The sequence below is a fragment of the Pieris rapae genome, chromosome 9, assembly GCF_905147795.1.
Source record: "Pieris rapae chromosome 9, ilPieRapa1.1, whole genome shotgun sequence".
In the NCBI taxonomy this organism is placed as follows: Eukaryota; Metazoa; Arthropoda; class Insecta; order Lepidoptera; family Pieridae; genus Pieris; species Pieris rapae.
The window spans coordinates 1,865,748-1,996,220 of NC_059517.1; the positions used below are offsets into that span (position 1 = coordinate 1,865,748).

The window sequence follows — 130,473 nt, forward strand, 5'->3', positions numbered from 1 at the left end:
TGCATAAAGAATTTGGTACAGAAATAGAATTTAAATTCTGTTACATTTGATTCTCAAATATCAGAATGAATATTTAAATGTATTGTTTTTTGTTTGAATATATTAAACTGACGCGTTTTGGCAATTAAGGAATGTTTTATAGGTATTAAAAAAAATTATGCATTACAATCGTTAGACCCTTTTAAATCTCTGTTAGGGTTTTCAGCGCTTCCATAACAAAATATACTGGACGTTACAAATTGTATCGAAATACATGTTTTAAATTCATTACAAAAAATGTATTTATTTCTTTAAATACGGCATTAGGCAGCGTAATACTCGTGACTGATCTTCACGGAGAGTCTTCACCAGCCCGTCTTTTAGTAATATTTTTAAATAATAGATGGCTGAATAAAATCTACTTCTGTACATCGAAATCCGACATACAACTGAGCCTTTCTAATGGCAGCTGCCCATTTCCGAACAAATCCGCTTAGGCTAAGAAAAGAGCGTACCAATTACTAAAAGCAACTTACTCCAGAACCTATCCTGTAATGGGCGTGGTTAGCCCATTTTATAAAAAATGGCATTGGGGTGACTTTCAGTTGGCTGATTAGATGTATTATTATAGTACATATATTTCTATATTATAAGATATATGTTTTCTTTAAGTTCGATGACCCATCAAAGGGCATGGGGCTGATTTATACATGCATCTGTTTCATTTATAATTAGTTCTTTAATTCGACTTAGGGTACTTCAAGAAAAGAGCGTACTAATTCTTAAAAGGCTGGCAACGCACTCGCGAGCCCTCTGGCATCGACAGTCTCCATTGGCGGCGGTATCACATAACATCAGATATGCCTCCTGCCCGTGGCAGGAGTTATGTTCTATGAAAAAAAAAACAACACCGAAACTTGATCTAGATACGTTAACTGCTAACCAATTAAGATATTGAAAGTATGCAAAACCGTGTCTCGGCCTTCTCACCAAATAATTATAATCGTTTAGCAAAACTTCGACTTAGACACTTTCTCTATGTAAAACTACAATAACAATTGAATATTTATGAAGCGTAACAAAAGTAATTATAAATTCAAAAAAACAGCAAATAGTCTCTGCGGTTTTCAACTCCGTACACCATGAATTTCCAACTGAATGATACATTCTTTAAACATGTATGTAGATGCGTGTGTAGGGTTGTCACAAGACAGACCTATTCTCATAAAGAATGTATTTATTTCTCACACACAAAACAGTATTTAGAATTTTCTTAACATAGTAAATTTATAAATTAAAAACTTGATAAATAAAAAATTAAAACAAATTTAAAAGGCTTAGTCCCTGTGGCAGTGTAACTATATACCTGGCTGCATTTTCTCGCTGTATTCTCATACTCATTTGTAAATATAATATAATGTTAACCTAAGATGTACATAATTCAAAATAAATGACAAAATATGTTGCTTAACTACGCAAAACTCGTAGGTCGAGTTTTTTTGTTAATTCCTCGAACTGCGAAGGTTTTTATGACGAGAATAAATTAATTGGGCAGCATATCAATACGTTCCATATGTGGGTTTGTAGGTCTTAAGTAGGTAGGCTAATTAAAACAATATAACTTAGGCGCGCGCGGCTAGTTAAAAATAAATAATAGGAATTTAAAACGTTTGTTCCCAGTAGTGTTGTTTTATTTCTTCTGTTAAGTATTTTTAGTTATTCATTTTAATTTACTAATGAGAAAGCAAAGTTACTGTTGATTCTGAACGACTATACAGTTAGAGCTGGCAACCCTAAGTGCGTGGTAAAGCGCGCAAGGCCCGCGGGAACGCGGTTACGGGACCCAGTAATTAAACCACAAGATAATTAGGTCAGGCATCTCGTGTCACACTGTACGCGGAATGCTTCACAGGAACGGATTTCGATGTTTACATATTTTTTAGATATAATTACGATCTCTAAGAGTATTAAAATCTGTGGTACCCTGTAACTTTCAATAGCGATAGCGAACCCGATATTTTTGTATGCAAGTTCAAGAAAAACAACGCTTAATCAGCCAGCCCAGGGCCAAACTTCATACAAATTGTCTATTAAGTAGCAACTACGTTATATATATTAAAGATAGTATCGTATGTTTAGAATTGGTTTTAGTAAAGTAAAATGGGAATGTAGTAAAAAGGCGTTTTAAAAGGAGGATTACAGAAGGTAAGAATGACAGTCAAAGATACTATGAGGTTGTAGGTTCGATCCCCGATTGCACCAATGGACTTTCTATGTGCGCATTTAAATTTCGCTCGAACGATGAAAGAAAACATCGTGAGGAAACCGGCTGGCCTTAATCAAAAAAGTCGACGGCATGTGTCAGGCACAGGGAGCTCATCACCCACTTGCCGATTAGATGATCGTAAAATAGATAAAGAAATCTCAGGCCCAGACTGAAAAGATTGTAGCGCTAATTATTATTATTTTCATTGCGTTATTTTGTTTGTTTAAACTTATTTGTATGACAATGTCGATAAACAGGCTCCTAAAAATAATACTTGATTTGATACTCGATATGTAATAAAGTTGTCATAAAATTTTATTTAAATATTTATTTTATATGTTAATGAAAGTTTACTTAAAACCTTCTTTAGAATTCACGTATTATATAACATTATCCCAATGCTACATGTACGTTCCTGTGTCCATAATCGTTGTACAAAATCTCCTCGCATATGCCTAGTAATAAAGGAACATATGTAGTTCTGTTTCTGTATATGTCTATTTGTTTTTATAAAACGGGGGGCAAACAGGCAGGAGTCAAGTGACGTCACGGTGGTGATGTCATGGATACTTTGCTCCATACTCGCGAGTGCTCGCGCTCGCGCTCGCGAGTGGGTTGCCAGCATTTTTGCAATTGCAGCAGCAAGAATCTGTAAACTCTTTTCTTGTGGGAACCTAAGTCGAAATTAGTTTAGAAATACTTCTGCAGCTGGTTTAATATAGTGGGTGGAATTTCGTATCAACGTCCAATTATTATGAAATTCAGCTGCAGGTATTAATTGGAATAACTCTTCTGAACACTATTCGTTCTAAATACAGAAGAAGATGCAGAGAATTCCCACATTTCTACGCAACGCCAAGGGATCAAGCGGAATAATGCATTATACACAGTGGATAACGATTAAATTACGTAGATGCTAGGCAATTGTATTATTACAGGGAACAAACAGTAGGGCCTAAATTTTTGTAAAATAAACGTTCAGTATTGGTTCAAAAAACAACTTCATCGCCGAGGAACTAATTAGTGCATTGGGAAACGACGAAGGCACTAAATATACATTAAAAAGCATTTATTCTCATTAATTTTCTTAAATTTAAAGACCCTTCATACAAGTGTCCCTCTAACTATAGAAGAGTTTCCTCACGCTTTTTCACTTAAAACTCCAATCGATTATCTTTTACTACAACCAGAACCATGACCAATCTGAGTAAAAAATTTTGAAGAAGGTAAGACTAGTCGTGGATCTCTTTTGGTGGCTGAAAGAGTACATCTTCCATCTTCTCAAAAGCTTCCTACTTATTTATTTTTCTAATCGGAGTCGTGCAATGCAAAGTTTTTAAACTACTCAAATGCTACAATACAGAAATTTTTAAAAATAAAAAGTATTAATATTAACTGATTTATATTTCCTATAATTCAGTTTAATTTAGTTAAATTGTTAGTTGTCAATCAGTATTTTAAAATAAGATGTTTTTCAAGAAAAGATTTACTTTTATTCATATGCTATATTTGACTAATTGAGTAAAAGTAATTAGTGGCGTGTACAGCAGGCATATAAAAACTTGTGTCCACAGTCCATAGAGCCATAAAAGGGGAATAGTAAAAATATTACCCGGAGATAAACTAAACAGATTTACGGCTAAGAAACGCTCACCAATTACCTTTTTATAGATCGATTGCAATAAAAACCTTAGAACGCATCTAACACCGTAATAACGTGTATATTGTCAGAAACGTCAATGACAAGCTGTCAGGGTCCCGATTTTATTCATATTCAATATTTTAAAGAATAATTTACTAATGTATAAATTATAATAGTACTAATTTATAATGTATCAGTAAATTATTCGCCTAGTGTTGGCCTAGTGGCTTCAGAGAGCGACTCTTATACCTAAGGTCGTAGGTTTGATCCCGGGCTGAATTTTTAAAACATGTACTTATACTTTTTTTCATTCATTGTCTCATCTCTGTGACATCATGGAACCTTACGGTCTAGCCCTACTTAGGACTAATAATAATTTAAAACTTACCTAATCTGCTGAAAAGGATATTTAATAAATATAGTGTCCAATAACACTTCTAGTCTCTATTAAGGAGATGACGCTGTTCTTGGGTAATATTTTTATCCACTTACCACAGCTTAACACTTACGTGCACTGGCACTAATTAAAAAGTACTTAAAATAAAATACTAAACGTCAATATATATACATAAGAATATTATGTTTTTAGTCTGTGCGTTTCAGATAATATTTCCTATTTATCTGACGCCCATTTTAATTCACTTTCGGTGTGAGATACGCCGTCCAAAAACCTACCACTAAACACATTTATCACTTTCACTTAACTCACACATGATTAGTGACTTATGTGCAAGAAAGTGATTCTGTTAATTGCTCGAAGTTTCAGAGTTGGATTGACTTTTATGTTTATCTAGTTACGAAACAGGCTTGGTTACTTTCAAAATATATAATAAAATTTGAGATTCGTGGGTCAATAACCCTTTCATATTGTCAGCTGGCTTACTCTGACACTTCAATAGAGATTGCAATTTTAATATTCACTGACGTAAACGCGTAACGTAAAGTTTGCGACACATTGACATATTTACTACGAGGAAAATACATCAGGTTCTGTCAATTGCTTTATAAATTCATAATCTTTGTTACAGATTTCTGGAAATGGTTTACAGTGTTACAGAGTAATGCTCCTGTTATCAGATAATATATAGGGAACTACACTTATTTCTTTCTCATATTTGTAAATCTGATTAGGTAGGTACTAGCTGCCCCCGCGAACTTCGTTTCGCCTTAATATATAATAATAAAAAAATGAATAAAAATGTTTTTATTTATTTTAACAATGTGTAAAATTAGGGAACCAAATCAAATAAATGTTTATGTATTTTGTATTTATATAGATATAAATGTGTTATGTAGAATTAATTAAGCAATACTGTTTCAATGTGAAAAGGAAGAGACTGGCTGCCCACAACACAGGGAATCCTAGTGTGGGGGCCAGTGCACTCTACTTTATCGAAACTATAAACTATGTCTAATAGACACAATATACAAGAAAAGAATAAAAAATAAATAAAACGTACATGTGCCCAAACCTATTTTTTCTTATATCTTTAAAATTCTTGTCGATGAAAACCGTCATCAGAACAAGGAATAAATACTCAAATTGGTCCAGCCGAGTTTTTCGTTGAGGAATATATTTTGCGATTTAGTTTTATTGACAAGTAACTTAATTGTGATTTTACAAAGTTTGTTTTAGTATCGCTAAGCTTCCATTGTCTTAATAACTCCAAATTCTATATTCAAATCTAAGCTTTAAGAATTTAATAATGTCCACAGACTAACAATGGAATGTAAAAACTTTCTAGATTCAGAGACAATATTTCACGCGACGGAATAAAGATTTTCGCAACAGTTAAACAAAGGCCCACTGCAATTAATTCTCCAACACTGGGATAAAAACTGTATCAAAACTTTTCTATACGTTTTGTTTTTGAAGGATATTTGGATTTTGTGTTGCAATTTATTAAATTGACACATAATTTAATATAGAGTGTGCATTAATTGTGTTTAGGTAACACTTTTGCTGGCTATAAAAGGTAAGATTTCCTAACACAACCTAGGCAGAAGCACCATCATTAGTCATAGTACATACGAGTACCTAGGTTTAATTTAATAATAAGATTTAAATTATCCCGATAGTTGCTCTGTGGCTTAGAGTTAACCTCTATAGATCTAGCAAAAAAAAATTTCGTCTAAAAGACTTGTAGTTGTCCAATGGAACAGTAACTGTTTCAGGTACTACCAAAATTATCAACCTAGCAGACGGTGAATGCTGGGATTACTTATGTACAAAGGATTACTCATAGAAATATAATACATTATATCATTAAATATCACGCCGGTAATGATAGGCGCTTTGATATCAACTGTCGGTATCATCGTTAAATTAATAGCCATATTCTAATGATCCCATGGTAATCAAGGACTTAATGATTACGAGTTAACTTATACCTAATATCAGTTAAAATATATCGTACATATTTTATATCGGTTTCGGATGTTAAGTTATGATGATTCGCATAGTGTTAGATTTAAAACTCAGTGGCGCTACATCCTTTTTAGGTCTAGGCCACAGGTGGCAATGTATTTCATGATCATTTGTTAATCTAATAGGCAAGTAGGTAATCAGACGTCGTCGAGTTTTTGGGTCAAAAGCCGGTTTTTTCCTAAAGAGTTAGCGAATGTTCAATTTACATATAGAAAGTCCATTGGTGCAGAGCCTGGGATCGAACCTACGACTTCAGAGCTTTTAGGATCCTTTAGGATTTTTTAAGATAACTATAGTTCTAAATCTAACAGAGAGCGGATTCCTGGATTGATATTACACTTTCGGCTCCAAGGTTCTAGTATGTACAGTTTTAAACAAAAGGAAACTGTAATATAAATATTTCCTCTTCACTTGGTGAATTGAACATTAAAAACCTCTGAAAATATATGTATAATTTTCTGTTCTAAAATATACACATCTGTTTAATTAAGTAATTGATACGGCCAGCGACTTTTCTTTAACACTTTTTCTTATATTATATTTTCACGCTTTTCTTCCTTCCATAATAAGATAATAGTCATTATACGCGGCATGCACCTCTTAAACATATCATCCGGTTATCGTAATTTCTAAAGAGTAATTTCAAAGGTCCATCTCCATGGAATTGCAATATTGCTATTTTGTCGAGCATCCCAATACATTTCACCGTATTTGAATCAGTTGCGTCCGCGCATCAGGTCTGTTTGCACGTGTATTCGCGTAACGCGTACCTCGCGAAGTGTTCGACAAAAACCTGTGCAGTGATATGATTTTGTGTTTGATCTGGATTCGTTATTTGTGACATTGACGACGTAAGTTATATAAAAAAAATATCGTTTCTAATTAAGGTGATATAAAAATCGATATTCCCAATTCCCCAAAGAAATATTAATAGCGTCGCGCATTTAAATTATTTAGAAATCGAACGAACGTGCATTGCTTATATGGGATTTATAGTTTTTAGATAAATAAATAAAATACGAAAAAATCTCGCAAAAAATCAGTGGAACTAATTGATAAGGTCATTACCAAAGTTTTCGAGAGCAATACGAATGGAATAATGGAGCACAAGTTATTCACGATATCTAATACAGGTATCTAATGTTCATGCAAAATGCAACGAATCTCCGTTGCCGAGATTGGCTGCGTGCGCGCACGGTTAGGGCTATGAGATAGGCCAGCTGATTAGGAAAATACAATTCATTAACTAAACAAAATAACATACAAATGATTTTAATAATGTTATTTTTATAGAGATTTAAAAAAATGAATTTAATTCGTAAATACTTCCTGCAGTTTCTTGCTTTCCTAAAATAATTTATAAGAAAAATATACAAAATTAATGCCTGATATGAAAATAATGTATGTATATTGAATGTAATGAAAATACGATTTGATGATTTTTTACACATTTATAGATATATGCTCTTCAAATCAAATCAATTATTCCAATAAGACCATCTAAAATGGCACATTTGAACGTTAAATAAAATATAAAAGTGATTCTAGTTGCCCCTTCCAAAAGATAATTTCGTGTGGAGAAGAATGGCCAAGAAACTCCACACTTACTCTTTTAAAATAGAAATTTCAATATTTGTATACATTAGGTAAATAATTATGTGTGAAGACAATGTACTTATTATGGATTAAAGTTTTATTATCTCATGATAATGTTCATTAGACCGTTTTTTTTAATAATTTTACATATTTAAAACGAAAGCGGTTTCTAAAAAGTATATCTACAGTTTTACTATAATGTGTGGTAGCCCTATCCGAGTATGTTAGTGGCGCGCATGCGTAGTGAGAGTTAGAAGATGTAGCAACGACCTGGAACGCATCAGCTCGAATTAGCGCCCGTAAAGATATTAATATTTTAATAAGTTTCGCGTGCAGGTGAGAGCATAAGGTTTTCCTTATAGTTTTTACAAATTCATTTTTTATCTGTGATTTTTAAAATTAAATTGGGTAACTATAGAAATTTCCAGTTACTTAAAATTTTAGTTATTTATTTAATTTCCTTAGTATTTACTTAATGTACACAGTGAGGTAGACAGTGTAAAATGAAACTCCGAATCGACTGGATGTTTTGTGTATTAAATTAAAGTTATTTACTTTTTGTGTATCTGCGTGGAGAAACTATCGAATATTTTAATTCAGAAGAAAAGGAACTTTAAGTCCAAGACTTTAGTCCCGAATAAACAGACTCGCAGGTGCGTTGCCGGCGTTTCAAGAAGTACGTTTTTTTCTTGAACGATCCCAAGTCGAAATGGTTCGGACTTCAGTGGGCAGCTGGTTCCACGCGGTTATGTGCGTGAAACTGCATTAATAAACGCTCGTTGTGGTACGATGGACCTGATACCGATGGTATTTTGTATTTGGCCTTCATGTCTGATCTCTAGGTGTTGCTTCAGTAATCTGCAATCAAGTTACAAATTGTTCAGACACTAAAAGTTGCCATAACCAATCAATTTAATCGCAACATAACTGGATTTAATAAATTAAAAGCCAATCATTACACTAATTTGTATGAAATATACTCCATATTACTGTGTACTACACTACTGACAAGTCATCAATTAAACGAATTACACAGTATAAGATGACAAGATACTAGCGCAGTCATCATCTACTTATCTAACGACACACTGTCGTCGGCAAAGCGACATGTTCACAGATAGAACTATAATTGATTTGTTGCTTTCCATACAAATCAAACTGGAAAAAGTAATATAAATATATCTACTAAAATTGCTATGAGTTATGACATTATTTCTTGCATATATAAAAAGTTCGTTAACTTGTCTATATTTTAGCTTACTGTATCTATTTAAACTTCAATGGTGTGATATATAATTTACAAAATTATCTCTATAACTTCAACAACTAACTTATTCTTGCCACTAATTCTTAAAAAACTGGCAACGCACTTGCGAGCCTTCTGGCAATGTGTGTGTCCATGGGCGGTGGCATACTTAACATCAGATGAGACTCCTGTCGGTTTGCCTCCTAATACATAAGTAAAATGTTTTGTTAACTCTGCTGGCGTTAAGAATATTTGAATACACATGAAGGTACTGACTAGTAGGTAGGTAGGTACTATTGATACGTTGCACAACTTTACGACAAATTAACGAAATGTATATGAAAATTGCAGAATATGCTTCGTTTACCACGTATGTATAATTTTCCATTTGGGTTTAAAAAGCGTGTCATCACTATATAAACTATAATCTAAATAGACTATTATTAATATTTTTAATGTACTACTTAATGTATTTAAGTACTATAAATACTTATAATAAGTTACCTATTTAAGATAAATATAATTAATTAGTGTGCAGCATATGCAGTAAAGAAAATCACTTACTGATAAGGACACGGTTAAAATTGTGTATCATAGGTACTTTCACAGCGTTATGTCGTAAGTACAGTATTTTTCTGTGGGGTGCTGCTGCAGAGGTTCAATTTATATTTGCGCTGCAGAAGCGGGCTGTTTAGGGTTTATTTCTGTTTCTCTGAGGGAGTCGGTACGGAATAAGTTTAAGCAATATATTCTTGAAGCCTTGTGGTATGTACATAAAAGGTAAACAAAAAGGTAAAGGTAATTAAATTTTAAGGTTAGTTGTTAGATATATTTTTAGTTTGTAATTGTATATTAATATAATTAAAGGTAAACTATTTTAAAACAAATGTAAACGAAATAGAAATTTGAGTGTATGTCCTACCAGGCTCCAGAAGATAAACCACTCCTAATATGGAAATTGTATTCGCTTTTACAGCAAACTCCCAAGCGAAATAAGAGAACTATCACTAAATAAATTCAACGCCCTCGTTAAAAGTAAATTAATCAATAAAGCTTTTTATACATGTGACGAATACTTAAATGATCCTAATCCTTGGGATTGATTTGCTCCAGTTCAAACAATTTGTATGACTCAAAACTTAGCGATTAAATAAAATAAAAAGAATGGCGGAAAGTTTCTTGCCCGCTCTACGTCCTGGACTTGCGACCTGGTGGTAAATGTAAATTGAAAATTGATTTTATTTAGTTTTTTTGACGTTCATAAGTGTACTTGTTTACCTATATGAATAAATGATTTTTAAATTTGAATTTTAAAAAGAAATCAATGTATATTATGCGTGAGTATATTCAAAACCAATATTTTTTTTGTCTATAGTACGTATTAAAACCACTTTCACGCTTTATGTAAACTGTCAATAAATTGATAAGTGAAAGAAGATCTTTTATCTTCAACACTATATTGGTAAATAAATGTCGTCGCTTTCTCCGCGTTATATCAATTGGTATTTAATGTACTGATAAGAAGACGGCACCAAATTAGGGGGACTTATCGAAGATGTGACACTGAGAAATGGTACGCTGAGAATAGCTATGGTATAACGATAGGCATTTATTTATTTCGTAATCCTTCAATAAAAATTTATTTATTTATTTATAAGTAATCTAACAGCTTATATATACATATTATAATACAAAATACTAAGACAATACAGAAAACCAAAACAGAGTACATAGATAAACAATTTATGTATAAAAAACAGAAAACAAGCAAGCGCATTAAAAGGCAAAGAAACATACATTAAAAAAAACAAAAGAATAAAATTAAAAAACTGAAATTTGACATTTAAAAGCAACAAATAATACAACGATGATGTTTATAACAAAAACACAATCGGAAAGATGGAATACATAATACAATAAGGTTCAAACATTTACGAAAATGTTTATGTGTGCTCATGATGCAGGTAATTTAGCACTATGGATATTCTTAATTATGCCTTAATTAAAGCCGAGGCTTAACTAGAATATTATTAAAACAAGAGTTACATTTAACATTCATCATCATAGATACATCATTACAGCGATTTTCTTTTGTTTTCTTTTTCTGGAATTATTTTCTTAAAAATATACAGATGTCGTTGTGTTTTCTCTTTTGATTTAATATCCTAAGCTGTAGGGGTTCAAATTGTTTTTTAATTAAAGTTTAAGTTAAAGTTTAATCTTTAATACAGTTTTTTGGCACCATTAATTTCTTTGTATGTTAATATTTTTTTATATATAACAGAGGGCAAACGGGCAGAAGGCTCATCTGATGTTAAGTGATACCGCCGCCCGTGGACACTCTCAATGCTAGAGGGCTTTCGGGTGCGTTAAAAATTTGCCTTTTTAGGAATTAGTACGCTCTTTTATAGAAGGACCCTAAGTTGAATTGGTTTGGAAATACTTCGGTAGGCAACTGGTTCCACATCGGAGGTGCGCGGCAAAAACGCTCAGTTGTGCAACTATGGATGTTTAGTTGATAAGTTAGGAAGTAAACGAATTATTATTAGTTGTTGACTTTTCTCTCGGTATATGGTATTGATTTTAAAATAATACAGTAAATTTAGCTTAATTGCAGATTCAAGTTCGAATAAACTCTCCGTTCATACTCTGACAGTATTCAAATTTGAATTACGTTACAATATGGAAAACATAGAAAACTTCCAAAACTAATTTCCTTTAGTATGCGGTAAAACAAAAGAGCTATGACGTCTGAGGTTACTAACCCGGTAATTAAAATACAATTACAATGGGTTTCCCGCGCTCTGACAAAGGTCCAGTTATAATATTTGTCAAAATCACAAGCACCGCTGCCGTTAACTTTAACTGCTTGTAATGGAGAGTTTAATAGTGGAAAACATGATAATTTGCACTAACATCTTGTTTTGAATAATTCATTTTATTTTAATTTAAATGGAATTTAATAATTAAAAATTTGAAGTAATAAAATCGTCTTCACATATCAGAAATAGAAGCACATGGTGGTATTCTAAATTTGAATTTTGTTTTATTTTTCGCCTTACGGCCGGTGCCACGTACACTGGACATCGTTCCAAAGACAATCACCAATTGCTTTTATTTATATTTTATTTTAAAAATCGATTACTTTTTTGTCTTTGTCAGTCTTATTTACTATGGTAAAAGTGATTTCGTTAGTTTGTCATGCATTTTCAAAGTGCCTATAACGATAAGGTAATTTAATAGCTTTTTGATGTTTATAGTATATTTATGAATGGTAAGTGATTTAAATAGGAAATGTTTGCGAACGATAACAGTTTATTGGTCGCAAACATCAAACCATAAGCTTTTATGAATTTTGGAATGAAACTTGCATTGCAGTCTGTGTAATATATAATGTAAGGACATGCAGTATTCACAATTTATTTTTGTTATTATTTTTTTTTCTTTTATCATTATAAAATTTTCCTTTAAATATTGTGTACACTTATCAATAATGGATGTATTGTGTTTGTATGTCGTGTTTCCTCTCTAACTGTATTTTTTAGACAATCTGGGGTTTGGTTACTTGGCTCCATAAGTATTTGTATTTATATCTCTTACCTTTTTGGTTTCTAAGCGATGACATTTGTACTGTGATATTCCCCTGGGTTTTTTGTTAGTAATAAAAATAAAAGATTATGTAATTAAAAGAAATTGTCTTTTGTCCTAATGACCAGTTGGACTTTACTAAATTCTCCAAAAGCAATAAATATAAAAAAATTCTCGATTTCTCCTGAATCCCATCATCAGATAATCAAAACACCACCAAACTAACACTAAGTTTTCAACTGGAACTCAGAGCGTTCCCGGTAGTTCTTTTGTGAGATCTGAAAAAATATAAATCTTATATAAAGACTATTAAAATTGAAAAGCTAGAGAAAAGTTACTTTCGCATTTGCGTATTACTATGAATAACAAACTCCCATATTTCGTAGAACTCCCATGATCTAGCTTATCATACATTATTTATTCAGTAGCTTGATTTTCTTCTATGAATATGGAGATGTCATGCAAAATGTCTCTATACGACACGCAATACATTGCGATGCTATTTGTTTTATTGATAGAGGTTCTTGAACTTGATTGATTGATTGAAACAAGTGAAATTATGACGGCATAAAAGTTTTTAATACTGACAAGTGACAATTTGACATGACAGCCACGGAATGACTTGTTTCCTATTTGTTGTGTTCTTACTTTATTCATCATGTCAAACAACAATTATAATATATATACTTGCTTACCTTACTAAAACTACTAACTTTTTTTCTACCCCCACCTCTAATCGGTCGTAGGTTCGAGCCCCGGCGCCACCCAATTTTCTTTCTCTTTATGTGCGCATTCAACACTCGCTCATACGGTGAAGGAAAACAGCGTTAGGAAATTGGCATGCTTTAGACTCATCATAGTTGACGGCGTCTGTCAGCCACAGCTTCTCACCATAGTCATACATGTCATCATATATCAGGAAAAATAAATGATCACGAAACAGAGTTAGAAGTTGTAGAACCACTGGGTTTTCTTATAGGTAAAATTAGGTCAGAGAGAAAATCCGAGTATGTAGTTTTATATACAGAGAAATAACGAAAATAATCATGAAAAGCAAGAGGATTACAAAAAATCTTCGTATACAATATATAATAGTTTATTTATTACACTAAAGGTATTTCAAGACCCTTCCACTCACTGCGCTCCCGCAGAAAGTTATAACTAATTAAAATTAGCGAAATTAGAGCATGAAGCGACAGTCTTTGGAAACTAATAATTAATTGGAAAACGAGTTTAATTTAACTTTAAGCGTAAGTGCGGGAGTAAAATGTAGATAATAATTTTTTTAAATTAATTACAACGCTGTACCGCAAGTAAAACATTAATAACTATAGTAAGTTTATAAAAAGTATATTGAGCGTTGGCATCTCATGAAAATTAAAGAAGTACGTAAAAAGACTATGCAGTTTATGACTTCCATAAATCTAGTGAAAACTACTGATTATAAGAGGCGATTTGCTAGTCCCCAATACCTGTTTCTAAGGTAGCCAAGCAAAGACGAAGACCACTGAAGCTTGCATAGGGTGCTTATCGGAATTTATGTAAGAATGTAGCCAGGAACAGGCCCTGGAAACCCAGAGCTGTATGTAAGGAGCCGAAATGGTCTCACATAGCCAGTCTATGTGTGTGGGATGCCTTACAACAATTTTTATCGAAATTTAAAACGGAATGCCGAGAATGCTATCCCAGATAGTGGTAACACAAAATTAGAATTTGTAACACGAACATATCTTTTAGATAATATTTTATCAGACTTTAATAAAACTGCTTCAATATTGCAGGGAGTGTGGAGGCAAATTCCGTGCTGTGATGCGCCGCGCGCGCCTCCAATCGACTTATGCATGCCGCCCGCGCACCCGGTAAGTCAATTATACTTAAGTGCTGAGCTACTTGAATTTAGGGGTTTTGCTGTCAACGATAAATTCCAATAATGTACAAATTAAAATCTCAAAACAAACAATCCGCGATGGAGGACGCCGAGAGCATTTTCTGCAAAAACCCTTCTTCGATAAATTCTCTATCTTCTTCATCGATCTTTTAGTCAATATCAACTCCGGGGGAAAAAAACTGATAATATAACTTTACAGCTGTGATACTTTTTGACATTCAACACCTTTTTTCTTCAGTCACCGCACGCTGTAAAGCACGCGAAACGTTGGAAAAATTAAAATTATGTTAATTAATAATTAAATTTATGTTAAATAACTTTATAATAATACATAGCTTCAATCCGGTAAAAAGTTGTTTCTTTTTACCATAAAACCATTGACCCCTAGTCAGCCGCAATGATCAGTTTGAAAATTAGGTTGTGATAGATGCAAACAATTAACTGTGTCATAATTCTCTACTCATTTCTGCGTAGATTTTAAAAATTAAATAAATAAATCAGTGGTGCTACAACCTTTTTAGGTCAGGTTTCAGATTTCTATTAGATTTTTTTTCAATCTAATAGGCAATTAGTTGGTCAGACTTCTGTGCCTGACACACGTAAGAATGGTTTCTAACGATGTTGTACTTCACCGTTTGAGCGAATGTTAGATGTACTCATAGACAAGTCAGCATTCAATCACATTTAAGATTATATTATTTAAAAGAATTAAATGAATGGTTATCGTAACCTACTAACAGAAATGTCTGTTTTTACATTTTATTTAATACAAAGAAGCGCAGTAAATTTATTTCAAATCTGTCGAAAGTTCACAAAATAATTCTCGAAAGCTCTCCCGCCTGTATTCTGCCAAATGCATCGTTGCATATTTCATGAGTGTAAAATGACTCCGGCTTGAAACCTTCACTTTTATTTCACACTAAAATTGTTTTGTGTAAATTAACGTGATCTTTGTGGCGTATTCGACATTTAATAGTGTTGTATAAAAAAATAGGACTATAATACATGACATTTTTTTTATAGAACAGGGGAAAAACGGACAGGAGTCTCACTTGATATTAAGTGACACTGCCGCCCATGAAAACTCTGAATGTCAGCGGGCTCGCGTGTGCATTGCCGGCTTTTTAAAACTTGGTACGCTCTTTTCCTGAAGAGCTCGAATTGGTTCGGTTACACTTTTGTGGGGACCGGGAGATAGTTATAGAAAATATTGGGACATTTCATGACCATCATTTTTATTTTTTCATTGCGTTATTAAGATCCCGAAGAACCGCAATACAAATGACCCAATATTTTCTGTCACCATCTCCTAGTTTACACCCAAAATGTCGACTGCATGCGTCAGAAACAGATACAGAAACATAAGGCCTATACCTAAAAAGGTTGTGGCGCCACTGGTTTATTTTATTTTCATATCCTGTTTAATACAAGTACTAAAAAGAGTAAAAAGCGGAAATAAATGGAGAATGGCGGATATCAAGAAGAAAACTTTAAATTTTCTGCAAAGTCCAAACTCGGTTTTAACTACTGTAATTGAGCTCGCGGCGCACAGCATTTGCTGACAGTTAACGATTTGCATATTTCAAAACTTTTAAATGTACTTTATATTAATCGCATTTATTTTTATTATTTATTTATGCACAATTTTAAAGGGCTTCTTTCGATTCGCTTCGCTCTCGTTAACTAAAAACTTCACGATCATTTATATACTAAGGGTTATTAAGGGGAAGTATTTTATGTAATACATAAAAAAATTAAATACAGTATTGATATTTAAATTATTATACATAAAGTTAGCGATTATCTAGTTTATAAAAGGACCTGGGACTAGTGCTGGACAGGATACTTCGAATTAATTTGCTTTATTTGTTATAAATAAGTGTTGTTTGATGATTTGCTTTTTTAAAAAAGTGCGAGTTTTTACGCCTGCTTTTTCTCTCGGCCTACACCCTCTGTCGTTTTGCTGATGAGTAGGGATGCCTACAGATTCAAATTTAATGATGTGGAATAAGTGATACCTGTCTCTTATGTTCATATCTTATGTTCCATATTAAACGTATTATATTTATTTTTAATTATTATATCTCGGACAGGGACAGAGCAGGCAGAAACTAATTAACGGCTCAAATAAAAGAGTCTTTCTTCCAAATTCGAATTTGTTTTGATTGGGGTCAAGTGCACAGGCGCTAATTAATGATTTGACACCTAGTAGGTAGATAGTTAATGCTGCCAGCGCTAAAGGTACAATAAAGTTTTGATTTGAGATCTTGTAGAGTATTTTAATTACCTTTGCTGATATCTATATTAAAAAATGATATTTTAATTATGTGGAGATTTTTTTATATTAAAAACGCAATTTCCGAAAACCAGAGAAACTCATACCGCAAATAATACAATGTAAGTGTTGAGTCTATTCACGAGCTATTAAACACTGCCTTTTAGGTCAGAGAAATAAACATTTGAATGTTTTTTAATATTAATATCGGTGAAAGTGATTTTGCTTTAAGTGACCGCAGTGTATGAAAAATTCAGCATTTCTTTCATGTCAACGGATGTGAAAGCATTTTTGCGATGCAAAGATGAAAGGGGGAATTTGGGGTTTAGACATGTCGTGATATAAGCTTTACAAAGAATTTGGTATTTAGGGGCTGTTCAAGTATTACGTAAGAGTAATTTTTTTTTGTCGGCAAAAGTAAGCTCACAATTATAGTATTAACGTATTGTTTGTCGGAATCCTCGAAAATGTATTACGTTTTGAAGCATAGACAATGAGTGGGTAATTTACGAATAAAAGCATATAATTAATGTTGACGTAATCACCGAATAAAAAAATTAAAAGATCCCTCCTTTCCTCTTGATGGTGCTTATGTAATACTTAAGCGACACCCTATTTGTAGGTAAATCAGTAAAATGTTTCTGTAAAACAAATAAAAAGCTCAACTAGTTTCAACAATTGTCAAGCTGCTTGATAATGCTCATTGCCTTAATTGATATGAACTATCTCGGATCTCTTATCGTCAGTCGTTGAACGCGTTAAAATTGTTAAATGTCATCGCAGTGACAGCCGAAAAGTTGCTAGCGCCATCTATCGGTAGAAATTTAAAACAGAGGGATTGCATTAATAAGGTATTAATTATTCCCTTTAATGTATTTAGTTTTAAAAGTAATCTCTTATATTTTGTTGGAAAGTTGTTGTGTTTGTCAATGAAATGAAATATAAATGATGTTTTTTGGTATGACTCACCTGTTGATTGATTGATTTAATTCTCCTATACTTACGGGGCATTTGCAAAATATATGCTTCAATATAAGGTAATTTAGTAAACAGTATACTATTTATAAATACCAATTTGGGGTGGACCTACAAAATAACTGTCAGAAAATGTTTTTGCTTTTGAAGCGCAGATAAAACTTATTCATAAAATATTAAAACTATTTAGTTTCTGTTCCGGTTGTAAATAAAAGAATCTTATATCTAATGGTTTTTATGGCCTCAATCATAGTATAAAATATTTATGTCAACATGATGTGGCTTTGCAGACCGACTCACACAAATGTATGTAAATCATTTTGTTTAATTAAATTTTAAAGACATGTACATAATTCAAATTATATTTTTTATCTTTTACACTAAAAATAATATTCTGAAATGTAGTGACGTCACTGTAAGACTATTTTTTTTTAAATTTTTATTTGCGAAAATTTTCTATTCTACTTCTCTCGTTAAATCTCGTAATGACTATGACATTTTATCGGATTTAACAATTCATACCAACCGTAAGATTAATTGAGATCGACATGAGCTTTAATAATTAGCATCGTTAGCACCTGCACACAAGTAACTGGTCTAATACATTATTTATAACTTTCCACACACAGCCTAATAGCACTCTCGTGTATGGAACGTAAGGGCCAAAATCCCGCAACAATATTTTGCATAATAAAACAGAATGATTGCTATCGAAATGTTGAACGCATTAAGTTAGATGTTGCTTATAAGAAATTGTAATGAATTGTAGATCAGTTTATAGATAAGTTGTTCTATTATGAGAAATAATGATTTTACAGTATATCAAACTGTTTAGATTGTGTATTAATATTTTTAAATATAGAACGTCCGCAATTCAAATAAGGAATTGATGAAACATTTTTGAAATGCCTTCGTGGAATTGTCAGATTTCATAGAGCATTGTCGTCTGCAGAATTCTACGTTATGCAGATTCTTTTTAATATAAGCATTTATGGTATATTATACTTTGCCTATCTTATATTTATCTAATTGTTTGTAATCAGAAATAAAAAAAGAAGTATACAACAGAGTGTTGAAAAGACAAATTGTACACAATTTTTGTAATAAGCTATAAGTATTTGTAATTGATGAACCCGTGAGATTAGGTTTTATTTTTTGTTTTGTTGTTACATGTAATTTTATTTTTGTCGATTTGGTTATGAACTTCTTGCACTCTACCTTCAATATTTCTTTTGTTTTAGTTATTTCCTTACTAGGGTTGCCCGGATGAGATCGCTTGTAAGCGATAAGGCCGCCCGTTACATCCCTTATAAGTTATGTGACAAAGTTACACCTCTTTATTCCTAAATATAAATATTTTTATTAATTTTAATAAAAGTATTTTAAGTCTTAATAGTACTATTATACCTGCGTGAGAGTTCGAACACATTTGTGCATAGGCGTTGCGGTGCCTTTTCATTATTAGTTTCGTGATTCGTCGCTTTGTATATGTATATATTTTCATGCTAATTCCCCGACTATATGGTCGTCGGTGATTGAATAATTAATGAATATATATCTATATATAGCCCTACCTATGTACCTTAGGTAAATACCAGTGGTAACTAGCATTATTAAGCATTATCTCTTAACACCGTTTTCTATTTATTTAGCGCAAATTTTATGTAGAAAGATGTTCCTCAACTTATTTTCTTTTAAGTTCGTATGTTACTCTCATTCCCATACTTGTTCAGTATTACACCTGTCATAGCCATTGGCCAGTCAGTCAGGTCATCTAGTACCGTCTGTTCAGCTTCTTCTTTTGTCCAACTCTGAACCTGTGAAAATACGATGAGAATCCACCGTGACCTATGAAAATTATACTCATTAAAACTCTATCTAAACCTTTTTCATTACAATTTTTTGTGAAGAGCAATAAAATACATTGATATTCCAAGAAATTGGTCTATGGAAGTGTTCGGTTCATTAAATTCAAATCACCAATTTTTACGCCGAGTTCAAGACGTATTCACAGTGTTCGTTAAAAAAGTCTCGCTTGATTTTGGTTAAGCGTGTTTTTTGTTCATATTTACATTATCGTATTCGCAAAAAGTCGTATTAAATTAATTTTATAATACAAGTTTTTGTAGCCTTAATATATTACATGAACAAATTACTTAAGATGTCATGTGAAACATGGTGTAATGGTTGCAGCTTACAAAAATCGTGTAACACGAAAACTTGGCGATTAAAAAGAGTGGCGGAGAGTTTATTGCCAGTTCTTCTCTTACGTTCTACGCCCTTGATTTGACTCACTCGCAGTAAACGTAAAATAAGAAGCGTTTAATATATATTTATGTTTTCACGTTCATGTTTGTACATGGCATAAATGATTTTGAACCGTCTCGCTTCTAAGGAGGTCCTAGGTTAGTGTATATTTGTCTGTAAGGCAATGTTGACTAGTAACCTAGGGATGACGTACAAATGTTCTCCTAAGTAATTATGCAACGGCCTCATAATTCGTTATTAATTTTGGGCTATTTTTTTAAAGTAACGCTTATAAAATGTTCGTCACGGCTATTTAAAGTGAATCAGTTATTATTTCACTTTAAATATGGAATTATGGGACTTCGGGGTGCTTTAAAGAATATATTAGTTTTACTCTATATTAACCACTCGCGTACAACAATAGAATAATAGCGAAATTTTAATTGCTATGTAACGAATGAATGCAATGTGTTACATTGCATTGTTGAAGAAAGTGTTGAAAGGCTATGAAGCCAGTAAGTCGCTGAGAGTATTCTTGGGGACAACTTCAGACGATTAGGTAAATCGTCATTAAAAAACTAAGAAACCCTGAGAGAACAAAATGTACAGCCATGCACACTAAATATATTATTAAAACTAACACGTATGCTCTTCGTTTAAATTCATTTAAAATTCAAATTCTTACGCAACTCGGGTAAGGAGTATCAACAAAAATACTTTCACTTAGCCCGATTGGGCTTAATTAACTGATTTTACAGCCCAGCGAATTCGGAGATTTTGCTGTGTCGCTGAAATAAAATATTTTCTCTTAAATTTTGCTCCGTTTGCTTTTCCAAAAATTGCTAAAGCTTATGTAATCTCAATGCAATTATATCATTTTCTTAACAATATTGTAAATAATAGTATATAAGAACAGAGTGTCGTATCCTTTATACATTATTTATTTATTTATTTACACTTCGCTACCTACGAGAACATACATTTAAAAATGCAGGTTACAATAGCAACGGGCGGCCCTATCGCTAACAAGCGATTTCTCCCAGGCAACCCTAATATGTAATAATAAAGAAGGAGACAGCTACAGAGGGTAAAGTAAAAGACGCGCATAAATAATTAACGAAAAACTCAAAATAACATATAACACATAACTAAAAAAGTAAAATCTAAAAAAAAAACAAAAAAAAAAATTAATACGTAAATGAACAATATGCATAGATAAAAATGCAAACCAAATGCAATTATTAGTCTTAAGCTAAGCTACATCGCATTAAATGACGTCTTTGTGCAGAGAAAATTTATAAAAAAATATTGTCGTATCTTAATTCAATCAGTAATTATTCATTCTTATTCGGTACATACTCTTTAAGTCGATTTACCCCGTGGTAAAGTACATACAGCTATGCATGTATGGACCTGGATTCCTGAAACTAAAGCAGCTTCAGGCCAGATTTGACCTTCATTAAAGAATGCTCTAGATACAGATTTAGGTGAAAATAAATATAAATTAGTCACTCAGCAGTGGCGCAGACCTGGCGCTTTTCTCGCTCAAGGAAAGAGTATCGCGATACAACGAGTTAAAGGAATGTTAAAGGTACACTGTCACAGAGACTAAACTGTTTAAATAAATTTATTTTTAAACTCTATATAAAAATCGTGTACTATGTAGATTAATAAATTTGTAAATTTGTGTGCTATCGTCCAAGAAATTACACAGAAGTCACGGATTTTCATTATTTAAATTATCTTAGAGAAAATAGAAAAAAACTTTGTGGCTAGTTATAAACGGAAGTAAGGTGTATAAAAAATATCGATCACATTCTATTGAGTAGTCTAGTACTTTGTCCGATAGAAAATAGAAAGCTGTTTAGATCTAGATTTTTACCACTCGCGTTGTACTGTTAGAATGCTATCAAATTGGAAAATTGTCACGTACTGAAAATTATCAACTGTATAACAGAAGTCTCGAGAAATATAGGACAGTGTCGCAAAAGCAAAACAACAGTACAAGATACATAGAGAATGATGTGAGGTTTTTGTGGAAGCTGGAATGATGTGAAATGAAATTAAGAGAGCTGTCCAGGCCTTTATCTCAAGTGATAAAAAGCGACTGATTCGAAGCCATTGATTATTATGAAATTGGATTAAGGCCGTTGGAACCTTAGTTAACTATTACACTATACTTTTTTTTGAAAAACCTAAACTGTTTATAATATTAATTTATAAAAATAAAAATTCATCACAAAGTATGCTGCTAAGTGCAAAAGTCGATGTCGGCTGGACCATTACGAGTATTTTTTATTTATTCCTTGAATTCTAAGAAAGGCTTTTATGTAGAGGAAAATTGAAATTGCATAGGTAATAGGGTAGCATAGCAAAATGTTTTGTACGTTGGTATGTAGCTACTAAAAAGGTGGGTTAAGTGTCATATTAAGGTGAAACGAATTTTGAGGGTTGTTAAAAATAAAACACTTGAATTAAATAACTTTGGTCTCTGAACTACTATACTACATAATCAACATTATATAGTATATTACCTATACATTGGAAATCACTGAAAAGAATAACAATACATAATTGTTCCATTCAGTGAGTATCAACGTGGTACATATAAATAGCCATATTTTTAACGTACAGTAGAACCTTATACAAAAATAAGTCGAAAGTCGAATTTTTAAGTATAACAATGTTGCTACGCTCTTTGATATAAAATTTTAACGAGGCAATAAATATTCAGTGTATATCCATTTTGTAATACTTTGTGATATAATGTTAGCAGTATGGGCTTGTCTAAATAGGTAGGTAGGTTAAAAGTACCTAAAGTTACTTCAGGTGAATTTGTTTAGGGTTAATAAAAGAATATCTCCTTGTTATGAATAATTTTTTTATTATTTTTTATTGCATAAGTAGAAATCAAGTATTACGTAAGCTTCATAGGGGGATTGATTTTCTTATAAGTGATTCCGTCAACAACAGTAATTATTTACTCTTTTGCATATATTACCTACAGATTGTCTATGCTTGAAAACGAAATGCATTATTGAGGATTCCTACAAAAAAAATTGATACATTTATGTACTATTACTTTTGAAAGCTTGGTTACTTTTGCTGACATAAGTAAGATGGGGGGGGGGGGGAATATAATAAAGTAAATCTGCTTACGCAATACATGAATATCACAGGAGCTTTCAAGCTTAGTGAAGAACTACACCAAAAAAATTAATTCCTTGAAGACTTCCCTAACCTAACCTAACCTACAATTAAAACAAAGTATGAAAAGAAAAAACAGAGAAAAAAAACTTATTTTCTACTTTTAAGAAGTGTTTGAGTTTACATTATCGACTCATCTGCTTTATTTATTAATTAAAGTACACCACATTATTATTATACATTTTTTATAAAACACATGACAATTTTGGTGAAGATAAATTTTACCAACAAAAAATTCAATAAAAGTACACTTCTTACTATAATTTTAGTCTCAGTAATTACTTATAATACTAGTATAGAACATATTTAAATATAGTTATTCGCTCAACAATGGGAATAGTTGCTTCGAGTAAATTGCAGAATATACATTCGTTTCATGTAAAACTAACGAGTGAAGCAAAATGTTTACGAAATTAAGAAACACTTTTGTTTGGAGTGTTGCCAAGTCGACAGCGAACAGCACATAAACACTTAGTACAATTCACTTATCTCAGTTCAAGTTAATGCTATACATTGCTGTGAACACAAGTAACCTAGCAGTGGTGCAGATATTTGTCACACACATGTCTCTCCGGGAGACGTATATATAGATGTAAGCCACAAATTTAAAGGAAATAATGTTCAACATTAGGTTCAGAGGCATCTTTTTGGGATTTGATGTAAAAAAAACAGTGGCGCTACAATCTCTTTAGGTCTTGGCCTCAGATTTCTGAATCTGTTTCATGATCATTTTTTTTAAATCTGATAGGCAAGTAGGTGACCAGCCTCCAGTGCCTGACACACGTCGTTGACTTTTTGGGTCTAAGACATGTCGGTTTCCTCACGATGTTTTCCTTCACCAAATATTAAATGCGCACATAGAAAGAAAGTCCATTGGTGCACAGCCCGGAAACGAACTTTCGACGTCAGGTATGAGATTTGCTCTCTGAAGCCACTAGGCCAACACTGCTGATTTGCTGTAAAGGTCATACAATAAATAGTTAAAAGAAATAGGTAGAAATGTTTTATCATCAGGGTAACCTTTTACGTAAGTTAAGCTTGTAAGCAACGGTAGGAATAGCGCAAATTATTTAACATTTAAAAAATCAACCAATTCTACTTAGGGTCCTTCAAGAAAAGAGCGTACCAATTCTTAAAAGGCCGGCAACGCACTCGCGAGCCCTCTTGTATTGAGTGTCCATGGGCGGCGGTATCACTTAACATCAGGTGAGCCTCCTGCCCGTTTGCCCCCTGTTCTATAAAAACAAAAACATGTTTGTGCTTTTACAGTACTCTCACAAGTAATTCAATTCGCATACATATAAAATATTCGACAAGTATTTACGAAATGCGCCATTAGACAAAGTCCCTAATCACCGCTGTGCCACTGATCTCTTTTCGCACCCAATCCGGTCATTATCGCCGCAACCAAACAAAACAAAACTCCAACTTTCTATTGTACTCCTCTTATTGGGGGACGTGCGTTCAATATTTGTTTTTGTCAACTGTTTATACACGTTTTGGGCCGTTTTCACTTTCGTTGGTACAGTCGCGAAGACATTTGTATTCCAATCGCGTACGATTACGTGTCTTTAATGCAATCTTAAGTAATCGGTGATGTTGAATGACTTTTTAATGGGATTATTAATTTATTCGTTATATATGTCGCGTGTGAATGGATTTTGGTGAAATTTTTGTTAAGATTTCAGGTGGCTCTTTTATGTTAATTTCGCGAATTTGTTCCACACCTACTGAGTTTATGATTTTATATACTAATATTAAAAGCAACATATTGATTTAATAATAAATTCCTTTGTAAACCCTGTTGTGAAAAAATAAAATTTTATCTAATATTTTTTACTGAGTAATGTTACATGTGACATAGAAAAACTTCATAGCACGACTGTACCGCGTCACGGAAAACGGGACAAAGTACTCAAGTGAATATTATTTTTCAATATCTGATTTTTCTTAATACGACATGGCTTTTAGTATAAATAAGCTTTCGTTTCTTTTATACCTAAAAACAAGCTTTTTAAATTATAAGCTAAGTACACAGAACTGGTTTCAGTAAGAATATCCCCTAATGTATGGAGAGAATATATTTATTTCTTTGGATCATTACATTAATTCTTGATAACACCCACAATCATATTAATATACAGAATATACTAATAATAAACATTGATAATTGTTAATTAGTATTCATAGCAATCAGATATACAGTATTTAAATTTTATTAACCTACATAGATATTTAAAAAAAATTGCTGAAGAGAAAATTAAATCAAATTTAAAAACTTTGCACCCTGTGCCAGCATTTCCTCACTGTATTGTTTATTTGTTGAGCGAAGAAACCACCAGCTATTGGGTCACCGGTACTATCTACCTTAATCATTAATTAGCGCCTTTAACTGTAGGTGCACTCCCTGGACGCCATGGTTCAAGAGCCTTTTGCGTCCAGCCTGGAATAATAAAGAACTCCTTATCACACATAAACTTCGATACAATTTGAAATTGATTTTGTTTTTTTTTTATAATTTAAGGTTAATTTTATTATTTTATATTTTCGTATATGTCATGTATCATAGTGAGAAATGTTTCGGAAAACTCTAAAAAAAATTAATTAACCTTTTATAATGCATGTTAGCATTAATAAATTCATTGTGATATTATCTATATGAACAAAAGAGTCTACTTAGCACATACTAATGTGTTATAGTTGTTAAAACCACGGTTTTCTCAGTACCTCGTGAGAAGATGCTTATCGTAGAGTGGCTTGTCAATACACTTACGGTTTTACAGAAATGCTAGTACACATTTGCATTTGGAATAAAAAATATTTAATTATTTTTGGAAATATCATCTGAATGTCGTAGTAAATAAGTTAAATCAGAGAGTTAATTGAAACTCTAGACAGTTAATTAAAGATCGATATTCAATCAAGTCGCTAAAGTTCCGTCAGACAAGTGAGTGAAGGAAACGTTTAACGAGTCTCCTTAGGCATAATGCCCTCTTAGGTGGTGTGCATGTTTGTCGATCTGACAAAGGCCACCTTTGCAGGGCATCTTCTACCCAACCGAAATTAAAGAACATGCCATGCTAAACTGGCCTTTATCAGATGCAAATACAGCGAAATCAAATTCTGACTAATTACTGTTAAGTAACTAAAACTGGTGTTAAAATTCTTGGCTTTAAATTTCTGTATGATCGTGATTAATTTTTTCGATAGCTAGTCGGTGATCAGCCTTGTATGCCTACGACACGCTAATTTTTTGGGTCTAAGGCATACCGCTTCTTTATTTCTCTCTATCTTTTTGTATTTCAACGTACCTACTAGCACTTTTTATAAGTGGTTGAATGGACAAACAATCTTGTCTAGACTATATTGTTGTTACTCTAATAGTAATTTGGAGTCACTTGTAGAGAAGTTGTATTCCGGCCAAAACTAAATGCATGGTTTTCAGAGAAATATAACATTATGCTAGTAGACTGAGGTACCTTCTTGTGCGTAAATTCCTGCAAGTTTTTTAGTCATGGCGAAATTTCGCAAGATTTCTTCAAATCCATATCTTATTTTTATTTGACTCCTGTTAATTTTCTCTTAACATCTTGACCCCGTTCTTACATACTGGACTTCGATTACTTTTATTTATTTATTTGCTTACACTTATCGAAAGTCTAGGATGTTAACTCAATGAAAACTAATATTTAATTTCCTATATCAAGTGTGTACTAGGATCTTTTATTACGTTTAAATCATGTTTGACATTTACTCTAATCTGTTCTATCAAGAACTGGCTTCATTGTTATTAGCGCTATAGTGGTGATTCGCTAAATCATCGTTTGATTTTGCTCTTTCTAAATAAGAAGATAAGAAACGAAGACTGGGATAATATTAACCAAAATTAGTTAGTGGTGTTTTAGCAATCAATTAATATTGATTGTATCATCGTATACGAGTTTAAGAGAACATTGATCCAGCAAATTGATTGGCAATGAACAATTCGAAAAAACAATGCATGGCAATGAACTTGCCTTGGATATATACTTAAATTGTCTTCATATGTTAAGGTCGTATTAGTGGCGTAGGGGATAATTACGAGCCACTGTCACCCAAATAAACATATTTTTGTCATATAATTTAATCATATCTCAATAAGCAAAAGAATCGGCCACGTATACTTGGAATGCCTGTCTGTGGCTTCCCAACGAGCAGAAGTCCTCGGACCAGTGAGGTGGAATCAAGACAGGGTTAATTATCCTGTAACGAGCCAAATGGGCGTCTAAGTTCACATTACACTTCCTTAGTGGTGCCGAAAACTTCCTCCACTCGCCTCTGTCTTCGGGGAGTCTCTCCGGCCTCCGCTTGGTGAAACCTGTAAGGATCTTTACAGGTCCAGCGAGATGATCGGCCTCGGTGTCTGGGAGGCCTTCAAAAATCAAAATGCGTCAATGCATTATCCAGGTGAAAAACGAGGGAAAGAATTGTTGCTCAGAAGATGTTTTTAATTGGATTGCATGTCATATCGATATAACCGATATCATACGATAGCCTTTGCTCACTCATATATTATACAGGCTTAATCTGATCATGAATATATTAAAGTAATTATGTATTCTACGGTTGCTTTGAGACAGGCGTGTTACCGAAATTCGTATTACCTTCGGAAATTTATTCAGTACACCAGACTTGCATTAATTATTCGAAGCTTCCGAACCATTCATACAAGGAAGTGCTTAGACAAGAGTATTTATGTAATAGTGAAACGAAGATTACTTGAAGGATCGTTATTTAGACAAATGTATGCGTATGATTTATTTATTTTAACGGTTTAGTAACAATCCACAGATTTTTAATGATAATTACAATTTTAAATTAAAAATATAGTCAAAACGGATTACACCATATGGAGAATTTCTACTAAATCAATTTATTAACAAAGACAATTTACTAATAATTTATTAGTGGACGTGTGTGTGGGAATGTGTAATGTGTAAGTGTGTGAGTGTGCGTCTTAATGTGATGCAAGTCAAGTCAATCAAGGAAACAAATGTAGTACATACTTTAAAATAGAGGTGTCTTCAAAATTAAAAAAAAACTAAAGACGAACAACAAATAAACTAAACTGATACAGGATACATGAAAAACAAAAAGTTTAAAATGCACATGAATCATGATAATTTAATACATCCTAAAATTCAACCACTCATTTCTTTTTTCAAAATTCTATATAAGAACTAGCGGACCTGACAGACGTTGTCCTGTCGACACGTCTTTAATTTGAAAATTTCAAACTTTTTTTAATAAGCTAAAACATTCTGGACCATTTTGATGAAAATTATAATTCAAATGTTATGACAATATCTAACGATCCAGCCCATGGTCTACAATAACACAATGATAACAAAACTTTTTTTTAATTTGATCGCAGCGCTAACTGTCGGGACAGACTAAAATTCGAATATTATTTAAAATTTGACACTGCGATGGTAGCGCCGTCTGTCGGATCCAATGTAAAACATTCCAAAATCAACAACTACTAATAAATTAAAAAAACATTGTCCAGCGGACAAAATTGTGAATCTAAACCATTCCCAGATCCCCTTGAACACACACAAAAAATTTCGTGTAAATCGGTCCAGTCGTTTAGGAGGAGTTCAGTCTCATACACACGCACACAAGAAATATATATATTAAGATAAACAACCTCTTTTACAGGAGCCCAAAATTCACTAGCTTTGGTTATCACGACCCATTTCACATATGTTCCGATAAAATTAAACATTTCATGTGATTTGGTTTAGGTTATAGACGTGAAATACTAATATTGGCCCAGTTCTTGAATTGATCGGCTCGTAAATTGGAGTATTGGGGCAATTTTCCAACGCAGAGCTGTCTTTAATGCAGTCAATACGTCGCCTATATATGCAATTCATTTTAGAATAGACAATTCAGTGTAATTATAAAACTATACTATTTTAGGGATATACATATTTGTATAAGACATAAAAAAAATACGTTTATTATGGACCATAAGATAGACAAGTATCACTTATTCCACGTCATTAAATTTGAACCTGTAGGAATCCCTACTCATCGGCAAAGAAGACAGAGATAAAAAGCCGGCGTAATTAACTCTCGGTACTCTTTTAAAAAAGCAAATCGTCAAACAATACTTATTTTAAAACAAATATAGCAAATTAATTAGAAGTTGCCTGCCAGCATTAGGGCTACATCTATTTAATTTTTATCAACTAGATAATCGCTAACATACGTTTAATGGTTTTATTTATAATATTAATGTTTATAAAAATTCTAATCAGTTCGGGGATTTCAGAACGGCTCTAAGTGACCACTGCCAGAATAATTCACTACATACATACCTAGTGCAATAAATATCGCGTTTTGAATCATAAAATGAATAACTCTCACATTTGCATATGTAACAGGTATTTAGTAAGCGCCGTCTATCGTCGATAAATGGATTGATTTTTAAAGGTGGTTAAATACTTAAAACTAGACTTTCTTTTTTATTTTATTTACAAAAGATTGCCAACATTGGTATACATACAAGCATTATTATAAGCAGACATAACAATCACAAAAGAAATTGAAACATCTAATCAAAATGAACAATTGATTTTAGTAGTAACGGTTGATATCCAAATCTAGCTTAGAAGTTAGAAAAGTGATTTATAATTTTGAATATTAAAAGTGTCTACTAACTTCGACTAACACATCATCATACGTAGCGAATCGTCTCAAATTCCGTATAATATTTATAAAAACCCTTGTTATTCGACTCAAAGTTGTAAAATATTTATTAAATTTTGAAAGGTTTGCTCCAGAAGCCGTAATACAATCGACAAGAAAATGCTTTTTACTCCCAAAGGTAGGGTGGTGAAGGACAAAATAAATGCTTACGAAAACGGATTTGATATGTTACAAAACTACTTACGAAGCGGAAAGTGAATCACTTACACGGTTTTAGTGCGGTTTTCCTCGTACGAAAGGAAAGGTAAGATTTTCTTAAGGCTTGTGTAATATTGGAGTGCTTAAAATGAATCAGCTGTGTAAAAGGGCGAACGCAAATCAAATCATTTATTCCAAAGACCAGGTAAAATGGCACTTTTTAACTTTAAATAAAATATAAAGATTTGGTGTGGAGAAAGATACTCCACACTGACTCTTTTAAAATAGAATTTATAATATTTGTATAGTGTATACATTAGTAAGTATATGTGAAGACAATGTACTCCAAAAAAAAAACTACTATACAGGACTGTTATTTTATTGTTAGTATACATGTTCCCCTCATATTTACAAATATCAAAAACGTAGAATATTATACATTAAAGAGTAACAAAAAAGCAATAAGACCGTGTGTGAGTAGTAGTAGTAAGTAGTCTTAGAACACCCCTATACACAACATTTAACGTAGTTATCTTTTGTAATACAAAATAATTGTATGCTTTGGAGTCGGACTAGGAATAGGCCAATATACAATTGCCCATGGGTAAAACATTTCTTTTGTAGATATTGATACGTTCTATAATACTTTTAAAAAATTTCTTTCATCAATAGTTTCCATAGTGATGCGATGTCAGATTTTTATGGATAATTTTTCATAACTTGGGTCATATTATTTCATTTTTAAGACTAATCCTCATTGAAAATGCAATATAGCCCCTGTCAGTCAGTGAAAATCCAGCTTTCTAATGGTGAAAGAATTTTTGAAATCGGTCCAGTAGTTATTGTGTGAAAACACAAACAAACCTACAATAACAGAAATGTTCCCTCTTTGTAATATAAGTATGACAACTCCGTCCCAATATTGTTATTTAATATTTAAACGGTCATTGATATAAGCCATTTGAATGTCAAATGCAAACGGAATCTGGTCAAAGATTAAACGAAGTACTCCATTTCAAGATTTTCCTAAAATGTAATATTCAAGAGATGTTTAAACGTCGCAGGGCTTTAATAATTCATAACAAATTGATATTATTTGCAGTGAATATTCGAAAGCAAATTCGTGAATAATTTAGATATTTGCACGATTGAGAATTATATCGGGTTGACAATTGTTGTAATGTTACGTTGACATATAGAAACGGTATAACCGATTCCGAATTGTTTTTTTTTTTATAAATCATATAAATACAGATAACAACTTGCTTATTTAAATTTGAATTGAAACGAAGAAGATACAAACTTTTTAAATTTTAATTATAGGTTAAGAAAATTGTAAGTACTGTATGTATTTAAATTCACATGTATACTAAAAAGTATACAAATAGATAATTTGATCTAGAAAACATGTTAAGTGTTATTTTATACAAATATTCATATATTATTTCTACCTTACGGTAATAAAAGTCTCTTTCCCTAAAATGTAGGTATTCATTCATTCATTCTTTTACATCTTCCATCCCGAAACGGTAATTTTATTTAAAATCGAACTTGGGTCCTTCCAACACGCGTATCCAAACGTTCACCCGAGAAATGTTGGCGGTTATCATCGGTTTTCTTAATATTTAACCGGTTCAACTTTACCGATAACGAAACCCTTATGAAATTCCTGTATAACATTCCAGCTTTGTGGTTTCCCGGATACGGTTTGATATATCCAGCGTCTCCATATGAATCACTCCCTGTCCTTTGATGATTCATTTAACGAAGAAATACCTGGAAGTGACAATGACCTGTGATACATTGCTCAGATAATTACGACTGGCTATTATAATAATATACGCTGAATAAAAATAAACATTTACATGTCAATAGTTTTGCCAAGAGTTTTCTTATACCTAAAAAGTTTGATGTTTCTAATTTAATGAGAATGGTACATTTACTTATTTTATTTCAGAATATTGACACGGAACGCTAATTAATATTAACATAACTTTTCTATAGCTGACTCGTTATAGGAAATCGCCTTGTAAGAGTATTCTTATAAACTATTGTCTTTTATTAACTTTTTTACGGATTATAGTTATGTATTATTGTATTTAAACTTATAATTATTTGGACATAATTTTAAATTTGGTTTTTAAACGGTGACCACGGTGGTCACGGTGACCACGCACGCTGTAAAGCACGCGAAACGTCGGTTTAAATTTAAAATTATGTCCAAATAATTATAAGTTTAAATACAATAATACATAACGATAATCCGTAAAAAAAGTGTTTTTCTTTAAATTCTTATTAACTGTTTAAACAATTCAAAAACTAGTAACACGAATTTAATGTTTAATTTTATAAATACACAATTGAAATAAGTGCAAAAGTACGCAAAACTTATCGTGGACTTGACAAATCATTATAAATTTTACAACTAAAGAAATATAACTTGAGAAATCTTCGCGTTACATGGGGGGCGGAAAGTGGGATATGCGTCACAAGGGTTCGTTACGGTTAGGAGTTATAGGAGTTACGGTTTTATAATTAATTACTGCAAATTGCAATTGCCAAGATATCTAAGACAAAAACAAGAGAAACACGCTAGGAAACAAACCTTGTACATGTCATCTTGTAAGCAAACAAATTTATTCAGGAAGATCTTAATCGTAATCGATTGAAAATTAATTAATGAGTATCAACTTTTCACCATTTCCAAGAATCTGTTAATTTATTGATCCATTTCTTGTGTTTACAACATTTGGATCGAGTCGTGTTCAATTGATCTTTTAATAAGATTATTCTTTAACCTTTCACGATAAATATTCGTGCGTGTTAACTATTATGGTTAGGTAAGCGATATTTTACCGGGCTTTAGAGGAAGCTGTGATAACAGATCAAAAACACACTTAAATCGACTTAAAAGCTTTTACTTTTATCAATTTTTTTTCTTTTACAAATGTAAATTAATTTTCAAATGTATAATAATAAGAGTTGAGCTTAGCACCTTAGGTATAAAATATTTTAACAATGAGCCCCAGTAACCCATTTCTTTTTAATTCACTTAACCTTATCGTAATTACATCTGGAGTTACACCTTCCAACAATTCCAATTGTGTATTATTAAGATCTGTACTGCTTACACCCACTTGTTGGCACGTCATATACTGGTCATTGTATTTGAGCTTTTAAGTCGTTACTGCAGTCTTATATACAGACAAAGCTCATAATTTTGTCTGCGTACCAAATTGAACGAACGTGTACTCAAAATTATTATTATTTTTTATAATTCGCTTAAAGAAAGAGCTCGTTGGTAGATAGTATATAATTATGTAACGAATAAATATCTATCTAAATATCAATCAGTTTTCGTAAAATTTTCTCATTGTATAGAAAGACCATCAAAAATAAAACCTATATAGTCTGTATAACAAAAGTACGCGGTGAACCATGTATGCCTGACATCGGTTATTTTTAGGTGTAAGGCATATCGGTTTCCTCTCGAAAATTCTCTCAAAAGTCCGTTGATGCCTCGATTTGAACGCATAATCTCAGGGCAAGACGCTAAAGCCACAGCTTTCATAGAAAAAGTAGTAGAATCCTAAGATTATTGGGCCGGATCAATAAGCAAACTTTATCTAATCTCCACTTAAAATATTTATTTAGTAGTAATTAGCTAACTTCCATATTATAAAACAAAATACTTAGGCAATATACTAACTCAAAATATATTACATTGATAAATAATATATATTAAACAGAAAACCTAAATATATAAAATATATACTTATATTATGATTATTTTATTTCTAACATCTAACCACTTTTTTATACTTATAGCTTTATACTAGGGTCTCATAAACAGCAGCATAGAGAAATAAAATTATTAATGCTAATTAGAATTACCAACATAAAACAGAAACTTTGTGTGAGTTCTTCTGATTAAAAATGAATAAAATTTGTATAAATTAAAATGCAAGTCATTTGGAATGGCTGTTAAGACTTCTGAATACATTATATTAATAATCACGACTGTGAGTTGAGAGCGATAATGCATACATATGTAATGGGCGATGTTTTTTCAGATTTTATAAAAGATTTGACATGGTATCCTATGGTGGACTCAGTTTCCTCACTTAATAATTGGTCCATTGTGCGTAAAGTCCTGGCTAATATAGCCAGCCTAGCTCCTTACAGAAGCACAGAAGTACATTAGCTCCCGAGCGTCGTGGACAGCAAGGAACCATCTGGAGCAAATCTGTTTCCACCACTTTCTGTCCCTCTCTTATAACAGTCTACAGTTTTGGGGACGAGTCATTCACATGATCGGTGCACCTGGCTGATGAACGGCCTTTTGCATTCTTCCAATCACAAATCTCCAAGTTCTCATCGCCTCTGCGAATTGTATGACCGAAATAAGATACAAACCAGCGTTATTATTGCAAATAAAGCAAGTATCAATTTTTATTGCTCCACAAAAAAAACCATTTCAACCTAAATGAATGTTCCCACACGTAACTCGGAACGCTGAAATTGCTCCATTAGATTGTATTATTTGTGTATACGATGTCCTACATTTAGAGATATGACTGAATGGAGACGTTAGAGAATGATATATAACGCCTGTTATCAGATCAAATGTTAAGTAAAATAAATGGCTAAACCTTATCGAGCTTTGTCTATGAAAATTATGATTTATCTTGTAATGATATAATTCTAAGCTTTCTAAAATCTCTAGCAGTAGAATTTAAGAGGATTTTGTAGAATTTAAGTGTTGTTTCGCTATTGGTAATTAAAATTAAGTTTTATAATTTACTTAAAATACAAGAAAAGTTTTTGGTACTGTGGAATCGACTTCCGATGGGGGTCTTCCCTGAGAGATACGATATCCAACTACTTAAAATTCGAGCGTACTCCTCCCTCAAAGGCCGTCCACCCACTAGAAATGCTGTCAATGGGTTGCGTTGACTGCCCTTTTTGGGCGTCCAATTCGTAATACATTTTATTATTTATTTTAATACATATTGCACATGCGTCTTCAGGCCATTTTTAAAATATTAATGATTCGGTTTCGGTCAAACTGCTCGCGTTATATAGCTATATATATTAAATGGCTTCATATCCAATAATCATATGCAATATTACAAAAATATGCCTTCATTGAAAAACTAATAATTCTATGTCAATGAGAAGTGTTGTCACTTTCGAATCCATCTAAATTTCATCGAGAAATATTGTAAAATTGCCAGTGCATTTCTCGCAAGTGTATTCAACAGAAGGTGGATACTAAATGAAATTCTGTTCGCTTTGCTCAGCCCTCAAGTACTCTCAAAGAGCTCTAATTTTATCTTAAGTTTACGCTTTTAAGCCTGGAATCGCATTAGGTTTTAAATGCTATCGGAGCATTAAGCGACTTTGCTAATAAAACGAAGCAATTTCTTCACAATTTTCCATAGAATCTGTGATATATACAATAGCTATATAACGTTTTTTTAATAAGTAATTAGGCTGGCAACTCTGAACGTGTATATCTCGTTCTACAGCTATGTACCAATAGACAATCTATAAGCGTATTTAAATAATATATAAACTGTATTTTAATGTTATTAAAATAATGAAGATGTGATCCCTTATTATTTGGAAGTGGAAAATAAAAACTTTTTTTTTATAGAACAGGTGGCAAACGGGCAGGAGGCTCACCTGATGTTAAGTCATACCGCCGCCAATAATAAAATACCTTTTAATGTATTATATAATAAATAATGCAGTACATTAAAATGTAATTTTTTTAATAGTCCCTGGTTTTATCGAACTGTTTTCTTGAAGGAAAACCTTACACTAAGGTGATGTAGGCTGTGTACGGAAGTATCATCGGTCAGATTCTGTTGTCAATTGCTATCTAAACCCGTCACATATTTCCCGTCTACGATTGTAATATTTTGAGCTGTGTATCTTGAAATATTATGTTAATTCATTATTAGAAAACAACAATGCAGAAATAACTATACAAGATATAAGTATACCTAAATACGCTAGAAGAATTCTAATACTAATTATGATTGATTCAATAAAAAATGAATATATATAACTTTTACACATATATAGAAAACACTTTTTTAACGGATTGAAGTTATGTATTATTGTACACTTATCCGACGTAAATTTAAAATGATGTTTAAATAATTAAACATAACTTCAATCCGTTAAAAAGTGTTTTCTTTAAAAATTGAATATTGTGAAGTGTTTGGATTTTTTTTTATTTTTAGCTTACTGTAATATTATGGGCAATCCAATACAATTATTAAATTTAACAGGCTTTTACATTATTAAAAACTAATAAATACATAAATTACCTAATTAATTATTAATTTTCTAGCCAATTTCTACTGTTTAAACAGCAAAATCATATATTACTATAGTCCATAAACATGATTATTTATTAGAAAGATGTGTGTACAATGGCAATACGAATCGTCTACAAAGAAAATCCGTCACGCTCTTCAGTCGCTCGCCATTATTGTTTTCGGGCTATTTTCATCTTTTTACTTTTTCTTGAGATGTTCTCAAGTGATTTGTTTGGTGAAAGTAATGTATGTCACGATATTTATCTTATGTTCTTACGATGTAGAAATTTCTAAATGTATAATATTGAATGTTTTTGTTTGATTATGTATTTACAACTGAAGTTGTAAGATAATGCTCTTAGAAAATATAGATATTTCTATTAACGGATTAGTTAATCGGCTTAAAATATCTACCTTTATTTTTCTATCGACCAGTTTATATAAAAGTGCCTAATGTTAGTATTAAAATAATTTTGTTTGAAAGTAAAAAATTTAATAATGTATTGAACATCACGTTTTTATTGTCAGTGCTTTCATCTGACTAATAGCGTAATACAATTACACCTAAATATACTAAAGAGTAAAACAGTACAATTAGACTTCTTTAGGTTTTTTTTAATACGTTTGCTTTAAACGTATTAACAGCTATGATAACTCTGAAGATGTTGATATTTTCCACCTCACTAAAGAGGACGCTCTTTACAAAGGAAATATTTGAAGAACCGGGAAGACTGTGTTTGTTTAGTAGTACGATAATTTCAAAAGTAAAGTAATTAAACATTTTAATTTAAAATATGAAGTATTAATTGTTTTTTGAAGGTTCAATTTCAGTTTAATTTTTTTGTTCTATTAATGTTATATGCTTTGTTATAAAGTTTTGGATTTGTATATTGTTTAAGCGATTTCTATAATATAAATATGCGGTAGTTGTAATATGACCAAAAATAAATATAATAATCTTATCAATAACAACCACACGTTTTCCGCGGCCGAGACAAGTCTTATAAAAAATCTCATTTTACGCGCTGCTGATCCATTGGATTGTGAATAACATTTTGCCAATTTATTGCTAAATTATGGGTTAAGACTTGTTCTCTTTAACAAACTTATAATAGTATCGGAACGGAGTAGTACCCACAAGAAATGAGGGCAAGGCAGATAAGAGGATGGGAGAAGGATATAAAATAGTAGGGGGTCCAAAGTGGACTCGAACCCCTAGAGAACGTCAAGATTGGAAAAAGTTAGATTTGGGTCTTATTGAAAGACAAGATATTGAGTATATATTGGGATAAAATAATTCAATATCGTCGGAGGTCGAGGCAGAATACGTACCATCGGTTGTTTCTAGACATCCGTTGTTCCATAACTGAGCAATTTTAAGGAAGTTTTTGCCGCGCACCACCACTATGTGGAACCGGCTGGACACTGAAGTATTTTTGAACAAATAAGGGTCCGATTCCAATTCATAAAAGGCGGCAATGCCCTCGGTAGAAACTCTGGCATTAAGTGTCCATGGGTGTTATAACTAACCATCAGGTGAGCTTCCTGCGTTTCCCTTTTTCTATAAAAAATAAATGAATAAATAAATGTCGCTGTAAACTTTTTAGGTTTCAGATTTCTGAATAAATACTATGTACTAGCGACCTGCCCCGGCTTCGCACGGGTGCAATGCTGATACTAAATACACTACAGAAAATCTGTGAACGTTGTATATAAAAATGTGGGTTATCCATAAGAGATAGACATATACCATCAGGGACTTTTCTGTAGACCTTTTCAATGTGTACAATACTTAGTACTTTATTTTGATAAAACTCGTAGGGTTCAGCCTGCGTTTGCAATGTAAGCGGAAAAAATGTAATTATTTACGACATCACATTAGAAACCTCAAAAATAACAAAATTATACATATAAACCTTTCTTTTGAATCACTCTATCTATTAAAAAAACCGCATCAAAATCCGTTGCGTAGTTTCAAAGATTTAAGCATACAAAGGGACATAGGGACAGAGAAAGCGACTTTGTTTTATACTATGTAGTGATTTCAATTCTTGACAATTTGTCAATATTATAAGTAAGTAGGTAGCCTTCCGTGCTAGATACACGCCTTCGACTTTTTGGATTTAAAGCAAGACAGTTTCAAGCCGCTATACTATACACTATATTTACTATATAAAGTAGGATTTATTTAGTTTTATATAGTAGATAACATTAGAACAATATTCACCGGCACTGATTCTCTTATAATAGTATCATTTCTCTCATAAAAATTAACGCGTTAAAAGCTTTTATTCACGTCAATGAAAGCTTAAAATGTTGCATGAGCTTAATGCGTGCGTTTTTTCTATATCAGCTTTTATTACACTTATCAATATGCGTGGTGTAAATTGAGAAATGTGGTTACGTTGAAATGCAATTTATATGCTAATAAATATAATAAAAAAGCAATCTTTGTTTTCCAAAGTTTACAATGACCTAACAATATACAGACGGCATTCTCCCTTCAAAGAGTACTTAGTTATTCAAATCTGATTTGAGTCTTCGTCTAAGGGTTGACTATCAATAATATGTCTTGGTGTGTTAGGATCTTAGCATGGGTTTCTATTTCTATTTACAATTAGTTTATGCGATGAAGCAAAAGGTCAGAATTAAGCACCTTCAAAAATAGCGTACTGATTATAATTATAAAGGCCAGCAACGCATTCGCGACCCATCTGGCATTTGAGGTGTCCATAGTATTGCCCGTTTAAATAAATATCTCAGTGGCGCTACCACCTCTTTAGGTCTTGGCTTCAGATTTCTGAATCTATTTCATGATCATTTTTATATCTAATAGGCAAGTAGGTGATCAGCCTCTAGTGCCTGATACACGCCGTCGATTTATTCTAAGACATGTCGGTTTCGTCACGATGTTTTCCTTCACCGTTCGAGCAAATGTTAAATGAGCACATAGAAAGAAACTTTATTGGTGCACAGTCGGGGAACGAACCTACGACCTCCGGTATGAGAGTCTCACGCTGAAGCCACTCTAACGCCAACACTACTCATTACACACAGTATTGCCCGTTTGCCCCGTATAAAAAAATACGGTGTTCATCCGTTAATCTTTCCAAAAACACTAATCCACAAAGAATATAGTAAAGAATAAAAGAAAAAATTACTTCCGAAACTGCTTGAGCAACTAAACAAGCCAAGTATAGTTATTAACGGTAAAGAATGATAATAATTTGTTCTAATACAAAAATAGAATTTCTCGTGCTGTATGAATTTTAACTTTTTCTTTCAATTCTTCGCTTTCTTCATAACCATTTGGCGTAATTGGAACTCAATATTATCTTTTAATTAAAGATAAGTAGAATTCATAGATTGCATTAAGATTTTCTACATATTGCGATATTTAAAAAAAATAATTTGGCTTCGAATTGCCATTTGAATTCGTAAAAAAAATATGCTTAAAAAAGTTTTAGTTTTATTATTTATTTATTTATATATTATGATCTCTTTCAGGCAACTACTATATTATTTTACTTATTAGCAGTGTCAGCATAGTGCGACTCAATATCCATTAAGAATACATACATACATTCTGAACAAATATGTGTGTCGAAATAGCGAGGAGAAATTTTGCCATGATAAAAGCATATACATAAAATAGACTAGATTTCGCTCCATAGAATCAAACCTATCACATAGAACATCACATAACAATCTCATATTTTATTTCATAATCAGTATAAAGATAATTTGAAGTAGAAAGCGCCACTTGCAGAAATTTAATTAATTAGTCTTAAGTGTTATTAAGAAATGTCTAGCACTTAAATCCCGCTGAGAAAAGTTTTATATAACATTTATTTTCCAAGAAAACCAGTAATAATTCTTAAGATTAACTTTTAAAATATGAGTAAAGAGATTATATATTTATTACCCGACTGAACAAAAATTGATTATTATTTTAACTTTTACTAATATATAGGATCCCTAATCGATTGGATAAAATATGTATTATGTTGTTAAACTACTATATTGATATAACTGCTTTTCTAACAGGCAATTATTTATAACCTCCTCAATGGATAGGTACTTGAAATCGGTTGATTTAGTAAATTATATTTTTTTTGTAAGGAACACAATAAGCGGAACATTAAAAAAATTTTTTTTTAATAATCAAATCCATCCTATGAAATGTTTCGAAACAAATTTGTATGTCGCCTTTGATTTAAATCATTTTGATTTTTATCATTTTTTAAATTAAAATGTTAAAACTGTAAGATGCTAAATGAATTGTACGTGCTAATAAAGCGAAATCGTCTACAGCGGATTTAAAACTCCAAAGAAAAATTCGGTTTTGCCAAATGTAATGCGGTTCTATTTGGCTCTAGGAAACTTTGAAACTAGCTTTTTGAATCGCTTTGAACTGAATCCGATTTATGTGATCCAAAGCGTATTAATTCGAGAATTGAATTTCAAAGGCGCCAGAATTTTATTAGTCAGCTTGGAATATTTTTTGGATTTAAGTGTAATTCACTTTATAAATCATACTTATAAACTAATTGTTAATAGACTTAACAAAACCGTTATACTTAAACAACACTTGGTATTGTATTTGGGAAAAGTATCTTTATACATTCAGAAAATTTTATCTAAGCATAAATTCCCGAAGATTGAAGGATGACGTCACAAAAATTTCCAAAGTAAAACGGGCTAATACAAACCAAATCAGATGATATATATTAAATACAAATTATTTATTTTATGAATAAAGAAACAACAAAAATGAGAAGTTCAAGATATATAAAATAAACTGTATTATTATTTGTAGTACTAGGGTTTAAAATTGCTTTATTATATATAAAAAGAATACAAAAAACACATATACAACATTACATGTTGATTACAATGTATCGGTAATATGTAATGTTGTATCTAAGATAAAAAAAGGGGTTTTAATTGTCAAGATACCATTGCCGTTTCAAATTTGACTTAACAACAAATTTAAATAATTTAAAAAAAAAATGGTTAAATTGTCAACAGTGTGTTTGGAGTCTTTCAACATAATCATTACAGTATTTATATTTTTTTATTAAGAAGTTTTATAGCTTATAACCAAATTCATAACTGAGTATGCCTATAATAAATAATAATAATAATAAGCCTTAATTCTTCCACATCCTATTTACATATATTAAATGAAATAGATATGAATACAATTTATCTAAGATGTAGCCCTTGTCTGGGAGACGGCCTCCTCCAACTTTTTCCAGCCTAATTTATTTTGTGCCATCGTCATCCAATTTCTTCCAGCTAACCTCTCGATCCCGTCAGCCCATCGCTCTATTGGTCTTCAAATCTTAAAATAATATTACAATACTACTAGTAAGTCGATAATGATTGAAAAAAAAAACAAAAAAAAAGACAAAGAGAGAAAAAAATACGGTGAAGTTTTGTAATTTAAGGTTTTTATCAGAAATTTTCTCATAAACAATTTTATTTTTAGAAAGTTTTTATTCCACCTTCCTGTACTTTCGTTTTATGACTTCCGATGTATTAATTATATATATTTCAATTGTATAAGTGAAAGTGATTTTGAGATAAGTCTATTGAATTAGACGCTGATTATCTATTGTGTCATAATATTGATGGCTAGAAAGCAAAAAACTGTTCGTACTATTCAAGTTTGTATGATTAATTGTAAGCCATTATTTATCATTAGATATATACTATTTGTCATTATTTTACGGAAATGTTATATCAGTTAAAATTTCCTACATATCAGTGTAAGATAATGCAAAGAACACGCCCTCGTTGTATAGGCCTTACAACTTATTTAGCTATATTCTTTATATATTATTATAAATACAGTAGTATAAATATGGACGAGTAAAAGACCCCTCCAAGGCAATCCATAGTTTTTATTTTTGCTATATTCATAATATAATAGTATAATAATATAATATAATACTTTATTGTTCCCATATAAATACATCTTACGATTTTGCGAACGGAGTAAATTCAAGCAAGTCAGTGAAAGTTAGTAATTAAAAGCTTTCGTTACATTCGCCTTTACAATATATTACATTGTGCTCACAATTTACGGCTAATATTTATCTTATTAAAAACATATTTACCAATTATAAGTATATTTTACCATCTAATTTTCAGTGATACCCGCCGCCCACACTCACAACGCGACTGTGTTGCCGGCCTTTTAAAAATGCACGCTCAGTAACGCCGATATTGTACTTACAAATTGTTGACATCGAAAGTCATCTCTCTTCTTGAATTATCACATTACAGCCTTTCCTTGAAGCCGTTGTTATATATTCCGTGCCGAGATTAATATGCGCTATAAATCTGTGAAACCATCAATCATTTTAAATTCATATTAATTTAAACTGAACTAACCAATGTTAGAAATCTTCGGGATGGACAAATTTCTGCATTTTTTACGTAGAATATTTTTAATATGTGATCAGACTTTGTATGTGGTATGTTTTTGAGTTAAAGTTTGTTTCTTCTTCCTTCTTTTTGGCGCCACTCGATTATTTGGCCGTGTTGAGAAGCGTGTCTGGTCCTGAGCCAGATGCACCAGCACAAGTATCGTCAACTTACGAAGATATGGATTTTTCTTTCTACAAACACACCGCTTACTCTGAATTTTAACCATTTTATTTTAATGGAAGTGGTAGCCGCCATGGCGCAACACGTGCCCCAGGTACGCTGTCTGTTCTCATGTTGATGTTTTGCATAACTTTTGTTCGATAATTCAATTTACTTCAAAAGATCTTCTTCGTTAGAGAGAGACCTTCCAGTTCCAGCCTGGTCACACGAAGCAATAATATCTTCATTTTGTTGAAAGATCCTTGGGATTTCTTTTTTTGCCGATTTCGATTCACTGTAAACCAATATTGGGACATTGGAAGGTAACATATTATATTAGTATGTTAAAATTCGATAACACAAAAATGAATACACAATCACTCGAGCTTATACATAATATGTTTTTTTTATATACTTAAATATAATGTAATTTAAATAGAAATACATATAAATATTATATTTATTGATAATTTGGTCTTGCTTTTAATCGTTATAATTTAAATGGCTATAATATCGAAGCAGGTTTTATATTTATTATTAAAAAATATTTCTGAGAAAACAGATACACATCGCGAAATCAGTCAAGGAAATTGGGTCAGAGGCATGGTATTTAATTTCGAGTTTCGAAACTAGCTAAATATATATCAATTGATTAAATTAATTTTAAAATTCTAGTTTTATTACCATAAATTTTGAAATATTAATAACGTTATCCTTGGAACGGTATACACATTTAATTAATGGAATTATTTAATTTTAATTATGGTCCATTTTGGAAGAGTTTCGAAAATATTGCAATTTGGTTTATTCCTTACGCAATTCTACATTTTTATTCAATCACATACTTTTTTAATATATATGTTTATTAAAAAGTAATACATATATGTATATGTGTATGAAGAGAAGAACTAGCAATAAACTCTCCGCCACTCTTTTAATCGCCAAGTTTTCTCTAAAAGCCAGCCAGTTTATTAAATGTAGCAACAAACGCTACCGCTGAATATCGTTCAGGCCGCTAGTTAAACGGTGCCGATTAGTTAAAAGGTCCGACTGTTGATTGAACGGCTAATTAAACTATTTGACTGCGACATATACATTTGTACCAGTAGGGTTGTTTCAACACTTATATGTGTTAAACTTCCAACTGTATAATGTTTATTTCATAGGACAATAATATACGTCTATAAAATTTTCATTACTGATATTGTCAAAATAGTCTATGGTGCTGCTGTCTTTATGCGAACTACAGACATTTTCAATTCAATTTTATTTATTTGACATTTATACACAATAGTTTTACTAATAATCAATTTAATGTGTTCCACATTAGTCCAGGAAGTTTTCTTCAGTCCCCAAATTTACAGTTGTTTTGACAAATAAGTTATCGTATTTAAAGTATTTTGACGAGGGCAACACCACGTCCCAATTATGTAAAATATACTTCAAAAGTCACAGCAATACGTCTTGTATTGGTGTGACTTTTACGACTTCCACAGATTATAGTATAATATTTACGCATTACGTTTATAGTGTATTTTCATCCTACATTACATTTGCATATAGAACGAATGGACAAAGCAGTAAAAACATAATGGTAACTGCGCCTGTCCATACTTTTAGAACTGGGTCACTTCGATATTTTTAGCTTTGTGAAACATAGGCTCTTAATTTGGAATAGAACAATTTGTACGTAACGAACGCAAAAACGTTTTATTTTGTACTTTACAGAGTAAAAGATAATTTATATTTAACACACAATTTTTTTTAATTCAGTAATTACTTTATTCTAAACTTAATAAAAATATAAAAAATTGATAATTAAAAAAAATACGAGTGTACATGTGGCAATGTACGAGTGGCAATATGCGAGTATTATCTACCAGGTCACCGTTACTATCTACCAGGTGTAAATCGTTAATTAGCGCTTGTGTAAACCCACGGCCTAAGAGTCTCTACCCCATAGGAAACAAAATCAAAATGGATGTTTTTTGAAGTACCCTAAGGCGTTCGGTTCGGGAATACCTCAACTTGCAGCTTTCACAAGGAGGTTGTACGAAGTGCTTTAAAAATCGCTGTGTTGTTGGCACGCCAGGCGTAGAGATGGAAAGGATAGGATATAGAGAATGCAGCTTGGTCAAGCTTCTCTTCAAACATCAAGACGCTGGTATCGAGTTCGATTCCTAGATATATAGATTCCTCCATTCTATTTGTTCTAAAGCTTCGAAATTGTACACGAGTTTAAACAAAATCACATAATTGACGACGTGTATAACATGGCATTCGTAATTTGTATTAATTAATCTTGTTTTTTATCTGAGTTTAGTTATTTAGAAATTAAATACCACATAAAATGTCACCCAGTAGCAATTACAAAATAATTAGCGAAATGAAACTTTCTATATCGATTTCCGATAATTGAAGCAGTAATACTAGCCCGCGAAACTCGCAATAAAATCGACACTTTACTACTTAATCAAGGAAATGATATACTTTCACTTCGCCATACTTTAAATATATGTAGATCTGGTATTCATGTATGGTTATAAAAAATTATCGATATAATAAGGATTATATTGGCAATCACGTGAAAAGATTTTCTTTTTTACATTATAAATTTATTTAGTTTATTTTAAGTATGTGTCTGGCCATGTATGGTCTGTTAGTGAATAAATAAATAAATATCCAATGTAACTAAAAGCCAGTGTTGGCCTGTCGTCGTAGTTTCGGTCCCGAGCTGTGCACCAATGGACTTTCTTTCTATGTGCACATTTTACATTGGCTGGAGCAGTGAAGGAAAACATCGTGAGGAAACCTTGTCTTAGGCTCAAAAAGTCGAAGGGGTTTGTGAGGCACAAGAAGATGATCACTTACAGAAATCAGAGACGGAACCTGAAAAGGTTGCGCCACTGATTTATTTCAAAATTTATGCAATAGTTTCTTTCTGGTACAAATTCAATAATTTTTTAAATACAAAATTATCACTAACGATTCAAAATTTTATACGTTTAAACAACCTGTCCTATGTTGCAGCGGAAAATATTTTGATTTTGCAACAATAGTATAAAATGTAAGCGTTATGTAGAAATTATTGTCAATTTGAAGAGCGGCCCACAACACGGGAAATCCTAATGTGGGGCGGGGCTAGTTCACTTTCTTTTAAAGTAAATATGGTTTTTTTATAAAAAAAAGAAAGAATTATTATTATTAAGATGGCTATATATGGTATGGCTAATTTATAGGAGGCTGTAGATTTTATTAATAAATGCTTGCCGTGCAATATCGTTCTATTCTCAATTCATCTGCTCTGTGTTAATGGTGAGAATATAGAATTTTAACTTTCGATTTCTTTGAGAAATTTCTCAAAAATTACGCTTTGTTTCGCAAATCTAAGTAACAATCTAGACTGAATAAAACATTAACTTAAATTTTTATCACGTGTAATTTGTGTTTGTGCTGAGAAAAGAAACAAAAAAAAAGCAATTGACGATCTTAATTAAAACAGACTGTGGTCTCTCAGTCTATAAATTTAATCATTAATGAAATGCGATTAAAAAGAAAAAGGCTATTTAGACAGATTTCGCTTCTAGTGTTTATTGTTAATAGATATCACATACACACATAACCTGGATTTTTAAAATTCACTACGCATAAACGCCCCTTAAACCTCACTGTGCCAACAACACACCAACACTCATTCTGGACGGGTTGCGGTATGAGTGGAGCCCTCAATGCTACGCAGCCCCGTCAGTCCGAAAAAGTTGTTGCATCAGAAATTGAACTCTGGATTATCTATTGTAATACGCCAATTACTAAGCAATGGTGGCATTATATTTCTTAGTGTGACCTTTATTTTGCGCCTACGTCTGAACGAGATGTTCAATTAAGCAATAAAACTGTCTTGATTTTCTTTGGAGCACAGAGTGTAATACGGTACCAATTCCCCATCCCTAGCTAGGCACTTAAATTGCTTTATTTCATCCTAATAATAAATCCATTCGATATAAAAAAATATAATTATTCCACGAAGAAATGATTGCAGTCTATCGTATACGTATAACAAGCTTGAAGCTTTTTATAGACCACAGATGAAGAACGGCTAGAACAGTCCCTGGATTAATTATAAACAATTACTTAGCTATAGAAATACGTAGCTATATTAAACCTTGTCTTACAGCCTGTGATTGTTAATAAGATTTGCAATAAATTAATTTATATAAATCGTGATTTTATTTTAGAAAAAGGAATGTCGTATCTGAATAAAATTTGTTAATGTTTCATAAAAATAACGTGACGCATTAATTCGGTTAGTAAAGTTACAGCTATTCTCGTGAGTTGAATCACTATCTATTTATTTTAAAAATTAATTAAATTTCTTCGTTAGTAACAGAAAATACTGATACACAGATATATTCTCTCAGATTTCCTTATTTGATAATATGACTTTTCTAGCAATTTTAGGTCTATGACAAGATTTCATCGGTAACTCATAAAATGTCCAAGCGTTTAACTTAATATGGCAATACTGCACGACATATGAATTGAATTTATAAATCTTAAACTAGAGAAGAAATAGTGATGTATCTAAAAAATGTGATTCAATTTTTATCTTCTCTTATTAATGAATATTTTAGAGAAAAATTACTTATTTCATGAAATTTTGATTTAATAATAAAAAGTGCATAAATCCAAAAATAAAATTACTTTAAAAATGTTTGTTGCTCTGGCAGTGTAACTAATTATGTATTTCATAATTTTTCACTCACTCCGTTGGCCTACGACCCTAAAGGTGTCTTGGCCTCCGAAATGATTTAATTAATTAATTAAACATAATTCTATCGAGTAAATTGGGCATTAAAGCGAAACGTGAACTGTTAACAAAGCAATGGTTTATTGAGTTGAATTTTCGTGAATCGAAAGATGTAATATCACGATAAAAAGATTTTCTATTTATTTTCAGGGATCACAGTAAAAAATATTTAGTAATAGATTTTCCAAACTTTCGTGGTAAATAAATATTTACAAAGTAAAAATGTTGACATGAAACGAATTAATTACTAAAATAGATATTGTTTTATTGATAGCGCTTTCAACCTTATCAATAAAATATTTGAATTTGGAAGTCATAGACCACAACAAAAAGCGATGTAGTTTTGTGGTTTTGAGAGAGAAAATAGTCTATGAATTACGCAGACTCAATAAACTCTTTAAAGATCTCTTTACATAACATACGGTCAAAGCTACCTTACTTTCGTTACAAACTCTTCATTCCGCACAGTTTTTAGTTTAGGAATACTGAAAACTGGTTAGGAAACTTTCTATGACTATGTTTAGTTATATCTTTATATGGCGACTTACTGGGAACATTGACTTATTGAGTTTCATCATTGATTTAATTCGTAATACTTAACTCTACTACACTCTTCAAACATTTTCAGACATAAGTTTTTATTGTTGGTTACTTTAAATGTCTTTTACGGCTTTCGATAATAAATAATTCTCTTCTCACGACGATTTTTATCAAAAAAGTAAATTAAAATATTTCTATACGATATGCAATATTCTTTAGTGTTTAGTTTATGGAAGTTTTATATTACTTTATTTACTCTCTTCATGTGGAAGCTAAAAAAACACAGACTACGGTAAAAAGATTACGACGACTATAAAGTATAAACTGTTCCTGCTGCGTATTCCCATTTCCACTTATCTGTGGTTGTCAGCGTTGGCGCCATTTATACAAGTACTATTTGATATTGATTTATAAGTCACAAATCCAATTAAAGTATTTGGATAATGCAGCGTATAAAACTAAAATAGTATTTCTGTCACAGGCTTACAACAGCCATGACATTTTCGCTACCCTATTCCTAATATATAAAATGGCCTCTATAAAATAAACCCACAAAGGCTTTTATCAGCTATTCGGGTCAATGCGCCGGAGGCTGTTTGCAAATGACTGGATACTTCAAAAGTAACGATTTATTGAATAAATTTCAGATTAAATATTTTCTTGTTTGTGTAAACATGAAAGGTTTTGTTTTCCGAATTATTATTAACTTGATAATACTTTATCTTTATATATATAATTGTACTGTACGTGTGTATTTCTGAACTCTTTTTAAACGGCTGCACTGATTTGAATTGAAAAAATCTGTTTTTTTTTGTTTTTATTTACAAGTCAGCCCGGCAGATGACGCTGCAGTAGGCTAGGTTATTTATCCAAACATCAAATAAACAGCTGCAGCAAAGAAACTCCCAAACGGCTGGACATATTTTGATAAATTTTTTGTGTGTTCAAGTGGAGTCGAGAATAATTTACGTCATACGTTTTTTTTGTATGTAAGACGTGTATATAGGACCACGTCTATATGTATGACATATATTTTTAAGATTGACAATAAGAAAAGATATATATATATATATTATATTATATTATATTATATGGAAACGAAGTCTTAACGTTTTTTCTCTCACTGCCAGAGGGCTTGCGAGTACGTTGTCGGCCTTTTAAGAATTGTTACCTTTACCATTTCCGCTGAAGACGCATTTAGCGGTTTAAAGCCAAAACGAGATATGTTGCAGTTTTGACGCGTAAATTTGCCCGTCTCAACTTTCCCAAGTGATTGACGTTGACATATCAATGGGCCGGCTTTCTATGTGTTGACAAATGTCTTTGTGTGTCAAATGGTGTCGGCATGAAGTGTTTGATGCTAATAAGCTGCAACTAGATGTGAGTTAGGAGCTCCTTTAGCTATATTTATTCACCTTTCATCTAAATTTATTGTTTTGTGTATATAAACCAAATTCATTAAAATTCTTCCACCAAGTTTGTGGATTGGCGTGCACCACCACTATATAGAACCGCCTAACACACTATATAGCCAACTGAAGTATTTTGAGCGCAACTGTATATTTTGCTAATTCTTAATAGGCCGGCCACGGACCGAGCCTTTTCAATATGAGTGTCCATTTTTTTGTTTCCCGCCTGTTATATTAAAAAAATCCAAGAGGTCAATTAACTTAAAGATAGCGAATAAAAATGAGATGAATTAATTATTGTGGTCTTACAAGAGATCGTGTAACTTCCGTCGTTCGCACATTACGTTTAGTTATGCATGTCGCCGATATAACCAGTTCTTGTCAAAGATTAATGCTATCAAAGAAAATTGATTCGCTTATTTCTGGACTATCTTACGTAGTTCGTCTTGTTTTCTTGAAAAAGAAATTGTTTATTTATTTACTGTTTTCAATTGTGGGGTCTGGTTTATACTGAATGTTATTTAATAAACATGCATTTAACTTAATCTTAGTGGTAAGAGTTTATAATACATATATTCTATATTTTTTGCAATACGATTTTTGCAATGGCAGAGAACTTACATTAAATTATTTATTTATTTGGTATACAGCTGACATAATACAACAACATATATCCAAACATATCTACGAAAAGAATATCTTTAGAAATTGTAATTTAGCTATGCTGGATGTGCTGATGCAGGCGATTTAGCGTTTCAGATATTCAAAAACTTTTTCCAGTATTACTAATAAAACAGAAAAATAAAAATTGACTTAAACGGAGAATTATATTACATATACACTAAACTAGATTACAACTTTTAATAGCATATTATAAATTATGCATTTCTTGTGGATTCAGGCAGTGTGCAACTAAATATATCAATCTCACATGCAATAATATTGAGGGTGCCCAAAATACGCGTAAATGGTGCTTCCCTAAGTTCTATGTCCGCGCTCGCGTATATTAAATATATGCGTATATAAAAGCCAGAACAGTTCTTACAGAATGTGCTGCATATTGTCGATGAAACACTAAAGCAGGTGGTGATATTTTAATTATAAATCATTTCAGCAATTTTATATACAGTTTCATGAATAATGAAACCATTTGAATTCCACGTTAGCAAATCTGTCAATTTACTGAACGCCTTCTATTAGGGGGTTGTACGTTTATAAAACATGTAATATCTATGTTCTAATTTATTGAAAACAATTTTTATCTGTTTTAATCATGAAATTAAATGACATTGTTTTCAACAATACATTTAAAGATCTAGAAAATCAAGTACCTAATTTAAAAAAAAAGTTAAATAAAATTAATAGCCCTGAACTAATAGACTTGATCTTAAATAAAAATCCTCAAGCTATCGCTTGTCTACTTACATATCGTGTAATTTAAAAAAAATATCAAGAATTTTTCAAATGAATTATATTGGTGTTATAAACATTTACTTTCAACTGCTCGATATAAAACAAGTCGTGCGTTTTGGTAATGGCAACTGGATAAAAGCGAAAGCAGTTTATTGCTATAATTTTATTGTAATTTTATCGATACATATTACTACTACTTTGTATCAATTTAAATTAAGCTTAATGGTCCAGCTACTGTTAAGTACACAATTAATGATTCTTTATTACTTTTAATAGACACCTGCTGTTTGAACGGAGTTTAATATTGCTTTTACGATAGTTTTATCAGTTATAAGTATATGAAACGCTCGCGGCGTTGTGTAACGTAAAAGCTTATTGGGGGATTTTTCATTACATAAATTGCAATCTATCGAAATATTCCTGTTTATTTTACTTTTTGTACCACTTTATGGCTTTACAAGAACACATTCAGTAAAAAAATTTTAAAACATGCCTGGGCCTCATGCCTATAGCACAATGTAATGTTTTTGATCTCATACACATTTCTAGGACATTCGTCATGCTCGTTTAAATGTCGCTCTCCTATATGCCGAGGGAGGCTAACTTTGAACTGGCAGTAAATATAATATTAGAAGCATTTAATATGTATTTTTGTGGTTTATAAGTGTACATTGTTGCCTATTTTAATTGTATTTTTAAATAATATCTTTTTGTTGGTATCTGTTGCTTTACAGCTCAACACTTTTCTGCAATATCTTCAGAGCAAGAACGAATGTTTTAATAACATTAAATTAATTTTCTACAAAGTCTGGAGTGTAAACCTGGATAATTGCTTAACGTAATGACTACATGGCACAATAATGAGTATAAAAGCAAAAACATGTCGACACATATTTTTTACGATACACTTTGGACCTATTTAAGTTAAAAAATTAATTTTAATATAAATTTTGCGTTCAACAAATAAATAAATAAAAAAATTCTGTTCCTGTTTCATGATCATTATTTATTAGTCAAACGAATATTCAAAAAAGTTAACAGCCTCCTTTAACACACGCCATCAAAAGGCAAGCTGTTTTTTTATTCCATCATAAGAAAGCCCATTGATGCAGCCGGGAATCGAACTTTGGACCTCAGGGATGAATCTCATGCTGGAGCCACTAGGTCAACACAGCTCAATTTGTGTTTATTAACATAGATTACACTCCTTTTATTATCCTTGGTTAAAAAGTAAATTAATGTATCTACCATTAAGATCACATTTTTATTATTCAAAGACAAACTAATGTTGAATACTCGACTGTTTAGTTTAGCTTTTAAAGAGGATTCTACCGCGATGAGACAACAAGTCGTCGGCAGTTACTAACTTAACACCAAATATTATTTTAGAAATGTGTTAATTTAAGAGACACTATTGACAGAACCGTATTCTTCAATTGTTTTGATTCTGTATTTTCAAAAAGTTAAAAAGACATTTGCTAAATTCAAACATAGATATCGAATCCATAGACAGTTAATCTATGCTCCGAAATCCACTTCATGGCTTAATCAGAGCGATTATTTGAAATTAGAATTGCTCGCCACTTCAAACATAGAGTCTACATTCGATTTGAAACGGAGCAAATTTTCTGCTGCGTTTTCAATTCAATGATGGATTATTGCCAGTGTTTGTTGATTGATAACTACGATTCATGACTGCGAGATTTCATTTGTCGGCTCAATCAATTTATACTTGATTGCCGCGTAATCAGCACTATGATAGTATAATTAAGTTGCTATTACTCCGTATTTCTCTTTGATTTATGATAGAGTTGATTAGAGGACTGTAGTTGATTGACATATGGTAATAGACAGGGAGTCTGGGGATGCTTGGAGTGACGTTTTGACAAGTTGTGTCCGAATTTATATCCATCATACGAGTCGGATTGGCGACGAGCCGGAAAAGTTTTTCTAGAATAAAAAAAATTAAGACTTAGCTATAATCATTAGTTCCTTTTTAAACCGTGTACTGTACTTAGTAAAGGCTATAATACCTTTATTGTCGGTAATAGAGGTAATGGTGATGCATGGCCTATGTATCACCATTAATACCCTACGTTAATTAGTTCACATGGCTGTCCACCATTCGCCACCTTAATTAGATTTAGACCAAGCGAATTATCATTTCTTTTGCAATTTTCATATAAAAATCGTTAATAGTAGCTACTTGGTAAAGACAAGAATGGGCCGTTTGGAACACTAAATAAAGGTCTTCTTCTCTATCTTAATTGTTTTATTTTCACTGTATGATCTTAGCATCTGTGCATGCTGTACCTGTACATAACTAATAACTAAAAATAAAAACCCAGTTTAATAATTAATGAATTATCTATTTATAAATCATAATTAAATCCTCTATATTATTTTTATGCTTGTAAGACGTAGTTTTGAATTTTTTACGTGTATAAAAAATTTACATGCCAGGTTATAAACCTTAATCTGGGGGTTATAGGATAAAATTACAGAATATATACCCAAATATAGCTTACGCTCTTCCGAAAATTATATCCTAGAAATCCCATCTCTAGAGGAAGTAACTCTTCCTTTCCTGGAATCCTTTAAGGTATCTGCAGCTATGAAATACTTACACTGCCCGTCCCTTTTCGCTTAGCTCCATCTCTATCTTCCTTTAAATCTCACTGCACAAGCATTACCTGTCCAAATCGTATCCATTAACTTTCGTACTAAAAGATCTGAAATTATCGTGATTCATGTGCACTTTTACTTTACAGTTTTTTCTTTTGATTGTCCTCTTCGCTGTTTACGTGTTTTTGTTCCATTAGTTTTGTACAAATAATTAATATATCTTATATATGTTTGCATTTCTTGTGCTTACCTTATCCTATCTTTTAAAAAAAACGTCTCACAATGGTTGCCTGGAACAGGTCGAAAGCGATAAGCCAGTTACTAGTTTATTTTCTTATGTCTGTTGTATTATATTTATTTACGCAACGCAGTGTTAATAAATAAATAATATAAACAAGCCAAGTAAAAGTATATAATACAACCTACTTACGAGTAATTTAAACTGCAATACCCTATATACCACCTTTCTCCATTCACGCGTAAAGATTGTTAGGATAACGTGTGCGAGAGCTTTAATAAGCACAGCTAGACGTTAATTTAACGTTAATGTACAAGCTTTTGACCCGGGATTTGACGAGATAATCTGATGTACGCCATTCAAGTATGATGGAAAGTTTTGTTATAGGGATGGAAGTAAATATGTACAAGTCTTAGGGTCTGTTTCACAATGTATGGATAAAGTACCAAATAGCTATGCATCACATAAATTATTCGGAAGATAAAAGTTTCGAAGAAATTTCGCGCTACCTGACAGTCGTGATACGCAATACTAGTGTTTATCCTACCAATAAGTAATAAATAGCTTATTTGGAACTTATACGGACATTGTGAAACAGACCCTTAATGTGTCTTTCAGTTTTTATTTCATTAAAACATGTTGTGTTTGTGGAAACAATGGTTGAATGTTTGCGTTAATTAAACAAACATGACTAATAATTGCTTTATCATACAAGAGCAGAGTTGGCCGCGCTGTTTGTATTTAATTCCTATCCATATCTACACATTAACATACTTTTTGACAGGCTGAAATGAGTATAGCATAGCTATGCTGTACGTGGACTGCTTTCATTCTGCATTCACTTAATGCTTTTAGCCCGTGCTAATAAAATCCGTCCGTACGGATAAAAACTAAAACTGAAAAAGAATTTTCATGCCCATATAAAGAAACTCAATGTATTTATTAAATAAATGTTTAAAGGCCATATTTATACTTTTTATAGAATATTGGAGTTGATACATGATACATTTTCGTTTTGTCGCCAATTTGAAATAAATGATATCAATGTCAAACCAACTCGATATCTCTTAAGTTTTGAAGTGAACATGAAGTGTCAATGTTACCTTCATGTTTAGTTTGAATATCTCAGAGGGTTTGTATGACTTGTAATTTATCGATGACTGTCGCTACAGAAAACCCTAAGGAAATTATCTTATTTTAAAATAAACGCTGTAAAGAAATGTAAACATTACTTATCATAAAACGTCACGGCAGAGCTATGCCTACATTATTGGTGAAAATTATATGCAAATCAGTTGGCAGGTAACTTAACTCTAAGTGCTTCTGGGGTTAAACTATGACTCATGTATGTCGAAAACCTACTACATTTTTGACGTTAGGTAGACTTAGAACTAAATCTCGTCTGTGTCTGAATCTGTCTGAATCTTACCCATGGATACCTGCAATATCAGGTGCAAGTGCATACTGATCATTTACGTGCGTACGTACATTAGCTATAGTCAACATTTTAGATGTTTTGTGATATTATTTGAACTGGCAGTAAATGTAAAATTATAAACATTCAATATATATTTCTTTGTTGACGTTCAAAAGTGTACATTATGTTACCTACATGAATTTATTTTTGTTTTCATTTAATTAAAATAAACTTATTTTTTGTGATATTTAACTAGATAATTCGTTATAATAAAATTTTAAATGTATTAAATATCTTTGACCGTTAGTGTCGTTTTTTCAACAAACGTAGAATAAGATTTGTGAAAAGATTTTTATCTTGTTAGAGTATAACCCAACAGCACAGTACTACCCAAAGAAGTATAACTTTTAACGCGTGTACATAAGTACACACACTAATTTTACTATGGATTTTTTCTTTCGTAAATCTTTAGTATAGTTTTATTGTTGTATATATTTTATGGTCTCTAAAGTGATATCCGCGTATTTAGAAGACTCGTCGAAAAGTTTATTGGTATTACCGAACTTTGATATGGGACATACTGTGCATGTTTCACTTGTGATGAAATCCGGACTTTCACCTTTTGTAATATAAAACCGAGTGTCAGAACTGTCAGCACGTTCAATTTTCAGCTTTTTTTAGTAATTTCACACGTGATATATGCTATGTATTTAATGTATTATACACGTCTAATAAAGTATTATACAAGTATATCAAATCTCATTTTTTTCTTTTATTCTTGCTATATATATATATATATGTATACAATATATATATATATATATATATACATATATATATTATACTGTACAATTTAAAGCTACGTATTGTATGTATAAAAATAAAATAGGAATAGAAGAAAATGCTATATCTATTTTGTTTCTCTAAAATTTTCCTGAAATTCTATTAAGTATTCGTATACGTTACTTATACACACTACACGAGTAATGTGATCGAAATGGGTGCCTTCCAACTTACAAATATCCGATGAACTTGTAAAACAAATTTCGGAGCCTTTGAAATTGGATTGGACCTTAAGAATAATTTTATTTCGCTAACTTTGCGAACTTAAGGGTAATATTCAAAGGAAAATAGGTTTTTGGCAAACCAGCTTTGACATATTCTTTAATACGATATTGTTGGGAAAGTTCTGCGGTTTTTAGGGTATCGATTTTAGGTATACGTTATTCGGGTTGGCATTCCAAATATTTTCCTTTTGAGGACCGAAATTGGATTATATCTTTGTTATTCGTGAGGGTCCTACGACCATTATACTCTTCTATTGTGGTATTTTATTAATAATATTGAAATTAAGATTACCGTGTTCCTGTGTGTGATTCTTTTGTTTTATTTTTTAAATGTTTGCAAAGTTATATGGGAACTTTAAAGAGTCAAAATCAAAAATGTTTCGTTTTCATTCACATTGTATACAACTGAGGTGACGGGAATTACATTCTTTATTTTTTTTATATCCAACAAAATCAGGCATAAATGGGAAAGAATAAAGAAACAAGCTTTACAATTTGTAACCAATGTTTGGCCCAGATAGGTGCGGACGGCGTGCAATTAAATTGTCTATTTCACAAAATAACTAACCATCAACTACTATGTGATACTAAAGTCAATCTATAGCTAAGTGATTAAGCGTGGGAATTGCCGAACTAATCTATCTATCAATATACCTTTTGTCATTTGTTACGTAATAATTCGTATGTCAAATAAATCTACACGTGCACACACTACAATCTACACAAATGTTTTCCTTGTCCTAGTTATATAAAGTAATCCCACCTTATCACTTGGTAAGTATTCAGTATTCGCAGGTGCTTTCGACTTTATCGCTCCACTCTAATAGCAAAATACCCGATACGTAAAGTGGGACAAGAAATATAGGCATTTGAATAAGGTGAATAAATCTTTGGCGCTTCGTGATTATCTATAATTGCTTGGTATAGGTGTGAAAGATGTTGTGATTTTTGTGCCGATTTTCTATTGTTTAATGACTGTGCATTATAATTTATTTACATTTTATTGCACTAATAAGAGAACACAGCATTAAATATATGAATGTGAAAGGGGCGATTTTATTATTTAAAATCTTATACCGGTAAAGTGAATAAAATAAAACAGTGACTTTGTGATGAACTACTATTACTACAGGAACCATGAGATTTTATTTTTAAACGTAAACTGTACATGATTTGAATATGGTATTAACTATTAAGTTAGTTATAGAACAGCTGGGAACATAGGTATGATTACTTATATTGGTTCCCAAGTCTTATACATTATTATGTTATTATCAATAAACACATATTTATTTATTTTTTAAAAGCATAGTGACTAAACTTTTACTGTATTTTTAGACTTATAAGAAAATAGGCAGCTCTGGGGTAACTGGCATTGACTTTTAAAATTTCGTTTTCTGTGGCATAAATATATATTTACGTCATAACCTTTGTTAAATGTGACCTTATATATTTTTGGAACGAAGTTCCTTATCGCGCGTTGTGAGAAGAGGCTAGACGGAAATCAATCTTACGAAAAGTTGTCAAGCCACTTTTTGCTATAGTTGTTGTAATTCACCGGTTCTCGACCGATCACCGAAGTTAAGCAACGTCGGGCTAGGTCAGTCCTTGGATGGGTGACCGCCTGGGAACACCTCGTAATGTAGGCTTTTTTTTCCTAGGGATAAGAAATAAAAACAACAAAATATAATACTACCATCGATGCCGTTTTTTCAAGACATAAATAACATTTCAATGTTTGTTAACGGACATTAAGAAAACGCAAAGGGAAAGAAAGATTTTGTAATGTGCTGATTATGTTTCATTTTGACGTCAATTATTCAGAACACACACATACGCAGACACACACATACACAAACACACACGCATACACCATGTGGTTTCCTTATAATTAATATAATTGTCTATTCTTTACATATAATCATTTTGTCGATCCGAAGTGGTGGAGGCCTGATGACCTGTAACACAGGTGCACAACCTTTAACAGGCATCAGTCTCACTTAAGCAATAGCAGTGCTCCAAAGAAGAATGACAATTATTGTATATGTTTTTGTGAGAAAATAAATATATTATTATTATTATTATTGGTTTCAGGTGTGGTTGTGATGTCATGGTGGTGGACAGTGGCGCTTATCGCGGTGCTGCCGGTCCGCGCCGCGCCCAGAGCGGCATCCGGTGAGCAATTTTACAGTAAGCATACTGCACTTCTACTTTTCGTACTTAATTCATAGAAACTCACACTCACCTAAGTCTCTTTACTTCGTGTACTTAGAATAATTAGATTATTTATTTATTCAAATTCAAAAATCATTTAGTCATATAGGTAACACAATGTACACAGCCGTAAAACAAAATAAATATACATTAATTGCTTCTAATTTTACATTAAGGCAGTTCTCAAATCAAGGGCGTAGACGGTAGGAGTTGAACTGGCATTAAACTCTCCACCACTTTATTTAATCGCCAAGTTTTTTTTTGTTTAAAAATTCAGAATGAAACATAATAGAAATATCATAAATACTCGATAAAAAGAATTTGAAGTTAAAATTATAAAAGTATCAATTTATGACAACAATATGTTATAATTCAATGTTAGGAAAATAATCTGAAAGATACAAATAATATTATAATACACAATGACAACAAAGCTTTTAAATGGCATAGATGTCGGTACTGAGATGTTTAAGGCAGAAACGTGGTCGCCCCATTGAACTTGAAACATATTTTGTGTCAAGTTCAAATAGTATGCCGCCCATGGACTCTATTTCGGAGGGCTCTATTATTTAAAATCATAGATACAATTTATTAAAAATTACATCGACATTTATGATAAAAATCATTGTTATGCATCTCTTCATTCACCTAAAAATCGGAATTTCTTGAATTGACACGAATTCGATGTAAAATGATGTGTAATTTTGTCAACAGATGGCACCACATGCTGTTTGCATTTATAAAATTAATTAATTTGTTGTCGGAGAAAAATACACCAAAAAGACATAACTAACATCGGTCCAGCCGATCTTGAGTTATAAGTGGTTTAACTAACTTGTTTTATATATTTAGATATAGGGTTCGGACTTTTCTTTCAGTAATACTTTTTCCTAATCGCATCTAGATGATAATTTTTTTTCAATATAAAAATATATTTAACGTTTTAAATAAAATACATTCGTGAACTAGCTGTAATTACCTAGCACTTCGCTAGGGTCTGAACTTGAAAGCGTGACGTACTAATTGCTCATCGTCATGCGTGTTAATTAATGAACTACGATTTTCTATTTCGCGAAAGTGTTAATTTTTAATATTATATAAAGTCTCGACATACATTATTTGTCTTTTTACGGTTATGTGTGCTGACTGTACCTATCGTTTTGTAGGGCTAATACTTGGCGAATCAAATTGTGTTTATAGAAACACAACAATATATTCTTGTGTAACCAAGATTTATGCACACGACCACGCACTTACACTAATCATTGTATTTTTTTTAATTCGTTATATGTATATATTTATATATGTCCAGAAATAAAGATAACGTTGCTTTACAATAATATATTTTTCTACAAAATGGAATAGCCAAAGCTGTTCAACGCTGAAGAATAAGCTTCCAATACGTAATTTTAAAATTATAAGTCAAGGAAAGTATCGTATGAATAGCGTAAAAGCTCAAAAATGCTTAATTATGTTATCTTGCATATAAAAATTTTACATCACTTAAACCGTATAAATGTTGATAAAAAAGCTTAATATCCCATTAAGCTTTTTTATCCGTAAAACACAATATAGGTTAAATATAATACGAAACAGGCTGTGTGAGTAAAAGTGTTATTTAAATATGTACAGGCTTAACAAAGCTCTAATTATTCATAGTGAAAGAGAAACGAAGAAAGAGATTTGTTAATTTGACTCTGTCGCGTGTATTGTTTCGTGCGGCAGATATGTCCCCAAAAATGTTAGAAAACGTGAAATTTGAATATTCACTGGACACGCAATATTTCATAGATTATAAATTCGAATCCTTTCATAAAATTATTTAGCCCATCGGTTCTTGGCCATGTGCGTTATTTTGCCTCTATCCTCCATTTTAATACATAGATCATATCACATATTTATTTATAATTCTTAAGAAATGAGTCTCATCCGCATCTAATATTCTCCGCATTGCGATATAAGAGCACGAGCTGTAAACTTTGTACTTAAAACATTATTTGTTAGGTTATTTGTTCGGTAGTAGTGTTGAATACATTTTTCGAAATAAAAAATAACCGATCTAGTCAAATAAATTTTGAACGTCCAAAGGACAGGATTTCTTAAAATACATGATATTCCTTAATCCGTAAATAAATCAAATAAATAAATAAATAAAATTCCAATTTCAAATTTTACGTTTTCTAACATTCTTCGTACTAGTTAATATAAAAAATATAGACGTAAGATATTAGAACTGAAATCATAAAGGGAATCTTAAGCACGTATGGCAGTAAGCACGTAGCAAAGTAGCGAATATTATCTTGTGACGCCAACGCACGATGCGCCTTGGCCTATATTTTTTCTCGGAACTTCAGATAAATAGTATGACTAAGATGAGTTATTATTGGAAAACTAGCATAGGTTTTTATGCTTTTGTTTAGGGCTCGATCTGATCTTTTTTAATGTATTACTTTTGAAATTATCATAAGAATTTGTTTCATAAATCACGGCGCAAACGAGCAGGTTACTCATCAGATGTTAAGTGATACTGCCGAAACATACATTAAATTTTTATAACTTTTAATTTATTGTTCTCAACTTAAGGGTGTAGAACAGAAAAGAAGAACTGGCAATAAACTGTCCGCAACTCTTTTAAAAGCCCGGTTTTTTTGTTCTACACAACGTTTGTAAGGAGCTGCAACCATTACACCATGTTCCATATAGATGGCATAAGTTAAATAAAAATAATATAATAAATTAAAAACAAAGATTTGTCTCAGATTGTCAAAGATCCTCTATCAGCAGGAGGCATGGTGAAATAGGTGCATGCCCTTACATTCTCGTTGGAAAAACAAATACATAGACGAAATAACTAACATCACCGCTTACACGAATTCAAGTTCGACCAGTCACCACAAGTAGCAACCGTTCACTATACAATTCTCGTAAACAACATTGTTAAATTTACGAAGGCAAAGGTTTATCCCTACATATGTCCGTTGTAACACGGAGTAATGAGCTTGTTGATGGGATAATATATCACGTAGGACACATGTATCTTGATAAACACTCAAGGGTCTGGTTCTTAGGCTATTTATCATTAACCACATTGACTTAGGCTGAGACATTACCAAATATCGAACAATAACAACTATATTGTATTTCGAATTTCGAATGCAAACATTCGATATTTAAGCATAATTTGCAACTCTACGAGCTGACATAAACAGCAATTTTGACAACGGAATGAATAACTGATTTGAATGGTTTTAAATTATTGCCAAATCAAATATAACAATGGCACTAAATTTATACATAACCTATGCGCTTTGTATTTGAGATTTTTAATACAGTGATTTCGTGATATTCACTGTCGATTTTCCGAATACATTTTTTATGTAATAGACTAGAAGCTTACCAGATGTTAAATGCAGCAAAACTCCTAAATATTACGTTCATACAGCTACTAATTATTCATACTAATATGTTAAAACATTCAGTACGAACTTTTCCGGACTATTCGAAACGCGATAAACAATGTTTAATGCCTGTTCACGTAAAAGATTGACTCGTAACTTTTGCAGCTAAGTGTCTACTGCTTTCAAGTGAATTAAAATACCTTACAAAGATGTTATTTGAATGAAGACTTCTAGCAATACAAAATAATGTACCATGTTGAACAATAAAATGTTTCATGTATTTTCCAAACCATTACGAGAATGCTCTACTTTAAAACCCGGCAACGCACTTGCAAACCTGGTGTTGTGGATATGGGTGACGGTAAACATTTAAACTTAAGGGACAAAGCAGACAGAAAAAAATAATAATTCTCGAAGCGTTTTTTTATGAAACTTTCCATCCTCTTTGATAAATAAATGATAATATAAAGATATACATAAGTAGGATAAGCTCCGGTCCAGTTTGTTTATTGTATGAGATAGGATGTCAGAAAGTTTATTATAAAAGCTTACAAGAGAGATCGGAAACTGCCTAACAAGATAGAAAAGCAAACTCCGTCATTGAGTAACACGGTCCCAGGATATAAGTAAACTTTTGTGCTTTGAATACATTTCCTTTTTTGGAAGCTCAATTTTGCAATTCTATAGAATTTCTCTCGAGCTTTTTGAGTTACGTATTGATACAAAAAAAACTAAATATTATAATAAGTATTACATAATGCAACGAAAACGAAATACACCTTGGTGATACATTACATTTACGATATGATTAAAAATCGTGCATGAGTTAAAGTACAGTGTCAACCAAAAAGTTATACTTGCTTTTAAAGTTTTGAAAATTTAATGAATATAATATACTAGGCAGTCTATTCCCATCAGAACAACCATAAATTATCTAAAATTGGATTAACTGTCAAACTAAACCAAAAGTCAAGAATCAAAATCATATACAAAAGAATAAAATAAAACATAGATATTGTATTCTATGTTTTCAAATATTGCTGATTTCCTCAATAATTTATTTTGTCTTGTCTTGGCTGTAAACCATCGCTTCATGATTGGTGATCAGCAGAATACATATCCCTCCTTAAAACACGGCTAAACTAAACTGTATCTTCTTTATGTATGTATTTTAAAATTAGATACAAATTACTGTTGTAAGTTCCAATTAGCAATTTTATTAGAGGTACTTAAATAATTGTTTAATGTATGCCTACAGCGATAACTTTTACTTTTTCACTACGCCCTAGCAAGGTCATGAAAGTGAAATTATTAACCTATATGTGTCTGATGTTAGTGGAAAGTAAAACGGTTTCGCTTTCCTTCAAATTACCTTGATGGGATCACGCATTGTATGTGTGAGCCCTTAGCGGTGCACATACGTTTGATATTTCTGAGATATTTTCATTTGTGGTTAGGAACTGTCATAATGAAATAGATTCGAAAGCTATATAGATTGGTTTCAAAGAATTATATTGAGTACCACGTGAACTATTACGGTGATTAGGGTTGTAGCCAGCAAGTGCCAGCCTAAACTACTAATTACTGTGTCAATCATTGAGGTATGCTGATTGCTGTGATATATTACTGAATATTTTAGTCGCGACAAATAAAGCTTTATAAATTAAAAAAAAAACAATCCTCTAAAAACATAAATGTGACATTAGAACATTGACAAAAAGCGAAATCTACGGGGTCAAAAGTATCTTGAAATCGTGTATCGCACGCGCATTGGTCCTTAAACTGGTTTTTAAACTTAGATGGAGACGATACTGCTGCGATTCTTTAGAAAAAAAAATATATTTTTTTTTCTAAAGAATCATACATATGTATACTGAGCAAAAAGGTTAAAAGAAAAGAGTTTGAAGAAGAGCCTCATGAGGAAACGAGAAAATGCTGCCAGCGCTAAAGGTACACTGCCAGAGGGTCAAAACGTTTTTAATTTTCTTTTTATTATTTTTATTATTACAAAGTTAAAGAAAAATTGTAAATGATTTGATTGTAATGATTACGAATATAAAAAAGTTAAAACTAACATTAAGAGTCTTAGTTTTAATTTTCATATCTTTATTCACATTAACCTGTGTACACTTACTTACACATTCATTTTAACGAGCAATAACTCGCAAAATGCATGCCGCCTTGCTTTACGATCAATAAAATATCGCAGCAAGTGGGTCGCAACTTGGGGGCCCAAAAATTCGTTCTGATAAACAATTTAACGGTTTATTTCGTGTAAAATATTAATCAGAATATCAAAAGCCTTCAAGCAAGACTGTATTGATTTTTGAAAATACAATATGATTTGCAAGTTTGCTGTAGCAGTATTGGCTTAGTGAATTGATTCTGTGACCCTTGGCTTACGACTGATTTGAACTCCGGCTGTGTAGTAATATACTTTTCTATCTCTGAGTATTTAACACTCGCTCGACGCTGAAGGATCGTCAGGCAGAGTCTTTAGAGGTGTTGGTAGGTACACTAGAAAAATAAATGTTCAAATACGAAAAACCTGGTAGACTGATTATGTAGGATGGCGTTGTATGGAGACCTTTAAATCTACAATGGTTCAGTTCTTATAACCTATGTGGGTCAAGAAATCATTATGGGTCAAGAATTCGTTAGGTGTTAATATTATTATTATTACGAAGACGGGTTGACTGAAATGTTTCTCGATTTTTCCACGAGTTAGATACTTTTTCTGCAAACTGAAATGTGACTAGATACTCAGTACCTCTCCTGCCTAGAAAGTTCTTGAATATTTCATCAATTCAGTTTCGATTGCGATTCCAAAAGATTAACATTGAAGAGATAAAGAGAATAGTGAAGACATGTGATAAAGTAAACAAATTATTTCAGTGTAAACCAATTCTTCAGAGATTTCTTTAAAACTAACCCTTGGTCTACGGCGTTGTCTATCCGGTCCGTTAGTTAGTAACATTATAATATATGAAAAACATCTTATCGGTTCTTACAGTTGTGTCAATTAGGCACGAGAAAGTGTTTTGTGTTATCTTTTTAACATTTACACACACTTTAATTCTGGTTGAGTTCTGTATTATTAACGTCCGCTTAATTTGATTTTGATGGTCACACTTCTCTTTAATCTTATTGAATCTTATGAATTACACAGATCGTTATATGTAATTATTTTATTTTAGTACACTTTGTTTCACAGTGGAGAAGTGAAAGCGAAAATGATTATGACTTTTGATTGCTGGTTTTATTTAATTGATTGTAATTATGTAGTAAGCTTACAAACATTGTATAGAGGTTTTTTGTAAATCATCAATTTTTAGAAGTCCAGACTTTAGATTTTATAGTTGTAAAAATATGTAACACGAATATTTTCAAACACTTCCGATAAAACTAGGTACGTTTGTGTTAGTAAATATATAAAACATTCCTCATTATACATAATAATATTGTAATCAGTTAATTTATTGTAAGTTTTTTAGTTAAAATAGTTTTAAACATATCTGGCACTAAACTTAACAGATTTAAATAAAAACATTGCAAAATTGGACATTCAGAATGCTGGTATTCTTTGAGTCATAAGTGGTGTTTTTGCGGAATTATCATCCTATTAATAAAAATTGTATAGCGATTAAACCATTTTTAAGGCGCCAAAACCATTTCCAATAGTGATACCGTCTTATTTGTGAATAATGAGTTCTTGTTCCACGCGATCCAAAGATTGTGTCAGCTCTACGGATATTGAGAAAACTACTTCGAAGAGCCATATAACGTTAGGATATTGCTGTCTCTGCTGAAATTTCAAAGTATCGCATGTACTCCATCTGGTTTTGTTACATAATTTACTCATAGAATTATGATTCCACAAAAATACCGGCACTTATTACTGAAATATACACTCACTTTCAAATATAAGATAGTAGATAAATTCTTCGTTCATCCAACTCGCCCATATTTACTACTAGCTGACCCGGCAAACGTTGTTTTGCCATGTATATTATTTGTAAGAAACATCGTCAAGGTCAATAAAAATAATTATCTACTATAAGTGTTCAAAAGAATGATTTATGTAGGGTAATAAATTAATATTTATTAATGTAGAGAATATATTTTAAATTACAATTCTTGCTAGTTATCTAAATATCAAAAATAAAGAATCAAAGAAATCAAATTAAAATAGGTAAAATTTCGCATCGAATGGTGGTAGTTTCATGTCGATACGATCAGTGGTTTAGGCGTGATTGAGCCTCAAACGAAGACCATTTTCATTATATATATATAGATGACAATATTTCCAGAGTAGTTGTCGCCCGGGAACTGCGAGAGACGCCAACCCTCTGTGTTAATAATGTGCCTTTTAAGAAACGGGAGATTTCGACACTCTCCTGCTGCTTACCCACTCGTTCACATGTCTGCCTGGTTGCGTGCCTGATAGGCTAGTATGTAGGGGTCTCACAAAAAAAAATCTTCGTTTGTTGAAGAAATATTACATGCTGATAATATTTCTTCAAAAGAAATCTTATTAACCTATAGTAATGGCCATAATGTTTCCCTAAATGTTTCCGAAGCTCATTAGTTAAACACAATGCGTTTAAGCCTTGGGGGAGAATTTAATCTTACAAATCAAGAAATATGTAGATATTTTGTCTCCTTTACTCTTGGTCTCCTTAATAAGGGAGAGATTAAGTGAGAATAAAAATAATTCAAATTTCTGGAATAATAGCTATATAACCTACTTATATATTTATTTATTTGAATACATTTTTTTATAGATTTTTTCTTGCTTTGCTTTCAAAAAACTTTCTAATAAGTTATTATATACATTATTTTATGTTCGCAGAGTGAGTTATAGTAGTGATATTGTGTATATTATGAAATATATAAAAATATAAAATAAAATAAGCTTATTATGGAACAAAAGATTCAGGTATCACTTATTCCACGTCATTAAATTTGAATCTGTAGGCGTAGAGATGCCTAGTGAGTAGGGACTCATCGGCACAGAAGACAGAGGGTGTAGGCCGAGAGAAAAGGCCGGCTTCAAAAGCTCTCCATAGTCTTTTTAAAAAGCATATCATCAAACAACACTTTTTTTAAAACAAGTATTGCAAATTAATTAGAAGTTAATTAATAATATATATTTTAGTATATATATTTATTATCTGCATTATTATATTGGCTTAGTAAGGATAATGTATTTCTATAAATAAATAAATATATTGAACAAGTGGTTTACAGGTCTTAACCTTGAGCTTGTATGTTCGAATCACGGTTGTACACCAATGGCGTTTTTTTCTATGTGCGCATATAACACTTGCTCATACTGTGAAGGCTAAATTGTGAGGAGTTCAATTCTCAAAGTTAAAAATCAACCACATGTTGGCGCAGACGGATAAATAAATAAAAAAATAAAAAAAATGCAATTTGTGGCTAAGATTGTAGTAGTGTATTATTAATATAAGCTATTTCGTAAACTCGAAGGCTTTTCATGTACCAAGGCCATTGTAAACACGAAGCTTAGTTGCAAATAAAGCTGTTTGCAAAGTCGATGTTTTTAGGTCAAGTCTGACAACGCCAATGTTGATGTTCGAGGTGAAAATGTCCATCTTTTGCACGGAAATTGAAACTGGGGAAACGAAAATACAGCGAGTTCGGGGTCATAAGAATTCAATTCACTTTTCAATTGGGTAATGTTCTTTAGAAATAGTATGATAACTTAGACTGTTTTTAGTCAAAGTATATTATATATGATTGATATTGAAATACAGAGTCTACTAAAATCAAACAATTGATTTTTATTTGATGCAAAAAGACTTTAATATATTTTAGTTTTTATAAGATTTACGTTACGTTATTTAATTAAACAATTTTGAATACATATTTAATTAGAATTTTTAATATATACAAGTACATTTGTAGTTGGAAGTGTTACACACTTTAAAGTAACATACCTGCGTCAGTATTCCCAGCTCTTCCATACTAAAGTTAAATCCATAGCAATCTTGATTAAAAAAAACATTTCAAAAGTTATTCAGTATTATAAATTAAATGTGTTAAAAACGCCGCGGGTCCAAATTAGAAGATTAATTATTCGGATATTAATCACAGTCAGAAGTTTATTCATATTTCAATGTGTCAAAGAAATTTGGAAACTTTTCCGTTTCGCGTATTCACTTAGGACTTAATTAGTTTTAGATTATCATTCTGGGCGTCTTTATCCAATCTTTATCAAACTTCCATCAGCTTGAAAAGTCAACAGTAATACTTATGTCCAAATGGACAAATTACTGTTTTTTTTAGAAAATGATATGGATTAAAGGCTTCATTTTGGCGAAGACTTTAATACTTCAAGAGCGTACAATTTTTGAAAGGTCCAGCATCGCATTTGCTAGGTCTTTGGCATCGAGTATCCATGTGCGGGTATCACTTAAGATCAGGAAAGCTAAAAGGTCCGTTTGCTCCTATTCTATAAAAAAAAATATTATGCTAATACCCTACAATAAATATAATATATAGACACTGATTACAATTTGTAGGGTTTGATGATACGAATTGTCTACTGTCTTATGTAAAAATGTAGTATTCACATATATTTAAGACATATGTAAATTCTAAAACTTAGAACATAACTTATAGAAATGCCATGAAAAGGTTGCCCATTATTAGCTTTTGCAAATATTTGTTTAATAAGCTTTTACAGTACTATTATTATAAATCCAAATCAATTAATACGGAGTAATCTCATCGGCAATTAACTGTAATATAACGATTAATATTAATAAGTCAAACATAGTTTATTTATAATCTCATTAAGTGTACCACGTATTAATAATAACTGGACAGCATCCGATGTGGTTTTAACTGTTATATGCTATTATTAATTTGCGGTTAATATTTACTGGGTTTAATAATGAAGGAAATAAAATTTATATACGAGATTTTATTTATTTATATATATTTCAGTACAGATATGGCAAAAATGATATGTCCTGCTTTTTACTGCCATAATAAAATTTTGTTTTATATATTCAGTAAAACGGTTTCCTTAAATAAACTTGTTTGAAAATTAATTGGTTGGTTGGAAAAAATTGTGTTTTCCAAGTGGCTGGCAGTGTATGTACCATTGGTACTATTGGAATTTCTATGGTTTAAGACCCATTTTGAGTTTTAACGCCACTGGATTATGAGTTGTTTTTATCAAAAATGTCATTAAATTTTAGTCCAACGCGGGTATCTATTGCGATCGAAATTCAAGAGTAGGCTTTTTTTCATTATATTTAATAAATATAATGAAAAAAATAATTTAAAAAGCAATAAATGTGCAGTAATTTACAATATTACGGGTTGCATTGTCCATGTAACGGTGACAATTAACATGACATCTGTCAGCTGTCAATCGCAGCCTGACATTTCATATTCGAACTGAATTTCATATCTGCAATATACATCTTTATATGGGTGATAAAATTAAAAACTTTCTGCAATAAACAATAACTTTTGAGCACGACTCAGTTTTATCGGTGGAGTTACCAACTGGGGTTATTAAAAACTTAACGACAGCTTCTACACGAAGTTGAGTTTCTATTTTATTTCACTTTATAACTATTAAACATTATAAAAGCCCCATAAGTATTGAGACACACATTTCCGAAAAATAAAAAGTACTTTAATAAGAATTATGTTTATGTTAGTATATTTAATGTCATTTTATAACCTCAAATTCTTCTATTTGTCCATCTTAGCTACTATTTTAAATCTTTCTCCGCTGTTTCTTTTATTTCATCTCACAGCTATGATTTTGTTTTTTAAGTTGTCTTTTGTTTTCTGTCCGCCATTTCCTTGGCAATAGAATCTTTAAACTATCCAAGTGTAATAATAATCTATACTAAAGCTATGTTTCAATAGTCAAATTATTAACTTTATAGTTTATACTTACGTGTACGAAGTTACATGTATGGATCGAACTCTGTATTTTGTGATGCCAATTAAAACCGCCCTACAATTAGAAAATCAATCATAAATGTGTGTTTTTAATTTTTATTTATTAGCAAATAAAAAATAATGATACTATGAGACTATATAGGTCCTGATAAGTGACCTTCTATATTCAAATCTGCCTTTGCGTGGTAGGCATAATAATAAAAAATACCTAACAAAAAAAATAAAATCAAAATGAAAGCAATGCTTCTACTGAACATAATATATGCCTAACAGCACAACCGGCATGTTTAATTAGTATGACATGGTGCTTGTACTCTTATTGTTTATGTCTATGGCCGCTAAATCAATACAAGTTTCATTTACATATTTCATTACTCGGCGATGCATTTATCATCCTTTATTGCGTCCAATTATAGCGCTAATTTCATGAATAGAATTTTTCAATAAAAATATCCATAAAAACTCAAACGCAAGAATGTTGTATTTTAATAGACATTATATTGATAATTTCGTAATCCTCCACACATAAATTATTCACAACATAAAACGAAGGATGGAATAAGGAAAACTTAAAAAAAAATATTAATTTCGTAATACATATAGCTGTGCTATGTGTTGGTGTGAAACTGAGGGTGTTTCTGAGGTTGTACTCTTGATGCAGGTGATGTAGCGTTTTGGGTATTACAAGCTTTTTGTATGGTATTGATGTAAGGAACCTGAAAGCACGATTACGAGTCTAGAAGCGGAGGAACGAAAAGGAAGTTATATATATGACTACTCGTATTTTAAGTCTTAATAATATATATTTGGGCTTTCAAGCTTTTAAAAGTGTTATACATTTCTACTTCATTATAGATTTTTTAAACATAATATCACATTTTTACCAGCGAAAAAACAAAATCGTTCCTATCGTCTCTTTACGCCAAATTGTATTTATGATGAAAAGAGATATGAGATAAACCTTAACTTGATTTAATTTTATGAAATATTTATAAATTTATCGCTTTTTGATACGTTATAAAACATAAGTATTTATTTAGGCACATATTTTTCAATCATGCATGTCGACAAGTTTATTGATAATATACCTAGTGAAATAATAAATTGTATTATTACCAAATCTTTTCAGTGGAAAGTTCCAATCAAAGTTTTTTAACACTATTTTTAAATCGAAATGTGCAAGTGACTCTGTTGAGGTGTTTCCTTCCACATACATCCCGTATCCATAATCAATTGTAAATTTCCATGCTATACGTATTAAACAAAAATATATAAAAAATATTTAAAGCCTCCTTAATAACTAAAAATACGTCGAGTATGTAAATAACGTTCTAACCGAGAGGCCGTAACTTTTCATTTATTCCCAAACAAACTCTGAATTACAGCCAACAAAACTTCGGTATTTTAACGGGTTCCAACTTCCTTGTAATGGTTTCTCTAGCAAAAACAAATGTAATTCATTAAAGTATCACATACATAGAGAAGTGTTGACCTACTGGTTCATGCAACTCATCATCACTGAGGTCGTGTGTTCGATTACATAAATATTAAAATTGACGGCATATCTTATTACTTATTATATCTCAGGCACACGGGGCTAAACAACTACTACTACTACAGTTACATAAATCTGAGGTCCAGGCCTAAAAAGGTTGTAGCGCCGCTGATTTATTTATTCATATCACATGCATTTGTTTAATTTCACTAAAATGTCTTATTATATTGGAGTTATGGAGATTTTTTTAAAATTTAATGGTCTAGTACGAGAAATTGATACCTTATCTGAAGCCCGTATTTAAAAAAAATACGTTTATCATGGAACATCAGATCATCAAGGTATCGATAATTCCACGTCATTTAATTTGAACCTGTAGATCCCTACTCATCGGAAAAGAAGACAGAGGGTGTAGGCCGAGAGAAAAAGCCGGCGTAAAAAATTCTCGGTACTCTTAAAAAAGGAAATCATCAAACAATACTACAATATTTAAAACAAGTATATCAAACTTAAACGCTAAGTTTGTTGAGATTATAACTGGAGATACGTAGATACGGGCCTAATTACCGTGAGGCGACCAGTGTAGGGTATAGGGAAACGTGACACAACTAGAATACTTTCTCAGATTAACAAAGTTAAATCAAGCCAACTGTCTCGTAATTTCCCATTAAACTTATTGATATAATTTAATTTATGAATGCCTTAAGCGAAGCTTGTACTAACGGAGATGACGATCTTTACAAATGGCTAATAACTTGAAACCACCACGTCACCCACGCGCTTGGCTGTGTGATTTTAGAAACGTGAACATTTTAAAATTTTATATGTTCCTATATGTTATATGTTCTGTGAGTGATTAAGATGCATAAATACGTTTATACATATACACCCAAACCCAATAACCTATCTCAACCATCGGATTGTAATAGCCATCTTTCGATATACCTTTGTATGAAAAATGACAGTTCAATTGTGCCAATATCCTATCTTAAAATTTTAACTTACACCATTTTTAAAGTAATAAAAAAGCTATTATTTACTTTTGTGATTATGAAATATGAGTGTAAATAGCGAAGAGATTGCATTCTATCCGTCGCTAAAAATGGATTGTCTTCGTAGGGTTTGGTTATTGAAATGCAGATAGGAGATCGATCGACTATTACGGTTTGATCTCAGATTGTTTTAAATCTGAGATTATGCATACATTATTGTTTTCGGGCGTTAGTTTATCATTCACCGGTCAGGCTATTGTCTTTAGATCATATCGCCGTGTCTTACTTTTTTTTAAATTGGAGCCTTGTCAATATTTTTGTGACCAGCCAGCATTAAACCTTACGTTAGTCTGTAAGTTTATCGAAGGAGGTTAAATTACACATCGTCGTTTACACAGATATATATAAAACAATTGATTTCTACGAAAGATAATTTGCAGACAATAATTCTCAGTATAAAGGCAAATGCACTCGACGTTTTCACTTTCGTTCGTCTTGTACAGTTAGCGTTCTGTTAACCGAACGCGGTTAACGCTTAACGATCGTGTTAATGTAAAACGACAGTTTTCATTTCGCTAAATATTACTCATTTTTAATTATATTTATTAAAAAAATCTTAAAATATTTTAAATTTGTAATTTAATCCGACGATATTTTATTTTCTCTTTAGATTTTACAAAAATACCTAAGATGTGAAGTCATAGTAATTATAATATGTTTTTTTATATAAATGACAAACGGGCATATGGGCCGTCTACGTACATATGTACATTATTGCAAAACATATAAGTTTAGTCCGCTGTTGCATCATAAGGTATACATACATACACAACGCATAAGACAAAATGGCCATACGATCATGGAAGGAAAAGAGTTTTTTTTTCGTACCTATATAAATGTCTTGTATAGTTAGTAAAGCCTGACTCTGATGCTAGCTACAACTTCAGAACGTTGTAAAGAAATTAAGACAGTCCAATGTCGCTACTAAAATACATTTCCATATTGTACTTTCTTATTCATACAATTAACTCGCTACAGCTAGTGAGATATTTCTGCCCTGGAACTAGTTAAAGCACGCTCGTCAACAACTAATCCATAGAGCTGCTGCCAGACTGGCGACAAAAAGGCAATAAATTGCTTTCCCAATTGAAGATTGTATTTGGGTGGCTTTCATTGTTATCCTACGCACAGCTGGTATCGGCCAATTGCTTTCTTTGACACCAACATTGATTTGTAGAGGCCTATTGTGCCTTATCACGGCGTCTTGAAAGAATTACTTTGCTTAAATGTCTCAACAATACGATAGAGGAAAACAGTACGAAAAGCTAAATTATCTAGCGTTATGTACTACAATTGAATTATAATAGTTTATTTCGATGGCACATGTTAATTTAATGCTATATTTCTAAATAAAATCAGTTAAATTAATTCTTTATACTTCCTATTCTGTCAAATTGTGTATGGAGATAATGATTTAATTAGAATCATAAATTTTAGGAATTATACATTTTAATTAATATATCGACTAATTTAACTTACATAGATATGTTTATTTAGTTATAAGTTCTAAAACATTCTTTCTTAAAAGGCAAAGAAAATATGACGTTACAAATTGTACACATACGAGTATATAGAACATAGAAGTTACATATAACAGACAGTAAATTGTCATTATAATCAACTAAAGTAAAGCATAAAATTGCATAAATGCTTCAGTGATTTAGTCACGTGATTAACCTACAAATCGTTGGCAATCAATTTGCTAATCACCCACACTATTTATCATAACATAATAGGACAAGCACAATTTGCCGCAAGCTGTGTTAACATCTAAATAACCCATGAAGTAGGTAACGACTGACATGGTCTAGGTGAGGAGTATACCCAGGCGGGACTGAAAACTATAAACAAAATACCATTTCCAAGCCACACTTTTAAAAAAACAGACGATTGTAGGTAAGGTACAGCATATCAAATATGACTTTGAAGGGCACACATTTTAAGTGATACCGCCGCCCATAGACAATCTCACTGCTAGGCCCCTTAGTCGAATTGTTTGTGAAATAGTCAGTGGCTGTGTAGTGTGCTATTACAGTAAGGAGTAGGTTTTATATATACTTTTATTACTAGTTTACGTATGAAAAGCCTTAAGGTTTACGGGTCGGACGGTTGTTACATTTTTATCATTTAATCAGCTTAACGAGTCCCAGTTTCAGTGAACTGGTTGTGATTAATATGAGTTAATTTACTGTGCGTGATTATCGAATATATGGGTAATAATAATTACACGTACTCGATTTTCTGTTACTGTTATTCTGTGGGCTTAAATGAGGTTTCATTTATTTAATTGCATTATTAGTCAAATAAAGACATGGCCATAAAGACTATGTTTAAAAATAATTTAAAATTTGAATTTGCAATGTATTATTGAGAATACTGTGGGTCATTTTGGTGCCAATGTAACAGATCACAGTTTATTTATAGTGATAAGAATGATAGTGTTTGCTGTGTTAGTGAATTATATTATTGAATATTAGTGTTAAATTATAACAAAAATGTCTTGACTACTCTGAGATATACTTTTTATTAAACATATGTCTAATGCAATAAAAAAGACACATAAATATCTGCCTCATGCCTCATGTGACCTCATCTTAGAGATGAGAGACATATAGCTGAACCGACAAACGTACTTTATAAAGCATGTGATTCTCATGGGTCGTAGGTTCAATTCCCTGTTCTGCACCAATCGACTCTCTTTCCATATGCGCTTTTAACATTCGCTGGAACGGTGATGGAAAATATCGTTTTGAAACCGACTCAAAAAGTTGATAGCGTGTGTCAGGCACAGGAGGCTGATCACTTACATGCCTATAAGATTGACAAATAATAATCCTGAAACAGAAATTTGAGGTCCAAACCTAAGTGGTTGGTTTTAATAATAAAAGAATGGGTTAAGTCCTTATCACTAAAGGGAATGGAGTGATTCATAGAAATTATCAAGCTATTGGTGGTTATTTACTGAAGTGAGTCACTACAAATATATAATTTTTTCGGGTAATGAACTTTACTTGCATTCGGGTTAGTTACCAATTCGTTGTTAAAAAAATCGTTTGCGTGCTAAAAGTCGCATTGTTATTCGCACATTATATCATTAGTGATGTGAATGAACTTATGAGTTCATCATTTGTCATTAGAAAAACATTGTATCATCATTCATTTAACCATGGTTAAGTTAACGGTGTCTAGTTAAGTATGTGGTTAGCCGCATAGACTGGATTTGATTATAAATTAAAATACGGAAGGGAATTTAATAAATAACCTGCAAATACCGGTTAACCGGTTTATTTAATTGTGGATTACGATAATCACTTTGCAGGACTTTTGTCTTAGCTATGATGATAAAAATATTGTTTCAATACTCACTTCTTTGTTTATTTTTTTCCCTCTCCCTGTCATGTATGTTAACTTCTTGGAAAACGTTTATTAATTTATTATAATTCGTTCTCTGTTTGTATGTTTACCACGTCACTGAAGCATTCAAATGAATTAATCCGTGTTTCGAACAATTATATAGTTCATTAAAATATGTATTTATTATTAAATTTCAAAGTAATGTATTGATGCTAAAAACATTTTTTGTTCAGAATTCATTCAATGCATTAATACTTATAGCTTATGTTAGTTGAACAGCCCCAGTTTATATGAAGACCCCCGAAAATTATTGACAATTAACAACTATTTCTTAACATGTCGTCACTCGCTATAGAGCAAAAATCTGTTACAATAATATTTCTTTCCCTCCATTTGCAAGTCATCAAAACTAATTGCGTACAGAAGAATCAACCTTAAACCATATTAGGAAGGCACATTATCCTTTGAATGTATAACTTAATTCGCAAAGCAAAAACGCTTGGATAAAAACTAGGATTAAATTGGCCTATTGAGAAATAATCAATTCTTTATCTATTGAAAGGCAAACCATAGATTATAGATAAACCGTTGCAGCTTCCGGGTTTAATTTTGGCTTAAATGCAAATTTTACACCGACCCCAAAAAAGGTTGTCGGTTATTTGTGTGAATGTGGAATTAATTTGATGGAATTGCCTTTCAGGTGCGCTTTGGTATGTGTTTACAAATAGAGACTAAGAGTCATATACTTAAATATAATAAATAAACTTTAATCAGAAGCTAAATTATCTAGGTTAAATAAGCTTGCTCCCTGCTCCTGGCGTGTGAATTCAAAGTTCGAAGCTCTGGATTAGTCACATACCTATTACGGATACGGCTACAGTATTTTTTTTATATAAAAGAAAGTGAAACGGACAGGATACTGATGTTAAGTGCCACCGCCCATGGACACGCACATTGCCAGAAGGCTCGCAAGTGCGTTGCCGGATTTATTCAAATATTTTATCTAGATTATATCTTTAATTGCTGGTAAGCCAAATTTATTTAAAAAGAAACCGACTAAATTCTTATTTTTCATTTAACAATTCAATATTTACTTTTGTATTTAATTAATCGCATTCAGTGAAAAACTTGAACAATATTTTGAATAAGGTATTTAAATTTCAATCTTGTATAACAAGCCGTACGTGTAATAATTTTTTTGTAAGCTTTAATACTTCAGTTTAATAATCACAGATTAAAAAAGCCATGATGACATCGAGTGTAATGCCGCCCAATCAGTACACAATGCGTAACGGTACTCTGTTTGTTATCAATTATCAAAGAACCGATTTATAAATCAATTAATCTTAGCGGAAGTTTTTGTCGATTGGAACTTAATTAAACACGTTAATTTGGCTGGACCAAAAATAGCTTACTTTATATTTTTAGGTCTTATTAGATATAATATATCTAAATAAAAAATGTATTATATATCTGATATATATAATACATTTTTTATCACTTGCAGGTTAGCCTTTTGCTAAATAAAAAAATAGCTTCACTACTTCTACATAAAACATTTAATTTATAGTCGACAATTATAAAATATAATATTGTATTTTAATTGAACATCTATAGTTTTGTATTGACATACAAAATAATAGTTTTTAAACGAGATTTTTCTTTGATACACTTAATATGAAAAATATTCTTAACAGAATTTCCTTAGACCCAGTATTCAAGCTTACATTCTGTACTGATGCGTTGTTATTTTGTTCACTTATTTCTTATTAGCTCTTTCCCCTAACAGTTGTTTCTGAAAATATTTGATACGTATTCAAATTGTGTTAATTTAGTAGCATCAGTTTGGGACTGAAATTCCTGATTGATTTTCTGCTTATGTGCGCATACAATACTTGCTTGCACGGTAAAGTAAATAATCAATCTTTACCTATTTGCCGTTATACAGAAATCAGACCCAGAAGCGCCTGGTTCTTGTTTATTTAATACTTTTATAATATATCACTCCGACATCACACCCGCGAGCTGCTACAGTATATTGTACAAAATATTGAGAGATTTTTCAAAATTCATTGTGTCTCGAAAAATGTTACTAAAAAACTAATTGAAAAAAACCACCTCGAAAATACCACCGAAAGATAATAATAGATAATATTATATAAAAGTTTAAAAATTTGGTCACTAAATTTAAAAAAAAAAATTTCGACATATTATTTTCTAGAACAGTGAGTTCTCGTAGTATACTTACAGGAATTTCAAATGTTCAGAGCGTCCTTGGTATTTAACGGGATCCGAGTAGCTACTAGTTTTGAATTATTACGTGGTTTGAACTGACCTACATACTGTATAATGAATTTATTTTTCATTCTCCGAGCCGGATCTAACGGAAAACTATTCAAATTTATACGTATAATAATAACGCAATTTAAAATGTTGACTTGATTAAAGAAAAATACTCATATAAAAACTAGACGTCTATACTATATTTAAGAGCATGGGGTTGTAAGATAGTTACAAAGAACTTTTCAGCTACTATATATTATTAACTTACACCAGTAACTTAATAATATCTTTATATTAGCATTTTTGTTTTTAACAATTAAATTTATTTATTTCCTATTTTTACAGTAACTTAAAAACCTAAACCATTTTATAACTAATTATAAATAATGCAATTCTTGTGAATTCAGCCAGTGTGCAACTAAATGTTTCAATGTCTCCTTAAATAAACTATTAAGTTTTCTGTGTTTCGTATCGTAACATTAATATACATAATACACATATTCCATATACGATTACCGGAACACTTGTAAGATAATAAATAAATTAATTACAACGGTTTTAGATACTTAGTTGCATATTATGAAGGTTGAAATTACATGGGAGATTACTCGAAAGTGGAAGTAGGAATTGTGATTATCTCCTACAATAGAATGACTTCCTGTAGTTCAGGAAGTGAGTATTGTTCACATGCTTATGAGATATTATATACGTAACACAGTAATCTTGGCGAAACTAAACGGTCGCATAATCTCAACCACTGTTGGGTTTTCCAAATCTATTATTTTCTAATTTAAAATTAAATCTCGATCGAAATTTTCAACATACTTTTAGGAATTTATTTATTTACACTCCGTTACATTTATACAAAAACAAATAACATAATATTTTATTAACATAACGTATTCACATTTAACGGATCCGTAAAAAAGTGTTTACTTTAAATAAAATAATACATAAAAAATAAAAAAGCACACAGGGACGCAATAAAAATACAATATTTAACGCGGCATTACAAGCGAACTCATAAAAGAACCTTATAAAAACATTACTAAAACCTTTAAAAAAAACAAACTACGGATTCATAAATGGCGATGCAAGAAGCACGAAATACAAGAATTGCAACAGTCTCGATTGAGCAGGATAGTATGTGATAGTAGTAGAGTAGAGTAGTAGAAGAGTTTAAGAGATGTTGGGGAGGTAGCCAATCTTATGGAGTCGGACAGCCTATTCCATATCTTTATGGCGAAGATCCTAAACGAATTTAATGAATTTAATTAATATATCAATGACACAGGCGCTGAAATGGTAACCCACTTACAAGTGTGAACAGTTTTAGAAACCTTTTTCAGTTTTGCGTCTACCAATCCGAAACTGTATTGTATTGGGATCTCTGCGACTCCTAAAACATATGCGATACTTATATTTAAATATTCCAAAGGCAGCCGACTTTCGTAATAAAGTCCGTCCTTCCAGCACGTTACAAATAGTGTTCTTGATTATCAATTTCATACAACAATTTTCAAATTACACTTCCAACATTTATGGAGCATAGCGACCTTACTTAAGTTAATACTTTTGTCTCCATTTTGTAACACATTATTACGCGAACAATTTTGTGTTTACTTTCATTATTCTGCAACAAAGACTTTTTATTTTTACGTAAATAATGGAGCTATTGTTAAGAAATGTTTTTCGTGAAAACAAGTTACATATTTTGAAACTCAAATTTTAGTTTCTTCATTCATATAATTAAATTAAGAAACATATAATATAGCTGAAATATAAATTAATGGATTAAATGAAAAGATAATGGGGTTTTATGGGTGGTATTTATTTGAGTACTCAGCGGAAAAAAATCCCACAATTTCATAATACAGGTATTTTTTAATGCGAAAGGAATGAAACAAGAATTTTTAACTATGCCCATGAATTTTTTTTAGAGAGCGATTTTTTTTATATTTATACCTGAGCCTTTGCGTTTTTGAAGTCGACCAAAAAACTTTCTTGCACAGCCATACATTTTCTTATGTCAGTTGAGCGGCATACATTCTCGTAGCTCAGTTTTAATACTTTTTAGATTTATGAATAAGAAAATAAATCAGCGGTGCTATAGTTTTTGTAGCACTCAGATTTACAACAAGCAAGTAGTGACCAGCCTCCTATGCCTAACATACGCCGTCGAATTTTTGGATCTAAAGCAAGCCGGTTTCTTCACGATCTTTTCCTTCATCGTTCAAGCAAATGTTACATAGAATGAAAATCTATGTTCGCATAGCCAGGGATCGAACCTACAACATCCAGGATGAGAGTCACACTGCACTAGATTTATACACAGTTAATTTACTGTTAGTGATAATTTATTAGACTTCACACGGGAACTTAAGTCGTATAAGGACGTTTAGTTAAAAAATTTGAAAGTTCCGTCCGTTATGGAACCAGTATTTATGTGATATCTTCGAATGTGAGAATTAGGTGATTAACATCGTACTTAATGCTTAGATAAACAGTTGGGATATGTTAATTTAATACGCTAATTACACCATTATATTAATAAAATATAAAGTTTTTAAAAATATATATACCATGATATTTACATTTAGTTTATTTTTGTTAATGTCAGATTATGTTTAATGAAGAAGAAAATAATATATACACTATATCTATATTATTATAAATTTTACCTTATATAAAAAGTTTGTCTAAAATAGTAACCGAATGTACTGGGTTCAAAAGGAAAGAGGAAAAAGCGCAGACCAATAGAGCGATGGACTGTCGGGACTGAAAGGGTAGCTGAAAAAAATGGATGACGATGGCACAAAATAAAATAGGGTGGTAAAAGTTACACGCATTCTCCCGGGTAGAGGCTGCATCTTAAACTAGTAAAATAATTATTTTTATCTATTTTTATTAAATGTATGTCAATAAGATGTGAATGAATAAATGATTAATATTATTATTATATTGGAGTTAACAACTGGATGAAAATCAATCAATGAAAGTTAACTGGTCGTAAGAACGTATTGATTCTATGTCTGGTGGTCCAGACGGTGCGGAGGGTAAGCGAGCCTTTCAAATTGTTATACGCTCCTTAGTTCTGTTTAAAGCACGATTCCTTTTGACTTGGGAATTTCTGAGAACGTAAGGGCGTCTGGGATTTGGAGAATCTTTATTGTTAACAACGAAAGATTGCCATCTGGCATCTGGGCGTTAATATGCCTCTGACCGTTACCTACCCTAGAGAGATAATCACACCAGCTATCTCACATATAATTGTTAAGAAAAATTGAGAACAATGTTCTGTTTCTAAATATTTTAATAAAGTAAAAATAATAAATGATTTATTTTTTGAGGTGTGATACATAATGTTAATCAAGAATTAGTAATTTAGTTTCTGTAAACCAGGTAAAGATTGAAGTTTTAATATAAAAAGTTCCTTGGTTCATTACATACAATAGTTCTACTTCGTATGTATTTAAGAAGGAGAGAGAAGAGAAGACAAAGAAGTGTATACTTTAAGTCAAAGTGGATCTGATTTATAGGAATTATAATTTTTTATATTTGTAAGACCTCCTAGAGAATATCTGAGAATATCATCATATTACAAGCACCTTAACAGCACCTGATAAACCGCACCAGCACGCTCGAAAAATTATACAGACATACAAAGCAATATTCCATATCGTTTCTATGAGGAAGGTATAAGAAAATCGTTAATCTAAAATGTTGACGTAACGAGAACTCATCGGAAGTTCAATCGTGAATTCTCTCAAAGACGTTTTAATTTCGCATCGAACTGCTATCGCGGTGGATAAAGGATTTGAATTTTATATTCATTTGGAATTTCTTTTCAAAATTAAAACGGATCAGTTGGCGAGTAATGAACTTGAAGTTCCTCCTTTATAGAAACTATAACCATGCACTGTTTTTGCTAAAGTACATTTTTGTTTCTCATTAAATATTGTTGATTATAATTTTTTAACCTGACTTGACGCATGCTACATGCTAATGACACCATATAAAAAACTCTATAAAATTAATAATCACAGAGATATTCAAATTTCAGAAGGATAATTTTCTGAAAATGAACCCCTAATTAGGCGTATAATAAATAATAGATAGTTTTCGTTTTAACGATAATAACATTGATTACTTATAAATGCAATTTAGATTTTATTAAGAAAGCAGTCTTGCGTGTTGATCTGATCAATTTTAATGAACAACTGGTTTCTAATCTTTACTCAAGTTTTAAGCGAAATAGCAGAGTACTCTTTATGATATATATATACTTAAGGTACACTGTATGTTTTTAGGGTTGTTACAACGTAGAAAAAATAAATTATTAACCTAACTGATATCTCCGAATCTCAATCCAGGTCGTGTGTCAGGGCACCGCCTTTTTGAGTCAATCAACAAAATACATTTGTAGTCTACAAATGTATTAAACCGTTTTATATATAAGACAATAGTTAAATAGCGAAACGTTCATAAACTCTCAACAAAGATGAACGATAACCATTAACTCAACATATTCTGTACAATTTATTGCTGGTGGAAATAATTTCTTACTGAAAACGGAACTTGACCCGTCCCGTCCCTTGATATATGAACAATAATATGCTATAAAGAACGTGCCTGGAAAGTCAGGAAGACGTTATAGGCTTAGTAAAGGAGAAAATTTAAGAAATATTTTTGCAACCAACGGCTTCGAACGGGATTTTAAAAATTCTGTTTTATTATCACCATATCTACCAAAGGAACTGATTGATAGATTGTCATTTATTTTTGAGTGAAATTATAATCCATTATGAATAAAATTTTAAAAAGTATCCCTAATATATAAAAAGTATTTCAATATTAGAAATGATTGTGTTTATGTGCCATTTCACAAGTATAATAGATATTGGTTTTTTGAGTTAAATATTAGCTGTGGTTTACTCTTTATTTAAATGTTTGTAATAAAAGTACTTGTAACATGCATGTACAATGCTCAGTTTCTGTTGATTTATCGTGTAAAACAGTGAATATACAAATAAAAGTAATTATATGATATGGTAGATACCATATCATTATTTTTATTATTTAGGATTTTAAGAAATCTAATAAACATGTAAAATTCTATACGTGACAAATAGAATTCTAATAAATAATTTTTTCAAAAGCAAATGGTTTTTACCTCACCCACTCCTGTATATATTGATTGTTTGGACATCGCGATAGTACTATTATATATGTATTATTCGAGCAAACATGCCCTATGTGTTCTTTTCCGTTTCCGGTCAATGGTAACCTCATTTGGAATGGATAGGATTACAATGGTTATCATAATTTCATAGAAATATTTATGTTATATATATTAGTGCATCGTAGAATTACTGCTGATGATTATTATATGTAGGTATGTGTCGGCCGCACCGGTGGCATTTTTAAATACGTAGGGGCTTGTCATAGTGTATGTAATGAAAGAGCTATCTAGATTTCCGGCTTCGTACTTACGAATCTTCAAAATAACGTATGGTACTTATTCTGAAATGTAAATGGATTTTTTACGTAGTTATTTTAGCAGTCAAGCCAGATAATTGTTGGCAACAACGAAACTATTCATGTATATTAACATTTAACTGTCAGGTCACAATCATACGACAATGTTCATGTTACATATAAAGCCAATTAGTTTGATTGATCTGAAATCTCCAGATACCTGTCAGCTTAAGACAATACAAACGCAACGGTTTCTTGAAAAGCCTACAAACACAGAAATGTCTCATTGATTGCTCATTGTTTTCTAATACTTATGAGAAAATATCAATTGAGCTTATGCAGGTGGTCGGGACCTGCGAAAATAAAAATCATAATATTCTAAGGAAGTTCATGTAAATACTTTGTTTAATATTTTAGTAGTCATAGAAATTTAACTTCGTTAAAATTATTGAAATGACCAGATTAGCCATTGGTGAAAATGTTACAAGGTTCTTATGAACTATTATTAGTTGCTTTACTTGTCACTTGAAAGTAAATTACGATCTAATATTGAATAATAATCAATATTTAAAAATACAAATAAAAGGGTAAACATATAATTCTGAAGCCAGAAGACTTAAGTATTTTTTCTGCAATCAAACCTAAAGCTATGAGCGAATTTGTTCTGTGGTGTCACGGGGAGTGGCTTCCCATTGAAAGCATCTAATCATCTTCTTCTTAGAGCTACTGTCGGTCTTCTAGCTATAGAATATGGTGAGGTTTTAGTCATCTCACTGTTCTCTAGTGAATCTGCGATTGAAGCGATAAATACGATGTACTTCATCAATCATACTACTAACGACATCTATTATTTTAATTCTTAGGTTTCGCTACGCGCCGCTAGGTGGCACGATTTTAAATATTTTTACTTTGGCTACTCACTCCTAGATGACACCATTTCTATATTCTTTACAAACTATTTGCACTAACTTTATATAATTTAATTAATACAGGCATATAGAGCATAGACGATATATATCACGGAATATTATAATGCCTACAGGAACCCAGGAGTCCTCTTATAGCGATAGTCACATTAATATGTGTAAAATTTGAAACCTTTAATTAATATCGGATTTTTTTCAGGTTATCAAATGACACGCAAGTCATGCACAGCTGGCGGGGCGCGAGGTGCTTGCATGTGGGTGCAAGAGTGCAATCGAGTTGGGGGGAGACATGCAGGTGTATGTGTGGACGGATTTATGTTCGGGTCCTGCTGCAGGCTACCAGACAAACCTATTATTTTAGAAGGTACTGCCTCTCACGATACATTCAAAACTATTAGCGATATAAGTCCTGGGTTCATACTGTGTTAAAGATGCATATAGGGATACATATTTTGTCTGTGATTCGAAGGTGTGACCACAGTAATGGAACTACTTATCTATGGTCGTTAAATTCGCCTTTATTTTTATTTGGTTACAGTTAAAATTATTATTAACATTTTTCTATCAATATAATATAATAAATTACTATACAATTACTACATTACATAAAAGAATATTGACTTCCAGAAACCCAAAACCCAGTAACAATAACGGAGCGGCCGTATACAGCACCACCTACGGATACAACGCAGACAACGCCAAGACCCACAACACAAACACAGCGCCCTTCATTCATGACCAAACCTATAGATGGCGCGCCACACAGCTATAGACCTCCAGACATTAATTTGCCAGTCGGCAACCTAGAATCAATTAGCGAACAAAATAGTGATATAGTTAATAAAATAACATATAACAGTGTAAATAAGTACCAAAATGTAAATAGGCCGAACAATGATGTGGAAGCTAGTCCCCACAATAAAATATCTTCTAGTCTTAGTTTAATACCTGGAGCTCGACCGATGGCAGTGTCTGATCAAAATCTAGACAACAGTATTCCAGCAGGTGAGTTACTATAAGTTCATTTCATTAACGGTAGATGCCAATATTGCAAACGGATTCGGAATTTTAAAATCATTATGTTAGCAATAATAATTAAAATAAGTTTTATTTTCCTCGTCACAATATTGCATTTTACGTGTTTATATGCTGAAAGTATGGACCATCTTAGTGAGAGGCTGGTGCCGTTTACTTTTTACTCTTTATGAATGACTTTAATTACTCAAATATTAAATTTATTCGACAAACTAGAAATAAAACTAAAAGAGCCATTTACTTAAAATCTATTATATATGAGGTTTACATTGATAATTTTTGATAAATACAGATACAGATGTTATTATACATTATGTGTTAGTTAAAATAAGATTGTAAAGAAGACAGCTATGCATTCGTTTAGTTTTAATTCTTCATTTAGACATTTACTATCATGAGTAATAAATATTAATTTCCAATTGAATATTTTCAGTCCACATGTCCAGACCGAACAACGTAAATACAATGCACTGGCAAGCGACCACAGAACCCGGCTTCATAACGAAACCACGGCCTAACTGGGAGAAACCGGGAAAGCCGAAGCCGACCAAGAAATTCACAACCACAACGAGTAAACCTCACAAGAATTACCAGAAACCGAAAGATCCGATGCTGAATATGATCAACAAAACTGAAGATACTACCGCACCATCTATACAGACTACTGCTGCTACTACAAGTGTTGGTTCGTATTACTTTTTATCAATTTCTCATGATACTCCGGTAACCGCATCCTTTAACTCTTAGTCATGAAACAGCGACATCTACAATCTGCGGGTCAATCACAATATACTCCACGAAGTTATTTTTACTAAATCTGTATTCAACTTTTAGATTTTAACTAATGCGGCCTTCAGGGCACTGAGGTCTTTAGGTTGGTCAAAAATCGTGTCCTAAGATCGGAGGAAGAGCATCACTCTCGTTTCTCAAGAACGAATAATAAACTGGCAAAATTACTATTGAGGCTTACTTATTTTTGTTGATTTGGTTATGCAATTCTTGCACTTTACTCTTAATATTCCTTTTTTTTAGTTTTCCCTACTAGGGTTGCCTGGAAGAGATCGTCTGTTGCATGGCTTATATTGTAATATAACGAAGTTTAATTAATACAACGCCATCTGTTTTTTATAAAATGAAATTATTAGTTGCTTGTGCAAATTCCTATTGCGTTAGCTAACCTTTCACACATTAACGTCATCCATTGCTTCTGAGAGCACAACCTGCTATATTATATATTATATATACCTTAGAATAGCGACGACGATACAGATCCCGAAGTTTTTGTTTTCAAGTTCGATGTAGTTCTCTCAATATCCGTAGCGCGAATGTCGCATGGACATGAACTGCACGATGAAAATAACATATAATATATAACATAGCAATAGTTAAAATGCAGTGAAATACTATGATTCACACGCCTCATTACAAAACACATCCCAAATTTTGTTTACATAAAAATATTTACAAAAATGTCCAATACCAAATAATTATTCAGGATATGAGTTAGACATTACATAGAAATTCATGTAAATTAGAGTTTTATACCTTTAATAGTTATCGCATTTACATATTTTATTTCAGTTTATATGTAGGTAGTTTTTTTACCCGAATTGCACAAAAGATAGCTGCGAGCATAATAATATAAATAATAAATGAATTATTCTTATCTCATATAGATATATTTCAGTTATTTATTTTTCGTTAACAACTTCCTAGTAATTTCTTCGGCTATCATTTAAGCTTCTTAAGAGAACAACTCTACATTAATACATAATATTTAAAACACAACTTTTAACAATTTAGATAGGCTAAAAAGGTCACATAAACGGTTCAGAAGCACTTGTCTAGATAAATTTTCGTTTGGAAAATTGGTTTTTATAGGTAGTGTTATTCATTTTCAGTCATCATTACCTAAATAAATTGCTTGAAATGTAACGATTATTGTTGATTAGTTTGCAAAAGGTTGTTAATAATTTTGACTAATAAATTTCAGAATGCGGCGTAACATCGATGTGGCCTCGTCCAGACTCTCGTATAATGGGTGGAAAAGACTCCACCTTTGGGCGCTGGCCGTGGCAAGTCTCAGTTAGACGGAACTCATTTTTCGGCTTTTCTTCAACCCATCGGTGTGGTGGCGCCATCATTAACGAAGGATGGATAGCAACGGCCGGACACTGCGTGGATGAGTGAGTCTGGACTTTAGATATTTAAAAATTAAAGTATTTTAATATAACATCAATGATAAGTAATCAAAGTATGGTAAGTAATCAAACTGTGTTAACAATTATCGTTTCTGTGGACTGTTTTTGTGACGTGGTTTTTCAAAGTATTGTTGTGCTGGGGTCGGAATGTATGACTTTAAGGTGGAAATATATATGTTATTAATCCACCTGCTGAATATTGTTTATAATGAAGATTTTCATTGATATACTAAGTTGTTTACATTTATTACATAATTTAGCTGTAAACTTTCTCAATTAATAATATTAACAAGGCTATCCAGTTGGTTAACAGTACTTAATAAAATAATAAATTTGGGGGGCGATGAATTAACAAATATCATTTAAAATAGAAACAAAAGTTTTCTACTAACTGTTTTAGGACATCTTATTGAAGTATGTTTTAATGTGTTTTAACCACGCACACCAAAGTCAGCTAAACCTTACTAAATTTAATCATATTACATTACATGGAAAATATTTGTCTAAAAAATTTTTTTTGCTTAAATGTCCTATTTACTACTTATTTCCATCGACAATTGCTATAAAAAAGCAATGGTGTTACAACCTTTTTAGGTCTAGGCCTCATTTGGATGGAAAATGGATGATCAGCCTCCTGTGCTCCTGTGCCCTGTGCAAGCCGGTACTCTTCCGTTGCTTTCCTTCACCGTTTAAGCGTATGTATAATGCGTACATAGAAATAAAGTCCATGGGTGCACTGCCGGAAAACGAACTTATCTACTTAACAGATGCTTTTTCTATTTATAAAACTATTTTTCCAGCCTCCTCACATCAGCTATTCGAATCCGCGTGGGAGAGTTCGACTTTTCGTCGGTTTCCGAACAATATCCTTACGTAGAAAGGGGTGTGGCACGTAAAGCAGTTCACCCCAAATACAATTTCTTCACTTATGAGTATGACCTGGCTCTGGTGAAGCTGGATGCACCTGTTCAGTTCGCACCTCACATTTCGCCCATTTGCTTGCCGGCGTCTGATGATTTGCTGGTGGGAGAAACTGCTACTGTCACCGGGTGGGGGAGATTATCAGAAGGCGGGGTGCTACCATCTATATTACAAGAGGTGAGTTAAAAGAAGCTTATTCGGCATAATTTCGAATAAATTAAAAAGTTACTTTTTTAGTTTTTGCTTTAGGAAAACAGATACATCACATAAAGAAAATATGTAATAATAATTTAATAGTAACGAGACAATTAGTTATGTTCGTGTGTGTTCGTGTGTGTCGCCGGCGCTTATCGATTACGTATACGTTATCACGTCAAAATACTGAAAAAAACTTTTCAAGGTCCACGTATAGGGCATATGCCTTTTCCAACTGGGTCCATCTCTGTCATGATACCGCCACTGTCAATTGTCAATCACATTGCCAGAATGGTCGCAAGTGCGGTACTGGCCTTTAGATGCTACGTTACATATATATTTAGCCGTTCATTTCAAACTCAGATCATTATATTTTAACATGATTACAGGTTCAAGTACCAATAGTATCGAACGAGCGTTGCAAGTCAATGTTCCTGCGCGCGGGCAGGCATGAGTTCATTCCTGATATATTCCTCTGTGCCGGCCATGAGACAGGGGGACATGACTCATGCCAGGGGGATTCTGGAGGACCCCTTCAGGTAAATACTGGTATAATTTTTCCACACTGGCGAAAATGTTTCAAGAATCTTAAAAAAATATATAATTAATATTATTATTTATTGGCGCCTTGTAGATAATACCGGTGACCCCATAGTTGGTGCTTTCCTCGATTAGCGAATAAGTATCACAATACAGTGAAGAAATACGGCCAGCATTTAAGGTTCAGGAGACCTAACTTTTTAAAATTTCTTTTAACTATCCTTTTATCAAAATTTACTAGGTTAAGAAAATGTAATTAATTTATATTTAATTGTTATGTTTAGTTACATGAATAACAAATATTATTATTATAAAAATCGCTTATAGAGAGTTAAATCAAAATTATGTGAATATTAAATTCCTTGAAATACAATATTTATTCGTTTTACAACGTGAGTGCTCTATTTATGTACATTTCCTTGAAAGAAAATATTCAGTATATTTTGGATCATAATATGTTAAGTACTAAATTACTTCTATGCAAAATTCAAAGGAAATTATAATTAAATATGTTGTGGTTAGGAGAGTCTCACGTGACCACGATTTCTGCAAAGCACACGAAACTTCAATCTAAAGGGAATAATAAAAGCTTTATTTATACCTTCGTTATATTTATAGAAAACATATGTCACAAAATAAGGGATGCATTTAGCGGCCTTATCGCTAACAAGCAATCTCTCCCAGGCAGCCCTAGTAAGGAAAAGAACTAAAAAAAGAAATTTGATAAGTAAAGTGCAAGATGGGCAAAACCAAATCTTAGAACAACCGACCTTTATCTAAAACAATACAAAAAAAAAAAAAAAAGCTGATAATAATAATTATTATTATATTATTATATGACGGATTCATGAAATGCAATACAAAAAATAAGAAATATACGAACGTATGCAGACATTCTACAGGCGATCGATCTTGTCAAGCATTGTGTTTTGCGTTCATAGGAGAGCAACATTTTCATGTAGTTTAATTAATAATAGAGTTATTTAATAACTACATGCAAATCTTTTAAATTTTGTTAGCAATTTTAAATAGACTGATAGAGAAAATTCAACCCTAAGTTTGTGTGTTTGAAACCCGGCTGAGCACCAAAGGACTTTTCCTTATATGTATATGCAAAGTAAAGATTGGGTCGTATTTAAAAGAAAATTATAAAACACTGTGAAGCTTTGTGTGTTTATGCATTTAATAATTATTTAATTAATAATCAAAACATTTAGCAGCAATTTATTTTTTAATATTAATTTGTCATTTGTTTAATGCTTATGTTTTCTCTAACATATATTTTGTTCAACAATATAATCTGTGTTGGCTTTGTATTTTGTATAAGTGTTATCTTTTGTAATATAGATTGCTGTAGCTGGTAGTAATCTAAAAATAAAAAATGCTACAGACTAGGCAAGTAGGTAATCAGCCTCCAGTGCCAGACACGCGTCGTTGACTTTTTCGGTTTAAGGCAAGCCAGTTTCCTCATAATGTTTTCCTTCCCCGTTCGAGCCAATCCCATCAGCTGCGCGCAGCGAGTAGAGACCGCGTCTATCAAGGGCTATATTGTTCGCCCCCGTACCGCCCTGTGTCAGCAGGGCGCGAGCATATACATCACCCGAAGGGGGCATATGCCCCGAACGGGCCTAAACATCTCACTCGCGATCCCTCGATGCGGGATCGAACGTACGATAGATTATAAGAGTCACACTCTAAAGCCAACATTGCGTATTATTTAATAACCTATCATTTTCAGGTGAAAGGGAAGGACAATAGATACTTCTTAGCTGGTATCATCAGTTGGGGAATTGGATGTGGCGAAGCGAATCTACCTGGCGTTTGCACAAGGATATCCAAATTCGTACCGTGGATTCTGCAAACGGTCAACTCCTAAGACACTTTTTGGGAATTATAAAACATTGAAGCTATTCTAGCAGAATTATTTGTGATAAATTTATTTATTGACTTTTTTGTTAATTGACGTATCCATATCTCGCTGACTAGTACTGAAGAGCATTCAACACCACAAGTTAATTTCTTACTCATTTATTTAAAATTAGTTTTGCCTTTTCATTTTGTGAGGTGTTCTAATGACGGTCGTATTAATAACATTAAGTAGGTTCTTATAATGCCACGAACAGTAAATATTGTATCTAGGAATTTCGTTCGTGCATAGAAAAATCCGACTTAACTAACATGTGTTCATGTGTAACAGAATTTGATTGAACTAGTACAGTATTCCAGCTATAACGCGCTTTCGTATAACGCGATTTCCGCCCCATAAAACGCGGTATGGTATAACGTGGAAATTTGTCACGTGAAATTTATAATGTTTTGTCAAGTCCAAAATTAGTTTTGTGTACCTTTCTATTGTGTAGTAATAAATTTTTCGATCTAATTATTTTAATTCTCTATAGCGCGTCCGCATTATAGGGGTAGATTACTGTATTACTACTAGTATACTTAAAATATAGTATTTAGACTGCTTCATACGAAAACATCTAAAGAGAAGAACAATTATCAAACTGAAAAGACCCCATTCACAAATCAATTATAAATGTGTTATACAAGATGACGTAAAATATTATTATATATTTCATGAGAAATTGAATTTTCGCTTGGGGTGTTAATCTAATTACCGGGACTGAAAACAGAGGGCTATGATAAATCTTCAAAATGTGTACGCCGTAGAAAGTGGCGACTTAGCAGTTTCTACAAAACGTTCGAATTACAAATATATATTTTTAAATTATTTATATCCAGCCAGTTTGAACATTAACATTTGAAAGTATTTATATGTTGAGCTCTATAGGAGTACTCGGAACTGGGAATCAAATTCTTTTACCCCGTTGATAAAGTTTTGATGCATTGAACATATACATTGACATAGACGCAGAAGACCATTAGTGTGATTAAAATCAAAAATATAAACAACCATATGAATCTGGACTAGGAAAGAATAAAGACGAAAATAGTGTACTAGTTCAATATCTTATCGAAGACTAAACGACTCGCACTGTCACTATAGTACGAACAAAACGTAATGTTGAATGGTTAACGTAATCGAATAGTAAGAACCTTATCACGAACTTTACTATTGTATCGAAAATATATTCAACCAGACATTATCATTATTATATGCTTAGTCAGACGACAGTTACCTTCAAAAATGTTGATTGAATTCAACGTTTTCTGAGGCGTTTTATTAAAGGGACAGTACACCGTGGCTATGCAGAACTCGTTACTGCGAGACACTGTATGTTCGCAAAAGCTAAACGGTGTCGCACGCTTCTACTTAATAAACGCCTATATACTTTGATTTAAACCAAACTACAAAGGGATGTTACATGAAACCGTACGTTTCATTGTGATTGGACAATGGGACGTCATATCACGACGTGTCAATTGTCAATGCGTGTTAGACTATGCTTGGCCAATCACAATCAAACGGAAGGTGATACTATTTCATGTTTTGTTTTACATTCTCAGCCTCAACCTCAGCTTAATACATAAGTATTAATTTTGCGGAAACGTATTTTAATCTTCAGGCTCTGATATGAAACACAAATGATTTAATTGAACTGGTTTCAATGTATATACACCAAGTTTTAATTGGCATTTATATATTTTTTCATGTAACGATTTATATAAATCAAAACAGACGAAAATTTTGAAAATATAAATTGTTTATTGTTACATTAAATATAATATCAGATAAATTTTCATAATTTAACATGAATAGTTAAAAATTTGGAATTTGGCTTTACAAATGAAAACAATAAATTCGGATTTTTAACAAAAGAAATGATATTTTTAAACGCTTAGCTTTTCCATATATTCACACAAACTGAATCGAATTACTTTTGATTTAAGTACGCATTCGTCTCCTGTCAAATTGTGATTTAAAGAGACGGAATACTTGATACAATGTTTTGTCAGTAAACTTTTGTATGTAACTTCTATGCCTAGTTATTACAAATAAATTATATAATAACTATACATATAAGTTACATATAGAATGTATTTGTAGACGACACAAAAGCGATAAGAAAGCTTTTGAAGCTTAACATATACGATTATATTTAATTAATTTGATTATAGATATACTTTAAGATCTTCGATCAATTAATTAGATTATATTTTATAAAGAATATTGCAATGCAATCACTTGCTGGAGCAAAATGTGTATTTTAAGATTTAGTTAATATTGTAAACTAAAATTAAACCATTAGTTATCCATTCTCCGTAATTATGTAAATAAATCTTATTTAAATACATAGAATTAAGTGCTCTTGCCTTTCTTTGTATACAGTATTACTTATGCGTATTGTATATAAATTTATTTAATATTTAGGCTTGCTTATGTAATAGATGTGAGCATTACCAAATCACAATGTAATAATTGCTTATATTTAGCTTAAAGGTGATGTTTATTATAATATATATTGTTTGAATATATACCGAAGTCTATGATGTTGATTGTTCGTTTATATTGTTAATTATTAAATATCAAGAACAGTTATGTATTTTATTTGACTACCTAGTGTTGAAGATAGCATTCAAAAATCTGTGGGGGTGGGTGTTAGGTAGTGCTAATAACTAGGAGGTTATCGGCAATGTAATTATTTGGATTGGAACGCACGTCAACAACGAACACTAAACATGCTTCAACGGAAAGAGGAGGACGTCTATTCTTCTTGCCTTTGAAAAATAAGATACATTTTCAATATAATTTTACTACTATATGGAAAGTTTCAAAATTTAACTAAGAAACGAAATACAGTACAGTAAACTATATAAAATTCCATATTAAATATTTGATGCGACATTGGTTCTCTATACATATTTATATTTCGATTCCAGTTAGTATTTTCTATATATTTGGATACCTCTTTCGCTTATGGGTTATGTTGTTTTATAGATAAAGGTCAAATTAGACCTAGTTTAGACTACTCAGGATATGTGATTGGTTTGATGATATACATTAAATCATGTTCCTCCAACTTAGGACAGGATCCTCCTTTGGCCAGTCAGGCCTCAATAACTGAGATCGACATGTTGTGTTGATATCTTTAGCGGTCGAAATAACTTCCTTAGTAGTTCGGGTTCACGTCATCGTAGACTATAGGTTGCTAAAATAGAAAATAGACTGTATTTAGAAGACAGACAGAAGGTACTTAAAAGTTAGCAACGGATAGGAGAGGGTAATACAGACAAAACCGTAATCCAAAACTAACCTAACTACTAAACTAAATCTTGTGGAAACTAAATCTTCGTTATATTATAATAAACTGGTATTGAATATTGACATCAACTGAAGTTAATATATTTGTGTTGCATGAGGCGTTGCTAGGCAACAGACGTTTTTATATAATTCTAATAATTTCAAATACCAAATACATCGTTAAATTATTACCAAGCAGTAATTTTAAATGATATTGTATTCAAACATGAAATACAAATTATTTCAAATCAACTTGATTAATTTTAAACATTCTAATTTAAATACAATTTGAATTAAAACTCGCCATGAAACATTTGTGGTTTCCAGTTGAAATAATCTAGTTTCGACCGCTTATAGTCATTAGAGCCGGCCAACACTAATTAGAATCTAATAATTCATAGCAATTTGGTAATTAGTTGGAGATAGCATTGATGAAATTCCCAATGGCCTACAATGACCATAACTATAATGAATATCTAATTTGAATTAGAGCTGTGATATATGGTAAGTTAATTTTAGGTTTTGTCTGCTATTATAGCAAGAATTAATTCCGGATGTCATTTATTTTAATGGGAACTATATAGAAAGGATCTAGCCGCCAGGGGAAGAAGAAGAGTGCGTTTCAAAAGAAGTAGGAGCGGTAGCAAGAAGCGAATAAAGATAAAAAGCCTGGACTGAGTAACTTGAAAAAAGCTGGAGAAGGCTCTTTCCAAAAATACTGTAGATTGAGGGTACTGAAGGACCCGATCGATGGTATAATATATGCGATATCACGATAAATTATAAAATGTACAAATTCTAAGCTTATTTATTGATTTGAAATTATGAGCTTTTATTATTATCATTAACCCCTGTGTTGATGTGGTGCCTATCTAAATATTCTATATTAAAATTTATACCGTATTTGCTCGATTGTGAAATAATTATATAAATTTAGAATTTATGTAGTTGGTGTAAAATATATTACTTCGTATGTGACGATTTCTTGAAGGACTTCAAGCAGAAAATTGTTTCCTTTGCTCGTGCACTTCGTAACGATGCAATTCTATCACTTCATTTATTCTTTAGAAATTTTCTTAGCTCGAGTTATGTAACCAGACATTAGTTCAGTTAGTTAGTATATATATATATATTTTATAAAACAGGGGGCAAACGGGCAGGAGGCTCATCTGATGTTAAGTGATACCGCCCCGCCGCCCATGGACATTAGCAACATTTGATTTGCGTCTAATTTTTAACCATAACAATATATATCAAATGTTTCTAACATTGTGTTTAATAGCAAATATGTATCTCTAAGGTATAAAAATAGGAGTGTTCTTCAAATATTCAATAGTCGTATACGTAAAAAATAAAATCCTTGTATTTCTACGTTATGGTAGTACTATGTACGTTATTTATAACGTAAATAACTTAATGTGCTAAATATTGCACACTGATAAAATAGTCTTTAGAGTTTTACTAAGAAATAATCATTTTTCTTAGGTTAGGTATTAGGTTCTATAGATTATTTATTATCGATTGCGTGTTAATTGATGTTTCATTTAATTTGTTTCTTAGTCTGTTGAAAAGACACTAGATTTGGCCTGTCGTTCAAATTTTAATTGCCAATTTAGTATTATAAAATAAATATTATACAAGTAATTGTCTTCAATTAAAATAACAAACTCTAAATGTTGGGTTTTAAAATACATATTTCAGTAACACAATTTAGTTACATTCATCATAGAGATAAATAAATAACTATTGCTTAATTGTTGACATCCTCAGCACCCTTCGTTACTAGCCTTGAAAGCTGAACGGTGTTATCTGAAAGTTTTGTTATCGGCCAACGGAGTTATCAAAGCCAGATTGAACTTTTACTGTAATGGAGTACTCTAAGCTAAGTACACAATAACATTAGTGCCTTCTGGTGCTTTCTTTGTTTGAGTTCAATGTGCATGTTATTAAAGTTTCAACTGGTTTTTAATGGAGCTTTCAAGAGCTTTGTCGTGCTTGCATATATATATATTGTATGCTCACACATGGTCTAGTGATAACCATGTTAGACTAGCTAATCAAATGTCGTGTTTGACCCCGGGTAAGGTAACAGAGGTTCAAACCCACAAAACATTTTTGTCACTTTTAAGAATATATGAGTAAGCGGCTATGATGATTATGAGACAGACACTTCTTCCTGCACACACACTTGTGCACAGGTTCTTGTTAAAAAATAAATAAAATTTAAGCGATATTACGTTTTTAGATCTGGGCTTAGATTTGTGTATCTGTCTCATGATCATTTGTCAATTAATATGCAAGCGGTGATCAGCCTCCTGTGCCTGTCACACGCCGACGACTTTTTCTTTGGGTCCATATCATGGGTTTCCTAACGATGTTTTCCTTCTCCGTTCGACCGAATGTTAAAGGTGCACATAGAAAGAAATTCGAATCGATACAACCTCAGGGATGATAGTCGCACGCTAATGACACTAGGCTAACGAAGCAGTACATACTTGTACACTGCTACATTAATGACGAATTAGTTTTGAAAAATTCTAAGAAATTTGATATAAAACAGAGTCCCTTCGTCTAAGGCTGAATTGTGTGTAATAAACCAAATATTAATAATAATAATAAGGTTAATATATTATATAATGTTTAAGTGTCATAGACACGTGTTATGCGTTTTACAATAGTGTTATTATAATAATCTAACTATGAATATCAAAATAAGGTTACCTCAGAACAGTCGTGTAGAAGTTGTGGCTCTACTGGTAGCGATTATGTAGTATTCAAAATTCTTAGATTAGAGGTAGACCAGTATCATCTCGACTTCCGCCGACAACTGAGCGTTTTTTAATTCAGTTTTTCCCACTATTCTATCTATTCTATTGAATTCTATCTATTCACTATTATTAATATTTTATTAGCTTATGAAAAGATATTAGAAATATAATAAAAATCTGCCAAAAAAAATCGGAGCATCGCGTCGTATATGGTATATACATATATGGTATAGTAATTTGAATATGACGTTGCAGCAGCGCTCCGGCGCCGCACCGCACCGCACCGTAACCGCATCGTGTGGCCGCGTACTTACTGTGTTCACTGGTTTACATATTTAAGATAGCCTAGCCTACGGGACGGCCAAAAAAGGCAGTCATCGCAGCCCAGGGACACTAATTTTAGGCGGTACGGCGCCGGCCTTTCAAAGTTGTATCTCTCAGGACAGACCCTCACTGTCGATTCTACTGTTTGCTAGTTCGCAAAAGTAATGTATTGTGAAGCAGACCATGGAAGATTTATATATGGTGTAAGTATATAGAAATAATTATAATGTTATAGTTATTTCTATATACTTAGGTTTTCCAGGTCCAGGTTTTTCAAGGTCCACCACTTTTCATACTGGTCGTTATAAAATGGCTCTACAGAAAGAGTTTTTACTCAACTGTTTCTTTAAATATCGCTCACACACAAACCACACACGTAGACAAGTATTATAGTACATAATTCATGTTGTACACAGCTTATGGTTAGAGCTCGTCTTGTTTAAGTAAAGATGAGACTCAAAACATAAATAGTTAATTTAGATTGGTCTAGAAACAATATGTATGATAATATTCGACGGAATTGTATAGGTACTTCTCTTCTAAATTTTGAAAAGTGTAAGGTATCGCTACTATGACTCGGGTCCAATCGGATCCTAGAGAATCCTAGAGCACTTAATGTGTTAACAAAGTCAAATTTATATTGAAGATATCCGGTCCGTATTTGAGTTAAACCGCCCATGGACACTCACACTGCCCAGAAGTTACTGCCTTGTCGGCCTTTTTTTAAAGATAATACGTACCTATGATACTGGTCAAAAATAATGGACTATAAATAGTAAAACATTGTTACAAATTCCAACCAACGATGTGAAGGCGTCGTCATAGAAGGCGCTACAAGAGAATTCTGTGGAAAAGGTAAGACTTATCAGTAATAATACCGTCTATTGCACTCCGTTTTTAGATTTCAGTTTACATTGTAATAAGGTGTAAAAACATACAATTTAAAACAGCATGAATAATACTAATACGAATCATAAAGATGATTTTAAAGTTTTTTTATAGTAAACAAGCCTACGGGACGCCTAAAAAGGGCAGCATCATAACCCATAGATAGTATCTCCCAGGGAAGACCCCCGGGAGATGAATCTACAGTTCGCTAGTTCGCAAAAGAAAATGTCTTCCATCCATCAAGGTTCATTATTAAGCCAATATAAACCTTGATGAATTGGAAGACATTTTCTTATAAAACCAATACATGTAGTATAATTTAATTATATTGAAATGACAGGTCACATGATAAGAGGAAACTCCCGCGGTCCTGTTGCCTGTGAAGGGTTATGTGGGACTCGCCACTGTGCATACCCACTAAAACCCCACGGAGCCACCAACAATCACCGATGAACGAACGACGAAACGACCTTGGTTCAGCAAGGGCCATTCACATCGTCCAATTCGCCCTGTTTTTGAAGCTGGGGGAGGCCAGGTACAATGCTTGCAGGGATACGTCAGCATCACTTCACATATCCATATTATACAACAACCGAACTTGACTCGTATGAACGTTTTATAAAACATAATTTCTTCGTATCATTTTATTGCACTTATTAAGACTTACAAGAATTTTGGCCACCGCAACCATCGTAAATTTAGCCTTTATGTACTTATTAGTCTTAAAACTTTGCCAGGACGAAATGCATTGGTAAGATAGTGCCAATTCTATGGGTATGACCATCAAGTGCATTGGAGAAGGACAAACTTAATGTCTGTTTACAGTTGTATGACTAGAAGTATTTTTGAAAAAGGATCTTATATAGTTAGGAAGGCAGAATGGAACTGGTATTGATAATTTTTTGGCAAAAGGAAATATTAACCTCTAGAGTTTAGAGGCTTGATCGTGTGTTTACTTGTTAGTAGATTTGAATACTGTGCAGTAGAAAAATTATAGTATTTTTCCACCAACATGAGCACATTGATTTACTAATTAAAAGTAAATATATATTTTAAACAACTTGGTAGATTTACCGAATGTTTTAAGTCAAGTGAACTTCTTCTTAAATAGGTATGCAAGAAACAAATCAATCTTTTTTTCTCTACACAGATCTCTATCGGCATTGAACGACGCTCCGATTACATGCGAATCAGAACCATGTAACAACAGTCTCCATGCCTTCAGGTGTAAGCTGCAGCCACTTTCGATCCGTGGCCAATAGTGACAATTACAAAGTTGAAATGTATTAGTTATTATTATGATTATTTTTATTAAATTGCACATTTGTAGTTTTAAATCTAGTTTGAGTTTTTACTTTTAATGTTTCAGTTATTTTCGTTTTGTCATTGTAATGTTACCCTATAAATGTTATGCACGCTTGTCATTGATGCACATGCATGTATCTTGTTTTTGTGTGCCATGTGTTCTTTGTACATTTTTGTGTTTCGTTTCAAAATAAATTAAAAATAAAATTTAGTTTTTATTAGCCTTCAGCCACCTCCGATAATTTGTATTGCACATGACTCCCAAGTCTTGGGATTGAAGCCGTGCGAGTTCTTAAAACAATTACTGGAGGCCATTAGGATATGTGAGTAGGCACAAAAGACATATCTTAAAATGAATGACAAATGAAACAGACACTGACATGCGTCACTCAAGCAAAAAAACTTAAAATTACTTTTTTAATATCAATGTTTGATTATAAAGAAATATTCATGCGTTATTTATAATTTTTGATGTTTCAGATTTTGTAGATAATAAAATAATCGCTCCGCTTATGCATTCGACCAGACCATTTAAATTAAAGTTCTTTGATAAATTACCGCATTTTTTGTAGAAATGTTATATTTCTTGTGATAAATATTTAACAGTGACATTCGTTGTCATTTTTACATATTTATGAAGTTACTTTAATATTTGATTTTTTCCTTGATTTCGGACGTTATATAGAATAACACAAAAAAGTAATTTACGAAATACAGATAAAATATCACATTAAAGGGAGCTTAAAACATTGTGTTATTTGCTCCTATGACTGGGACAGACTTCTTTTGTTACATTGATAATTTTTGTTTATCGTAAGTGTTAAATTAAAATTGGCACGTTCTATAGTCTGTGGTTTGTTTATCACTACCATATTATAAAACAAAGTCGCTTTCTCTGTCCCTATGTCCCTTTGTATGCTTAAATCTTTGAAACTACGCAACGGATTTTCATACGGTTTTTTAATAGATAGAGTGCTTCAAAAGGAAGGTTTATATGTATAATAACATCCATTAAATAGTGGAGAAGTATTGTTATTTTTGAGGTTTCTAATGTGATGTCGTAAATAATTACATTTTTTCCGCTTACATTGCAAACGCAGGCTGAACCCTACGAGTTTTGTACACATTGAAAAGATCTACAGAAAAGTCCGTGATGGTATATGTCTATCTCTTATGGATAACCCACATTTTTATAAACAACGATCACAGAGTTTCTGTAGTGTATTTAGTATCAGCATTGCACCCGTGCGAAGCCGGGGCGGGTCGCTAGTACTCTATAATTACTTACTTCCTTTAACTGTTAAAAACTCCTTGCTCCTATTATAATCTCTCTTATTATATATAAAAAATAACTTATAATAAAACTTTTTCAAGAAGTAAATTATTATTCTTGATTTTCTGACAATATTTTCCTATACCGATTAATTATAGCCACGGTATGCAACAATTGGGACATGGTTTGCATCCAAAAGTGTAATCCCAATTTTGTAATTTGTAGACCAGACCAAAACTGTATTTTAATATTTGTATACATTATTAAAAATTATAAGTTATTTTTTAATAAATTAAAAAAGAGTAAATTTGTTGTTACGAAATATATAAACGTAGTGCGCAGAAAATTGCATTCATAAACTAGGCTCTAAATTTCAATGTAAGAAGCTCAAAGAACAATATTTTTGTAAGAGATTGAAACAAATATACTACATACAATACTGTATTCGGAGCAGTTTCCCGATACTTTATATACAAAGCTTTCATTCAATATTGATTCATACTCCAGTAACTTTAAAACCGAGTTTTGAGATTTAAGTTTATAAGCCGAATGAAAAGTTTATAGTTTGAAACTTGGTTGTTACGCGGCCCATTGGAGTCGCGGATGTGTGAAGGCTTTCATAGTTGCGGAAATTAGTTGTTCGTGAACTGAATACTTTGGAAAATTTTATGTTCGAATTTTATTGAATAGCTAGTGGAATAGTGTCAAATCTAATTAATATATATTTCTATTTGAAGCTAAAAGTTTATTTATACTAATGTCAAGGAGGTCGGTACAGTAAAGAACAATATTCACCAAAATATACTTAATTCACTCGTTTATATTAATATAATATACTGTATTTATATTGGTTTTATAGTCACTCCTAGATACCCTGATTGCTAGGGGGTTCATCGTTTCTTGGGATTACGTTGCCTGAAATTTTTGAGAGAGAAGAAAATAATTGTCATATTTAAATAAGTGTAGACGAGTAATGTAACCAGCGTGAATAAAATCATACTTCGCAGACTGCATATGTGAAATAAAATGGAGGCAGCAAGTACAGTAAATAGCAAAACCACAGATTATTTTTCTATTGTCTATGTCACTTACGATAATAATAATTTAAAATTTATAAATGGATAATTAAAACGGATTTAAAATTTTTTTGTCCCTGTGTCAATTTTTTAACGCTGGCAGCATTGTTTCGCGATATGAACACCACAGCCCAAGAGTCCACTATTCCAAAACCAAATCAAATTGAAAATAAAATTCTTAAATTTCAGCTGTTTATTATTTTCCGCGCCTTTTCTGCCGCGTTAGGTTTTGTGTCTATGTCACTAACATAGATAAAGTATTATCACAGACAAAGACATACATTCCACCTAGTTTATATTCTTGAAATCTGTCAGTCGTAAATAATTTTCCAAGTTCGTCGAGGTGACGTCGACAAATTCGTCTTGGCTCTAATTGAATAACTTTGTGATAAGAGGCTTCTAGGGAGTAAAACAATTTACTTAAAATTATAAATAAATAAATGCTATTATAGAAAACTCTCTGCTTGAACCATCGAATTAAATGCTGTCCAAGTGACTTCAGCGTGCGACTCTCATGCCTGAGGTCGTAGGTTCGATTCCTGGCTGTGCACAAATGGACTTGCTTTCTATTTGCGCATTTAACATTCGCTCGAACGGTGAAGGGAAATATCGTGATGAAACCGACTTTAAATAAAAAATCGACGACGTGTGTCAGGCACTGGAGACTAATCACCTACTTGCCTATTAGATTTAAAAATGATCATGAAACAGATTCACAAATCTGAGGCCAGGACCTAAAGAGGTTTACTTATTGATTTTTCATTTTTTTTATTTTGTTCTCAGTTTTATTTGTATTTGTACAACAAACTTAATATTTAGTCTTTGTTGAGCAGTTTTTGAGATTTCGAAAGCTCTTCAGATAATTTCCCGCTTACAAGTCTGTTAACTCATCTTAATTTTTCAGTGAATTATACACTTACACAGCCTTGCTGTGGCTAAGGTTTTTGTTATATTACATAGTAGTAAACTATTCAAGGGAAACAGTAGGAGAACTTATGTGAAAGGAAGATAGCTTATGTGAAGCGTTGGTACTTTTAACACAGCGCCATCTGTTATAAGGGAATCAAATAATAAACAAATATTTGCAATAAAATAAAATTGTGACTATAATTAAAGATCTAAGCTGTCCAATATCTTAAGTCGGACCAGACTGATCACGGTGTACCAATTTAATTTAAAATCGGTTTAATAGTTTAGGAGTCCATTGCGGACAAACATCGTGACAGGAGATTTATATATATTAAGATTGTTATATATCATTGAATAACGACGGATTATTGTTCCCATAAAATAGTTTAGACTTTTATATTGACTTTATTTTAACTCTAACTAGACATTCACATTCTTAGATATTTCACAACGATAAGAATCAGTCTCTTCAGTCGGTAGCTCATGTCAGAGCTACGTGGTTAGCGAGGCAACATCTAGAGCGTACTATCTGTTTCCACCAGATTGTCCAAAACCCCTCTTATGACCCCCCTGAGCCTTTCATCAGTCCATCTGGTTGGTGAATGACGTGATCTTTTGCCTTCTGTGTTACCAAGTTCAGTTTCTTCAACTTCTCATCTCCTTAATTCATTGTCGGCATGTAGACAGGCTAGTCTGAATAACAATATAACTTAAAAACGATAACGATGAAGTCAATCAATCACATGCTTTTTGAGTAAATGTCACGTTCTAAAGTACGTGATTTTTTGTAAACAAATTATCATACTTTAATTATTGTTTATTATTGGTGTAATAAAATACATATCTACATTTAATCTCAAACAACAAGCAGAAGGAATATTTCCCTGCACATAAACCGTTTTTATATTGCTATCAACCGGTATTTTTACGGTTCCTTGGTCGTTACGTTCAATAGTATTCAAAAGACATTGAATATCCTCCCGGGGAACGTTAGGGAAACGAGATGTTAAGGAAAATAAGGTTTCCAAAATTGTATGTTGTTACGCCATTTATTTTCTAAATTAAATCATACGTGTGTAAATTTCTTTCATATGGAAGCAATCGTAATATTTTTGCCATAATTCTAGATTTTGACCAAGAGGCGAATTGAAAAATTTATTGGAAATGGCATGGAATTTCTTAGAGAATATATTTTTTTTATAAAATTGTCTATTTACATTAGCATAAAACTATATAGGCCGGAAAGACTTGGAGCTAGGTGAAGGCTTAGTACCAAACGTCTGTCTTGCTTTAGACGCTCCTTGCCACATCTATAGGACATTGAGTCAAGTTAAACATAATATAATTATTATCTTTTTCTTTCATTTACTTCAATTGTATTCTATCAAAATCGAATATTAAGAAATTATCATTACTGAAAGTATATACATTTCATCAAAGATAAAATTATATTTCGACTGCGCCATAGTTATGAAAAATATTCAAATCATGCTTCAAAAAAAATATTAAAGTTTTGATATCCAATAGCCAGTTAGCCTCCTTTTAAACAGAGCTAAAAATCACATAGGTTTGATTAAAGCATTTGTTGGTTTTATACGAATAAGTGAACAAAAATATTCACCCAGTTTTGTGTAAAATCTAGTGAAAAGAATTGTTTAAATTGTCGTTTGTGCGGATTTTTATAAAAGTGTGAAAATTTTTAATGAACAGCTAAAATGTTACTTAATATTGTTTTGTCAGTATTTAAAATTCTGTTTTCCCGTGGAAAATAAAGTTACATTTTCTCTCATTACTCAGTTGCAAGTAGCAATTGAAAATTTAAAAACACTGGCCTAGTTTCGATTTTGTGTCGATGTAAAAAGTTTTCAGAAATGAAAAGAAAATAATATATGGTTTAATACACGGATAATGTTTATCGACGCCTTAAATATTAAAAATTATTATATTAAAAAAAATAATCAATGCCACTACAACTTTTCTTAGGTGTGGGCCTCACATTATATGCTGTTTTATAATCACTTGTGGCCTGACACACGCCGTCGACTTTTTGGGTCAAAGGCAGCCGGTTTCCATGCGATGTTTTCCTTCACCGTTCCAGCGAATGTTAAATGCGCACGTAGAAAGAAAGTTCATTGGTGCACAGCCGGGGATCGAACCTACGATATGAGAGTCGCTTGTGACGCCACTCGACGGACTGCTCTTAAATATTAAACATTTTAAATATAAATGACTATTAACAACACATTTAATAATCTAAATTAGTAATTCGATGTACATACATAGGTTTATATTTATTTAACAAGTTTGGTCAATTGTAGAGTATATTTTTAAATAAATTTATTATTTAAAAGCATATTAGTCAGTCAGGCTTCTGTGTGAACTCGATTTTTTCATGTAAGATTTGTTGATATCCTATATTATCCTTCACCATAATATGACCGCGTGTTTCAGACTTCAGTGTATGTACGAGCTTGGTATTTTCTATAAGGTTTTTCTCAGTATAATAAGGTCTAAAGAAGACTTCAATTTAATACATGTAAGCAATGAACACCATTTTTGTAAAGAGAATAATAGTGAAAAATAAATTCGAGTTAGTCCGATTTACCGTGTATTCTAGAGAGCTGTATTTTAAGTAATAATGTTGGAATTGTGCACGATTTAAGACACAGCGCATGGCAGTGTCTCTTTGAATTTTTATAGCTCCACAGAGGTTCGCATAAAATGCAGCGAATTTAATATTTCCTTAAAATTAAATTAAAGATATTTTTCATAGCAAAATTCTTGATACAAGATGCCTAGTACACGTCTAGTGAATATAAGAGCAAGTGCGGTATCTTAGACATAAGATAGTGTCAAAACATTATACAACACTTAGGGTCTGCTTCACAATGTCCGGATAAGTTCCAAATAAGCTATTTATTACTTATTGGTAGAATTTAGTTTCTTATTCGGAACTTTTATCTTACAAATAATTTATGTGTTGCATGGCTATTTGGTACTTTATCCGGACATTGTGAAACAGGCCCTAAATACTATTTTTGCGTTTCACGACTGTCAGAGAGCGCTATACGTCATGAAACGCGAAGTATCCTATTTGGAACTTTTATCTTTCGAATAATTTATGTGTTGCATAGCTATTTGGCACTTTATCCATACATTGTGAAACAGGCCCTTTAGGCTGTTAATTAACATAAGCGTAGTTTAAGTTTTTCACTTGTAGAAACTTAAGTCAACATAATATTACATATTAGGTAGAGTTGTTATATAGGCACTCCTTTGAAAACTTTACTAAAAGAAAAATAAAAAGCTACCAAACAAAAGGGATTAATCGGAAAATTTAACTTATTTTACCTGTAATTTACAACCAGCTTATTTAATACGTTTGATTTTCGAGAAAACTTAGGCATAACTTTTTCTTCCCAAATTAAAAACATCTGTAAAATCTTCATATTTTTATTGAGACAGGAAGCAAATGATACTTAATAAAATCTTCTAAGCACCGTCGGAGAGTACTCAGTAATCTCAAGAGGAGCCCGCTGTCCACATTTAATTGATAAATTTAAATATTAATAAAATAATGCTGTTATTTGTTAATAAATGTTTTTTTTTTCTTTTGCCAGTGTCATTTTTCAATCCGATAGACCATGAGGTGATCAGCCTCCTGTGCCTGACACCGTCTACTGTTTCGGTCTAAGGCAAGTCGGTTTCCCCACGATGTAATCCTTCAACTTGCGAGCAAATGTTAAATGACACATAATTAGTAAGTATATTAAGGCACATAGACAGAACGTCCTTTGGTTCGGAACCGGTGATCGAACCTTCGACCTGCGGAAGAGATTCCCACGCTGAAGTTCCTAATGACTTGCTAATATACATAAAATACTGGCAGTGTCGATATTTTGTTATTGAACAAATAGTTTCTGACATAAGCGTTTAAAACAAACTCTATAATAACCCATTGATATTAAAGACTGTATGTAGGAGACACCAATGTGTTGATGTCATATGTGTAAATCAATCATGAAATATAAAGAATTTTCCAACGATCAGGAAATCCGCACGGGCACGATATGTTAGCGTTAGCTACGTATATCATGATTGGATTTCATTGGAAACATAAAGTCATACTTGAATAGTTTTGTATGTAATTAATATCTGGTTGTACCCGTTACAATGTTGTATGTTTCCGTCTTCGATATAAGATCCGAAAATAAATTTTCCCCAGACTAAAGCGTTTAATGTGATTAAAACATATTTATTTTTATATTAGAAGAATAGGTATGTTGGCATCATCAGTCTTACTGTGCTACATAGTACTATGTGGTTCTTGCACAAAGTAAGCAATAAAAGAGACTGTTATGTGGTAAGTAGATTGTTTCATTTCGTAAAGTACATTTTTCATTACAACGTATGTTGGACATATTTCTGCTTTCACGACTTCACTTCGCAAATTCGCTACTTATATATAATAGAAAAATCTAAGTTATCTCTTCTAATATATATAACGTGGGTCTTAGGCGTATTTTGAGTCCTTAATATGGTAACATTATAATATTAGCAGCGTGGTACATCACCGTGCGACACATATCCATGAGGTCGTAGGTTCGATCTCCAGCTGTGCATAATTAGATTCTCTCTATATGCACATTTAACGTTATCTTTCTGTTTAATGGTCAAGGAACACATGGAGGAAACCGGTTTGCCTTAGATCAACAAAAGTGGACGGCGTGGGTCAGGCACAGGAGGCTGAACACCTACTTACCTGTTATAGTATATGGGCAATATCTAAAATAGTTGAAGCGCCACTGATTTATTTATTTTTACTTTTAATATAATATAAAGGCGGCTAATAGTGATATTAAAATGTGTGTGAATAATTCCAAGAAAAATTTTGTATTTTATAGTACTAATGTATCTTAAAGAATAGTATTAGATTTTTATTACAATTTCGATGGTTAAAGCACCGGAAGTGAGAGTTCAACAGACATCTGCCAGATGACCGTTCTTAAGCAGATGGTTGAACAAAAAAGGTTCTTTTGTTATCTATTTGATGGAAGCAAACATGTGGTAAATGTTTTAGTTAAGAGGTGCCTTGTTTAGATTGTAAAGCTACTTACCTTGTATGGTAAGGATTTTTCTCTAAAGTATACAACTAGTCAAATTTATAAGCTTAATTTACAAATTTAAGCAACTTTCTTTTATGTTTCTAGGCAATTGCAGATAATATGGATGATTTTTTAATATTTTCTTTTATATATTCTCACAATAAACTTTACAAATATTTATTTTTAATCTACCGGTTTTGACGTAGTCTTATTAGTGCACAGTAAGGCTATTAAAAGACTATTGTGACCATAACAAGCGGTATGCTTTAGTTTTTATAATAGTTCAGAACAGGTTGCGTGGGAACAACCGAATGAAGTATGTTATCATCAACATAACGGTACAGAATGAAAATAAAACAAGAATCGTTCACATAAATGCTTTTTAATGCAATCCCAATCCAATTAAATTGAAATGCGATCAAAATAAATAATAAGCGTAAATTTCCATTCAGTCGACCATATTAATTTTCACTTGTTCTAGAAGTTTCGATTTCGTTCGATTTATCTTTTTGTACTTCGGGTTTGCTTTCACTGATCTCCTGACGCTACTTCTGATCATCACTCTGTCGAAGAGTTCTTCACTGGTGTCTTCACTTCCGTCATCGGAGAAGTGATTATTCATACTTTCATCTAATTTCTTTGGCCTTATTAATAGTGAAGTGTTCATCGTATCATCTGAGAGCGTCGCATCGACGTCCTCAGAAAGCTGTCTATCTTCATCACTTGTCGCTTTTTCTGAGCTGAGTTGGCGGACCAGAACTCTGGACTCGGTTCGAGGTACTTCTAGGTTTTTCTTTTTCTCATCCTTTTTTTTAGTGCCTTCGCGATTACTTGGTTTGTATTTCATTGGAGAGAAGTCTACTCGACGTAAGAAACTAATGGAATCTGCAAATCGCCGACTGCCTTTTCTTGTAGTTTTTGGGGCCGGTTTTCCATCCTTAGATTTACATAAACTATCGTCGACATCCAATGCAACGCCAGAGTCAGAGTTAGATTCTATATTAATTGTGATTTCCGGTACACTTAAGGCCTCTTTGATTTTAAGTTTATTAGTAATTTCCTCAATAATATCTTCTTGCTTTTTAATTATTTCATCTTTTTGTGCTAATTGTTTGTTCACTGCCTCGGTTCTTATAGCTAGATTTAATTCATAATTTTCAAGTTCCTTAGACAAGAATTCTAATTCCCTTTTTCTGTTATCTTCGAGCTTTTTAATGGTCTCGGCCTGTTTTATGTAGGCGTCTCGGAGTTTCGTAATTTCTTGTTTATGTGACGTAGTAAGAAACTTGATTACGTTAATAGCTTCCTGGAGCGTTGATGGCTGCAACAGATTTTCTCTACTGGAACTGGACATCATTTTCCTTAGATCTATAAAAAAATAACACTTTAATACAATGATTTACTTAGAGATGTAAAGTATTTAGTGAATTATTACTTAACATCATACAAAACTAAAAAAAAATCTTTATACTCAAGTATATCTTAAATCTAACCGCCTTATCAAAGAATAATTAATAAATTGCATAAAACTGCGGTTTTAAATACGTTTTAGTGATACCTCATTAGTGTAATAGGTTAGTAACTTAATTAGTTTATCATAATCACTTGTTAGTAATGATTTAAACAATCGGATTATCGAGTTTTCAATTTATTTGAACAATATGCCTGTTGTGTAATACGAAGATTGTGTCATTATTACATTAAGTTTATCATTATGTCTTTGTAGCATTGTACCTACTGTGTTTTACAATAGATAAAGTATTAACGTATCCATTTTGCTCAGAAATAAGAATACTAATATCCTTATATATATCTAACATGTATATTGTAAGTAATAGATTGACGACTCGACACACTGCTTGGAAAATACTGACCTTAAAGGATATATAAAGAAACTCGAAGAATGTTCTATATTTGAATTTATTTTACACGAAAAGCGATTTTTAATGCGTAGTTGAATTGTTCCATTTGTACGATATTTGTTTTACTTCTATAGATTCTTCCCAAGCCTAAGCTGTTTTATGAATATAGGATTAATGGATTAAAATCGTAGTAATTTCTTAGAAACACCTAATTAAGTTTAGTTGTATTAAGCCATTGTTATCAGCTGTAACTATTGTTATGCAGGTAGCACTCTAAAGTTTTTATGGCATCATGGTTATCTATTTTTAGGAAAAACTATTGTTTTATGATTCCAACGGTTTTTAGTATCGAGAAACGAACATTAGTAGTACTATATATAATAGATAGGAACTTAGTTCTTAATTTTAAGCTGTGCATATTAAAAAATATTTTCCTACAACATTGCCTATTACAATTAGCAGTTAGTAACTGGATTAATTTTTAAATGAAGCCTTTTAAGTGTTAAAAAGTATCTTGTAATATGACCTAAAAGCTTGCATAATGGCGTTAGCCTAGATGTGAATATTGTAATTTGCGTTTTAACTAAAATAAAGTAAACTACTGTTACAAGTATTCATATTATATTCTTAAATTTTTAACCATAACTCGTTAATTCATATGAGTATAACTCCAATTCTTTAAGAAAACCTACTCAAAATTGTGACTGGTCTGTATACGTCCTAAACAATTCTAATGATTTTATTTATTCCGTTATAGTGTATCCGCTCTTTCCACTGTTTAAAGATACGTTTATTAACCATGTGTGACTTTTAACATCGATCATGAATTAATATTTAAACTAAGTTGAAACAAGAGTGTTCCTTCAGTTTAGGAAGCGGTTATAACAAAACTATAACTGTTATTCCCATTAATATATAGGACGGAGTAAGTATTTGATCGAAAGTGTGGTTTGGTATCCGAGTATTGAAATAATTTATTTTTTTATATAACCATTTTTTATAAAAAAAATTTCAAAGCGTATGCCTTACAGAAATCGTCAAATATCGAATTACTATTACAGTATAAATATCAAGTTAATATAACAATGAATCGAAATGGCATTAGGAAACTCACGATGAAAATTGTTTTGGAGAAATTAAATTCTCATCATTAAAATTTTAATAAAAGAATCTGATTGACAATCGCATACTATTAAGATGATTTTTTTCAAAGTATTCTAAATCCACCTGTACCGAAGTATCTTCCATTCCACAAATACCATCGTGGTTTATATTATCCGTACAATAACATTATTGTTCGCCGAACAAGTGACCTTTTAAACAGCTGTTTTGTTAAGTCACTATAGAATTCCTTTCTTAGAATTTCAAACATAATATTTCATTCATATTTAGTTTAAATGTTTGATGTAGCAAGACTTTTTATATACTATCTAACTATAAAAATTAAGTGAACAAAATTACTTTTTCAATAAAGCACAAATTGTAAATAAGTTATGCTAATATAATGTTTTATTTTACATTTTTACAAAAATTAACATAAAATTGAAAATTTTCATTCAAATAATTTACTTCAATTATCAGATTCCAGACAGCTTATGAAATTATCGCTATTAAAACACAATATATTATTTAATTAACACTTTATATCAATTAAGCATTATATTAATTATTAATATTTAACTAATAATCATCCCTATAAGAAATTAAATCAATTATTAATTAATAACCACAATTAAATAATTAATTAAACCAATTACCTGAACAAAACGATCTCAAATCAAAATAAATCGGGAACACATAACAAATAACACATCACACATTGGCGGCTGAACACTGACTGAACTTATAATAAAACATTGACAAAGCCTTAATTGATTCCCCAACTAAAACACCTTACTGTACATATATTACCACACGATTTTGATCCTTATCACGAAATAATAAGAAACAATGTCAGATGAACAGTTTTAATACTCTAAAGTATGAGTCAGAACAAGTTTCCCCGGATTCCGATGCAGGTAAGCCGGGACTGAGTTCATAGACCTGCCAACTATTAATAGACGGTGGGAGAAAAGGGATCATTTTATAGTGGTATGCCAATTGTTGAAATTTCTTAGAATTTATTAAACCGTAAAGGACTCAATAATAGTTCTAGAAAAATACTGAAGAATGCATTGACTATCTTAGGACCAAGCATTTACATGCCTAGTAAAACTCCGTTGGAAAACACTGGTCTAAGCAGTGCTTTCCAACGTGGGGCCCACGTCCCACAAAGGGGCAATTTTTTTATTGAGGCTATTCAAAAATGTATTAAAATTAATTTTTTTCCTAAACCTATAATTAAAGTTGCTTAAGTGAGCAATTCAATTATGTACCTAGGTAGACATTTGATTTTCAAATAATTAAGAATATGACGAGAGGGACCCCGGCAGAACAAATATATTTATGACAGTGTTAAGTTGGTTATGACTTGCACAATCATAGTCGTACTGTGCTAGTCTTAACAATCTAACATTGGATGAAGATGGAAAAGGACTATAAAAAAAATCTAGAAATGCTGTTGGTGAGTATGGGGTATAATGATCTACCTGGCCAGTTAGAAACATCGCTAATGAAATCTTTTTTTAATTTCAATTTAAGAACTCTTTGGTAACCTAATTATATTGCATTCATTTGTCATTTGTTTTTGTTAACTGGCGACAAATCTAAAACTCTTGTTACACGTGAAAATGAACCTAACGCGACAAAATTTTCGGTCAATGATTTATTATGACTTTCGTTGTGGTTTTACTCAACAAAGCTATGTTAGGCTGCGATTAATGAAGCCCCATCTCGTGCACTATTTACAAGTGATGTAACCAGTTTAAGCGAGAAGGTAGCAATCTCAATGTTGATCCTTTAATAGCGACAACTGAAGATAACATCAATGCTCGCGACTCATGATAGAGAAAGATAAGAGAGTGACCTATCAGTATATACGATACGGGCAAGCCTAGGCATTGGTATGAGTCAAGTCCAAAAAAAAGTTTTTGGGTATCAGAAAACATGTGTTAAAAGCTAAAGTTCGTTTTCGTATAATTTTATTTTGTGGCTTTTTGCGTTTCTAAAATTAATTCAACATAGAGGTTAATTGTAAAAGTATGTTTATCAAGACGTTACGTTTAACTCTCTTAGTGTAACACTCGGTAAGAATCCAGGAATTAATTTCGAGTAAATTGTAACAAAGACAGAACATCTACTTAAATAACTATGTCTATCGACATAATTTATCATAATATCTCAGCATATACAAATCATATCTCTTACATTTAATATAAAAGTCAAGGATATAGATTCTCTAATGATTTTGTTGGAAATGGAACTGCCATACTATATTAAAATCAACATATTTTTCATACAAGTTTCGTCTGACTGAGGTTTTGACAGCAATAACCTTGGTGTCTGGACTTAGTATTGTTTTTATCTAGAAGGATCTATAGTATTGTCTTTTATTAACATAACTTTTACACATTTAAAGAAAACACTTTTTAACAGATTATTTATTTATTAATATTATATATTTATTTATTGAAGTTATGTATTGTTAAAATTAAAATAATTATAACAATACATAACTTCAATAAATAAATAAATAAATAAATTATAAATTTAATCGACGTTTCGCGTGCTTTACATTGGGCGTGTCACGGTGACCATAGTTTCCGTGGTGACGGTGTCGGTTAAATTTAAAATTATGTTTAAATAATTATAATAATACATAACTTCAATCCATTAAAAAAGTGTTTTTCTTTAGAAGGATCTAGTTGGAACCAGTATAAGCTGGTAGTAAGCTCAATTGGTTCCAGCAGGGCTAAAGTTTATTTCTGCAATAATGCTTAATAAACACGGGCAGTTCATTGAAAATAAAACTGTGTGACATGTAGGTTTAAAATTCGTGCAATAAAATACCTTATTACCTAATATGGTTAATTAGCTGTATTAATTAGCGTTCTTGTTAACAAAATATGTTTAAGAAGAATTTAATCTTCAAACTTCAAGCATTAAATGAAGCTTGTTAAAAGTTTAAGTTAACTATTTCGATAAGTAGAAATTTATGTTTTAGTTAATTTATGTTAGATATATTGATTTATAGGCTATCTCGCTTTTGGAAATTATAAACATTGACGATATATTTTTACAACAGTCTTTCAACTTACCGTGTCTAGGTTTATCATGCTCTTAATAAGGTTTAAATTTCATTATAATTTTGTAATAATTACTACGAAATAATAACTCTAATATTATATTGTGATTGTTTGTTTACTTTTTCCCTAGTTCGTTTGCTTATGTTATGATCATAATATCATTTGTAAATTGTGATGTCATATTTTTCTTCATAAATTTATGCATCCGCAATCTTGACGACTTTATGACTTTAAACCCTGACTTTGAGCGTTGGAACACCGACAGAACCCAAACCTTTTTCGTCATACAGAATAAAAATAATAAAACAATTGTTTCCGCCCGGGATCGAACCGGGGGCCTTCTGCGTGTTAGGCAGATGTGATAACCGCTACACCACGGAAACTATATGAATCATTGCTAATTTATTAAACCGTAACTTATTTTTATCACTTTAACTTTAATGGTAGCTTGACAACTTCTGATGTAAAAGGTCTCATTAAAAACTTAAGTGTAATCTTTGTGTGATAAAGAAACACGCGTAGGATAGAATACGCATTCCACCAGTATTTGTAACTCAATACAATTATTGTAAATTGAATGATTTTCTATATTTTTTTATAAGTAAAGAAAGATAATTTATTATGCTATCGGATATTTATTTACGTTTTAATGACATTTTGTTTCAATTGGGTTCAATACATGTCCAAAAAAAATTAAATATTAATTATTACGACAATGGAACAGTTTTGGCCTAGAGGTCAGCGTGCGACCCTCGTCCCTGATAAGATGGAACCGGCTGTTCACCAATGGACCTTGTATGTGCACAATTAAAACGTTGGGAAACGGGTGACAAGGGGCTCGGGCTACGCGGAATTAAAATATTGTCAGGAAACCGGCATGCCAACAGCAACTGTTAATGTCCTTCTTGTTTCTCTCTTCTCTATTATGGATAGGTATATTTGTCGTTGTCCGTTGTCGTTTGCTTTGCTCTGTATCATATTTTTATTAGTTAAACCTTTTGTGGATACATCCAATGTGCATAATATATCTGTTTTGTTTCCAAATAAATTACTACGATCCATAAATCTCCTTATATTATCATCAAGATGCAAAACAGATACAGAAATCTGTAGCTTGGGGCCTAAAAAGCTGTTTTTATTTTTTGCAATTAAGGTCAATCAACATTCTTACTAAGAAAAAATAATTAAACTACAAGTACATATATACCCGCATGATATATATATTTTTTAACAATGCTTTAAAATCAATATCCGGTAAGACAGTGTTGTTTATTTAAATAAATAAAAATGTGTGTGTGTTAGTACACGCCTTAAAAATTATACTTCGTTAGCGTAACAAGGTAAAAATCTTTTCAAAAATTTTATTTTTAATTATTATACTTCTTTGTAGAAAAAACAACACTAAGTATATAAAAACCTAAAATTGCCTATACTAACTTTAGAATGTAGGATTTTGTGACATGTGCGTGCGCATCTTAAAAATTAACTCTCAGTATTTTTCCCTACGCGCCAAAAAAAGTATAAATATTTTATAATTGGTTTATCTATGACGTAGCCACAGCGCAGCAAAAGCAATTTTACCTTAAGCTCGAGATAGCTCCAGTGTGCTGAATAACGTACGCCTTATCACAGTCTAATATGATATTCTAAGTGTCAAGTTAGTCGTAAATAGTAATAAAACCTCATATATATTTATGATCCAGGCTGATGCGGAAAATGGAAAGCTGGAAACATCCTACATATTCTGTCAAGAGGGTCGGACGTTCGACGTGTTGTATGGGGTGAATTGAAAAGATTTGGGAAAGTTTGAAAGTTTTTGGGAAATGTTTGCTAGTTTGGCTAATATTTCATAACTTTGCACATCAGATATAACTGTGATAGTGGCTTCCTAATAGCTTAGTGAACGAATTTTTTTGAGCAATTAATAGTTTTAACGTTAAGCCAAATCTTGAGACAACTAGACTCATAAAATTGCCTATTTCGCTTTGGAGGCTGATACCATAAGCTCGTTAGGCCAGCCTATACCAAAAACAATAAATTTATCCACGGAAGTTTTTAGGAACAATATATGGCTAAATAAACTTAGGCTTCAGAAGATAATCCACTCCTTATATGGAAATTGTATTCGTTTTTACAACAAACTCCCAAGCGAAATTGGAGAATTATACTCATTATACATATTACTAAATAAATTCAAACACCTCGTTAAAAGTAATTTAATCAATAAAGCTATTTATAAATTTGACGAATATTTAAATAAATGATCATAATTCTTGGGATTGGCCAGTTCTTCGTGCCCGCTGTATGCCCAGTACGCCCTGGATAAAGTGTATTATTATATATATTTACCTATATGAATTAAGTTATATTTGAGTTTGAGTTTAAATATACTTAAATAATTTCAATGCACACAGTGCAGATATTTTGTCAGGCAGTTGCCGATCAGTATAAGAATAAACTTGTGTCACAAAGTCGAAACTCTGTTACGTGTAGTTTCAGACTGGACAAATTTGCGTATATTCCGCTATAAAAACACACCATATCGCTACTCCTCTCTTCGATGACCTTAAAGTCAGAGCCAGCATCGGCTCATTCTACGTTCGCTCTTTCTCACTCTCTCTGAATCAATCTCAATCGCTCTCTCCCTTTGCTACGACAAAAACGCTGCACATCATCGTGACGCTAATATTATTGCGTTTCATCCGTAAAAAAATACCCTCATCCGTAAAAAAATACCTCAAGTCTCATTTAAAATAACAATAATAATTTGCAGAAATATTCAACTTCTTGCATACGTAGTTCCTTCGGGAGTTGTGTGCTGCATTATTGCATACATAAGGATTGTATGAAAGTTTCATAAATCTGGTAATGCTGTTCTTACTTAAGTTCTAATGTCATTTTCACATGTGTCCTTTTTCTATCATATACAAACATTTGATAGTCCTAATTTTTATGTGTTTAAGAGCATACATAAAATAAAAACAAAAATGTACATTCATATTTCACCATCATATTTATTACTCGCACGCAATGCGACACCTTTTAACGCAACACGAATCTTATTTTATTTCCGTGTACCGAATAAGTTTATTTATGTACTGGGAATTTCTATCGTTTAGATCGTAACACGTTCCAGCAATGGTCCGTGAAACTTGGGGAAAAACTTTTATTGATATTAAGGGTTTTCATTTTCGTAACTTCCGGTGTGACGTGCTCGATTCTATAATTTCACATTTATGTATTAGTACGAATATTCAAATTATATACCAAATAGTACCTATATATAAAGCATGAATACTAGTTATATATTGTTATAAATACAGATTCATTTGATATCTCGTTATAGGTGGCAACGAATATATTTTACACATCGCACATGTTTTAGGGCATGAAGAAATGTGCTGTAATGAACAGAAAAACATCGCAACCGTATGGCACAACGATTTCAAACTAATCTCTATAGTGGAAAGTATTTATTTTCAAAAAACCTATCATACACATACATATACATCTGCATTACGTACTTGTGTACAATCTGAAGTTTTCTAAATGTGTTTTAAATGTGAAGTTTTCTGAAGTCTGCTAAGAAATATTGTAATAATCCTGGCAAACGGAAGAAGCAAAAGGATTCATTTACACAAGTTTAAAGGTTTCATTATACATAACGTGAAATCGAAGCAGACTTACTTGGCTATAATGATGACCACACCCGGGAGCCTGCGGTGATTCCGGCCTTTGGTAGAGTGAGAATTGTGGCCCATTTATTTATAAACTTGAAGTGAACTTTTCTTTATCATAAATATTGCAAAAAAATATTAAATATATGATTCTGTGTTATCTGTTTAGCATATCGGTTTAGGTTCATAACAAAATGAGGAAAATGTTTTTTTTATTACGAATAATTCATTATGGTTTTCTAATATTATAAATGTGTTTAATTACATCTTTGGATTACTCAATATTGAAGGCATTATATGAAAAATGAAGGGTGTTTGCTATAATAAGCAGATATTAATGATTATCATTCGAAACAGATATCTTGAGTTATTATTATGTCTGACAAGATGTATTAGGCCATTAATTGCATGCTCTATTTAAGTTATCCATTTATATTAATCACGCTGACAATGTATGGATATTTTTTTTAAAAAAGGAACACAAAATATAGGTTTTCAAATATTCAAAACGTGTGATACGGAAGGCGTCAATTTTCAGTTGTCCGCGTCGTTCGGTTAAGAGAATTACGTGTGTCGAACGAAACTGTATCTAGATCACTCTATAGGGACGATTCTGTAAAATATCAATATTTTAACACTGTACGATGGAACATTTGAAAGACACTTTTCTAAGTTATTGAACACAATCTGCCAAAAATTATTCTTAGGAATCGAACAAAGTAGCTTAATAGGATAATGGTCTAAAATATCATAATTTTTGAAGTTTTTGAGAGTGAATATTTAGGATGCGCGCGCACACGAACATCGTAAAGTTAGGTCTAGTTAGCATGGAAATCGATAACTATGTTCAAGTTGTATATTCTAGTATTTTTATATTTAGAACACGTGCTTCGTAACAGTACAATTAAACAGTGAGAATAAATAAATTTTATTTTGGTGTTTTGAAATCAATTTCGTATACGACGGATGATGGTATTTACTAATAATTTTTTTTATTTAAATATAATCTTTTTAATTAATATGTATCGTTAATCACTACTACATTTTAGTTATTTTTTTCCATATTAGTAATTATGTTTTTTTACGTTATTAATTCTAATAATTTTATTGGCTAGGGTTTTAGTACGGGTTTGTTTTATTAACATTATTATAGCGGAAACTTTTAGGATATATTCAAATTTGCAAGGGTCCTAATACAATTGGATTTATATGGATTTTACAACCTAAACTTTAGTACAGAAATTAATAAAAACAAAAACCAATAATTATATCATAGAAAAAACTTTGATATTCATGAAATACTTTTAAAACGTTTTTCATTTCGTCCCAAAGAATTTTAGACCCCTGGATATTGTCAATTCAGACTGCTAGTCACCAGTGAGAGCATTCAATAGAATTTGAATCTTTCTGGCTTGCAATAGGGTTGACTTTTAATAAATAAACGTAGGTTTTCTGGAATTCAAAGGTACAATAAAATTGAATAGTGCTTGTGTTGCCACGAATTGAGGCAATTAACAGTTGCGGTACTGATTAAAGCGCCAGGTACTAACTAACATAAGACATTACTGTTCAGTTTTATTGTTTTTGAAAAACCTAATAATCTTTTGACACTTATTTAAACAGTCATTTGATCAGTCTCAGCCAAACTGTGCGTTTGTGATCTTGTCCGCCTTTAAAGTCAAACTGATGAGTTTTGTGACAAGTTTTGTGGCAGTGAAGAAAATTGCCATGCTGAATTACCTTAAACTGTCATGTCAGGGTGCGTCTGCCCACTGCTGATTCTCTGGAAAATCCTTCCGACGCAATAAACAAAGTCTTACATAAAGTACTATAATTTTTAAATGAATAGGTAAAAAAATATATAAGGATAATGAAAAATAAATCAACTCGGAAAACTTCCTGAAACTAGTCTTAGAAATAATAATAAAATTTTTTTTTTTTACATTGTGTAATCTTCATCATATAAATATTATTTACTCTAAATAAATTAAATTTATTCACTATGAAATATAAATTGAATAAAATACAGTGAATCCAGTAGAAAAATAATATAAGAAATTAACAATAAAATTTAAATTACTTATCGTTACTATCTCATAATTTTATTTTTATTTTCATTATGTGTATATTAAGAAAGTCCATGACGGGAATAATTATTTTATGATTTTAGATTACACCTATGTAATCTAAAATCATAAAATAATTATTCTTACTTCTTATCTCTTCTTTACGATGGTACAAAAATAAATTTATAAATCCTCATATTAGTTAACGTTTAAACAAAGTTGTTAATTTTAGTCTAAACTACTAACATCAATTAGAGTTTGCGGTTTCCCAAATAATTTATTATATTTCATTGCGTTCTGCTTAATATTTAATTAAACTGCAGTTCAAATTGAATTAGCAAAGTGATTAATAAATTGATTTAATTTAGAGAGGAATTTAATTAACATGATACATTATTAGTGTTAAGTAGAAAATACTTATATGCAAATACATGCTTTCCTCCTTATTTTTTTTTTGTTACTGAGCAACTGGCAAAAGAGCAGGAGGCTCATCTAATGCTAAGTGATATATCCGTTCATGAATTCCTACTGCGTGAAGGATCACAAGGACCTCTTTTCTTGAAGGAACCATGTTGAATTGGTTCGGAAGCACTTCAGTGGGCAGCTGGTTCCACAAAGAGGTGGCACGCGGCAAAAATTGTCTGAAAAAGAAATGACGGATTATTTATTTGGAGTCGAGACATAGCGATATAATCAATTATTCTGTCATACGAAAGCCATCTTAACGCTAAGTGTACAATAATAACCTTCTTTTCATTGAAGTTAAATTGTCTATAAACCTAAGTTTCATTTTTGCATCCTAATAAAATACTTTTAATAGTGGGATAATATTAAAAGTATTTTTTTTAATTTTATGCCAATTCTACTATCTACTAACAGTTAACTACTAGCGTATTATAAACCAACTCTTAAAAGGCCGGCAACGCACTCGCGAGCCCTCTTGCATTGAGAGTGTCAATTGGCGGCGGTATCACTGAACATCAGGTTAGCCTCCTGCCCGTTTGCCCCCTGTTCTATAAAAAAATACAATTTAACATTTAGAAAATATGCTGGTTTTTTTAAAAACAATAATTTTTAGTTATTGAAATAACCCACTCAAAAAGCTGCAAACACTGAATTTTATTTTATAATCTCCTATAAATAAACTTCTCAGTACTTGTACTAGAAATTTTTGCTCTATTTCAAGGAAAGTCCTTAACTAGAAGTACTATTAAGCAAACTTAATAGTTCCATCGAGAATATTAATATTTTAACTTTTCAACATTAAACATAATTAAAAATAAAATTAGGCAATGGGTCGCCTAATTGCTTACGCGATCATAGTATAAAGGACTTTTTAGGAACGTTAGCAAATTATTAAAGAAAAACTATGAGTGATGATGACTATATAACATATATACAATGCAACGTTTTTTATGGGTTCAAATTAAAGGTAAAACAATTATATTATTGTGTGCAGTAGTGTATTCTGTAAAAAGATGCGTTTCCAGGGAGTCCTATTCCATAGACATTTCCGTGTCTATGAGTTCTTTGGGTTTGTTTTAAACGTAGAATATTACAGCCGAGAATGCTTGGTGATCCTATATTAGGAGAAAAAATGACACTTTACCGCAACAATTCACTTTTGAATACGAAAAATAATTTAAAAAGCACGTCTTTTGTATGTTGCTGTCCTAAGGGTACCAATAAAGGTTTATCAGAATTTTATTCGGAAATATTCTTGTTGAATAAATAAAACCAGCCGACTATTACACCGAAGTGAATAAAAAAAGTTAATTAACTTAGTAAAAACCGAATGTTTACATTTTTTTCACTTTAAATTGAGAAAATATATTTATAGAGCAATATGACTAAATGTTAAAAAACCCTTTAAATCTCTCTCTATCTCTATATTATTACCAATACTCATAGTTATTGATTTGACGCACTACGGAACAATAATGAGTCTAATGCGGAAGCTGAGTCCATCAACCTAATAATTAAAAAAAATCAAAACTCATTTATTCATGTAAGTAACATAATGTAAGGTCAAAAAAGAAATTTACATTGAATGTTTCTCATTTTCATTTACTGCCAGTTGTCAAATCAGGGTGTAGAGGGGAAGAGAAGAACTGGCAATAAACTCTCCACCACTCTTTTTAATCGCCAAGTTTTTTTAAGAAAGAATTACTCGTTTTATCCAGCCTCGGCTGGTTGCGCTAATTTTGTCTTTATTACGAGTACTATGATGGAAGCTGCTAATCTTTTTAATGATATCTATATTTTTCCGCACATACAAAATATTCTCATAGCCAAAGTCAAAATATGTAATGTCTTAAACTTCCTTCGGACTGAATCCCGGGGGATTGACCCATAGATCGCTCTTATAGTCTGCTTTTCCACTTAAAATATCGATTTAATGTCAGCTGCATAACCCCACAAAATAGTACAATATGACGTGATGAATGAAACATGACTATGAAAACAGTTATCGTTGGAACAAAAAAAATTGCATTAATAAAGTGTAATGAAACCATTTGGCAAATATCTTGTAGGAGTTTTAGTTATATATATCTATATAATTTAATTACTAAAATACTTACGAAACTAAAATAAATATCAGTTTCGTAAGTATTTTAGTAATTTTGTCGATCTAAATTAAAAGCTAATTTGTGTACATGTTACAGTGCTATACAACATTATGACAAAAAGTGCCCGACTCAGGGCTATTGTTTCTTGGGTACGATTCAAAGGGGAACGAAAAGGTAGCGATTTGATGGAAAAACCCAGCAATAAGAACACGCCCTCGCGGGAATCGACTCTTCACCTTTCGAGGAACGAACTAATTTACATACATATTTATTTAGAAAACATAAATAGATCTTAAGATGTTTGTTACACAAACGATGTCCTATTGTGGGGTTGCCTTATTTATCAAATAGAGTGAATAAATAAAGATCTTTTCAAGTGGGTACTGTGAATTCATAGTATGAACTACGAATTCATACTTATTCATTTCATTCAATTCCATAACAAACTTAATAGTAATTTCCATAAAATATATCATTTAAATATATATTTTTTTGTATTTGTAAATGTTTTCTACACGTCTGTGTGTGGGTGCACGTTACTGAATGGGTAAGTGTGAGGATGCATTGGTGGAGGTGTGTTCATAAGCCAGTCCCTTATTAGTATTTTTAGATTGTAGCTAGTAGAAATTAAACTTACGCTTAGCCCTATGTCCTTGCAGTAATTCCAAAAAAAATGAACAACTGTTTTACTTGCCGCTATCGATATGTTTATATAATAAAACTGCGAAATACAGTCTGCCCTGGCAGAGTGTCGGTTGACAAAAGCTAAGCTTTTCATACAAAAAGTTTCAAGACTTTTTGGTGTTCGTTATCGCACGCTACGCGACAACGATGAGTACATTACTTCGTTTGGAAGCGGACGTTTATTCCTATATAACTGTTGTATATTTTGTTTTTGTTTTATAGTTTATAAAAAGGGTTTCTTCTTAAACATATTATGTGATGTTAAGACTGACCGATTCCGAATCCGTAGCTTGGTTTAGAAAATATAAGCGTACGTCCTTGCATTTACTACGCAAATGTATTGAAATAAGTATGTTTGTAACGAAAAGACTCAAAATTTTTGAGACAAAAAGTACTGGACTGATTTTAAAAATTGCTACATTATCACTGATTAATATAGGCTATTTTAGTTGCAACAATAAATAAGATAACTATGTAAAAATGCAATGCCTATAAAATATCTTTCACGTCATGCGATGCGAAAATCATTGGTGATAGAACAAAAAAATATTCCACCATATTAAAGAACTAAAAGATATATGTCTACCCCTACGAAGCCAGACGGGCTATAGGTAATATATATTTCTTTATAAATAAGTAGCTTTTTCTTTGTCTCATTTTGCTTACCAATAACATGCACTTAATATCAACACAAAATTAATAAACACAATTGAATCCAATCACTGCGTAAAAAATTGCGTCAATTTAACTTTTAAACCAGCTTTTGAAATAACAAGGAAAGATTACCTCAGCAAATTTAACGGGAGAAACTTTTACCAACTCAATAGCATTTCTTTTGTACAGAGCTTGTTGAAATTTTAATTGGTTTACTTAAAGATTTAACAAGGTGAGGTCCCTGGTTTCAATCAGACCGGGACAGTAAGTTAAAATTAAAACAGATTCGGTGATATTAAAATTCTTCGGGCGTACCTTTCCTGTTTCAGAAATGGGTTAAAATTTCATTATTTTGTCCATTGTGTTCGTTTTGATATGAATTTAAATTATTCAGGTGATGAAGTTTCTTTAAAAATGTCTGTTTTTTTATTTGTCGGTTATAGGTTTAAACCATGATACACATAAACTTTACTTAAAATGTTTGTGTAAGTACTATATTTAATAAATTTAATACTGGTACTAACTAGTACCTTCAGCGTACGACTCTCATCTCCGGGTAGGTTCGATCCCCAGATGTACAATAATAGACTTTCTTTGTTTCTAAGTTCCGCTTGTACGGTGATGAAAAATTTCTTGAGGTAATCGGCTGGTCACAAATCCAAATATCGAATATATGAAATAAAAATGATCGAAAACACGGATGCAAAGAGGCCAAGATCCAGTTAGGGTTGTAGTGCGGATATATATATATATATGTGAGGATTTGCCTGTTTTCTTAGTCGAATTTAATATTATTTTAGTTATGTAGTATATAGTATGGTACCCTACCATAAGTTATAAACCAGACGGGGCTTACAATTGGCCCACTAAATACTAAGTCTTGTGGGAGGAGGTTTTTTTGGACATTATCGTATGGCCTTAGTACGATAAAGATACTATATGTATTTTTGTAAATGAATAAATAAATAAATATGATAATCGACTTCTCGGCCGTTCAACGAATTCCTATCAAAACAATTCTATGCCAAAATTCAATATGTGTCGTCATTTTTCTTTCCCCAATCCAAATAGCGCCATCAATCGCTGTTTGATTTGTCTGGAAAATAAATGATACTCATATGTCTAGTTAATTGGTCAAACATGGGCCATTTGTCCTCTCCGCGTAATGAGACCAATGACAATATAGTTATAGTAGAAATAACGAAGAATAACGATACACTATCTATTAGCCTTGGGCTTGAAAGTAATTGTGTGTTAGGGGCTCGGCGACTATGAAGGTTAGACCTTTGCATCAAAGGAAGTCATCGTCTTCTGACGATGATTGGTTTGTTTTCTATCAAGCATCAGAAGATCGAAAGCGTATGCCGGATACTGAAGTTAATGTACCCCTATGTGGGACAGAGGGCGTGCACGGTGAGTCTCCATCGCGTTCGGTCTTGTATTTCACCTCGCTTCAAGTCCTTCCGGCTAGCTTTGCCTCGTCAGCAACTGTACGGCGCCAGGTTTGTTTGGGACGGCCACGCTTTCGCTTTCCTTGCGGGTTCCAATCAAGCGCCTTGCAAGTGCTTGGGAATATGATTGGGATGCCTTCGAAGTGCAGATCTTTGACAGATACTGAGAGATTTGTGTAAACATTTTTTTAAACTAAGGTTTTGCGAGAAACCTGTGTGCGAAAGTCATCCAAACGAATTAGTAATTATTATTTGTGAATACGATTGCTTTCTAAACCCAAATAATTCGTTAGAAAATGTATCATATCTATCATGTTTATCTTCTCTTCTTTCTATTGATAACTAATGCACTCAATTAACAAAAGGGTTTTGTGCCTGCACTAGGCTACGGAGGCAACCGTTAGCCAGCAATACCAGGAATGGTATTTTGGGCGTTTCATGCATTTTTTTCATGAATATTATCCCTGTGCGGGTTCAAATTCAAATATTTCGTTAAATAAAATCGTTTTATACTTGTTTCATAATTATAAAACCCTTTTCTATTGAATTTGTGTTGTGGACAGTTAAATTCGTACTTGATTTGTTTCAAGTACGAATATATATAAATAATGCGGACGGGGTCGGAATGATAAATCAGCATGAGATGGGTCGCAATTTGCGTGCTAAGCGATCCAATTGAAACCTTCCTTACTATCAGATGTCTCCGCATTACCCACCTTTTTGCAGCCTCTTTCATACATATTTGAATAAGGGTTTATATGTCAAGGATAGGGAAACTAACATGTTGTTTTTATATAAATAGATGCGTCTGCAAATGCTACGAAGCAGCAGGCAATCGCAAACAGTTGTTTAATGGTCAGATTTCTAAGACAGCGTAGACTCCAGAAGTATTCTGACGTTGTCTGACGACTTGGGAGATTTAAGAAGCAGCTGCCAGACCAGGGAGACATCAGACGATCATGGAGGAGTACATACAAGATGGAGGTAGGTACAAGAAGGAGGAAAACCGCCCAAGTGAGGAGCTGGAGGTAGTTCTGTTGTAAGTAGGACAGGGAGAGTGAGTTCCTCGGCTTGCCTTATCACGTACCTGATACTGATGATGATACTGATGATACCTGATATTGGCTAATATATAGATATATAGCGGAACTTTATATAACAAAAAGCAAAAGTTTTAGCTTTAGAACGCAGCAAATTCATCTGCATTGAAATAAGCAAAAATGCGACTAACATACAATTGTAGGTAGAATTATACATTAAACTTTTCACTTAAATAGTTTCAGCAAATAGGTTGGTAGGAATAATATGAAAATAGGCCCGCTGATACCCACATATGGGATTACTTGCTCAGCCGGGATTAAGTAGTTTCCCTTCCCGGAAATACTTATGTGAACATCAATATTTAAGCTTCTGGAATGTGGTTTGGAATAGCTTTGGATATAACCGAATATACCCGTGGTCTAATTTGATTTTATATTATAATAGTTTTAACATTCATTTATATAAAATTAACTCTATTATTCTTTCACGATTGTTGCTTAATTTGTAATGAATTTGTAAATGAATCGCAAAATATGTTAATGTAAGTAAGCCCAAAAGTCAAAGATGGCTGGAACAATTTAAGTTTTTTTATTTTTGAACACTTATTTATATAGAGATATTTTTTTTAAGATTTATATGGGGTGTGATCTGTTACTATTGGATTGCAAAGCAAATAAGCATAGCGAAGTAACAAAAACAAGTAACGAAGTTCACGGGGGCAGTTCTAGTATCAAATAGTTAACTTGTTAGTTTTTCTGTCAACTTAATGCGCCATTAGAGAAAAGCATTCAAAATGTAGAATCTGATGTAACAAAATTGCGTTTATATATGGTTAAAAAGTTTTTATATGAAGTTTGAATCTAAATGTGACACAAAATTAAAATGATTCCACAGAACATATCGTACTCATAACATCAATCTGGTGAGTAATAAACAAATTTGTTTCTTAAAAACATCGTGAAACAATAGTGGAATTATGTTTGAGCCACCTACTTCCGCATACAAAACATTTTTTCGAGACCACTGGGATTCCGAGAAAATTAGTTTTCCGTCGTTTCCTTGTCAACGGTTTAGACGTTTTATTCACCCTTTCTGTGAGGAAATATTAACCGTACAAGGTACTATTTAAATACGAATTTAAAAAGGGAATTTAAATATAGTGGGTAATGTAATCCAAATTGTAAAAGTACGCGATTAAATTTGTTTTTACGATGTACTAGATTATGTTTCATATGAAAGGTTGATGTCCCATTTCTTACTTTTATATGAAACATAATACGTATTACTTTTGTTAATAATTTCTTAAGAAAAAAATAATTTCTTCTACTAAAAAATTTAGTACAAATTTACACCTGTAACTAAATTTTTACAGTTCTTCATTTACGACCGAAATATACACAAAAAAGTCTTTAGGCGATAAAGATATTACCAATTATCATCGTTTCGGCTCGTTTGATATGATAATAATATTATCTAAAGGTCCATTTTAACCTAATCTAAATACAATAACCCTTTCGTGATTACATGTTAAACTGTAAATTAGCGTTATGAATATTCAATTATAATACCATCCCAGTTAATGAAATTGTTATCACGTCTTCAAATTAAAGATGATAATGTAATCGATGATTTATCAATAGAACTTAATACGCCACACTGGCACATTTTACTCAAAACTTTAATTTCTTTCATATACATGAGTTGCTTTTACTTTGTTTTTTATTGTACATAGTTGATTTATAATTTGTAGTCAGTTACTTGTCTTATGAAATGCAAGATTGTGTAGAGGTATGTAATCTATTATTATTACTGCATTGGTCATTTGAATGTTCGATTATGGTACTGGTTTGAGTGCTAGATATACTCCAACCAAACAGAAGAAACGCACATCTCCATCGTCTTTTTGAGCTATTCGGAAGGCTTAAGCGCGGAGGCTCGTCTCTCAGTGCAGGCTGCATTTGAAAGCTTTCTCAGAACCATGAACCAAGTATACAGAGATTCTACTTTTTCTTTGATACGTGCTGTTACCATAAACTGTTTAAATGATAAATTTTTAATAATAAAAAAAGTCTTCAAAGTAATTTAATTTTTAAACTTTTTAAAAATAATATAAGACGAAAAAATATACGAAAACGCTTAAAATAACATTAAATGGGCTTTATGCATAATTAATTAATTATGAAATGGACCTCACACGAGGAATTAATTAACGTATAATTAAGTAGTGGGCATTGGATACCCGGCACCCCGTATAATTGTAAAGGATTTATTTGCGACCGCAGTGGCAAATGTAATATTCCTTATATTAATTTGCAGTTCTGCGGGTTTACCCAGAAATTTCATTTGTAAACTGTTGATTCTAACTAGACTAAAAAAATTAAAACCTTTTATAATTAAGTAATTATATAAAATTAGTCATAAGTGATTGATTCTTAAACAAATTGTACTTCATTTTTTTAACACAAGAAAAACGAATCGCGAGATTAATTTTCTTATAAAATGTCAAAATAAACTATTATATTCCAATTTAACCGATTTAAAATGTTGGGTTTATCTATTTTCGGACTAACTACTACCAATCCCTGTCAAACTTCATGTCTCAGTTGTAAAAGGTTAAAAACTTAGTACATTCATGTAACGAGAGCTTGCTTTAAGAAAAAAGCGTACCGAATTATCAAAATGCTGGCGTTGAACTTGCAGCCCTCTGGCCTTGTAAGTGTCTATGGACTGCGATATCATTTAACATCAGGTGATCCTTCTGCCTCTTTGACCCTTGTTCTATACAAAAAATAAAACTATATAAATAGCTTCATTTATCGTTGACTTTGAGCACATTACACCAGTTTTCCTTTTGGAGCAACGAAATTACCGCCTTATCAGCCTTTTAGGAACATCTCACTTCCTTATCCGTAAACCTTGTTATAACCAAGCTCAAGGTTAAAAAATATTATTTATTTACCGATTACGAGTTACATTACTTAATAATTTAATTCTTATTAGGAACATTTAATAAAACCTATCTCGTTTTAGCTGCATATGAAGATGCTGGCTTCTCCTTAGTAATAGACAATATATACAGAAAAACCAAAAGAAATTAAATAGAAAGTCTATGTATTAAGCAAAAAGTTTTTGGTCAGTTTTCTGTATTTGTTTCAGCATCATTTATTAATCTAATAGCCAAGTAGGTGATCAGCCTCCTGTGTCTGACACACGCCGTCGAATTTTGGGTCCGACCAACCCGAGAAAAACCGGTTTTCTTACGACGTTTTCTTTTACCGTCCGAGCGATTGTAAATGCGCACATAGAAAGTCCGTTGGTGCACAGCCGTGGATTGAACCTACGACCTCAGATATGATATTGACTCGCTGAAGCCACCAGGCCAACAGTTATACACATTATTACTGTATATAAACATAGATTCACTAAAACATAAAATCTATAGTATTCAGTGTACAGTCAAAACGAAAACACTGAAAACGCAATTCGGCAAAAATTGTCAAATGGTAGTCGTAAAAAGGTATTCCAATAAAACTGTTCCACAAACGTTTCGCGCCGACATTCGAATGAATAAAAAAAACGGAAATACTTGTGGGTTTTCCACTTTTCAGCCGTTTTTCAATTTCCACGCGAGCGGATGTACCAAATCATTGGCACTAGAATATTGAAAGAGGCAATTTGTATCTGCTACCTTGTACCATTCTATGGTATA

General features: G+C 31.9%; 2 protein-coding genes and 1 non-coding gene across 4 annotated transcripts; 1 reads left to right on the forward strand and 2 right to left on the reverse strand.

Moving 5' to 3' along the window:
- The first annotated feature begins 7,048 nt into the window (after window positions 1-7,048).
- LOC111001954 (serine proteinase stubble) lies at window positions 7,049-92,628 on the forward strand. Of its 2 annotated transcripts, none has more exons than XM_022272035.2 (10): window positions 7,049-7,166; window positions 14,527-14,604; window positions 58,771-58,866; window positions 85,029-85,193; window positions 85,457-85,834; window positions 86,298-86,549; window positions 87,858-88,050; window positions 88,866-89,163; window positions 89,571-89,720; window positions 91,460-92,628. In XM_022272035.2, the coding sequence occupies exons 2-10, from the start codon at window positions 14,583-14,585 to the stop codon at window positions 91,595-91,597; spliced, it is 1,692 nt and encodes a 563-aa protein (XP_022127727.2). In that variant the 5' UTR covers window positions 7,049-7,166; window positions 14,527-14,582; the 3' UTR covers window positions 91,598-92,628. The 2 variants fall into 2 exon arrangements, with proteins under 2 accessions (XP_022127727.2, XP_022127728.2); XM_022272036.2 differs by having other exon boundaries at window positions 58,771-58,851.
- A 16,313-nt stretch (window positions 92,629-108,941) lies between these two features.
- LOC111001950 lies at window positions 108,942-112,269 on the reverse strand. The gene is made up of 2 exons (XM_022272032.2): window positions 112,195-112,269; window positions 108,942-109,943 (listed from the first exon to the last, which is right to left on the reverse strand). Exon 2 carries the CDS (start codon window positions 109,930-109,932, stop codon window positions 109,024-109,026), a length of 909 nt encoding a protein of 302 aa, XP_022127724.2. The 5' UTR covers window positions 109,933-109,943; window positions 112,195-112,269; the 3' UTR covers window positions 108,942-109,023.
- A 2,662-nt stretch (window positions 112,270-114,931) lies between these two features.
- On the reverse strand, window positions 114,932-115,004 carry Trnav-aac. Its single transcript has one exon. It is a non-coding gene; the product is annotated as a tRNA-Val (tRNA).
- Window positions 115,005-130,473: the final 15,469 nt, after the last annotated feature.

Bases quoted from the DNA above. Each gene is read 5' to 3' on its own strand.
- LOC111001954 (XM_022272035.2), top strand. From the start codon at position 14,583: ATGCATGCCGCCCGCGCACCCG. The intron at 85,835-86,297 runs GTGAGTTACTAT...GAATATTTTCAG, and splicing joins AGACAACAGTATTCCAGCAG to TCCACATGTCCAGACCGAAC. The intron at 89,164-89,570 runs GTGAGTTAAAAG...ACATGATTACAG, and splicing joins TACCATCTATATTACAAGAG to GTTCAAGTACCAATAGTATC.
- LOC111001950 (XM_022272032.2), bottom strand. From the start codon at position 109,932: ATGATGTCCAGTTCCAGTAGAGAAAATCTGTTGCAGCCATCAACGCTC.